At 39.0% G+C, this 133,180-nt stretch overlaps 1 protein-coding gene across 2 annotated transcripts; it reads right to left on the bottom strand.

Moving 5' to 3' along the window:
* Window positions 1-20,617: 20,617 nt before the first annotated feature.
* On the bottom strand, window positions 20,618-106,564 carry LOC150076540 (scoloptoxin SSD14-like). 2 transcript variants are annotated; one of them, XM_090387797.1, is made up of 12 exons: window positions 106,481-106,564; window positions 65,627-65,698; window positions 56,387-56,608; window positions 52,258-52,380; window positions 51,959-52,056; window positions 45,876-46,068; window positions 42,261-42,427; window positions 38,147-38,433; window positions 37,871-38,061; window positions 32,780-33,020; window positions 26,568-26,681; window positions 20,618-20,884 (listed from the first exon to the last, which is right to left on the bottom strand). In XM_090387797.1, the coding sequence occupies exons 1-12, from the start codon at window positions 106,507-106,509 to the stop codon at window positions 20,720-20,722; spliced, it is 1,902 nt and encodes a 633-aa protein (XP_090243923.1). In that variant the 5' UTR covers window positions 106,510-106,564; the 3' UTR covers window positions 20,618-20,719. The 2 variants fall into 2 exon arrangements, with proteins under 2 accessions (XP_090243923.1, XP_090243924.1); XM_090387798.1 differs by lacking the exon at window positions 106,481-106,564 and adding an exon at window positions 98,044-98,312.
* Window positions 106,565-133,180: the final 26,616 nt, after the last annotated feature.

Here is a 133,180-nt window from a genome sequence, read left to right as displayed (position 1 = left end):
TATACCCAATTAGTTTCTTAACAATTTCTGGCTCGAGTTTGTCCAGACCGGGTGACTTACATGTCCTAATTTTTGCTGCTGCTGCTTAGTTAAGTTCCTCCAAATTAAATGGTGGTTGTGTTGTTTTCGTGCTGTAGTCATTATTTTCTCTGCATTGCAAGAGCTGCTGTGGGGTTGTTACCATTGCTGGCTGCTTAAAGATTGCATCGAGAATATTATTTATCGAGGTGGTCCAGGTGTTTGTCATACTTCCCGTTGGTGTTATGGTTGACGGGATAACTTCTCCTCTGGGGAGTTTGTTGGTGGTAACCTTATATACCCCCCCCCCCAGGAGTCTTGGTTTCCAACTGAGGTGACAAGATAATTTTTGTTTTCTTTTTCTAACTAGAAAACAAAAAAATTTCTTTGAGTAATGTACTCATTTCGGATGTTCCTGTGTTGTTGTCTTAATTCTTAAACCTCACGGGCAGGCCAAGATCTCCTGGCACGCTGGAAGATTTTCTCCTCTGGTTCACCTCCCGTCGAAGATTGTGTAACTCTGCTGACCATCAGGGGACAGCGCCTGGTCTAGGATTTTTCTTCTTCATTGCTGTGTCACACGAACTAGTAATGAGATTGATGACAGTTTGCTGATGTCGGTTAGGGTCATTTAGCCTAGGATCATCTGCTGGTAACTGGTGGAAGAGGTTGCACAGGGTCTTTTGAAAGAGGGCCCAGTATGCCTTATCGACCGCATATCTCTGTGTTATCAATTGTTGGATGGGAATGCGGGCAATGGAGCACTTCATTTCAAAGGTAATGGCCCGGTGATCAGAGGTGGTCTAAGCCTCCTGGACCACCCAGTTCTGGGGGTAGCCTGCCTCTGGCAGCGAGGGTTACTAAATCTATGGAAGTCTCCCACAGGGTGCTGGAGAATGTGGGAAAGTTGTGGGGCAGGTTGAGGATTGTAAGGGTGGAATTAGCCAAGAATTTTTCCAGACGCTGTTCATTTCCTGTTCCCCGTCGGTCTTTAGTGTTACTGTGCCAAAGCCTTGAATGGAAATTGATATCTGCAGTAATTAGTAGTCTCGCCGTTGGTAGTTCCGCCAGAGCTGTTTCCAAGTATCTAATGGCTTGCAATACATCTTCGCTGGATCTGCAATATAGAGGAAAGACATAAAAAATCACCAAGGAGGGCCCTCTGTGCACACTCCTCCCAGGCCGAGCAGAGATGTGGGACCTTCATTACTGTGACCTCGAGATTCCGAACAGCGATCGCTACCCACGGTGTCTCTCCTTCCATTTGGATTATTTTGTAGGAGAGTGGATATCCTCTCACTTTTTTATTGTTTAAATATGGCTCTTGTAATAGAATTACGTCTGTATTAGTTTCATCGGCCTTAATCCGAATTTGGTCTACCACCGCACGAGCTCTCTGTGCATTGATTTAAGTAAACTTGTTTCTCTAGTATTAAAACGTTTATGCAGAGTACCCATAGTCAATTCTTGTTTAGTAAATACTACTTTTGTTTTAAGTAGACAGGGCACTTACTGTCCCCTATGGAGTGGTTATGATCTATGTTCTGGGCCTTCTAGTTAGCAGGCTCAGCTGATTTGTTGGGTATGTATTGTACTCCTGTCCTTTCTCTGCGCAATGCCTACAGGTTGCCTGGCGCACGTGTTCGTTGTATGTCCATACCGGCAGTATGGACATACATTTAAAACATTTGGGGACTGCCACATGCTCTTTAAAGCGGTGGCTTCCCCATTCTATATCAACTCTGTTTTGCGTGGAGATCTTTTGCCAAGCAGGGGGAGAAAGCTCTACTACCCAGTTGGTAGCGCCCCCATTTGTTAATTTTGTCTCGTATTTTGGCATGATCATGCTCTCTTTCTCCGCGTTTGGGAAGTCAGTCTGGAGATTTCTATGGTATATTTCTTCTTTTAATATCTCCGGAGTAATATCTTTATCAACGTCAAAAATGATTGGCGTTTCTCCTAGCCCAAGCGCCTGTATTCGTGGATTCTCTAGGATTTTGGTAGCTTCTTCCTGCGTTTGTCTCTATAATGATAGAGACTGAAACCTGCGTTTCAGTCTCTATCATTATAGAGACTGAGACATTATAGAGATGTCCGGGTTTTTCGAATGGATTTAATCTTGGTGGTCCTAAAATCTTCCTTCAATTTCGTGACTACAGTTGTTTTAACTCCCTCGCTAGTTTTCGAAGCGTCTTCAGATGCAGGTTTCACAATCACAATGTTGGGTTGTTGGATTAGTGGTCTTTTCTTTGGTGCAGTTTGTTTGGCGGGGGCTGGCAACTTGTCAGCCGGCTTCCTCAGCGTGTCGGCATAAGATAGGGCACGCTGTGGCATTTATTCTGCCCTATCTAGGAGGACAGCCTCCAATTCTGCATTTCCCTTTTCCTGCTCAACGTGGGAGTTGTTCAATAAGGTTTCCAACTTGGTCCATATATTAACTATTTCGCCCCGCAGACCTGTGGTAATTCTGTTATTCGATTTTGCCATCAGGGTTTCTAGTTGAGCTCTAAGAGCCAAAATTTGCTCCGGCAGGGTCCCCCTCTAGAAGAGTGGGATCAAGTACGGGGCTAGCCTCTTGCTGTTTATTTCCCTCGTCCTGGATATCATTAGGTGTCGGAGCAGTCTTCTGAGCATTCTTAAGCTCACTAGTGCTCTTAGTCTGTCTGTCTGTCCGATCTGGTTTGTTTTCTTAGAGGTAGAAGGCCTCTTGTCACCTTTGGTTTCATCTTTGGTCTGGAAGGGGCAGGCATGGGCTGCCAGTCTTGTTTAACAGCAAAGACCTCAAATTATACATCACTCATGCTGGATGGAATAATCGGGTCTGGCCGGATTATCGAGATATTAGATATTCCACTAGATAAAGCAAGTCAAAAGCTGAAGAATGACACCTCTCACAAGTCCGTACCACTATTAGGCGTTAATCTGAAAAGTTAAGCATTTCAGATTGACGCCTAATAATTCAGCTAGAGCAGCGAGACAGAATTCATAGTACAGTGGTATGTCATGAGTGACAAGTCGACAGTTCGGACTTGGGTGTGGCTAACTGCGAAATTGCTAGAGGGCTGCATGACTTTACCCAAAGCAGGAACAATGCCAAAGTCACAAATCAGTCTTATGACAAAGAAAGCACTTCAGGTCAAATGTAAATCAGTGTTATTGTTTGGAGCTACGCTAAACAGAGGCTCAGAGAGAAATGTTACACACTATCAAAACTTAAATGTAAATAAATAGTACTTATCTTTATGAAGATTTCATAAAATCCATCCAGGCTGAAGAGCTGTCAGTAGACCTCGCCAAAGAAATATTGATCCATACGCACCAGGGGTTCTAGTTCTTGCTAGCAAAACATGCCCAATATTAAGCAACTACCACCACCTGCTTGGATAGTGGAGCACCACGCACGACAGGTCCAAGGACTCGTGTTGATTGCGTCACACACGAAGGCGTCCATCGTCGTGTTGTACCCGTTATGTGCAACTTGTACTCGTTACCAGTACTTGTTGTACTCGTTACCAGTCCTTCAATGTCCGACAAGCGTGTTGTTGACACCATAGCATTCGTTGTAGACAATTAAAAATGGTGAGGAGTAGGTGTTGTCTCATGGGTCGTCTGCTATGGAACCTCACACGTCGGAGTGTGTGGCATATTGTCATTTGGGATATTTTCCTTGCATTTTCCATATTGTATTTCGATGATAACTGGTTGCACAGTTAGCTTGTACAACGCGCTGCCCATTCACTCAGTCTGCTCGTGTAGCACAGTGGTGTTGTCACCGTCCTCCCCATACCGGGTGGAAAAGGTCGGGTTCGAATCCCGTCGATGACGCGAGGAACTTTAATGGTTTTTTTTTTTTTTTTTTTTTTTTCACTCCGTGGCTGAGTTTTTCTCAGGCTTAGATAGCAAGGTTTCTTCCTCCAGAAACTGGGTTTTTTTTCGTCCAGCAAAACAGGCAAATCGACCTGAGAACACACGCAATTTACAGACAGAAATACAGGTTGATGTATTCAATTACCGGTAACCATAATATAATAATGCCTCTTCACTTACCACGAATATCCACTTTGCGTAATCCTTTACAGTTCCATCGGTGGGAGGTGGTTTGACTCGTTCTATACCATTCTAACAGGACATGCCGTTTCAGTTATGGAAGCACTCAACGCACGAGCTCTGACAATCATGATCTTTTGAAACTTGATTTTTTCCTTCATCCTATATTCGCTAGTTAATCAGTTCGACTTGCACGACTTGTGCAACTTACCACTGCTCTAGCGTATGAAGCTGTTTGGCATTTTATACTGCGAGCTATGCGGCATAGTCCATTACGGATGGGGTGGTCCTAATTTAGTGATCACTGAATCTATAATACTTTAAATATTTACGATGTAGAAATCTGAACAAACACGAATTTGATTTGTTAGAATTTTTCTGGTAGGCTGGTTTAGCCAGATCTTCGTTTTAACTTACCTCTCTTGAATATTATCAATTAGATGAAACTAGTTTCGACTTCTCAGAGACTGGAGGCTAAGAAACTTCAAGAATGAAAGTGCTAAAGGCGGATTTGTTTCTTTGGTGTATGGTATACTTTGATATCCAGAGTGGAAAATTTCTGAAGAATTATTGCATACATTTCCAGCACTTGATTACTACCATGTCTAGTCCAGGAGTCCAGTACAAAACCTCTCACAGATAGTTAATGAGACTGTAAGTTGAAGCCCTTCATTATTGATGACGTTTTGATAAGTTTACGTTGTTCTGACACAGAGAAATGACGTACAGTCCAGTGACATCCGAAATGATCATGGAGGTAAGACTGATGAATTCTCAGAAAAAAAACAAACAAAAAAACTCAAGTTCAATAGACTAGGATCTGGTCGTATTGCGAATATGCTTGACTTGTTAATTCTTTGAGACAATTTTCTACACACTAGAGAACTCAATGATACGGCCATACCAGGCTGGCCAACCGAAGCCAGCAGGAAATTTTAAATAACAATTAAAGATGCAATTTCAATTCAGTATATTAATACTTTAAAAAAGCCGTATTGTAAATACGATGAATCAAACACAAACAGTCTAGGAGAGACCAAAGTTTGGCTGCGACTGTTTTCAATAGTATATTTCTAGTTTAGTTCAATGGTACCTGCTTCTTGAAATCTGCCTGCTGCGTTCATTAAATTCATCTTGAAAAGACTTTGAAATGAATGCATATTCTACGAGGATGATAAATAGAGAATCTTTTTAATTAAAAATAAAAAAATTTAAACAAAAACGCAACAGTAAATGAAATCATAACTGTTTGAACATTATATATAAATATATCACACGATCATTTTATACGTATATGACTTTGCGCCAATGCTGGTACTTGTATTTGTTATATTCTCGTTAAACACGAATCGAGTATAAATTAAATTTCTTTTCTCTTAATCGATTTCTCAACGAATAAACAATTTCGCTGATGTTCACATCCTGAAATATTCGCAAGTTGAAGCAATTGAAGAAATATCCAAAGAAAGCGATAAGATATATTTCGGAGGTGGCGCCACCGAGCAGAAGCATCAGCTTTTAAGCGAACCAGTTCGTCTACGTGGCCTCTTTATTTGCAATCCTCTCCAAAATTCTTATCTTCCGTTTCCCTCATCAGAAATTCTACGGTTTAACCTGGAACGCGTCCTTATAACTCGGGGTGGGGCAATGGGTAGGAGGTTGTGCAAGTGGCGATCGATAAGTCTTCACCTTTCGGGCCTATCGCAGTTTCCCATCTAGAGCGGCTTTACTGCAAAGCCCATCTACGAAATTAGAAATGCTTCGGATTCCCAGAACACCACGCTGCTGTTGAAAGTTCGTGCCGACATGCCATGGTTGCCATGGAAACATTGACGTACGCGATGATTTTTCTTCCTAAATGGACACTGCTGGGAAAACTAGAGAATGGAAAGGGGAAAGGCATGGTCGATTAATGAGGTCGAGGTGCATCCTGTTCTCTCTGCAAATCGCAAAAAGAACTCAAAGCAATTCTGGTCTTCCAATTATACTTGGCTGAATTGGGGCAGATGAATGCGATTTAATGGAATAAATTCCATTCAACTGCGTTATCAGAGTCTTTGGCAAGGATTATTGTCTGTCTGTTTTCTTCTCTTAAGGAAGGATCAATTGAAAATGCTGATGTCTGCGAATTTCAACAATCGTAGAATATTCGTGAACACATTATTCTTGGAATACAAAGTGTGGCTTCATATCTATTAGTCGAAATGCGAGAATATAATGGCAGCATTAATGGCAGCGATTTGGAACAGTTTATATCCTTCGTTGGTCATAATATTCGAGCAACGAATTGGATTGGTCTTGGTTGATAATGTCCGTATCGCTCTTGATGTCCATCGTGTCTCTGTGTTTCTTCAGTCGTTTCTCATTAAGTCGAATAATATGAATACTATTAACTGTTTTCCACTGAACATAAAATGAGAAATAAATTTCTCATTTTAAATTATAGGTCTATGTACTTTTACACATACACAATACATCCAAATTACAATAAAGTTGTGTTTTAATGGACGAGTTTTATTTCGAATTTCTGTTTCTCTGTCCTCCAGAATCTTAAAGCAGAAATTGGATAAAAATGTCTGTACTTTCGGTTATAAACTCCCTTCTGCGAATATTGAAAGTTTATAACAGGGATGCCGAGGGGTGAGGGTAACATTTCAGGGAAGTCAAGAGAACTCCTTCCTTGGTACCATAGTAATGCCTGACGAAATTACCCTGTTTCTTCCATAAATAAGTTTGCACAGAAAAGTAGCCGACCAAAGTATTGACGAGATTCCCCAAATTCTTATCTAAGTTCTATGCCAAAAATAGTTTAATTCAAATTTAATCCAAATTTTCCAGCTTGAAGTCGGCTTATTAGAATTCACAGCATCATAGTCGAATAGAAACTCTTTTACTTGCTGAGTAAGTTTAAGAATGGTGATGTTAAATAACAGAGGATTTTACATTGAAGGTATTAATCTCTCTCGTTTTTCTTAATAAATATTTACCCCTTGAGATATCAATGATATTTTAAAGTGTTGATTTTGCAAAGTTCTATATCTTCCTTAGAAAGTTCAAATTTCATGGCACCGTAGATGACAATCACGAACCATCCAAAGATTTCTTTGAGGAGTTGGCATGTTTTTCAGCCCAGGAGTGTTTTGTTTATTAATCAGTTTGCTAGTAGCTGGTGTTAGCTCTGAAGCAGCTAAACGACGAATGGTGTCGATTAATTGATATTTATCAAAAAACAATGTTATTCGATTGATTGATATTTATCGAATGTATAACAAAGCAACAGTGGAGAATAGGCAAATTGCTAATTTTCAATTTCTGTTCTATTCTACAGCGTGATTATAAATGATTATTTTAACAGTTATAATTTAATACGAGCTTAAAGTAAACTAAACCAGAATCGTGTTAAAACGTTTAGACACAGATAATTTTGACACGCTCTATTTTTTTGTATGCATTAAAGAGTGCTTCTTATTTTTGACAAATAATCTCTGAACTGCGTTCGCTGGGGCTGTCTGGTTTCCGTACTTCAGGTGTGTCCATTTTCCATGCAGCCAGTTTGGCCCGGGTGTGCGTGTCTACAAAAGCTATCTCTAAGGGATGACACCCAAGGTTCTGGCAGAGTATCCCTTTAGAGAAAGGGCGCGGATTCCTTTAACTCAATTAAACCCTCGGGATCCAACTCCAGGCATTTTTTAAAATAAATATGGGCAGAGGGGAAGGCTGAAAAACACCACAGCACCGAGGCATACATCGGCATGGATACATATATTACGTTGTAGAACGTAATGCAATGAAATGGGTGGAGCAAACACACCAATTCCTGTCTAATAGTCTACACGTCAACGAAGGATCGCTGTTTTATTCTACTGAAGTAGTCTCTTGAAACGTGAGCAAGCCATCCAAAATCAGGCCAAGGTCATTTTGTTATGTAACGTTTTGCACCAGTGACGTTTACATTAATCCTCTTCTTTGAGACAGAAATTTGTGCCGATTTTGCTTTTTTACGTTCCAATATGATGTTTTAAGTGTAGCGTTTGTTTTTCAGTATTCTCACTGATCACGCATAGCTATTTAGATCATTCAGAATTTCAAGTCATCCATATATAGAAAATTGGGCGGTCTTGATAGAAAAGGTAACGGCTTGTATAACGGAGGATTTAGGCAATCACAAAGATGTTTTTTATTTTGCTGATACCTTTCGGTTTCGTGGTATTTTAGTAATTTTAACTTTTAATGTATGACATCCGTTTGTCTATTCTTCTTCTCATCGTACACAGAGAAATAAAAATTCGCAATAAGTATAGATTAATAGTTTTCCATACATGAATGCACTAGACCATATTTCGTTGTTGAGAATTTTTCGTGTTTCTGCATTGGCTTTTCACGTCCGTTCTATTATTTTTTTATATTTGAGTATTTTCGGAGAAAATCGATTCTTGGCGTTAAAACCAGGAATTGATTGTAATCTTTACATTATAATAATGATAAAAGGAACTGAGATTGTTTTGTTTTTGTTAGTATACTCAAGAACCATTCTCTTATCTAATGCTCGAGCTCTGCCAAAACAAATCTTTTCCGGGCGTTTAATTGGAGAATATTAACGATAGATTTTTACGTGGAGGATCAGTGGGACATCTTGCAACTGATCCCACCGAAATTCGATATTTCCGAATTGCGCGACTCTCCCAGCAATGAGACGTTGGACTATAATTCAATGCATTTCATCAATTCCTGCAATTGTTGATGACTGTTGCCTCAATTCACTGTCTATTCTCCTGGCCCAAAAGTTTCTAATAGTCTTGGGAATAGCCTCGTATATTATTAGCTAACGTGTTAAGGATGTTGATAATGATTTTTTCCCGTGATTACGTTTATTTTACTTCGCCTACTTTTATTGGTTTTTTTTCTTCTTCACAGCAGTATATAGATGGGCTTGGAGCTGGTTCGGCACAAGATACGGTTAGTTGATCGATCCACTCTACGATCGATTACTCGCTGTCTTGGCAGTAGGTTCAAGCAGGAAATTCAAATGCTTCGCATTCCTAGCAACGAAGCACCACACATGGCTACGAAATCCCATTCCGTCCCGCATTGTTACCATAGTAACGCCTGACGAAATTACCCAGTTTCTTCCACAAGAAAAGTCTACTAACAGAAAAGTAGCCAGAGGATTGACGAGATTCTCATAGGAACGTCTTATCCAAGTTCCATGCCAAAAAATATTTAAAAAATAAATTAGATTAAAAAAAGAGCAATTCTTCCAAAGTTCTCTGATTTGGCATGGCATGACATTCTCAATGGACAAAAAGTGCATACATCGATTGACTTATTTTTGATTGTGTGTCTTTAATGTGTTCTTTATTGCTTTTAATGAATGAACATAATGATTAGTATCCAGATAATTCTCTGTTCTTTTTTTGGTACAAGCAGCAGATATTACTAAAGTGGTGTAGATTTTAAAAGTGGCCAATTTAATATCCTATAATCTTCTTATTAAACATTTGATCAGGCCTTGTCGACTATGCAATAGCTTCCGAACATTATTTCGTTGCTGCAGATTATTTTCACGAATATAGAATATTTGTAAACGTACGCGCTTCAAAAATATTTTAAAACATTAAACAAAAAACGTGTCCTTCTGAGTCATTCATTCGTGACATTAATCATCACGCTGGCCAACGCAGTGGTTACCCTTCGAGCCATCTATAGAACTCACTTACAAACATTTTGGATGAAACTCAGGCCTTTGTACCAAAATTCAAAATTTCAGTTCAAACTGCATTAGCATTGGTTCAAATTTTACGTGCTCATTTTCATATATTTTAACGAAGTATTAGTACTTCGTTAAACCATGTTGTGCAATAATAATAATATTAAAAGGTGGTTTGTAACCGTTTCTCACTATTAAAGTGAATTGTATTCGTCAGTGTAAATTGCGTACATTCTTTGGTGGCTTGTTTATTTGAATAGAAAAATCTAAGTTTTTCGTCCGGGATTTTTCCCTAGTCGAAAAACTCGAGAAAGCGAATCATGCAACGCTTTCCCGGTATTAACCAACCCGGTATGCACAAAATCCATTAAAATTGCTCTCGTCTTGAAGGAAATCGAACCCTTTCTTTTTCCACTGATGGAGACGGGACAGCGATCGTAACCCCTTTTAGATCTCCAAGAAAAAGAAGACAAAAGTTGTTGAAGGAGGCTAAAGTCCTGCAACAGCGAACCTTCAGCCTGGCATCAGCTACAATTCTGGTTGAAGAATCCTTTAAGAATTCCTACAGTCTCCGAGAAGATAGGAGTTCAAACGTTTCCAAGTTGTATAACAAGTGGCTTAACCATCATACTGTCTCGGAGAACCATGTACAAGATCATAATTATAAACTGTAAAAGTATTTATAGTTCCTTTACTCGGCAGTTTTGAATAAGCAAACTATTCCTTTTCTTTCTTACTTTTCTCAAGGATAGTCCGGTGGATCGGTGGTTGCGACTGCTATTTTTCTGTTGTTTTGTGGAAAAGGCAATAGCCGGCCGAAGCCTGAGAAACACTTCCCATTTATGAGAGAAACTTATCTTGGCCTTTTTTTTTCTTTAACATGGTGACATAGAATACTCGTGATTCACAAATACGATAGAGTGACGTCGATGTCCTTAGTTTCCACGGTGCAAGATCTAAAAATGTAACATAAGTGCATTTGTTTGCACTAAACATTCTCAGAATTCAATTGTTATGTCTGAACTTATCCTTGGACAGCCCTCGGAAATAAGCCTCTGTTAAAATTACTGTGATCATTAACCCCAGGGGCTCATACATCTGGTTGGCACACCCAGGGTCTTGAGTTAGATAATCATCATTCTTCTCTTTCTTGGCGATTCCTTTCTACTTCTCTCTCTCTCAGGGTAACTCAAATTTTTTTTGGCGGGTGCAGCATAAGCCTCAGGCTTCCTTGGCTGTATGTGTCTTCGCTCCTACCAGGCGTATGGAAATTGCAATAAATCATTTCATATCTGCTTTGCTTTTAAGTTGCTGAATCAACAAACTTAGTGAATTGTGCATGAAGTTACAACCTATTGGAAACTAGACTTTTGTTCCCGGTTACTAGTAATCGTTAAAGTAATCTCTACGATGGTACTCGAGTAAACCATATGAAATCCTTAAAAATTTTAAATGAGAAATCAAAGTCCATTTAGATTTAGCCACTAGCTGACTCAATCTGACTGTGAATGCAAGCAAACTGTTCAAAGAAAAACAATATATATATATATATATATATATATATATATATATATATATGAGTGAGGGGAAAACCCTCAAAGTACCCGTCAGTAAATTTGAGACATTATTAACTACAAATGTCTCAATTAATAAAGTACATCCGGATACGTCGTCATTAAAGTACAAATAAGTACATCCAGATACGTCATCCTGCCAGAATAAATTTCCAACTGCACCCCATTCAATCATTTGCGAAAGTCGTGTAAAGACCTTTGACATAATCTAAAAGCGACTGGATATCCCGTGAAGAATAATTTAACTGTCTTAAGCAGGTTTTTTGGCTTAAACTAATTTGTTTCAATGGACAGAATTTTTAAAGATTACATTATTATGATATATTGGATTAAAATCTTTTAATAGAAATTTGGACCATTCGTGATATATATTGGGATAAAAAGTCAAGTTATTACTCGAATTTATGCAGATTAATGTGTCTACGCACAGATTAAGATCTGATACTAATGCGCATCTGTAATCGCCCTGGTACTATGCCAACATGGGTAGTTTTAAACAGTTGTCTGACCGTGTGCCGCTTAGTTCAATTTCACAAAAATACGTGGAGGTAGTCCACTCAGATGGCGGTGGCTGTTGTCCCGGAAGCCAATTGTGAAGACAGTTCCAGAAAAGTATGCTGAAGAGCTGTATGAGATATCAGGATCAAAACTCTATTAAATGGCCGATATCTGGCCCTAAGTTCCAAACAGCATAGTGCAACTGATTCCAGTTTGTACCGGCTGACTTTTTTTATGAATATTTCCCAATGAACTGTATCCAGTAGGTTGTGAGAAAGAAGTCTGTATGCAAAGCGATCCAGGACATGTCTCTCCTGCGTTGGTTACAATAAAGGAAAGTCAACAGAGGACGCTATCTATCAGATGGTAACTTATGTGCATGGCTATGAGGGGCGTTATGTCCTTGGAATATTTGCTGATTTTCACGGCGCATTTGATATGCTTTGGTGGGAGGGAATCCTCCATAGGTTAAGAACTACTGGCTGTTTTCAGATAATTTGTATTCAGTTTTTAGAGAGTATTTCTCTAAGCGAAAGATTATTGTGAAAACTGGATTTACGGAAATAAGGCGAAATCTAACTCGAGGATGTCCCCAGGGCTCGATGATTGGCCCCCATGCCTGGACAATTGTGATGGATTATTGTTTGAATAGAAATCACGTTGGTGTGAACATAGTGGCATATGCCGATGACTTATTAATACTGGTGTATGTTAATGCAAGATCCCAACTAGAGATGCGTGCATCCCAAGTTATGGAAGAATTGATAGAATGGTCCAATCTATATAAGTTATGGATCTTAAGGACAAAGACTGTACAACTGCTGCTTAAGGGACGATTAAGTATGAATATACATCCAGTTGTGAGGTTGCTTGATATGTCTATACGGTATGTTACTGTCGTTAAGTGCCTTGGGGTGTGTGGGGGAGAGAATGAGCCTTGTTGAGCATACGAAGCATTTGAAAAACAAAATACGTGTTCTTTATGCTAAGCTAAGAAGGATGATAAGAACTGATTGGGGGATAAAGGGAAGGGCTTTGAACCTTCTCTACAAATGTTTATTTGTTCTCTTTATTACTTATTCCTCAGTGGCTTGGCTGCATAGAATAACGAATTCTGTAGTAAAGAAATACTTGCTCCAAGCGCAGAGATTCGCTCTCTGGTGCACAACTCGTGCTTGCAGAACAGTATCGACAGATGCCTTACAGGTTCTGGCAGGTCGATTACCGGCTGATTTGCAGACTGTTTTGTCAGCATTATTGTACTGCACCAAGAATAATATCAGAAAATCAGTGTTGGACATAGTTTCTTGTCCAGACTCCGAAAGGATATATACGAGGTCTGATGTGAAAGATAAAAAGATTAAGATAAAAGGAGAGTTAATGGCTGTATGGCATCAAAGATGGGATTCGAGTGAGAAAGGCTGAGTTACTCTTATATATCTGCCACGAGTAGACATACTGAATGTACAAACAAATCCTTGGCAGCAGTTTGGTCTCTGTGCTACATTTTAATCACAGGACACGGATTAGCAAGAAGGTTGCACGAGTTGGGGCTTGTAGTAAGTGATTTATGTTCCTGTGGACGCAAGAAATCAGTGTACGTATCATGTTGGACTGTAATTGTCATCTTCATCTCAGGAATGAGGTTGGAGATCTGCTTGGGCGGACTTGAGCAAAGAAATCTATGGATCATGTTCATGGATAGAAGCTTTTTTGGAAGTTTTAATAAATTTGTGAGTTTGATTTTTAAACGGAGAGCAAGATTACGGCTAGATAGTAGTGCCCACCTCCCCGTGGCTGGGGACGGTAACATAGTTCATTAGGATAAGTAGGACTGAGGTAGCCAATACTATATTCTTCTTAGCTATGGCTAAGAGGTATAGTGCTCTCTTTAAGTTGAATTGAATTTTGTATTTTTAATAGTTGATGTTTTATAAAACCATGTTTTAATTATGGCAATAGAATAATACTGAAGTAGCATTATCCACATATAAGTTACGGCTTATGAGGTGGATGTGCTGAAGGTGTTTCTAAATGAATGTCCCATCAGCGTTGGTCTGCGTGGTAGCACAGTGGTATCATCACCGTCCTCCCCACACCGGGTGGAAAAGGCCCGGGTTCGAATCCCGTCAATGACGCGAGGAACTTTAGTGGGCTTTCTTCACTCCGTGACTGAGTTAGTCGGTCTCAGGAGTAGATAGCAAGGTTTCCCCCAGAAACTGGGTTTTTTTTTTTTTTTGTCCAGCAAAACAGACAAATTCACCATAGAACACACGCAATTAACAGACATAAGACACACAGCAAGACAGATGAATTTAATTTTTCGGGTGGCTTAAAAATAATAGTTTGGTTTTTAGTTTTGTCCCTCCCACGTCATTTCAGAAGAGTATCTCAAATGTTACAAAAGTGCCAGTTGGATCCAAGAGCAGCGGTCGGTTCATAAATGAGTAGTTCAGATTCAGTTATCCACAACTATTCTTCACGAGTCCCCTTAGTGGGGAGAGAAGAAACTTGAAACCAATTGCATAATACTTAACCTACGGAGAACTTGGTGGTTTGACCAGACATAATGGGCAGTGCATGTGGAGGTGCACATTTTCGAAAGAGGAATTTTAGCTACTGTGAGGTAGAGGGAATGTCTTTGAATTCTTGCATAGGTCCATTTCCTTCTACTGGTATTTCCTGAATGGAGCGACCATCCAGGTCTCCAGACCTGAATTCTACAACATGTTGGGAGATGTCCTGGGGAGGCAAATTTTTAATCATCATCTTCCCCCAGAACATAACATCAGTTACAAACTGCACTTCTGAAATTGCGGGCTTCAGTACCATCATGACTACTCTTAAAATTTTTCATTAGCAGTGCGAAAGTTCGTACGTTTAACCCCATTAAGACCTATTTTTGGGTGTGCATGAACTAATTGCATTGTTCAAAGATATACTTAGCTTTGTACACCAGTGTACTACTGTATTTATGAAAACTATGTAAATCTAAGGTCTCCAATTTGCAATCAGTATTAGTGGCTGAAATACCTCTAAGAGGAATAACGATAAAACGTAAAAATGCTCTACTAAAAATAAAGGAAAATCTTACTCTGTGCCCATAAAACTCTGTTTCCCTTATAGCCTTAGACTTTTCTTCCATTACCTTTAAAGCCACAATAAGCAGATATTTACTTCCACGAAATCTAGCATGTGCATTCAGAGGCCCCCGTTTCTGCCCACGGCAACCATTTCAATTTACTAACTTGAGCAGCTGCTGTTCAAATGCGTCTTGATGAATTTCGAGCCATCGCGATTAATTTCCATTACTGCAGTAATAAATCTCCCCCGTTGCCAATATCTGGGATCGAAAAATGAGTTGCAACTGTCAAATGTCTTCCTTTCTATTGATTTCCTTTTACCAATGTCTGTTGTTGTTGCTTTTATTTTGTGTGAATTGCTCTTTGCAAATTGCTCCATTTATGACAGAGATTTAAGATAACCAAATGAAGGATTTTTGTTATTACACGTATTAAGTTCATTTGTTCCGTTTTATCCAACCGGGAGGCGAACGTCAAATCAATCACGTCTTGACCAGTGAACGCCCTTTCTGTGTTCTGTGGATCGCCCGTTCGCACGCGCTACACATGCCACAAACAGAAGAACGGGTATTTCCACCAGCCCATCAATCTTGGTTCATCGACGCAGCTCTAACCAAAGATGCAATTTTTTCCTATTTGTTGTACTTCAGTAGATCGCATTCTCGCTAAGAAGTGGTAGAATCAGAATCTTAAGACAGTGTTGTCGCCTTCACCAAAGTGACAATTTATTTAAAATCAAGTAGGATCTTTATTATCAATAAAATCCTGTAATGATCGCAATAAGACTTCTTATATCTTTGACGATCTGCGAAGTCGTAAATATACAATAAAAGGTCTTTCTTTTGTTTTATCCATGAAAACACAAAGGCTTTTCATTTCATATAGAAATATTGAACGAAGTTTCGGCAGTACTTTAGTTCGATTTGCGTCCTTTTCGTTCCTTTTGATCAGCTGATCAAACTTGTCCAAATGAAAGATACCACTTCCAGCGCTGCTTGATGGCTTCTATCGATCTCTCGCTACTGCAAGAGCCACGAGCTCCGGGTGCAAACTCTAATGATCCTACAGGATCACCGATAACTTATCGCTGACAGTCCAGGAGAAACTACTCGATAGCAATGGTGCAGAGGATTTACTAGGTCGCAGAGCCACAAAAAATGCTGCTCTTGGAGGAATGAAGTTTCCTCCACTACGAATAAAAATCGAACTCTGCGTTTACTGTTTTTACCTCACAAAGAAGCGAAATATTAAAACGTTGCCTTCGAAATCTAGCACAATTCAATACAATTGCTGAATGCGAATGAGGATTTATATCATACAATGCGCGCCTTTGTTGAACTCAATACAATTGAGGTGGAACTGTGGATAGTTATTTCCATATATTTTTATCTCCTGATTTCTGTTATCTGGATGAAAATCAAGATTATTGAAGAATAAGATAATAGCTTTTGAAATAAATTTCTTTATTGCGATGATTACAGGTAATTTACGAACGTTGTTGGTCTACAGATTTTTTCATGGATTCATGCTTCTGTTCTTGAAATATGATGCATCTAACGAAAACAGTTTTCATAATGGTTAATTTTTTCGGTTAAAATTAAAAATAAATACTGCCCTCGATCGTTCTTCACTAGATGCTCAGTATATATGCTATTTTACACCGAATTAACTTCCGAAATTATAGCAGGCAAATTCTGGATATATATGTATAATGAAACAGTATAAATATAAACTCCTTTTAATCATATGTAGGATTAAAGGATCGGAGGAAATCTGTACACTTTCGAAAACTATAGGCGAAGTTGCCCTGTTTGCACATTGGACCATATTTGGGCCTATATGCATAAACTTAGTGATTAATTTATATAAGAAAGTTATTATTAAGATTTTAGTAATAAATCACCAAGAAATACATTAATTTGCTCTGCATAAGAATAATAAATTCTTGTAAGAATAATTTCTTACATAATGTGTTCGGCATTTTTTGGAGAGGGGTGGGATCAGAGGAAATCTTTGATATCTGTATTGGGCTGTAATTATCCAACGTGAGACGAAGAAGGGAATACTTTTCCCATCTTCCCAATGTGAGCTGCTTGGGATTCTTGCACTTATTTGATCGTCACGAAAATTGCGTATTCCATTTTAATTCTTTTGTTGGATGTGGGTCTCAATGAAACAGCAAAATTGATTTGCATTCATCAAGAATACGCTTAAGAACTGATTCGTTTTCATCTAATCTGTAATTTAGAAAGAAAATCAAAAGTAACAAAAACCAGAGGGAAAACGGTGATTTAATATATAATTTGTATTCGTTGTTTGAGTAATAATTAGCTAACAGGTTTGACACTTTTCGAAGATTTCTGATCAGCTACCTGAAATGACCCTGAACAAGTTAAACTAATTTTTTTCATCTTTTAGATGGTCTTGACCTTTGCCCAACTTACCGAGATTTATTATTTTTAACTTTCCATTCGATGTGAATCTTTCGAATCGTACATTATACATAGCACGCTGATACACTTCGGCTGAAGTCCTGCATAATCTTAATAAATGAATAAATAATATTTTGAAGAGAAGAATTTGGGAGAAAACTGTTATATGACTATTTCGCAACAGAATATCTCTGTAGCAACAGATACAATTAAATATATAATTCTACTAATATTCGTAGACCTCACATAACTCATAAAACAAAGTATTCACAAAAAGATTCCATACTTTTAACTGTTTTCTTATTGTACTAAACATACAATGACGCATGTCTTACCAAAATAAACAAGATCTAATATAGTTGGGAAGGTCGTTACGTCTGCTTTCCATTAAGATGATTGCTATACTTAATACCACTCTTATATCACGCGAAATTAATAATATAGCTTATTAAGCTGTTCGCCTAAACTACTATACATTAAGGTGACGTTTCAGGCATCTTACTGATACCCATCATCAGACCATGCTGCTGACAGACTCCTTGTTTCTGATATGCATTCTGGGAGCATCAGCAAGAGGAGTGTCTGTCAACAGCATGGTCTGATGACGGGTATCGGTAAGATGCCTGAAACGTCACCTTAATATAGTAGTAGGCGAATAGCGTAATAAACTAGGTATATTATTAATTTCACGTGGTATTAGAGTGGTATTAAATATAGTGATAATCTTAAAATAAATAACATTTAGAGTTCTTTGGTTACTTAAAAATATTTGAATGTAAAACCCCCTGCTACCTCTGTAACCAAAGAACAAAATCATCTACTGTTCCATTTCCATTTATTACAGGGCATCTTCAATTTCCCCTACTACTGAATGATACGGCAACTGCATCTGAAACTTGGTGGATGGTGATTTGAAAATACAAGAGCAGAACTTTTCCAATGAAATCGAATTTAGCATTTACAGTAGGAGAACGATTACCATCTTGCTGAAAATACAAAAATGATCCATCAAATTTATTGATGGCCTTTGAATTTTAAAGTGTCATCTAGCTTTTTATTTACTATATTCTTATTTAAATATCCTCTAGCTTACCTCCGCTGGAAACATGCCTCTACATTTTAACCAATGTGGGTATAGATACATACCCACAATGTGTGAACAAATTCGTAGAGAATCTACAATTTTTGTGAGAAATGTTATTGCCATGTATAGATTATTCTGTACATTTTATTTCTTTTATAATGAAGATTCCAGGATGCACGACTCCTTATTAGCATATCGGTGGTCTTGACAAAATGGATAGGGTCTCAGTGGCAGGAAATTAACGGTCGGGAGGATGCATTTTGTTCCTAAATTAGAACTTGTAATGGAGTTGGGAGAGCATTTTCCCAAATGACTTTGCATAAGTAAAGTCTGCGTACATCAGAGCAGTTAAAGTGTTGCATCTAATACTGCTTGTGTGCATTATTCTAGATGAAAAATCCTCTCCGGAATACTGATAAATTTATTTATTGCGAACAATTATGCATGGAGTTATATGAAATGAAGTACAAACAGGAATATTTCCGGGAAATTATGAAAATATATACAGTATAATAACAGTTACAGAGTACTTTACATAACAAAAATATAATTGACTTTATTTTTTGGCCATAACAGGGCACTGGTTATTTAATAACAAACTATTGAAATATCTTCATGGCACGTAACAAATGTACAAAAATATTTATGAATCCAATTGTTTTTTCTTAAGTGCACACCTATATTCCAAATGGTTTTTGAAGTTTCCATCCACTTCACGTGACAACTCTTTCAACTGCTCAATAAATAAAATACAATACTGTAAATATTTCTGGATTTGTTTTTATTTTTGGATAATTATTATTTTTTTTTACTACTGGACTTTTTACTACTTATAAACAGTCATTAACGAAGGTATGTTATTAACATCCGGCTTTATCAGAACACATTTGATCAACTGCAGTCTGGAATGCTGGAGTTTTGGGTTTCCCACTAGAAACCCAAAGAGTGCTATTGTCGCATACTAAAACTATCCATGTTCCAGGTAGATCAAGGCAGGTGAGGCGGTGTATAAATATAAGCAGCACTTAAGAGTACCGTTGTCTACATGGGATTCCTTGAGCACCTCTTCAAAGCGAACTTTGCATGATCCATGAGGACAATTAAAGCAACAGATTCCATCTGCGATAGGTGGAAGGAGAAACAGTGATAGACTTCAGTATAAAAAGCCTGGAAATATCCTGTGGGCAGGACTCACTTCAGTCTTACTGGTGGTAGTAGTACGCACAGGTGCATCATTTTGGCAGAGACAAACCATCATGCGACTGTTGGGAAACCGCCTCAAGCTGGCTGCTGCAATATCCGTTACACACTGACTTAAAACTCTTGCATTTCCAAATACTGTATGTGGGTTCCAGTAATGGTCGTTGCTTTATAATCACCCTGTATTTCCGAAGACACAGTAGTGGTCAAACATGAATACTCAGTGGTCTGGTACAAGGTACAGTAGTGTACGCTTTGAATTGACCGTTATTCTAGTCCTCATGACTGTTAAATACAGTGATGTTCATCTATTCTCTCTACCTTGTGAACTCCTCTGATCCAATGTGCGGCCTTTCCGTTTTATTTTATAATACCATCTTGCATGCGGTTATGTTACTATTAATATATAAAGGGAGGGGGTTCTGTGTGCTCTTTTTTCACAATGCATAAATATAAATATAGCATAAAAATGCACAAAAAAAAAAAAATGTCTTGAAATTGGCTTAGATGTTAATGAGAGTCAAAAAGTTAAATATAGCCGCCTAAATGCCAACTTTAGAAATCAACTTGTTATTCAATTTGATTGTCCATTCTTCCTCGGAGAATATATTAACTTTCTAATTTGTTAAAGGCTAACGTCACGGAATCTATAAATAATATATTTAACAAACATCCAACTTACATTTAACCAACGTACTCGTAGAACTCCTGCTGCCATCTAGTGTACATTTTGAAAAGTTCTATAATACAAACTATTACTTTTAAATAATATCACTGTTTAAAATTATAAATAATTATATATTCCAGTCTATAACATCTACAACAATACTGCGTATTATAAATATTCAAAAATATATATTTTACATATATATAAATAGCCGAATTAAATTGACGTATTTAAATCTGCCATTTTATTTTATTTATTTTGTTTTTTCGTTTATGCTGAACTTTCCAGCAATATTAATTATCGAATGCTTTAATTATAAAGCAATCAAACAGTTCACTTTTCTAGTTGCTGTGGTCTTCATTTTGTAGCTTACAACCACTTTCAGTGATTTGGACTCGACTCATTTCCACTATTGTTTTACTCTGTCCAATCCATCTGTTGCTCCACCTTTTCTGTAATCGGAATTGGCGTAAATAAGACCATCATCTCCCCGAACGATTCCAACGACCACTGCCATTCGACCATTATTAACTTTCGTCTTATGACCCAGTTTTTCCAATCCTTGAAGGATATTCTGCAATGGGAGAAAATGTTTAGTACTTTCCACAAAATACAGTTCAAGTTAATAAACAAACTTAGGAAGGTATACTGTACACGGGCCCTCAATTCTTCAAAGGGTCCAAGGCCGAGACTTTAATATTGAGTTTTTTTTTCAATAACTAAATTCAGTTTTAATAATCATAATTTCGAATTCCCTGCTAGTGTTCGTATACTACACTGGTGTTCGAAAGTTAAGTTGCAATAATACAACCTAATATATCAAGAAAAATATGCACTTGATGGATTACATCTTTTATGAAAGAGTATTATTATAAGACTTGAGTGAGATGAGAAATATTCACGATATCATAACGAACCGGTGCTTCATACAGAGTATGATTGCTCCTGAACTCTATACAATTAATTAATAATGTTATAATGCTATTTACAGGCTGATTATAAGTCTTGGTGGTAATAAGTTCCATCCTCTACCTCAGCAGCACAGGCACATTCGTGGTCAATATGGCTCAGTTGTCCAAATATGCTCAATCGAATTCACACTTGACGATCTTGTTCGCCACTTCATCCGAAGAATCTCCCCACTTTTGCAAAGTGAGGAGATTCAATTAGCTGATCTCTGTGGAAAAGCGCTATTGTCCACCAAAATAAATGCAGAATATAAGACTCGTGGTATCTCGTCCAATACCTAAGGGCAGTGAAGATGCGTTTGTCAAAGATGTGCAGATGATGCTGCTCTTTCTCGTAATGTCCCAGACCAAAAGACTAACATCTCAATACAGTCATATCTCGCTTTTAGCTGTAATCTATCTTGTACGCCTCAGTAGCGTGAGCGTGTGCGGTGAAACAACTTAAAGCCAATATCGCAGTGGAATTGTCTCTGGAATGGTCAACGGGAAAGTAAACCTTCTACCCTAAGACAGGAGGACAACCTTTAGCTTGCTCAATTGGGATTCAGCACATTCCTAAAATTATTGAAAACCGACGATTCCAGTTGTCGCAATTAAAATATTCATCAATTAACACCGTCCATATAGGATTTGTGTCATTGATGAATATGTTAATCGGGACTCCAGACATCTCTATAGACAACATCGATGAATATGTTAATCGGGACTCCAGACATCATCAAACACTCCACTTTCAGTATTTTCTCCTATACAAAATGTTAACCTAAGCGTGGCGCCTTGGAGTTATATCTGAACAAGTTTGTTACCAAAGAGGCCTACAGGAAAACTGGCAGTTCACTCACACCAACCAAACCGGTATTGCTTTGTCCGATGTGACCGGTCAAGGTTAGTACGAAAGGTATTGTAGCGGTGTTTGTGAGTACCAAAAGTTATTTACCACGCCACCCTATATTTGATCTCAAAATAAAAAAAATTACAGGGACTAGTCTGGAGTACAAACCACTGGTTTAATTTGTTTTTGTTTTGTTTGGTTTTGATGAGTTAAATTATTTTAGTTTAGCGCACAACATTAGGGACGGAATTTCTTGGGGACAGCAGGCATCAGTTTCTTCCGCAAAGCCCTTGCGCCATAAAAGTCGAAATCAATTCTTTTGCAAAGTGGGCTAGTGAATTTAATGATTCAAGAACAGAAATGTAGTTGAAACAGAATCGTCGGTGATTGATTCGAGTATATGTGTGCTCAACCAACTTTTTTTTCCAGAAATGATCGACACATGCATATTGCTCGTGCAAGAATGTAGAAATTAGAACAACGAACAAACTTGATGCTTTCTTTAAGTCCAGGAAAGACTTGTCGAAAGCTCGTGAGACGCGATGAAGGAAGCTTGGGGAGAAGAGTTTGTCTCGGTGCCTAATTACTCTTTAGGTATCCCTGAAGAGTAATTACCATTAATCTAACGGAGTTTCCTCTAATTTCACGGTACTGGAATCATCGATGCGGCACTTTGGATGCCACATACGCAATTTCTGATGCTTTAAGAATTCCCAAATCGACAGTTGGAAATGTCTGTAAGAAATTACTTCAAAAGTTATGAGATCTGGATAATAGGGACAGTAGCGATTGATCCATATGACGCGTACTTATCCAGGAGGTGAAAAAACGCACTGAAAATGAGCCATGTACATTATATATCTAAACGAAGTCCGTGCAATCTTTATACTTCTGCTTATATGTCTACAAGATCCCTGCCCCTCCTGTTTTTGCGGTTTAAGACATTAATTAAATCTACGTTAAGCGTGAGATGGAATACTGTTTCGATATAATTTATTCGTTGTTTGCATTCAAGGCACGTGAGGTTAGCATCAACCCAGCTAATCCAGAAGGGGAAGTTTGGAGGAGGGAGTGGCAGTTTAGGGTTGCTTTTCATGCATTGAATGCAATGATGTCAAAACTATTGTGAGGAATCATACCATTCGCACCTAGATTTCATGCATTAAGGGAATTGGCGTTTATTGGGAAAGAATCTTTTCAAAGAGGAATTAGACAATATTATACGGGAGGAGAATCAAAATATTTTCCCCTGACCATGTTCTACGTGTCCCAGGAGGTTGATATTTGGAATATATGTTATTTTCTCTATATAGTCATCACCGAAAGCAATGCGTTCCTTCCATCTTCTGCGACATTTCCTGGAATTTTTGTGGAAGGTCTCAATTTGCCCTTGAAATGCTTTTGTCGCAGAAATTTGGATTGCCTCTGCATTGCCAAAATAATGCTTACAACGCAAAAATGATTTTCCCTGTGGAAAGAGGAAGAAGTCAGAAAATAAGGCGGGTGTGGCAAGATATGAAGTCCCAATTTCCGGGCAAGATCAGTGGTGCGACAACAGTGTGGGCTGGTGTGTTGTCGTGAAGCAACATCACGCCTTTGCTTGAGCATTCCGCGTATTTTTTCCTTAAGTGCCACATCTAATTGATTCAGTAAGTTGCCGTAGTAATGTGCACAGATGGTGGTATCCGTCTGTAGGTGATCTCTGAGAATAATGCCCATCTAATCCTAGAAAACGGATAGTAACACTTTCCCAGCAGATGTTGGACTCTGTCCTTTTTTGAGAGTTGATGGATGTTTCCATTGTTTTGAAACCCGTTTTGTTCCTGGGTCAAAGTGATGTATCCATGATTCATCCATAGTTATCAATGAGACAAAAAAAAAAGTCAGGATCGCTGTAACACATGGCAATAAATTCAGCAGAGCAGGCCTGCCTTACTTTTTCCTTGCTGGAGACACATGTGTGCGTGCGAGGAACCTATCGCTTGCTCGAATGTGACTTCAGTGACCCTATTCATCGTGCTTATTCATATTCAAATAATTGTGAATTATGCATTCTACTGATCCATTGTTTATTCCACTCTCAGGAGCTATCTGTATTAAACAGATTAATTGTTATTTATCAGTCATTGAGGTTGAGCTGTTCAATTTTCTCCAAGAATTCAGCAGTGTGAGATGCCGGCCACTGCTTCCCTCATCGTGGACGCTCTCCCACCCACACTTATTGTCTTCACCAATGTTTTCAAGTCATACGATGGACAAATAACCCCTCCCCCATACACTGTAGACTGAATAGTCATTGGCTTTTTGCCTTTAAAAAACAGGAATTTGATAATGGATCGATATTCAACTTTATTTATGATGACACTCTTGTAACAAAACAAAAATAAGTTAGAGCAATGAAAGTATTGGCATATATTATTAGATAAACAAGCAGTGCATTCAGAAAAACATAGCGTACACAGGTGGTCAGGGGAAACACTTTTTGCTGGTCCTTCGTATAATATAATTTATATAATATTATAATATATGATATTATAAATCAGGTTCAAAGTGTTAGCAGAATTGGGCTGTGATTGGCGTCAAAGTCATACCCCATTAAAAAGTTCACTGAGCAGACAGAAATCATAGGATACTTATGTAGTAACGGGTAGGCCCACCTTTCGCCCGGATAGGGGTAGCCACATGACGAGGCATTGAGTCCACTAGTTCATGAAAGGTTCAGTGCCGAAAGTCTTCCACAGGTATTTCCATCCATGTTTGCTGCACCATTGTCCATAATTTCGTCGCATTCCCGGGTTGAGGATTCAAAGCTCGAACGGACCTTTCCACAGCATTCCAGAGATGCTCCACAAGGTCCATATCCGGTGACCGCGGAGGCCATTCCATGATGGTAAAATCTGCGGAATGTTCTTCGAACCATGTTCTAGTCATCACGGGTCTGAGGAGGTACATTGCCCTGTTGGAAGGGTCCATTGCCCTGTGGGTGCACGATGACCATGAAGGGATGCAGATGGTCTGCAAGGATGGACACGTAGTCTAGACCGTTCAGAGATGCGTCTTGATATATCAGAGATCCTAATGTTTGCCAGTTGAACACGCGGAGGATGCGGAAAGGTCAAGGAATGACCACCGCATATTTCCGGAGCAATATGGCCTTAGTTGCTAATGCTCCTAAAAACCAAATAACCAACCAACCAGTTGAACACGCACCAGACTATAACCGACTGTCCACTGCCTGAACAGTTCTATGTTGACATGACAGCATCTTCCATGACCTATTGCGGCTAATGATCGCCTGATGGTCTTGGTGGAGACGTTTCTGGTGCCTCCTTGAAATCGGTTGATTTGTGTCACTGTCGCTCTCCAGTTGACTGAAACAATACGAGATAGACGGCCACATTCATCCACCACATTTCTCCGCCCAGAGCGCTATTCACGATGAGATGTTATTCCGGAAATGGCGTATTCCTGATACACTCTTGATACTGTCGAACGGAGGTAGTGCAAAATCTGTACCACCTCCATGATAGAGTGACCCATTTGTCCGGCACCCACTATCATCTCTCATTCAAAGTCGGTTAACTCACGACGTTTATCCATTCTGACATCGAATTACCGCCTACGTGAATACAGTGTACCTATATACCTGCCAAGAGGGGGTTCGTCCACTAGCGAGAGGGGTGACAACGTTGCGTTCCCCAGGAACCAGGTATCTCATGAATTCTGTCCTTTCAGTGTATTAACTTTTCATATTTTTTCTCGATTTGGTTGGTCTTGTATAAAGAAACAAGACCACAAAGTCATCATCTTTAACAGTATTGTGTGAATAGGGTACATGATACAAACCCGAAGCAATTTCCTGGTGACAGGGGATATTTATTCGCCAACTGCAAAATGTTCGAATAGCAGTATATGGCAGCATAATTGTGTGTCTGGAGGGGTTCCAAAATTTCTTTATGCCCCAGCTGGGTGCATAAGACGACGACTTGATTTTCGAACAAGACACAGATCTGCCACATTACCACAAAGAAGTTCGTGCATACTTGAACATATAATTTCCTGTGAGGTGGATTGGAAGAGGAAAACCAATTTTGTGCCTCCCCAATGATCCTCTGACCTTCAGATTTTACTCCGTGGAGATTGGTGAAAAATCAAGTGTATTTCCATTATGCCAAGAACCATTATGGAACTTAAACAACATAAAATGAAGCAATGAACTGTGTAATAATCCAATTCCTCCCATACCCAGCACAGAATGTTCCTAATAGAGACATATTGCGCTGGTTATGGAAGCTATTGGATTATTGGTACATAAACAGAGTAGCCAAAGGAACCTAAATGCAAACTTCCAGTTAAAACGTGAATATATCCTCTATCACCTGGATGTGGTTTCAGGTTTGCATCGGCTCTGGTAAAGTTTTTACAAAAGTTAGATCAGATATGGAATGTTTACTTACCTGTGGAAATTCTTTCTCGTACAATATGTGATTAGGCAATAATTGGTGATGGAATTTGGGGGCATCGATGGCTTTTTTGATATCAACTCCCATCCATAACGACATTGCGATTACCTAACGAACAAGAAGAGTCATTCATATTAATCACAGCGAAGAAATTGCTCTGCTATGGTGTATATTTCGTGAAATCGGATGCCATTTAAGTTGGGAAATTTTAAATAATTAGCCAGTAAGTGTTTTGTCATATATTACACGTAATAGTGGTAGAATATCTTAATAGATATAATATATTTATTGCAATCAGTGAAAATAAGTAAACTTTTACATGCATGCCTGATGCATTGCCCATAAAAGCAAAAATGCTAGAGGTTTAACATAGAAAGGAACTAAAACAGGAAAAACAAGTTGTAAACACGTGAAAACAGCTCCCTCCCTCCCTCCCCTCACAATAGTAACATACCTATCAAGGAAAAACAATGACAGTCACTCGGCTGAAGACCAGGGCTGCTCCTTGGTGATGCGTCTTCTGTAGGCTTAGTCCTCAATGAATTTATTGTAATCAGCATCCACCTCTCGGGCGTTTTGGAGCATCTCCATTGGCAGGAATCTGTCGTCCTTCCTGAGCCTCCACGCCACGGACTGTAATGAAGGAAGGGCTCATAAGGGTTTCGGGGGGGGGGGATGTTCTCCAGTTACACATCTGCCAAAAACTTGGCGTATTGATTTCACCCGCTATCATTTTAAGGGTGAAGATTCGTTTTGAGACTTTTCTGTAGTTTAGAAGTTTGGTCATTTCTGAAGTGTGTGTTGAGAGGTGAAGAATAAAAAAAAAAAAAAAAAGTTGCAAAATACGTTGTGGAAAAGTATTCATAGCCTCGATTGAAGTGTTCGATTTGGCCTTTTCAATTATTATGGCTAGTCGAGATTTAAAATTACTCAAGGAGTTAAGTGCTCCGATACATATTGAAAATCTCTCCCCTCGAAGGCTAGGTTTTGGAAATAACGATCTCTTAAAAGACCAAAGCTAGCTTTATTTACACTGTCCTAACAAAAATTATGGGAATTCCCCCCCCACACACTTTCTGATTGCTGGATATTGTGTGCGTCCACAAGATATGCAAATGTATTATAAAGACGATCAGCAGTTAGCCCATCACTTTGTTCATTTCAAAGGTAGGCGTCGAACGATGAGAATGCAGAAAGAGCTAAATATAGTTCTGTGTGCATCCAACATTTATGGAAGCGGTCTTTACGCCTTCCAACACCACAACCCCTGTGTCATTTCAACCCCAGGAACATTGCAGTGGCAAGCGTCCAGCTCAACTTAAACCCAATTGGACATCTCTGGATGAAGGTGAACGCAGAATTGTTCCAGGGCCAAGACTCTCTTTGTTAGTAAAGCTCACGAATGTCTTAAGGGAAAAGTTAAGTACGAGTGCCACGCTATTGATTTCGTTAAATAAATACATGTTTGGTTAATAACGAATGTTGAATTTTAGTAGGAGAGTATAGTTCTAGTCGAGGACAATTTTGTTGCCCAGTTAATATGCTCTTGAAAACGAGCTCTGTTTGCTAGAATTCTGTGGAAGTTATTTTTCATGGGAAAATGCGCGAGCTGCATTTTAAGAAAGAGTTTCTTGGGATGGAAAAGAAACGGAATGGTGTGGATTTACAAAATTTAAAATGTGAACTGTTGCCGGAACAGCGTTGTCAGAAAAAGTGAAACTGGAAGGAGACTTTTAAAATATGGCAAGTTCCTGTTTGTCACACGGATTCATTCATGTATACTTCATTATCAAAAATAATATTTTTATTCGAGAAGCCCCTCAGAAACGGATTCACGGGAAATTTCAATCCTGATTATCCAGGAATTTAAAAGGGGCTATTTTCGCCTGCGCCATCAAGAGAAGACATTTGCAGACATCGACTGCAAGTTTTCACACTTCGCTTGAGATTGCGCCTAACAAGTGGACACAAATCCGATTTTGATGACTGCGTGGAAATTCTCCGACTTATAGCGCCACCTAGTAGAATAAATTGCACAAAGAAATTATAGATTTTCATTTTCTGACAGTATTTCCAAACCACGGGGGAAAATCTTTTTCGCTCATTATTGGCACTGTTCAAATCAACGTGAAATGCTTAGTGAAGATTATAAAAATAATGTCGACTTATTATATAAACACGATTTTCCAAAACGGACCCTCGAAATTAAATATTAGATTCAGTACTATATATATTAAACATTTAAAAATCATATAAGACCTGTTCCGGTCTCAGTCCATCTTTTCTTCTGACGTCCTGGATCTCTACATCTAACTGGTCGATATTTCATAATCTTCTTTGGTAATTTTGATGGATGCATCCTGTCCAAATGATTAATCCATTTCCCTCGGTATTTGTAGATTCCATCTCTTATTGGATCAATACCCAATCCTTTACGAATCTCAGAACTTTTCTTCTTGTCCAATAATCTATAGCCACTGGTTCAACGATTACATTTCATTTCGGTACTTTCAATCCTTTCTCATCTTTTGATTTAATTGTCCACGTTTCACTTCCATAAAGTAAAGTGGGTCTTGCTTATCATCTTAAGCTTTTATCCTTGTATGCTTTTGAACTTTATTCGGCTTTAGAATATTGTTAATTAAACCTGTAACTTTTAAAAAACTGAGTTTTAATTCTATATCTTTTTCTTCGACATAAGAAAGATAACATCCTAGATACTTTAAATGAGTTTATTTGTTCCAGGATGGTATTTTATATTACTATTTTGCTTCTGATTGGATAATTACCTCTAAATGCCATAACTTTAGTCTTTTCATTCCAAATGTTTTTGCAGTATTGTTTAAGGTAAAAATTGATCTCTGAAGTTCGTCTTCATTCTGAGCTATTATTATTTGATCTTCAGCAAATAAAGTATTTAATTTAGTTACTCGATCAATTTTAAAATCACACAATTGATAGTATTCTTCCATTCTTTCACTATTGCGTTTATATAAATATTAAACAACGATGGTGACATCTGGCATCCTTGACGAACTCCTTGATTGATTATTTTCATTCATTCAGTAATACCAGGGAAGACCAACTTAATTTACGATGCGATCTACTTTTTCTCTTCAAAATGTACCGCGATCGACCCTCTCAAGAATTTCATTGCACATGGTTTTAAAAAGTTAATAAACACATATTGAAAATTGTTATTTATAAATTTTAAAATTAAATACAATTCAGAATTCTTATTTTAAATTCATACGTTTTTTAATTTATGTGAAGTTTGTGTCTTGACGTCATCTGCTAAGTTTTCGAAATCAGGGATACACTGTGATAAGGCCAACAGTAAAGAATCTTTTGTATGCAAGGTTGTAAGGGTACAGCGATTCTTCGTTTCAAATACGAAAAGGCCTTCATAGAGTTGCGTTTTGAAAGGTTTTCTTTCAAGAGATTGTCCTATGATGGAATTCACGATGTCCATAACACTTTTAGTGTTTAATCTTTTGCTAGTTAACACTTGTTGGTAAATGTTACAGTTGTAATTCAAAAAATCTGGGAATTCCTTCTTTTGGCACAATGCGATGAATCCATTAAGATGCCCCATCATTGCTTTAGCTCCACCTGTTGTTATTGATATGAGCTTAAATAGTGGTAATTTAACTTTTTCAATAAAATTTCTGAATGTGTTAAATGCAGGGTGTTTCAAAAATGATGGTCAATAATTTAAAGTTGAAAATTACAAACGAAAATAAGCAGAAAAGTCCCAGTGAACATCAGGCCGCAAACGAATCGTTTTCGAGATAATGCACATTTTCTGTTAAGATCTGCCACTGACTATGGGAGCACTCTGGGAGGGTAGTCTGTATAGCTGAGATCTTGTACACGCCGAATATGGTAGGGGTACAGTAATTGGCAATGTAAAATTCGCCGCACACTGCTATGACTCGGTACACGCTCTTGCAGATTTTGTTCTATTATTTCTAACCCCTTTTCCTGAACATCAGGTGTTATGCTTCTAGGCCTACCTGCTCGTACTCCATGTGTAAAGCGCCCATGTTCTCTAAGGCGTTGATGTACCCTGATGAATGTGCGCCTGTTGGGCTGCCTTCGGCGGGGAAATGCTTCTTGATACAACGTGCAGCCTCGAGTGCACTGCCGTTGGCTTTACCATACATGTCCGCATACTCTTCGTTGCTGTAACCTCATTCCATGTTGACTGTCCTTTGACAAGTATTAGTATGCCTGCTACGTCTCAGAGCATTGGGAAAGGGAGAGAATGAGCATAACCTAACCTAAACAAACAAGTCAGTGGTGGATCCCAACTCTGTGCAGTTCATCTTGTCAGTGGTGGATCCCAACTAGAAATGTACAATATCTCGAAAACGATTCACTTAAGGACCCATGTTTACTAGGCTTTTTTTTTTTTGCATATTGTAGTCTGTACAGTTCACCTTTAAATTATTGACCATCACTTTTGAAACACCCTGTATATCAAGACCTTTAGTTCTTTCTTTTAACGAAACCATACCCAGCAGTTCTTCTCTAGTGGCACAATCTTCGAAACCCATACGAATAAAAACGAGCAATTGAGCTGTATCAGTAAAGTCTGTAGACTCACCCAGTTGTAAAGAAAAGGACACGCAATTAGCAATATGAGCACGCAGTTGTTCGCTGACATTTTATCATTACAAAAAAGTACTCTAGTTCCCACTCTTGATGAAAATGATACGTTTTACTATTTTTCGTAGTACAGTATTCATTTAAAATCAGAGTATTAAATTCACGTATAATTACTGTCCAGTTATTAACATTAAGTAAGCTAAATAAGAATTCCACATTTACACTATGACTCCACAACGTAACTGCGTGAACGTGGTTCAACGGATTTGTAATAAGCCTATACAAGTGGGCCACATAACATTCAGATTTTGACTAATCTATTTTTTTATGTATATTTAAAATTCGTTGTGACCTGATCGACCGAAATTAAAGCCGCGATCGACTTGTTGGCCATCCCTCAGTTATATCTATACCACAGTTGGACTTTATTGCAATTCTGTTATTATGATAGACATCCATTACAGCATTTAATAATTGATTAGGGATGTTTAGTTTTAATTTCCCATAATCTTCCTCTAGAGACCATATTCTCTGTTTTTCTCTATTAAAATTTTTAATGTAAAAGCTGGGTCAATACAGGACCTTTCCTTTCTAAATCCATTTTGTTCTTAATATAAAGCAAATTTCGTGAAACAGTTCGAGATAGAAATTGAAGCTGATTTCTGAATGACAGTGGGTAGAAGATCCAGTGAAAGAAAGAATTCAGTTTGCTATCATTACTTAAGTGAAGGTAGTGGTTGGGTGAGTTTTAATTTCACGTTCGACTGATTACTTTTGCCAAATTCGATACTCTCCCATCATTTTTATGTTTGTTTTCAGTACCTCTCGCGCTCAAGTTCGGCGCGATATTCTTTGCGAAAAATGATTCAATATAAAAAGGTTGAGACCCCTTCGAACCCATTTCTGGGCCACCATTAGTGCTGACGCACTAAAATTCTGAAAATATCACAGAAAATTTGCACTGCTTAAGTGCACATTCAGTAGCCAACGTATAGTCAGTGCCTTTTTGTACATAATACCACTTAATATTTTAACACTGGAATTAAATATTTATTTTTTGTGCCGAGTACTTGGCTATCAGTTGAACATTTATGCATTACAAATGAAGATGGTATTTTTTTCCACTGACAAATCGCTTTCTTTCTGCACGCAACTTTTTTTGATAATCAACATATCTTATATTTAAGTTATGCCACCCCCGGTTAAAGCAATTTTGAAAGACAGAAAGAGATAAAAATACCTCTCGTATTCAGCTTACTCAGTTTTTTAACAGTCTTTAAAATAGCAATTGTTATGTTATAGGTGTTTGATTTACAGCCTCATTAAACCAAAAAATCGCAGTCTTCCCCTCTCTTTCTGGTGGGTTAGGAATTTGTCTTAGCTTCCTCGGCTTGAGTCAATTAACTTCATGGTAAGGTACTCCAACTGTCATGTCTAAGTTTAGTGTACAGTATTATTTATTGCATTTCCACTTTTTGGGATGAAATTCCCACGTTCTGTGGGTGTGTATGGAAAAGCTCAACCCAAAACGGACCAAATCGGGCGTTTCCTGTCATCGTGTAAAATATAAATAATAATAAAATAAAAACACTTGCCGTAGCCACTGCACTCGTAATCCTGGTGCCGCCTGCAGCACCCACAACCATTTTTACATCTCCATTTCCGTCCACAATAATTGATGGTGCCATCGAGGACAAAGGCCTAATGCCAGGACGGATGCGGTTCTTAGTAGATGGAGGCACACCGAAGTAATTGGTGATGTTTGGAGAGGAAAAGTCGTCCATTTCATCATTCAGAATTATGCCAGTAGAGGGAGAACGTCTTTGACTTCCGAAACTAGAAAACGAAGGAAAAATGCAGTAATTAGTAAAATATGGTCTAGATTCATATCTAGCAAATAAAGGAGGAACACAGAAAAATGATATGTCGACTAATTATTTTTTATTTAAGATTTACGTATTATCGAGACTACAAAGTTTTTTTTTTTTCTAATGACGAGTCCCGAGAAGGGTTATGTTAAAGTTTGGTATTCTCTTGCAGAAACCCAGATTCTATAAATGAATTATTTATAGTCAGAGTTTTAGGAGATTCCGAAAAATAGTAAGGATAAAATGAGTAACTGCTGTGTATAGAGTCGCTATGTCACTTCGCTACCAGCATGGACCTAAGGAAGATAATTAGAAGCCAAACGGTTATTGAAGCCTTGAATGTAATAAAAAATAAAAATTGTGTGCCCGCCGAGTACGCATAGCGGAAGTTAAGTGAAACTTTTGGGTTTTCAGCATCATCATCATCATCCTTTCAAGGATTTAGGCCAAAGGCTTGTTCCAGTCTCAGTACATATTTGTTTCGGACGTCCAAAGTACTCTTGCTGGATGAATCCTATCCAAATGATATTCAATTTTCCTCTGTATTTGTAGATTCTATATATTATTGTATCAATACCTAATTCTTTACCAATTCCAGAACTTTTCTTGTCCAATAATCTATAGCCACTAGTTGTGCGAATAAATTTCATTTCAGCACTTTCAATCCTTTTCTCAACTTTTGATTTAATTGTCCAACTTGCTACCACTGTATAAGCTTTTATCCTTGTGTGCTTTTGCATTTTATTCGGTTTTAGGATATTGCCAATTAAACCTCTAACTTTTTAGAAAATTGGAAAGTTTTAATTCTATATCTTTTTCTTCAACATAAGAAAGATAACATCCAAGTTACCTGAACGAATTTACTTGTTCCAAGATGGTATTTTGGTTTTTAAATTTTTAAAATCGGATTGTTAGAAGCTGAGATATAGCGATTTGAAACGTAAACGCGACACGCGTGCGAGTTACACAGTGGCCGCGCTGTAGGGTCACTGATTGTGTCATGAATGGCTGTTACGTCATTTGGTGTCGCATTTTTGTGGCGATTTTTGTCAATCCACGGACTCAAGTTACTCCCATGTGAAAACTGCCTGGGGCGCGCCTAAAGAAGTTTCACTTCAACAAGGAAGAATAATAAAACAATGACACTGTCTCATTGGTTTGTAGACAAAATTCCTTTGATCTGCAAAATTGGTTAGGGCCTCTCCAGTAGAAAATTGGATAACATAGCAACTTATCGTACTGTGTGGAAATGTTTGGGCTTGATTTAGGTAACGGCCGAAGTTGACATACTGGACAGAAGGGATCTTTATGGACTTCTCACCATGGGAAATTAAGTTAATTAACAGTTTGAAATTACAAAGTTTAAATTTAATAAACAGATTTAAATTAAGAATTGGCCATTGCAGATTTAAAAATACTTGCAGTTATACAAAGAGCAATTGCCTCTTGCAATGCAAGTTTGCAACAGCCAATGAGGAACTGCAATGAAATACCACGTCGGTTTAAAGAAGATAAATAATACTTAGACGAAGTAGATTGAAGAAATTAATGATTTTACAGGTTCAGATAGCAGTGCTTTTATATGCCAAGGGAGATAATGCTATTTAAGCATTGCATATCATTTTTCCACAGCTGATATTGTATTCGGAAACCATTTTTTCTGCCATTATAGATAACTGCATTATTTTGACTTCTCTATTTTACGTTTTTGTGTTTTCAGTTTTCAGCTTAATATTTGTGAGAAGTGCTAAGTCCTGTAGGAAGTCAGCATTATGGAGCTTATGTTGGAGATCAAATGAACGAGGAACACTGCCTCTTAGAAAGGCAGTTATTTCTTATCTAAGTTGGAGAAATCTCACTAAACATTTTCCCCAACTAAGCCACCTGACTTATGCATGCAACAGCAGTCCCCGTAAGCAGAGTCCAGTTCTCTAAATAAGGAACTTCCTGTGAGTAAGGGAACTGTTTCTTACTCTAATCAAAAATTTGATTAGAGTAAGAAACTTAGAGTAGCCGCAGCTTTACATAGTTCGATAGATTTTACGCACAGTGCCTCTTGATTAATAATACACTCCTGTCACTAGCGTAGCTACCCTTTTTCCGGCCCGAAGGCAAAGAACATGTTCGTGCTCCTACTTAATTAATGAAAATTGCAAAATCAGGAGACAGCCAAAGACGCCAGGCCCTTAAAGGACCCGGAGGCAATTGCCTTGCCTGCCTACATGGTAGCTACGCCACTGAGACTGCTGTATAAAATTAATAGAACGCGTAGGAAACGTGGTCTAACTCGTACAGTTTGCGATGAAGGGACAAAATTTGCTATAGTGGTATACCAGAGTACTGTACTCCTCCACTACGCTGTGAACTGCAGAAAATGTCTTCCCCTTTAGTTGAGGTGCGCAAAGGACACACTTTTTTTAATAATTCTAAAACGAATTGCTTCACGAATTGTTTCGACCAAAACTAACAGCTTCTGCTGTGTCTGCCCTTTCATCAATAGCCAGCGAAGAATAGGGACAGTCTCCAATGACAGCTTCAATGACATCCTGAAAGGGTGATTGAAAGCTGTCCAATGACAGCTTTAAGGTTGTCAGACAAATGTCTGCGCGTGTAGCACAGTGGCTTCGTCACCGTCCTCCCCACACTGTGTGGAAAAGGCGCGGATTCGAATTACATCGATGACGCGAGGAACTTTAATGGGCTATTTCACTCCGTGGCGATTTAGTCTGGGCCAGGCGTAGAGAGCAAGACTTTTTGATCAGAATCTGGGTTTTTCATCCAACAAAACAGGCAAATCGACCAGAGAACCCACGCCGTTTACAGACATGGGTGTATGTAATAACTTATCAGGTGACCCTAATGTAATAGTTTCGTTTTTGTCAGACAAATGTTTACTGATATAATCAGTTCTAGTAACTGTTTCGAAAAAGATACAGGCTTAAATTCTCTGGCCTGTACGACTCTGCCATTTTAACGGCACACTGTTTAACGAATTCACCCTTCGTGAATGGTTTCTTGGCCTTAGGAAGCTCATCACTATTGATAAAGGAAGTCAAATCTGATGATTCTTTTATTTGTATTACGTTGCTGAGATACACTTTTTTGTTGCGTGAGCTTCTTTTTCAGTGTTCAACCACGATTTTCCGTGACACGCAGGAATGTTTCTCTTGGTTTTGGCGGTGCTTTGTCGTCTAATGCCTTTTGAGGTTATATTCTTTCAAAATAGTTAACGCAACACTTGGAGGAAAACTAAGGTATGTTATCTTCAGTAAGAATAAACAAGTAGTCGAATTCCCATTCTGGTTTGAACGCAAGGTTTTCGCTGTCCACTTTTCTAAACTTTAAAAACATTAAATTTAATCGACACAAGCTTGTAAATTATGTTCTTTATGTAAGCTTATACAAATGTTAATCTCCTTTTTAGGGGACTCTTTTTGCTTTGTTGTTCTTATTCTTCTTGTCTCTTTAAAGCCTATTTTTTGTGATAAGAACTGAAATTTCTTTTATAATTTATTTAAATATAGTTAATTAAATCTCAAAATTCGATTTCTTTTGAAATGGTCAAATTTCACTTGCGTGATAAGTTTAAATTCCTCTTGTACACCGGAAACTTCTTTTATGATTGGTAAAAAATGATATTGCATCAAAAACAGGAATAGTAAAAATCATATATTTGCATATAAAACGTAAACATTTTCCAAGATGCAAGAGCAAACACTAAATGTAAGATAAAAACACTACTCACACATAACCTAAAAGCAACGGCGCGCGCAATTACATCAGCTTCGGAAACTGTGTGACGCCACCTTTCTGGCGACTGAAAGCTAAACTTAGGGCACTCATTGAACGCTAGATCGTTGTAATGGTTATTAGGGGATATTGCGCTGGCCGTTTAAAACGATATTGCGACTCGGTTCCGGTCTGCTGGGCGTCAGTTGGCCATCACTGACCCGCGCTATCCAAAGTCAATCAGTCTACGCGGGTAGCGGAGTTTAATAATCACTGTCCTCTCTACATCGGGTGACAAAGTCCCGAGTTCCAATCCCACAAATGATTCGAGAAACTTTTATGGTCTTTTTCACACCGTGGCTCAGTTAGTCTGTATCTGGCATGGATAGCAAGAAACTCGGGTTTAAGATCGAGCAGAAAACACGCAATTTGTGGACGTGTTACGCATGGGCAGATGAATGAATTCTCGAGTGGTCCTAATATGACTTTTCTTTTTATAATTCAAAGTCGATCATCAGTAATTTTATCATGAAATGGAAGCATGAGGGTGTCATCATCCAGCAAAGCACAGGACAATAACACGAAAGCTCACTCCACGTAACCAGAAGATATTCGGCAGGGTAGTACAATGATCTTGTCAGACAGCAAAAGATCAATTGAAAGTTTGGGCATCAACGAGAATTAATCTGCACAAATACACTACGTTCTGACCTCCATACTATCTTCATTGGAGGATGGCGGCGCATAAGCCTCGCCTTAATTGGTACAAAGAACGCTGCAATTGGTCCATAGACCAGGGATGATTCTTGCTACGGCTACACTCTATCTAATGAGAGAAGCGGATGTGCAGGATTCCTGGAAAATGCCTGCTGCCATTGTGCTAACAATGACGAGATGGTGGTTTGCAGGGAATCATGAATGCTGACTCATAACTTAATATTTTGGCCAATCTATTCTCCCCTAAAATGTAGTTACGAATGCTTTAATAATTCTATTTTATTAATTATGTTTTTGAAATGCGTGTAAAATTAGAATAACAATATACTCACAAACAAAATTAAGTTAGAATGAAGAAACAATGTTACTTACTAAAGGTTGATTGTGCTAGTAACTGACACTGCGTCACCGTTTGGTGCCAGAACGGAGAGTTGAGAAGTTCCATGATCATCTTTTTGTACAATCTGTACTCCGTAATGATTTGGATCATTGAACGTCTGGTTGTCCATGATCAGCATTCTGATATCTTCTCCGTAGTCGCTCGAAGTCATGTCTTCCACCAACTGTGCAAGATGAATACAAGAGAGATAAATAAGAGTGATTACTTTCGGCAGCTGCAAAATTCACCCACGATAAATTATTCCTTACCTGCTGAAGAGCCGGATCACGAGGGTTATCCTCTAGTTCCGTCCTCTTGGCATAAGCGAACTTAAAGGCCTCCGTTAACCTGTGGTAGAACAAGATGGAACGGTCTTCTGATTTCGCTACCTCAGATGTAATGTTAAATCCCTTCAGGATGTTTAAAATCAATCCCAAAACAGCTCCACTTCCAGGAGGAGGGACGGAATAAAGAGTCATGTTGTGTATAGAAACTGTTATCGGAAGTTGCCAGCGAGGAGAGTAATTTTGCATGTCAACTGTGGTGATTCTTCCACCTAGTTACCGAAAGAGAAATATTATGGCTCTCGGATTTCACATTGCTCTTGACTTTTCTAAATTTTTATCCAAATAGTCAACACCAGTGTATTCTTTTTAACAATATATATTTATTCATATACACCGAGTGATCTCTGAATTATGACCACCTACCTGATACCACCATTGTGCCACCGTTCGCACAGATAACAGCTACTATTCATCTAGGAATTGACTCCACTAGATTTCTGAAAACGTTTAGGAATCTGCAGCCATGCGCCTGCAAGGCTTACCACATTATTCGAATATATGACGGGCGCCTGTCAATACACCCACTTCTCGTTCGAAAACGTCTCACAGGTTGAACATCAGTTCAACGATACCAAGGCGTCCACGTATTGCACCAGGTATTTGGACCCATCCGACCAGCACTCTCGTTTCCATCTCTCGTTACCAGCGCGTTGTGAACCCCACAGCTTTCACCATCGATGATGATCAGCGGTGAGGAGAGGGTGTTTCTTGTGTCGTCTGCTACTGTGGTACCCCATAAGTCTAAGTGTGCGGCCTATTGTCATTTGGAACATTGTTCTTGATTTCCAATATTGTATTGAGATGAGAGTGTCTATCAGGGACCTGCCGTTGATTCCGGATTACCTTCCATAATCCTCTGTCGGCGAGAGGTGGTTTGACCCGTTCGACACCATTCTTTGCACACCTTATTCACAGTGGGTCGTGGTTAAGGATGCGCACAATCATGCCTATCTGAAACCGACATGACGTGTCGTTTCCGATATGGAAGAATCCGACGCAAGAGTTCGCACAATCATGCCCTTCTGAAACTCCGTGATATCTTTACTACAGTTCCATAACTGTTACTTTGACTTGCACAGCCAGATACAAATTACCCCTTCTTGAGCATAAGAAGCTGTTCAACTTTTTACTCGTATACTGCGGACTACGTTGTATAATCCATTACGGATGGGATGGTCACAATTCAGTGATCACTGAGTGTATATATATTCATATACTTCAACATATTATTTTAAAGAAACTAAGGACTCTGATACTTTTATGTTGAATAGTGTAGTAAACGAAGTAAGAACAAAGTTTGAAATGGGTATCTTAACAAAAACTAAGAATAAAAAGTCCAGAGGCCTTAATACAATGTCCATGGCTAAAGCCATTCCCCTGCTTAGCTCGAAACATAGGCCCCATTCTTATGAGAAAACGTGGATTCTAATATCGTTTTTTGGGAGGAACTTTCTTCACAATTTCGGTCTCCGACGAGGGTTTCATAGAGATTTTATCCACCTTATACGCAAGCAACCATAGAATAAACTCAGTATACAGGCACAATATGCTGATGCGTCCTAGCCTTAGTTGCTCTGGCGCTTAACATGCATCAACAACCTATTCTCAGAAGGTGGAATCACTGGAGATGACCAAACCAAGATGTGATCTAAGAGTTCGTCAGCCAGTTGGTATAATCACCTTCCTCCCCACACCGGGTGGAAAAGACCAGAGTTTGAATCGCGTCAATGACGCGAGTAATTTTTATGGACCTTTTTTTTACAACGTGACTGAGTTGGTCTGTCTCAGGCGAGGGTAGCATGGTTTTTCTCTGGAGACTCTTAGTTTTCGTCCATCAAAAAAAAAAAAAAAAAAACCCCACAGAATACGTGCAATTTACAGACATATTATGTAAAGCATAATATGGTCAAAGTAAGCTGATGTGCCTTAAACCAACCACCAGAGTTCGTCAATTCCATTTTAATTGGCTATATGAATCGATAAATGTGTTCAAGAAAGCATTTGATGTCTGCAAGATTTTAAGTTGCATATTTGTCTGATGCAGCAGAAAAAATCTGACATTTTTTTCCCTCTCAGTCAGGCGCCTCCGTAGCCAGGTGGGAAGGAGCAGCAGTGCGTAGCACACGCTTCTTGATTAGACCGGGGTTCGAGCCCGTCACCACCAAATACGGAGGATGCGGAAAGGTCAGGGAATGACCACCGCATATTCCCGGAGCAATATGGCCTTAGTTGCTAATGCTCCTAAAAACCAAAAACAACAACAACAACAACCCTCTCAGTCTGTGTAGAATTGAAGAACCTCGTATTCATTAAGATCATGCCCATAGTGATTAAAGCTGGCCAAGCTGATCGACAGGGGTAGTTGGTGGACAAGTCTGCTGTTCCGGGTCTGAGAACAAAAGATTACTTTGCATGAAAGGAGGGTATCCATCAGACTCATTACGAATTTGGAGAGGTGAGAAGGTTCCTTGAGAGAATCATTCAATTTCTGAGAGGCATATTTAGATTAGCTCAGCATGTAGACTGGAGCTTTATGTACAGTGAACGGATAGCCACTAATTGGTTTATCTGTCGCAAAGTACGAGGAACCAGCTCGTAAATTTAAGTAACATGCAGGTTTAGTATAAGCTACGTACATTTGGTGGCCATTTAATTGGGCACATCCACTAATAGCGAGTATCTCCCCAACTTCAGCCCTTATAACAGCCTGGATTCTTGTATAGACTAGATGACGTATTGAAAGGATCAGTATCAATATGGTGCTGATCCTTGTTGGCTCAATTACTTCCCACAGTTGCTGCAAATTAGAAGGTTGCGAATCTCCACTATGAAGAAGTTCCACTCATCCTACAAATGCGCAACTGGACTACAATCGGATGACTGGGGAGAATTCAGTCTCATTTCTAGTACCAGTTCTGTTCAGTTCTGGCCTAGTGGTATCTGGTTCCAACCCAGTAATATCTGGTTCCCACAGATATTACTGGGTTGTTATTTGATTGACTGCAGCTCTTCTGTTACGCAGCCATCACATTACGTGGTTTCGCCACTTGTTCGATTCTCACCGTGCTATGAGTGCAGGAATTTCTAATGCCTTCTTCAATCGGGGCTGTAATTATCCGACATCAGACGGAGGAAGTAGGGTTTCCCCATGAGTTATTTCCGGTTTTTCAACCCGCACAAAATTGATATCGGCCTGTGAAGTCACAGTTCTGCAGACATAGTACACTTATACGGATATAACTTACTCTTGGGCTTCAATCCGAATAAGTCTTCTTTTTGGCTTTTGCACCCGGTCTATACACGATGAAATTTGATTTCTTAAATTTAGGTCATTATGGAGTGGCTTTCTCTTTGGCAGCGAGCTTATTTTTCACTATGGTACGAATAGATATACATTGATATTGTATAAAAACATTGTGAGAACCCTGTTGTCTCGAAACTTTATTAGACATGTTGGACAAACAACTTGCGATCGAGACCCGCTAATATTTGTAAAATTTATTTTTCAGGAATAACTGCATCCACGTAAGATGTAATCAGAATGGATGGAAATTGTTTCAAAGACTTGCTTAAAGATGGAGGAATCTTGCAACAAGACAAAGGAATAAAATAAAAGCTTTTATCCTAAATCCACGCATGGCTAATAATTGAAAGTATAATGGGAGAAGATTACCTGAAGCTTGATGGCTGCTTTTCGTTTATAACATATTCCTGAAAAATATCTCGGGTAAGAGATTTCCTGACTTAAAATATAATATTTCAAAATTTTAGCATTTCTTAATATCCTATTTATTATATTTAGTATTCTATTTTTATTTGGTTAAATTCAAAACATTGATTTAAATTCAAAATGAGGACAAGCAAAAATCACGATAAGTTAATTTGTTCGATTTTACGAATATTTAGGGGTCTTGATCACACAAGTTGTCTGTCCAACATGTGGCACAAATGTGATGGATTGAGCGCATCTGATCGAATGACATTTGTGTATATCGAAATAATTATTTCTCGGATTAAGAAAAGCGGGTTATCTTACCAAACGTTTGAATGTCTTCCACCAGCTTTGAAGCTAGAGGATGATCCCCGTAAAGAACATCTGCTCCACCACTCGCGATAGCAGTCAGGGTATCAACGAGATCCCACCTCCTTAGGATTTCGCCTTCTTTGTACACTTCTCCAGTTTCGTTGTTTACGAAAATTTGCCTAATTTAAAAACATAAGAAATCGATTATATTCGGGACAAAGCAAGAAATTTTATTTCAAGAAATTTTTGTATTAAGTGGACTTCAAAAAATAAAAATGGCGTCGTCTCCATATAGTTTTGTTTTCAAAAGGTAATTACATACAAGGATTAACAAGAGGGGGGAAAAACTCCCTCATTATTTGATGTTCTGGACTCAACTTCTGAGTTTTGGTCTTTGAGAGTATATGGTGTTTTAGTCTATCAACCGGAATCACATTTACGGGGCCTTCGTGGGCAGCACAGTTGGTAGGATCGCCCTCCTCCCCACACCGGATGAAAAAGAACTGAGTTCGAGTCCCGTCGATGACGTGAGGAACTTTTATGGGCCTTTTTCACAACGTGGCTGAATTAGTCGGTCTCAGGAGAGGGTGGCATGGTTTATTTATACCGGAAACTCTGGTTTTTCGACCACAGAACACGCATTTTACAGACAGTATACACAGAACAATATGGCCTAAGTTGCTACAACAACTGATGATATTGTTTTCTTTTGCACTTTACTACTCTGCTGCGAAAAACTGCACCAATTAGACAAAATGAAGTTACTTTGCTTTAAAAGTGAATAAGTTTGCACGTTCTTCATCGAATGTTAATAATCTTTTAATAAATATATAATGTGTTATAATCAGAAAGCTGTATCAGAAGAAAAAGCCTAAATGTAACTCCTATTTCTTCTTATTATGAACGATATTACTGTATATACGTAAGGACTGATTTTTTTTTTTTCCCATCCTCCATTCCCATTCTAGATTTTCCTCTTTCTGCCTTCAGTTGCTATAACATTTATCATTGACAAAACAATTGATAATCTGTAGCTCCCCCATAAGTTGGGCAGGGAAGGCCAACTCTAGGTGGCTGCCTTGTCAGTCTCCCAACAGGGGGGACACCCTTTCTTAGTTTGCACCGCACCTTAAAAAAGGGGCGAATCAACAGAACGAAAACTATGCTATTTTGATTTAGCAATTTTCCTTCAGTTTAAAATTCAATCATTGCAATTTCTCATAATGTACACGCGTACGCCAAAAATCCACTTTTCATTCTGTTCTGTATTTTCTGTTTGTTTCATTCTTGGTAATTGTTTTCAGGAACAGTTAGTTATCTTAAAGTTCTTTCTTGGCACGAAAATACAGGCACCTGCATTTCCTTTATGAACTAGGAAAATATTGAATCATTTTATATTTCCACTGTTAGCATCTCATTGGATAATAGGATTTTTGACTCAACCTGTAAATTTAATCGTTTAGCTCGAGTTCCATTAGGTATAAAAAAAATCTTCCCAAAAATAGATAGTTTTGTAGTTAAAGGTGCACTCGCGGATGGTACCACGATTACCATGCATGGCATGGGGTTTAATCCCGACAAGGGCAAAGGTTTCACGGTTCTCGCTTTCTCATACTCGGACTTTTAATCCACAAAACAGGCAAACTGCCATAAAACGCGCACAGAGTATAGACAATATACTGACGCTTCGTGGCATTAGTTTCATAGGCGAAAATTTTAATCATCTTGACACGAAGCAGTCATCATCGAACATAGTTTAATAATAAGTAACTTAAGAATAAATGTCAGTGTATGAGAAGATACTCCGCTGATGATAGATTACCCACATCTTCCAGCGTGGGATTTTTCCTCCCTATTCGCTGACTTTTTCTTGGCTGACCTCGATGTGTCCTCCCATCCAGGTGGGATAATTCTGCTGACGAGTGACCTTCTCCTGTAGTGGGAGTTTGGTCCAGGTGGCCTAAATCATTTCTGTTGATGCACTGAAGTCTCATTAAACTTTACTGCTTCGAGTGCAGCTGAGATACCAAGTTACTCTGCACATCTCAATACGTCTTTTTCTACCAATGCTGAGACTCCTTACCACGAAACCCTCGTGGGTAGCACATTTGGAGGAATCGCCGTCCCTAAACCGTATGGAAAAGACCTGAGTTCGAGTCCCGTCGATGATGGGAGGAATATTGATGAATCTTTTTCACAACGTGACTGAGTTATCCTTCTCAGGCGAGGGTAGCATAGTTTTTCTCCTGGAAACTCGAGTTTTTCGTCCAGCAAACAGAAAATCATTTTTTTCCCTCAGAATACACGCAATTTACAGACCGCATATACGGAACAATATGCCTTAGTCGCTAACGCTCCTAAAACTCAACTACAACAACAGAAGTGGACGGTCCACTTCTTCGTGGCAGGGGTCGGGAACTAGCCAGCAGATCTCCTGGTGACTGTTGCTGGTTAATTGCTAAGAGACCAGTTATTCAACACAAGTGCGATAGCACACTGTACATAAACTCTGTCACCACACATCTTTCTCTGATCTTATCAGTCTCCCTGTTGGAGATGGTCTCTTTTACAGGGGTGCCCTTCTATCCTTTTAACTTCCGTTTTCCATGTGCAAACCTTCCTATAATCCACCTGTTTTATCTTCACTTCACCCCCCACGCTCATTTCCAATAAAAACTTTCCGAATCGGGTTTATTTTGAGCTGGAGAGGTCCTTCCCGGCAAGCCCAGGAGACTCGGGTTTCACTCCCGCCAGAGACTTTATGTACACCATGCACCCAGCCTACAATAAGGGTTAAATGAACAGTTTTTTTGTCTGACAGGTACGTAATAAAATGTTTAGTCATACTATATTCATTCATTCACTGGCCAAAACATTACAAACCTTCATTCAACATCTGTAGGGCTTCCTTCTCGAATTACTGTAGCATAGATTCCACCAGGTATCTGAAGGATTCTAGCCCGAGATTTGGCCATTCTTCCGTCAGGGTATTTGTCAGCTGCTATACTGTGGTGAGTAGATAATTTTGAAACCGAATTGCGCTTTCCAACATATTCTAGACAATTGGAATCAATTCTGGGTAATCAGGCAGCCAGTGTAGCTGTTCGAAATTTTGGGACTATTCCTAGAAACATTCAGATATAATTGTTGCAGGGTGCATAGTTGCGTTGCGTTGTCGCTTTGAAAGGCTCCATCGCAATCATGGTAAAAATAAAACTTTTCAGAATGAAGCAATTCCAATGCAACAGAAAGATATTCATTGTAGATAACAGCACGGCCTACTGTGATGAGAGTATCCACTTCGTACCATTAGAACATACCATTTCCAACCAATTGAGTGGCGGACACGAAACACTGGATCCATAGCGTCATGAACTTCGCGCCACACTTTTTAACCACATTGAGCAGTGACAACATTTGCCGTTTCCGATATGGAAGCATCCGATGCACGAACTCCCACAGTTATGCCCTTTCCAAACTCCATGATACTGCTACCTTATCACTTTGATTTGCACGGCCAGATGCAAATTAAACTGCGAGTTATGTGGCATAGGCCAATACGGATGGAGCGCATCAGCGATCACCTAAGTGTATATTGATCCATTGAGTAATAAGAGAGATTCCTACCTCATGCTGGGTTCGTTGATGATGCCTTCCTTTTCTTGCTGCAGAGCGCGAGCGAGATGCGGACTGACAGCGATCCCTTCTTGACACAGTTCTATTGTAGGCTGCACAAGATCTCTCCAGGGTAGTGAACCATACTCTTGGTGAGCTATGTAATAGCCTGATAGCTCCCCAGGAACAGCAATTGACAGACCCCCTAGTGGGAAAAAGTACAATATTTATTATTATAAGTCGATTTGCATCCAGCAGTTATATCTGCAACAGTTTTCAGTTATCAGCGGTTGATTTTTTTTGTGTAGCAATGTTATGTTGTAGAAGAAGAGCGTGTTATAACATGCAACAAGTCTTTGCTGGAAAATAACCAAATATATACGCTGTACCAATTGTTCAATAATTATGGCACCGAGCCAAAGTTTGATAAAAATGCTTTGAATAAAATTAACTTTATTATAAAATTGAATTGTTTGACTGCTCATAGCTGCCCCCTGGTGCTTCACTCAGTCTTAATTTATTCTGTCATCTGGTTTTCGTTCATTGGCCATCTTCATATCGCGTGAACTGAAAGTTCTGTCGATGATAGGTAGGAATTTTTCCAGCAGAGACAAGAAGGTAATAATCTCGTTGTGTAAAATGATCCAGTCAAACCTGTACGCAGTACAGGTTTGATAGAATCATTTTAGAAAGGATGTGGATCTGCGGAATGGGTGTAGAGAAGAGCAACAAGATTAGTCAAGGACACAAAGAGATATACTTATCAAAAAGACTTCCAGTGTACCCCCTGACATTGTGCTGCCATCTATGAGGACAATTTTGTACTGTGTCTTATAAATCTGTGCAAATACATTTGTTTGTAGTGTTGATAGCGATCGAAGCCACACAAATCGTGCTCTTCCTCCTAGTGGTGTTCTGGTGTGTGTCAGCAGGGTCTGGCATTCTTTTCTCTCATCTTTGCTCTCTCTCTCACACACAGTCTCTGAGAACTTGTGGGGTTGGGGGGAATTTAAGGACGCATTACATAGAAAAAAAAACAACTGTAAAGCAAATTGAAGCACGAAGAACTTAATCTTACAGGAATAAGCTAACAAGGACAGCTTGTAGAAACACGTATTATTCATTGTTATCCACAACATGCGATGAAGAAATTCGTAGTAGTCAAAAAATTAATTTAAATCAACTTCAGAAACATATTTGAATGTTCTTAATTTTCTTGGGAATATTCCTTCGAAATTTCGTACTGTAGATGGAATATTCTTTATGAATATTCCATCTAATACATTTATCTCATCTAGCCTTATCAGCTGCTGTGAACTATTATTATCAATCTTTACCGTATAAAGTGAATATGCATTTGCAGTGTTTATAGCCACGTGGCCAAGGGGTGTCACCACAAGGAAAACAAATTTTGGTTTACTTTTCTTGCGATTAAGTTATGCTTTCGATATTCACAAGTCTCTGCTGTAGTTAGTATCGCAAAATCATACGCAATACTAACAATTGCGTTTTCCACTGAATCCCAATCTATTGCGTATTCCATTGAATTCTTGGGATGGAGAGGACTGTTGATGTTGTAGGGTTTTAGCCGTATGTATTGTCTGTAAATTGCGTGTGTTCTGTGGTCGATCTTCTGTTCGCTGGAGGGAAAACCGGGAGGAAAAACAATGCTACCCTCGCGTGAGACCGACTAACTCAGCCACTTTGTGGAAAAGGTCCATAAATTATTATTATCGTCATTGACAGAATTCGAACTGTTTACCACCCAGTGTGGGAAGGACGGTGATTATACCAACTGTGCTACCCACGAGGGCGGAGTAGGAGAACTGGAACTTGTTCATCAGTCGAAATGGGGCTGAGTTGTACGAATTACTGTAAGATGGTATGATTTCTTCCATTACCTTTTTTCTTTGTGTCATTTTTTTTATCCAGTGTAAGATGGATCCTTTGTTTTTCAATTGGAGATGTACAACAGGGGTCTTAACAGATGAGGTAATTCAGCTGATTATAAAGGCCAAGTTACTTGATCAATTAGATGAAGACTGGTACTGGTTATACAGTACTTAGTTTTAACTCTTACGAGTTGTAAACTGGCAGTGCTTGCAATTTGTGTCGTCAAGTAGAAGCAAGATGGCAGTTCGAAACTGTAGCATCTTTAGTGGTAGTTTTGCCTTTGGTTAAGATAGGCACCCTAGTGCCGGTCCCTTCCAATTCAATATGTGCCGAACTTCTTTACCAAATCTAAAATTCTCCACCCTCTGAAATCAGGGAACAATGTTAACTAAAATTAATATAATGACAAAATTAACCATAACCCGAAACTTATTATTCGCAGTTTAATCTCATAATTAATGCAATTAAACTTACATAAATGCTGCACTTAAATCTGCTTGAACTGTTATAAATAAATTTTCTGTTTATACTCCGGGACGACCAAACGGTCAGAGGAGTTCACAAGGTAGATAGAATACAAGAAACAGCACCGTATTCACGGTGCTTGAACCCCGGTCACTCAAGGCACGTGTACTTATGCACCCGCGCGCCTCACCACTAGGCTACGGCATCCAGCTCATCAGTGACTGATCAGTATATGGATTTCTTTGTGATTTAGGATTTGTACAAGATTACGATCCTGTAAAAATATTAAATCCTCGCTACCATGGAATATTGTCCCCCACATCTGGAATGTCCCCTAAACCTCTCTCTCAAGCTTCTAGACTCTCTTCAAAAGAAGGCAGTAAGGTTAACTAATGACCCGTCTGTAACAAAGTCTCGCCACTCTGTCTAATAGACGTTTAGTTTCTGCTGCATGCCTTTCTAAAGATGCCTCTGAGTTCTTCTGAATTGGCATCTGTAATTTCTTCACTCTCTTCCAAACCACTTCGAACATCTATTCGCTAAACTGCTTTACCCACAGAACCAACTTTTTCTCTACCTCATTTATTTCTGCTATCTAGAACAACCTTCCTTCACACGTCATTAGCCATTTTCAATCCACTGCAGGATGAATGCGCCTCTCCAGCAGCTTTCCAGTTCCTTCTGTTTTGTGCAATGGCCATCCACTTACTACCCATGAACTCGTGAATTTCATCTGACCATCTTCGTCGTTGTCTTTCAGGTTTTCTTTTACCTCCTCTTGGCTACCATTCTGTTATTTTTTTTTAGTCCATCTGTCATCATGTCTTCGAGCTATGTGTCCTACCCAAGTTCATTTCAGTTCTTTAGTTTTGATAAGAATGTCCTTTATTTGTGTTTGCTGCCTAATCCATGTCTTAAACTGCCTCTTTAATCTTTAATTTTTAAATCTGCCTCTTAAATCTGTTTCTCTTCTTATCTAATAGTCTGATCCCTAATATAATTCGTTCTATTCTTCGCCATGTAGTTCTCAGCTTCTCTTCCATTCTTTTGGTGAGTGCCCAAGTTTCACTTCCATTTCATGGTGAGGAGTATACATTGGTTCATTATTTTACGTTTCAGACAAATTGGGATATTGTTCCTCGGTATGTGACTATATTTCCTGAATGTTATCCATCCAAAATTTATTCTTCTCTTGATTTTCAGCCATTTATCATTATTATAGCTAATGAATTGTCCCAGATAAGTATATGAATCCACCATCTCAATTACTGCTTCTTCAATGATTTTATCCCTTTCTGTGGCATACTCGTTCATCATTACTTTTGTTTTAGTCATATTCATCTTTAGTCCAAAATCCTTACTAACTCTGCATAACTGATTAAAATTTTCCTCTAATTCTTTGGGGTCGTGGCTTATGACCACAATGTCATCTGAAAATCGTAAATGGTTTAGGTACTCTCCATCGTTCAAGGGCAGCAGTAAACAACGTCGGAGGTATTGCCTCCTTGTCAAACTCCTTTCTCAATTTTAAATTTGTTACTGTCTTTGTCTAGTCTAATAAAGGATGTAGTACTCTCATATATTTTCTTCAAAATCATAATATATGGGGTATCTATGCCTTGTCTTTCCAGTGCCCAAAACATTGCCTTATGCTGTATGGAGTCAAATGCCTTTTCATAATCCACAAATGCCAGGCATAATGGTGTTTTATATTCATTTGCTTTCTCCATTAGCTGTGATATTACATGAAGGTGATCCATAGTTGAGAATCCTGTCCTAAAGCCAGCTTGCTCTTTCGGTTGATTCTCATCAAGTATTCTTTCTAATCTGTTAGTAATGACCCTTGTGAACAACTTGTAGATGTGGGATAACAAGCTAATTGGTCTGTAATTTCCAATTTTTGAGTTATCTCCTTTCTTATGCAGGAAAATCATGATTGCATTATTCCACTCCTTAGGCGTCATGCCTTTCCTAATGTATCTTGTGAAAAGTTTTGCCAGTTTCTCTGTCGTGTTTCTTTCTCCTAATTTTAGCAACTCTACAGTAACTTCATCTTCACCCGGGGCTTTCCGATTCTTCATTTTCTTCAATGCATGTTCTACCTCATCAGGAAGGATATCATATCGGGTATGTCGTGTGTATTGCTAATTTGTGATCCACCTTCCACACTGCCAGTTTCATTTTCTCGCTCCTTATATAATTCTATATAGTCTTCTGCTATTCTAATTATCCCTCCTCTGCTATTTATAAGTACATCATCACTATTCTTCATATCTTTAAGTCCTTTGTTTTCCCTTAATACTTGTTCTATTTTTCTTGTGTTAAATCTTCTTATGTCCTCTTTGAGTCCCTTTCTAATAACTCAGTATACTAAGTTTTGTCATTGTCAGTGTTTATCTTGTCTTCATTTGTCGTCTTCGGTGCATCATGACAAGTGGTTCTTGATTAATTTTTTCTTCTTTCGGTTTATTTTTACCTGTAGGTTTCTCAGGCTTTATCACTTTCAGAAAGTTCTTGTATTCCTCGTCGATGTCTTGTTCCTGCAAGGTCTGCCGAAGTTCAAACTTGTTCTTAAGTTCCAGTACGTACTGCTTTTCCTCATCTTCTGTTATCTCAAAACCTTTTATTATTCATTCGAGTAATTTTTTCCCTTCTTTTCTTACATCTATATCAAGTGTGCGTCTTACCATTCTGTGATCACTTCCAGCATTTACCTTGCCCAGTGCGATAACATTATTCACGATATATCTTCTGTTAGTCAGGATGAAGTCAATGTCATTAGTTGTTAATCCATTTGGGCTCTTCCATGTCCACTTTCTGTTCACCCTTTTTTCGAAAAAGTTCATTACTGACATTCCTCGAGATTCTACAAATTCCACAAGTCTTTCGCCTCTTTCATTTCTTTCACCCTATTCCAAAATTTCCTGTAGTTTCCCTTTCTGCTCTGTTTTGTCCCTTTCCAACCTAAGCATTGAAGTTCCCCATAATAATGGTGTGCTGAGTTTCTGTTCATCTAGAAGTCTCAATTTCGGTAAATGTTTCTTCAACCTCTTCATCATCATTGCTCGATGTTGGTGCATATATCATTATAACCTTTAGTCTGTACCTCTTGAAACCCTTGATGTACTTTTAAATTCCAAAATTTTGTTTTCTATAACTTTATGGACCAGAAAGCCAACCCCACCTTCGGTCTTTTTCCATTGGTGTACAGCAGATTTCCACTTGATAAACTTATAAGTGATTCATTTCTTCTTGTTTCAGGTGATGATATTCCAATTCACATTTTCTAGTAATAGTTCCAGTTCTAATATCCTGTCTTCACCGATGGGCAATCTTAAGTTGTAACAGGACACACGTATTTCCTGAAAATCTATAGAAATTCAATTTAAGTGTCAACAAGTTAGAAATGTGGTTCTCAGCTTAGCAGACTTCATTTGTCGGATCGACTTTTCCCGTTTCAGATGCTCAGCCGTTCCGGAAAAAGATGAATTACAAAATATACAGAAAATATAAGATTTTAAATTTACGAAGAGGATAAAGTTATGTTTATCAGCTGTTTCTATTCTTTAATTTGAATTGTACGTATGGCTAACACAAATACTAAATTTTTATGAAAGGCGATTGTAGTAATTCTAATAACCATCGTGAAATATGGGCCCATGAAAATTGCCCCATTATTTCATGTTTCGTCGCTGCCTTGCTTACTTCTTAACTGAACCAACTGTAAGGACACTTACCTATTTGTGATAGAGACTGGTTTTGAGCAAACATGTCCTCGTTTGCAGCTTCTGGCGCCACTTCACGAGCGTCCAAGACACGCGCAGTTTTTGATTTGCTGAAAAAACAAAGATTTGTTTGATCTGGCTGGATGTTAAAGAGTAGGCTGTTGCCATATTATTGATTTGAGATTCATAGTCGGGATTTCATTAATTAATGATTAATTTTCAAATAAAACTTCATTTTCAGAAACACCTTTATTCACTTTTAAATAATGAGAAAGATGGATAAAAGAAAGTAAATTGGAACTGTAACTTGCCTGTCATAAAGAGTCATTAGAAATCCTCCGCCCAATCCCATGCTGTGAGGATTAGCAATTCCCATGCAAAACAGAGCAGCAATTGCAGCGTCGATGGCGGATCCATTCCTTTCCAATATTTTCCTGTCAACGTGAAAAAAAAAAAAAAAAACGCTCTTAATGAAAATAAGAGCTGGTTTGAATTTCAGTGAACTGAAATGAAATAAAAGTAAATTCGAAGGGATTATTATTACTACACCCATTGACCAAAAAAATTAGAAACCAGTATCCAGTAGAGCGACCTTTTTCCCGAATTACAGCCCATATTCTTCATGGCATCTTTGCTAATTCTTCCCTCATGATATTCGTTGGCGCGTCTTGTGATCTGTGGAGAAATACAAAGCCGAACTGCCCTTTCCAACAAAATACAGACATTCTCAATTCGATTCAGATGGACAGAATTGGGTGGCCAGCGTAGACGTTGGAAATCTTGGGTATGTTCAACGAACAATTTTTGCAACTCTTCATAGTTGCGTTGTTTTCTTCAAAGGAGCCAACGCAATCCGGATGAAAATAAACCATTGCAAATTTCGTGAAATTGGTCCGATACCGCAGAAAAATATCCACTAGATCTAACACGACTTTGTGAAGGTAAGAGCGAACCCAGTTCCGCACCAACAGGACATATCCCATACTGTGATACCACCTCCAGCCGCTTGAGCATGGATGCAGACTGTTTGGAGAAGAAATTCTTTCTTATCCTTGGTGAAAATGTGTAAATCAACTTAAATATTTTTGCATACTTGTAGGACCACGGGTGGATGAGATGTTTTGAATGAAGCTGAATTATAATGACTGCCTTCTTCAGCCCTCCTGGGTAGTACATGCCACGCAGGGTGAAAAAGATCTGTAATTCAAATCCCGTCATTACTTGAGTAATTTTTATGGGCATTTTTTCACAACATGGCTGAATTAGTGGGTCTCAGGCGAGGGTAGCATGTCCCCCCCCCATGGAAACTCCGATTTTTCGTCCAGCAAACCGACCATAGAACATACGCAATTTACATATTATGCAGTTCAATGTGTCCTAAGTTGCTGATGCATTTAGAACTCAACAACAACAGTCTTTTCCACTCTCTTTCTCTTTGCAGAGACTTGGAAGGGATTCAGTTTCTTACGGTATGAAAAACTGATCTGCTATCAATCTTGGCCTTTTCTTTAAAAGCTGCAAAAATGACTACATGAGACTCAGTAGATTATATGCTCTTTCAGAGTATAATGAATTGATAATGAGATAATTATGAGATAGAGATAGAGTATAATGAGTTGTACATCTCAAAAGAGCTGTTGAGGGCGGGAAGTAATATCGAGGAAGACTTAGCAGTTGGCCCGTACTGCTGTGGTTCCGTGGACTCTTCTGGTTTTGGAACAGGCATCGCAATGTTGGCATCAGTATAGATTTTAATGCATAGCAAGCACATCATTAAAGATATACTGCTCGACAAAATTAACAAAACACGTAGAAATGTGGTGTTAACTCGTGCAGCTTGCAATGAAGCAGGACAAAGTTTTGTATGGTAGTGTACGATAGAATAACGATGGAAGGAGGAGACAGTGAGAAACTTTGGACAGGTATATGGGCCATTTAAAGGGGTTGTATAAGAATCACTAAAGATGTCATATTATAGAAGTCAATACAAGATTCTTGAAAATATGGTCACTTGACATCAGTACGGCGTGCTGATGTCATGTGACCATTTTGTCATATCATGTGACCATGACATGACATCAGTACAGCGTATGATCCCTTTCAACGGCTAAACAGACCTGACAGCAGTGAACTATGCCCGATATAAGGGTGTCTATAAGATTCTGTGGCAACGAATGCCATTCTTCCACGAGCATAGACCAAATGACCAAATGACTGAGGAGTCGGCTGTTGACATGCAATGCGACGCCCAAGGGTGTCGAACGGATTTAAGTCTGGTGATCGTTCTGGTGGTCATGGTGGTCATTGGATATCTTCAGTTTCAAGATATTCATGCACTTCTTGAGCTCTGTATGCAGTATATGCTCTATATATGTCGCGCATGAAAAGATCTGTGGCAACCGTACCCATAAAAAGTCGCACATAGGGTTCGAGTATGTGTTCTCGGTACCTGTGCGCAGTTACAGTACCCCTATCAAAAACATGGATAAGTGCTTCCGTTGATCATTATTCTGCCTCCAAATTAAGTGTCCCTTTCTTTGATGTGGTTGGGATGGTACCGCATTTCCCGTTGTTATCTCCAGCTGAAATAACGTCAAAAATCAGTTTAGCCTAAAATGGTACTCATCAGAGAACAGAACTGTACAATATTTTTCAGGACTCCAAGTCAAGTTTCGACGAGCTCTGCGTTGGTTTGGGGTTGTTGGGATTAGGTATGTGTATTAAGGTATTTGTGTTTGTATGGAGGTCTCCACGGGTTTCCCTATACGCCAATGGGGTTAATGGGACCTATTTATTTTTGTACTTTGTTGCGGCTTCCAGGGTTCCCCCCTATACGTCGGGGGTTAATGAGATACAAACCACTGGCTTCCTTGTGTAGAATCCACTTGATTTAAGCCTTCTTAACACAGCCAGGTTGGAAACTTTTTCACCTGTGGCCGCAGCAATCTCAAGGGGCAGTTGATGACAAGATATCGAAGTGTTCCGTCTTGCTGTTAGAGCCAGATAGCGATCTGTTCTAGTTGACGTATCCCTCAGACGACCTTGGTCAGCTGTTCTTGTAATGGCTCCTGTCTCCTGAAACTGCTTCCATAATGCCGAGATGACACTGCGTGACGCATTAAGCCAATGTACCACCTCCGTCTGCGACTGTCTTCTTCAAGTCGTCTAACTGCCCGCCATCTCAGAGAATCACCTAAATGATGATTTGCTATCTTGAGTACTGGAGATGTGGCTATCGCAGTGAGCAAACCAAAAAACAGAAATTGATGTGGTCGCAACCTTTTTATATATTGTGCTTTTTATAGCCATAAATAATTTGCATAACGTGTGATTCTGTAAGGTGGTAGATTCATTTCTATTGAATACTCGGAATTTGCATGCCGAATTATTTATCAAATTTTCGCCTTCGGCGCACTTTTTACAATAACATTCTGTTAATTTTGTAGAGCAGTGTAGAACACCTGTTATGAATGATCATCGATTGATCGTGATCACTGGCTTTCAGAACTGAGTAGAAAGGACCTGGTACGAATCCAGCAAGAAGGAAAAATATTTTTATCGGCATGTTTCACTGTGGCTGAGTTGTTCACTCTCGAGGGCGCCTCCGTAGCCAGGTGGGAAGGAGCAGCAGTACGTAGCAAACGCTTCTTGATTAGACCAGGGTTCGAGTCCGTGACCACCAAATACGGAGGATGCGGAGAGGTCAGGGAATGACCACCGCATATCCCCGGAGCAATATGGCCTTAGTTGCTAATGCTCCTGAAAACCAAAAAGAACAACAACAATCACTCTCGAGAGAGGATGGCATGGGAACTTGGTAAAGCATTATCCAACAAGGAAGCATGCAATTTATGGATGCAGCATGTTGATGCCTTATAGCCTTAGGTCTTTGAGTTCAAAATTAAACAACTTGTTATAAATAGGCTTGCACTTTTGAGAACAAATTTAAGGGGGAGGGGTTGCCATTAACAAGTGATAGTAGTTGGCGGCATTGAATTCAGTGTGGTAATTTCTCATATAATAATATTTTCTATCGTATTGAATGGGAATATACGAAGAAATAATACCTCTGTTTGTTGTTATTTGGTTTTTAGGAACATTAGCAACCATATTGCTCCAGGGATATGCGATGGTCATTCCCTGAACTTACCGTATTTGGTGGTCACGGGCTCGAACCCTGGTCTAATCAAGAAGCCAGGATACCTTCTTATAAAATCTAATCAATAGGCTCAAGTTGATCAGCTAGAGGCAGTTGTTTTTGGAAATTGTGAAGTTATTGGCGTTTATGCGTTACCCCTTATCCCTAAAGTGCCAGATAATCTTATGCCGTGGTGAATTTTCTAATAATTCAGGGTCTGGTGGTTCATTTACACGTAATGAAAATACGCTGTGCTCCGAAAAGAAAGAACTAATAACAACGATCAGATTAAATGATCTTACCTCCCAATGGGAGCACATATAGCTGCATCTGCAGACACCGCTGCTGTTTTGTACACACCAAGTTCCGATTCGGAGTCAAAGTACGCTAGAAAGTAGTTCGTCTTTTCAGTGAGGCTCTTTTGTAGCACTACGACAACTGCAATCACAGCTGCAAGGATCGCTATTGCTAATACCAATAAGACAAGAGATAGTTTCCGACTAGTCCATCGAATCCTCTTCTGACTATAATAACAAGATACGATCAATAGAAGAAAACAAAAATAGCCTAAACGAACTCAATTATACATATTTTAAAAAAGCATTTAGCGCGTTCAAGTAAGATTTTAGTTTAGGCGTGAGTGCGTTAAGTTCCAAATCAACTAAGACTATGAGAATGGATTCCCCACCGGATCAATCTGCCATGTTTTCATGGTATAAAAATTAAAGCTGTTGCCCATTAAACTCTTATTTCGCAAAACTTGTTAACTGGAGAGATTTGTTTTTAGGGATGGGATACGCTTAAATAGAGGGGATGCAAGAATATTTGTTGATGCTATCGAAGAACTGTTGGCTGAGTCGGAAAACCGATAGATTAACAATAGCCGCAGGCAGAGATGAAGATGATTCTTACACCGTAACATGCAGCAACCTGAAAAGCAGGGTGTTGGAGATTTCAAACCCTCGGTGTGGGTCATCAAGGAACAAGTGAATACATGGGCTGTGTTAGAGTAAGAACTGGTGCATATATATTTGCATGTACACCAATGCAAGGAACATAAATAAATTTGACGAATCTGAAGTGCTGATGTCATCAAATTCAGATATTGCTGCATTATTGAGACATGGTGTCACTCAGACATAACGGCTGCATAATTTCAGTGCATGAAGAATGGATAGACAGGACAGGAGGGGTTATGCACTTAGTTGAGAAACATTAAATTTTTATGCAGCTCCTCCAGTCGGGCAAAGTTGAGTCAGTTGTTGTCACATAAACACTGGGAAACCATTTGTGGTTGGCCACTCTCACACTAGCAAGATTTTTGTGGATTTATTGGATGACTGCTTTCTACAGTAGCATATTAGATTATTCTTGATGCCATTAAGATCAACCATCCTTCATGCATTAAGAACCTGCAGGTAAAAGACACTCAGGGTGGCGGTGATCGCACTAATGTGGAATTTAATTAAAGGCATAACTAGTATAAACGGTAAAGGGAAGGGCTTTTGCTTTCGTAAGGGTGGCTACAGTGGTCCCTGTAATCGTAGAAGATACTAAACTTTTCATACCAACTAAGAAATATCATTCCAAGTTTTGGCCTAAAAGGAATTCATAGGAATCGATGGGACATGTCAGAGAAGAAAAATGCGTGCATTGCATATAAATTATCATCGTGATACAGAAGCCTGTGGTAGATATAAATTAGTCTGTAATCGAGTCACAAAGGAGGTTAGACAAGCTAAGGCAGATTATGAGAAAGGCAGTAAAGATTTCTTCTGCTCTACTTCTTAAAAGTAAAGAAGAAAAGAAAAGTAGAAGGAAGGGGTAGAATCACATTGGTCCACTTGATGTCGATGGTTTTACTCCTGATGATCCTGCTCAGGTTGCTGACACTCTGAATCAGTATATTGCATCTACACACGAAGAAATGTTTAGGGAAAGGGATGCCAACAGTTTATCAAACTCTGATGGGCAGCTAAATGTCTTTGTAATACTTGAGAGGAAAGTAAAAGATAAATTGTTAAAGCTAAATAAAAAGAGGGTGCCTGGGGTGAACGGGGATATATGCGATTATATTAAGGAAGACGGCAAAAGAGGTAGCAAACCTTTTGCTATAATTATGAGCGCATCTTTGAATTCAGAGTACTATGGACTGGAGATGTGCGAATATATCCCCAATTCACAAATGAGGGGATAAAAGGATTACATGAGTAATTACTGAAGACCCGTTTGTTTAACTTCTGTTCCAGGGGAAATAATGGAGGCACTCGTTGAAGAATGCAGGACCATCTAGACAGGAATTATGCTGTAGTCACAACATGTATTTGTTAAGGGACGATCTTGTCTGACCGATGTAATGGGATACCATAATGTAGTAACAAAAGAACTGGTTGCAAAAAAAAAATAATTTTATGCTATATACTTGGATTTCAGGAAATCTTTTGATCTTGTCGTACATACAAGACTGCTGTACAAATCAAATTGGAGTAGCGTGGCATTAAATGCAAGTTACTGCTTTGGATAAAGAGTTGGTTAAGTGGGCGAAGATGGAGGGTGGTTGGTTATTAATGGGCACTGCTCTTCGCAGACTAATGTAGTTCCGAAGGATAAGTGTGGATAGGAAGGATATTGCTCTAGAACGGGTGCAGGGAAAGGAAACGAGATTGGTAGGGGAACAAAAGGATGGTCTTCAGATATGCAAATTGCAGCGTCTGGAGATTAGGTACCGACCAGGGGATCTGATTGAGATGTTTAAGGCTTTGAATGAATTGAGTAAGCTCAATGATAATGGCATTATTTCTTCTTGCTCAGACTACACACGAGGGGGGTTATAAATTAAAATTGAGGAAGAATGGTCGCAGGATAGTTGGCTTCAGCTTGCGGGTGGTTGATTGTTGGAACAAAATTCCATTTATTATTGTGTAAGTGTGTAGTTGGAAAAAAATTCAAGGAAAAACTAGACAAGTACTGAAGGGGATGAACAAATGAAATGTAGGATTTTTTTTTTTTTTTTTGCTGATGCTTTATAAACTTGCCTTGTAAAATTTACCCCTACTAATATTGACTGATATTGACATTTGTCACTACTAATACAACCCGTCACGGGAATTTGGCGTGAAAATTATTCTGCGAAAGCGGTTTGAAACATGATGATAAAGAGAAAACGGGTTTCTTGTTTCACAAAAGGAAATCATTAATCAATCTTACGCAACTTCTCCACTATTACGTGTCAGTATTTATTATGAGCTTTCCCATTTGTCGGACCAAACATTCAGTTCAGTTATTTCGTTTCCAGGGTAAGTCACTTCCTAATAGAAGAAATTCAACCCTCATAACATGCGCAAACTACGATGACGCAATGTATTGGCGTGTTCGAGATGGGTGGAGTTTTTTCCCAAATCTTATTCGAGCTAATACGTGAATACGGTCGCAGAAAGAAGATTTTTATCTCCTGAAACTCAGTCTTTCATTCACGAAGTCAAAGCGAATAACAGTAGCAATTACAGGCGGTATATACTGAGCCTCATGGCAGCTGCTTTGGCGCTTGAAACCCAAAGTTTTTCAAGGAGTGAGCTGATTTTGCATTCTGATATTAAAGAAAAAAATCTCCAAATCATTTGGAGATATTTTATTCGCAATTTAGGTGTATTTTTGCTGAATTGCTCGTTTATCACATTATAAACGTAAGTTTCCCGAAAGGAAAAGCGTTTCGGGTTTTAATTAAAATACGAAACGTTCTCAAAATATCTTTGTATTAAAATTCCACCTTAACTATTCATCGTGGCTCATTCCAAGTAATTGAAGTGTAATAAACATAACGTGTGGAACATTCACATTGGTTATAAAAACAAACTGTGAGGAACATACTTGTACAAACAGAGCATGCGTTTTCTAGGAGCAAACCCACTCTCTCAGAGAGACTAGTTTGGAAAGTATTCGAGACAAGGGGATACTCTGGACAATGTGTATATGCTTTATATATTTTCTTCTATATCAAGAAAAACGGAAGTATTATTTAGATTGTGATAGTAGTAGTAGAGGCACGTGATACAAGAAAGCAAGCTTATGTAGCATCAGCCAAAAAAAAAAAAAAAAAACCTTCCCATCTCACTGATCCATTCATTCCAAATGTTTGTCTAGTTCTGCCTTGAATTTATTTAAGCTATCAACTTCCCCAACGACAGATGGAAGTTTTGTTCCGGCAATCAACCACCCGCTGGCTAAAGGCAAACTTCCGCCCATCTATTCCACAACTGTCTTTACTCAGTTTGCATCTATGCCCTCTCAGGTGATTATTCTGAGCAAGAGGAAGAATCCCATCAGCATTGAATTTGCTCAATCCATTCAAGGCCTTATACACCTCAATCGGATAGCTTCGCAGGTGCCTAGTATCCAGAAGCTGCAATTTGCAGAACTTAAGCCTTTCTTCATAAATAGCATCCCCTTTGTTCCCTTTACTAATCTTGTTGCCCTTCTCTGCACTCGTTCTAGCAACTCTGCATCCTTCTTAAAACGAGGTCTCCAGACCTGTATACAGTACTCAAGGTGTGGCCTGACCATTGCCTTATACAGAGGGACAATCACCTCCTTTTCCCTGCTAGCAAAATTCCTATATATCATTGACAAAACCCCATGACCTGCCCTGGCAGCCTGTCTGCATTGCTCAGAAAACTTCATATCTGCCTGCACAATTACTCCCAGGTCTTTTTCATTTTCTACCACCTTAAGTGTAGTACCACACAGTTGGTACGTTTCTCTGGGGTTACTGCTTCCCATATGCAGTACTTTGCATTTGTCCGTGTTAAACTTCAGTTGCCACTTCCCAGCCCATCTGCTTAACTTTTCTAGATCCTGTTGCAATAGCATACTGTCATTACTGTTATTAACAACCCTACCAACCTTTGTATCATCTGCAAACTTTGACATTAAGCTTAATATATCTTCATCAATATCATTGATAAATATACAAAACAACACCGACCCCTGAGGAACACCACTAATGACATTTGTCCACGTAGAGCAGTACCCATTGATTTCCACTCTGTCTTCTCCCCCTCAACCATCCTTTTACCCATTGTAGCAACTTGCTCTTGATGCCATACTGCTCCAATTTGTACAGTAGTCTTCCCTGTGCAATAGTATCAAAAGCTGTCTCTCAAATCCAAGTATATGATATCAAAATTATTTTTTGCATCCAGTTCCTTTGTGACTAGATCATAGTATCCAATCGAATACTATGGTCAGACAAGAATTCCCCATGCTTTGTCGGAATTATTACTGCTGACTTGTCTAGATGATCCTGCAATGCATCTTTAACCAGTGACTTCATTATTTTCCTTGGAACAGAAGTCAAACTCACAGGTCTCTAATTACTCGTGTTACCTTTTGATCCCCCTTTGTGAATTGGAGATATATTTGCACATCTCCAGTACGCTGGGACTTCCCCCGAGTCCAAGGATGCTCTCATGATTATGGCAAAGGGTTGCTTACTTTTTTTCCGCCTCCTTTAATATAACTGGATTGATCCTTCTACCCTAGATTTCTTTATGTTTAACTTCAACAATTTCTCCTTCACTTTGCTCTCAGTTATTACAAAATCATTTAACTTTCTGTTAGAGTTTGATAAACGTCTGGTCCTCTTCTACTTGAATAACTCCTCGTGTGTGAATGTAGATGCAAAATACTCATTTAGTTTGACAGCTATCTGAGAATGTTCATCTACAGTCAAACCATTGATATGAAGTGGACCAATCTGATTCATCCCCTTCCTTTTAGAGTTTATATAGGTAAAGAAGTCTTTGTTGTTTTTCTTTGGATCCTTTGCTAAAGATTTTTCATAATCTGCCTTCGCTTGCTTAACCTCCTTTGTTACTTCATGTCTACCATAGGCTTCTGTGTCGCCTGACAATTTATGTGAAGCCCATACATTTTTCTTCTCTGCCACGAGTCTCATTAGTTCATCTGACCTCCATTTGGGTCTAAACCTAGAACAATATTTCTTAGTTGGAACAAAAAGCCTAGTAGCTTCCAAGATTACTCCCTTGAATGCTTCCCACTTAAAATTTGAGATTGGTAACATCAGTTGGTCCCACTGTATAGAACTTAATTATTATTTTCACCTGTTTATTTTTATATATATATGTCATACAATTTTATACCAATTTGCGAGAATTAACGACATTGTTTAGAAAATTATATTTACTTAATATCAGTAACGATTAACTTTAAAATAAAATTGATATTAAATTGACATTGTAATTATATGTACAGCTTGACCTACATTTAATTTCATTTCTGTAATTGTCTGGATTACAATTTGTCTAGCGTTTACAATATATTTTTACATTAAATTATTTACATCTCTGATAAAAATAAAGCTCAGATTTTATAGTACTACTGGTGATTTGGTACAGATTTCGTCCATAATTTGGCTTCTGTTCTATTTTCTCCAAACTTATTTGGTTCTATGGAGAAGGTGTTGAAGCGTTGGATCATGTTGCACGGGAACATTCGTTTTAAGGAGTCCAGGACAGTGAGCTAAATAATCTCTGAGACCACTGTAGTCGCTTTTTACAAAAGCACTTCCCTGTACCCCTGATGATAGTTATATCTTTAAGTAAATCCCACATCACTACGCTGTGATCACTGCTTCCTAGTGGTTCCTTTATCTGCAAATTCTTAATGCATGAATAATCACTGCTGATAATCAGATCAAGAGTGTTACTACCTCTTGTTGCCTCTCTAACATACTGCTGTAGAAAACAATCATCCAATAAATCCAAAAATGCCTTGCTAGTGTGCGAGTGACCAACTCAAGTTCTTGTCTATATCTGGGAAGTTGAAGTTCCCCATTATAAGACACTGATTTACTTGTCCACTCTATTTCTCTGTACAATTGTTCGTTGTACTCGTCGGATTCATTAGGCCTATAACAAACTCCTACCCTCATTTTTGCTTTCCCAGTGTTTATGTCACACCAAACTGACTCAACATTGCACTGTCCATCTATGTCAAGTGGATGCACTTCCCTCCTCCTCCTTTTCTATCCTTTCTGTAAACATTGTACTCCCCAAATTCCAATTCTGCATTCCTTAATCTGTGTGACACCACGTCTCTGATTTCCCTACAATACCAGCCTTTGATGTCTTGATCAGCACTTCAAATTCATCAAATTTATTTACCGTACTCCTAGCATTGGCGTACATGCAAGTATATGTGCATCTGCTCCTATTCTTAGATACCCTAACACAGCCCATGTATTTACTTGTTTCACGTTGACTCCTAGCAGTTCCTGAAATCCCCAGCAACTGGCTTTCCGGGCTGCTGCTGCTGCTGCTGCTCATTCCAATAGAAGCAGTGCAAGAATCATTTCCACCTCTGCCTGCGGCGTCTGTTAATCAATTAGTTTGTGAATCTCCCCCAAGCTAGCAGTTTTCCGACCCACCTAACATTGCATCGATAGCATCAGCAAATATTCTTGCACACCTTCTATTTAAGTGTATCCCATCCCTATAGAAGCAATCTCTCTTGTTAACAAGCCCAGACCACACTGAGAAATTTGAGAGAATGTGGTGGAGAGATTTTAAGCTAGAGGAGATTCCAAATTACTAAGTCTCTGATTGGGAATATTAGAGGGGACATAACAAATACCACTTTTGGGGCGAAAGAAATCGCACAGTCAATAATTGGGGCAACTGAGATAAGCAGTGGTTGAATCGGCTGATAATTTAGATTCTGTGAGAAAAAGAGTAACTACAGACCGGCTAGTTTGACTTCAGTGGTAGGGAAAACGAAGCGATGATGAAGAACAGTACTGGGTCATTTATCAACAATACTTTCAAAGAAGTACAGAATGATGTTTTAAAGGAAATATCGTGTTAAATTTTAATCGGTATGCAGCTGGTGAATAACACAGTTGGGAAGAATTTTTCTAAATAACTATAATTAGTAAATTAATAAGAGGAGTTTACCTCAATATAGTACGTGGAACACTTCCGTATGATACCCTCCAGAAATTAAAACGGAAAAAACGAAAAAATCGACAACTTACCGGTACATTAAAGTAAAATATAAATAATTAAAGTAAAATATAAATAATTAAATAATCAATTTAACACAATTCAAAATCAATTCAAAACAATACAATTAAAATTCAAATTAACGCAATTAAAACAATCTAACGAAAATATTCAAAACGATTTCCGTTATAACGTGAATATTTTCGTTAGATTGTTTTAATTGCGTTAATTTGAATTTTAATTGTTTTGAATTGATTTTGAATTGTGTTAAATTGATTATTTAATTATTTATATTTTACTTTAATTATTTATATTTTACTTTAATGTACCGGTAAGTTGTCGATTTTTTCGTTTTTTCCGTTTTAATTTCTGGAGGGTATCATACGGAAGGGTTCCACGTACTATATTGAGGTAAACTCCTCTTATTAATTTACTAATATTATTATCAACGTAGAACATATTGAGTATTACAGCTCTGATTCATACTATCTAAATAACTATAATGAAATTTTCTAGTATTTATTTATTTGTTTGTCATTACACCTAATAGATTACAATAGGTAACAAATTTAACAGTTGGCTCAAATTTTGGGTGATTTGTTGGAATGGGCTGGAGTAAATGGACTTCAGATCTCAGAAGCTAAAACAGTGAAAATGCTGCTGAAAGGTCATTTGAGCACGAATAGGCTTCCACTTGTAAGAGCATCAGGAATATCAATAAGATGTGATGCTGTTGTTAAATACTTGGGAATAAAGATAGGAGATCGAATAAACTTTGTCCCACACGCTAAATAAAGTGCGTACTCTTTATTCCAAGTTAAGAAGAGTAATAAGAGTTGATGGGACATAAGGGGTCGAGCTGTAAATTTACTGTACGTTTGCCTATTTGTTACTATTAAAACTTATGTATCTATATCATGGCTTCATAGGATCACAAACTCTGATTAAAAAATATATAATGCTGGCTCAGAGATTCGCCCTTTTGTCTGTTACAAGGGTATGTCTAACGGTATCAACTGATGCTCTGCAAATTACCGGCTGATTAGACTAGAGTTAGCACTAGGAAATTTGGAACAGCAGCTCCTCTGGAACATGTTCGTGGATAAATGGAAATTCACTTATTTTAATAATTTTGTTTACAAGGAGAGCGCAATTAAAGTGAGATAGCACAACCCGCCTCCCAATGGCAGGGATGGAAACCTAGCCCATTGGGATAGGCTGGATGAACAATGAATTCAAAGTCCATTTCATTTTGGCTTTGGCCAAGTGGCATCGCGCTTTCCAATTTGAGTTGTGTTTAATTTGAATTTTTTTAAATAATAAATTGTTTTAAGCGCAGCAAAAGTTAGAAAATTAAAGTCAGGAACCTGATATAAGCTACGGCTTGGTATTTTGAATGTATGTAATAGATTACATTGATCTAACAATAGGTGAGTATCTTTCGAGATAAACAAATCTTATATTAAACATCTGACCCGGCATTGAACCTCTCTGCCAATCTTAAGTTAAAGAAATAATGCCTACCTCTCAGACTGCTGCTTTTCCAAATTGCTCTCTTGCTTCTTATCAGCATCCCTCGATAATACAAACTTGAAACTGAAAGAAAAAAACCAAACATATTTCCTAAGTCATTTCTAATACATAAACTTCCATATAATTTAAACTTACAAGAAAGAGAAAGTTGCAATTTATGTAAAAATTATTAGCATTTGGTGGAGTATTTCGACAGACATTAATTTTAAAAAGTTGTAAATCTCATTGCGCGTACAGTACTTGTGTTATAAACTATCCATGTGGCTGACAGCGAGTTCGACCCAGTAATACACCATAATGCTGCTGGAACTGCGACCTTTTTACATATATCAGTAACAAACGAGGTAAAAATGAAGAGTTGATGAGAAAGAGGAGAGAATGATTCTGCAAATTTCACGCTATCCGGTATAAATATTAGTGTTCTCTTTGTACACCAGAAATAAATAAGTAAACTCCAGCCGTGGCTCTCTTCTTCTTTCAATTAATATAGGAACGCGGATGATAAAGAGATATCGAAATTAATAAATCTACAGCTGATGATTAAAAAGTTATCTGCCATAACACCTCTTTTGCATCCTAATGGCTCTGGCGCATCTTCGTCTAAAGACAGAGCTGATCGACTTGCCAGCTTCAAACATAAATAATAAATTATTACCCTTATTGCTATATTTTTTATTATGTTAATCACAGAAGAAACGTTAAATGCTGTTATATTTCAATTGTTATTAAAATCGAGGAAGAAATAAGTAAACTGCATTACGAAAGCGTTGACGGTATACCGATTGTTTAAGGTATTGAATCTCAGAGCCTACAATGTGTGTTCCACCACACCCGCTGTTGATTATAAAGTACTTATTACAAAACGTAATGATTATAAAGTACTTATTACAAAACGTAATAAGTATTTTGTAAACAATTTTAATTAATTGGTAGGGTGATAATTATTTACTTTTGCTTCTATGAAACAAAAAAATCACTGCGTACAACCTACAGAAGTTGCAGACTAATAACAAGTTGTAATTGGTCATTAATAAAAAATAAATAAATAAATCAAACAGCAGATCAAACACCTTTTCTTAAGGCGTCTGCGACCTACGGTATCTTCAAAATATTCCCTCAACCGCTGCCGGAAACATTTGCAATCCAAATGAGCAGGTGGGGGGGCGAGGAGGGAACTAGATGGGGTCAGTTGATTTGCCCAGCTGCGTTTTTGCAGTGTTTCATTCGGATGTCGAAGCGGAATCCACACCCGTTTCCTATAGAGGTCACCTACAGCCGCGGGTCGGTCACGCGACGAATCAAAAGTGAATTTCCTCAGCCGCGGCAGCGTTATCCGTTAAAGTAAGACAGAGAGAGAGAGAGACAGACAAGGATGCGCGATGCAGGGAGTCAACACACCGCCACTAAAGTGCTTTGTCATCTTTAACAAAGTCAAATATCGGCCGTGACTCTGCTGTCGTGTCGTTATTAGCGGCCTTCGCAATATTGATGCGCGACGTTATGCTCGACTCATCCTGTTTGCTACGACCGAATGAACTCTTTAATGAAACTGGTTCGTCATCTTCCCCAACCCGGTACGTACGCCAGATTAGAAAATGGCTTCTGTTCATTCCATTTTCTTTGGAGTATTTGCGTGGATTCGAATCACCCTCACTTCTGATATTCAACTGCACACACAATGTTCACTTTTGAACATTCACTAAACATTGCTTCCCTCACTTGGTATTTTCTGACGATAAATTCGATTGGTAACTCCAAGAAGGCACTTCTCTTCCCCACCCCTACCAGACTAGAATCTGATAATTTTTAACCTCCAGCCGACACGATCGGTCTGTCTGTCTGGTCAGGTCTAGAAATACAACTTTATATATATACTGTATATGTTTTATTTATTTATTTATGTCCCTATCTGCGATAGATGAACTGGACTCAGTGCTGATTAAAGTACCAGCTAGCAGGGCCCTTGCCAGGGGCGCCGAAAAGTCTTACTGCCATTGGTGAGGAAATGCCTTGGTCTGGTCCTGGACCTAGCCAAAATTAGTGTGTCGAAAAATTTGGCATCTAAAAAAGGTTAAAAATATCGGTAATCGCGGGCAATGAAGTGCATTGTTTTTCTTCTACCAAATTTCTATATTGTACATTAGTAGAGTATAGAAAGGCATGGTAGCTCAGTTAGGGGGCCAGTGAGCGCACAATCTGCGTTTGTGAGATACGAGAGGGCGGAATAAGTCTTGTTTAATTGCCGCGAGTATTAAGACTTGAGAGAAGAATTAGTAGACTCTTTGTCTAATCTTCAGTCGATTGATACCACGATGTGAGGCCTTCTTGCAACGAAGGAAACTTTTTTTTTTTTTTTGACGTTTCAATCCTTTGCTTTGAAAGTTTTTCGAAGAAGACGTGCGTTTTGCTATTGGAGCAGGCTAGAGAGGAATGACTGACGTATATCTGGTTAAGAACAATGTTGGAGGTCAAGGGCGGAATACAGTTGGTCTCAACCTATCGGAACGGAGGTCTTAATTGATTAGAGCAGGCATAAGATATTCGGTTCTTCCGATTAATGGTGGGTTGCTTGCCTTTAAATAACATCATCTGACATCGTCATCATTCTTGACATCTGGAAGGCGGAGAAAAGTTGTTATCATCTAAGCATCTCCTTGTGGTTCTGGGTGTTGTTATTGTCCGGCTTGGACAGCTACTTGTGCTGTCCAGTTGTGGACTGACAACATGTGCAGATGGACTGCAGTTCTAATCTTTGAGAGTGAGATGAACTTCAGATATTGTTGCGTACTTTTAAATGGCTATACCTCGTTTTCGACACGTTAGTGTAAATTGTATCTACAATATTGTATCGTAATATATGGCGCAATGCCATAATTTGGCAGGGAACCCTTGGATTGTAGTCTCCAATTTTACGATAAATAAAAAATCTTTTTGTGCTATCGGACCAACTTCGCCCTGCAGTGCTTCATTTTTGCTTGGATTATGATGGATTCTTTTAACACGACAACGCAATTATCCCCAACGTACAAATTGTAGCTGAATGGTTTGAGGAACATTCGCAAGATTTTTAACATCTACCTGGCTGTCTAATTGTGCCGATTTAAATCGGCACAATTGTCTGGGATACATTGGAAAGAGTATTTCGGCTTTGCAGTTTTCTGCCAACCACAATACAGCAGCTGACATACATTGCCCTACCATTAATATCCGTACACCTGCCTTTAGACAGAAAAAAAAAAAGAGCTTTTATTGTGTCATTTAATGTTTTGTGCCGAAACCTTTTGCTTTTATGAGGGCCTTCAATCTTCGCGGCACTCTCTCAACCAGCTTTTTATAAACGTCAGGTGACATGTTCGACTGGGCCTTTAACGCAGCCAACAGTTCGGACTTGTTTTTTGAGCGATCTCGACGTGCACGTACCCGACGATCCCATACATCCCAGAGATGCTCGATAGGATTCAGATCAGAACTCTGGGCTGGCCAATCCAACCTTTCCACACCCATGTCCTCTAACGACTCTGTTACGACCCGAGCACTATGGCATGGCTCATTGTCTTGCTGATATACCTTCCCCTAAGTATTGCCATAATGTTGCAAATACATAATTGTCCAGGTTGTCCTGGTATTGCACAGCATTAATGGTTTTGTCGACAACGACTAATGGGCCCAAGAAAAACTATGAAACGAGCCCCATACCATGACACTACCTCCACCTTTGGTGGAGGTAAAGTGTATTTAGGGTCAAACGGCACCAGGGGTTTCCCTCATCTCCGCGTTGTTTACATTGTGATGGGTGTGCCAGTTTGCGGGAAATTCCAGAGATTTAAAAGTGTATGGATATTGTTCATGTGTAGTGTCGTGTACCGTTGTTCAACTGGCCATTTAGCCGCTGGACCCCTACTAAGGCCCAATGTTGCCCCACTTTTCCCTCGTGGAGCCAGACCAGGTGCACCAGTATTATAATTAAAAGGTGGAGGTAGTGTCATGGAATGGGGCTCGTTTCATTGTATCCTCCCAATTGTTGGGAGGATACAATCAGGAAGGAACTGTTCCCCTGGCATTCGCCACACCCAGGAACAGCCATCAGACTGGTAGAGTCCTATGGACAGAGGAGTCGAGGTGCACGTGTACCTCTAGTACAATATTAGGTACACTAGACAAGTAGGTAGACGAGTCGAGGTACACTAGTACAATACTTCGTATTGTATTAGTGTACCTCGACTCGTTTGTCCATAGGACTATTTTCCTTCCACTGCTCTAAATTCCAGGATTCGCGCTCCTTACACCATGTTATTCGGAGTCTAGCTTTTGTTGAGATGATCAATGACTTGTGAACAGCTGCACGACCTTTATAACCCATATCATGGAGTGTCCTTCGTATTGTACTAGTGCTGACATTAGACCCAATATCCTCACAAAGAGTTTGTGTGACTTGAGACAATGGCAAATTACGATTTGCGCCCACAGTTCTTCGCATAATTCTCTTGTCCCGTTCTGTTAGTTTTCCGGGTTTACCAGGGCCGTTTTTTGGCAGATCCATTCCTCTTCCGTTTGCATATGACGTGGCTAACCGTTAACCTAGGGATCCTCAGAGTGACTGCGATGTCTCGTACGAGCTTGAGAACGCTTGCTTATGCGCATTCCACATTGTAAGTCTGTTAATTCTGTTGAACGTGTTATCTTTGCATGCTCACCTTTGCAATTGTCTGTTCGAAGCCCAATGTGCATATTTATAGGAGGTTCTGTGACGTGTTGTATGCATAAGGACCTGTTTCCCCATCCATGGAGGGGTGTCCGGATATTAATGGTAGGGCAGTGTATTTCCTAATGGAAGAATAATCAAATGTGGATCTTCACTTCCCCAGACACCTGGAATTCATACCACTATATGCAAGAGCTGTAGTTGGCGTTACTATATATTGAATAAAGTCTTCTAATTTTTTGCCCAGTTAATGTACTTTTTATTACAAAATTGGTCAAACTGGCATATTCCCACATATATATTATTGACATATAATTCAAACCTAATTACTTCTGAAGTCAGAAAACTAAGAAACAATTTCAGAACATGTGAGACACTTAAGTTTTAATTTAGACATGAAAAACATATTACTGACATTGAAAATGTCTTGATATGTTTATAACCCAATTTCTTTTCTATTTTAAAATACGCATTTTCAGATTAGTAATTTTCTTAACAAGGCGAACACGTCATTTTGCCCTCTTTAAACCCAACCCAACTGAACTGTGCAACACGAAGAATTGGAGTCCTTCACTCGCCTTCCTAATTGCGGTCCAAAGGTCGCCAGTCTGATAACACGGTGTTTTATCCGCCCAGATGTTGATAAGAGTGTACCTGAACAGTTTTCCAACACTTACCCTCCTTGGTTTGTCTTGTAGTCGCCAGTGACTTGCTGGCTGCATTGCTTGCTGCAGATACTACTGGAGTACCGGTGGAAATTCCCAGGAATCCACACATATTTCAAATTTGAATCCGAGAAAAAACTTTTACGAGTTTATCTCAAAAGGTATGAACAGTGCGCTGCTACGAAGCTATAAGGGCAACTCATTTTACAAATTGAGATTACCATATAACATCTCTCGCTTCTTCTCCTTCGCAATCGTTTCTCCGGCGCAGCCCCTGGGGCCTAAGAGCGTCTACAGCTAAAATTATCATTTGATTTACAATGGGAAAATAAAATCTTTTTACGCGCTTTAAAAATTAACTGGTTAAGTGCGAGGTAGACTTGTCCAAAACAATTTAATGAGGTAGAATTGAGTAATAGCTTCCCAAGACTGTCATCAAAACGTCAAGCTGTTAGAGGAACCTTCACATCGGTCCATCAAACAGGTTTCACGAATTTGTAAGCCAGTGTATAGTTTTGATAGGGTTCAGTAAACTCGTGCTGTCTCTCTGAAGTCGGCCTTGGGCAGATCAGTTCGGCATCCCATTCAGACTGTAATAACTCAAGTCTGGTGATGCTAACTTCACGATGTAAGGGTCATATTTCAATTCAATTCCCCTCTTTTGGTGCTTTCTTCAGGAGTTATTTTGTTTGAAAGGGTTGTAGTTTTTTAAACATTGTTGGGAACATCTCGATCGAAGGTTTGGTTTTGCCTCCCGGAAACTCTGGTTTTACTTCCAGCAAACCGACTGTGGCTGCAAGGTGGGACACAATCAGTGGATCTGAAGTGAATACAGTATCTGTATTTGTGAATTTTAATGATCAACCGAAAATACAAATAAGTCTGCCTTTAACTGGCCAGTATTACATAAAATTGTGAACTGAGATGGGCCAACGAAGTCCTTTTTCTCTGAATTATTCACAGATTTCAATCGATCTCGTTGCCATCTTAGCAGCCCTCTGACAGCCATCGTAAAAGTGAAAAATATTATTCATGAGTTTGAGGTTGGTGGGTCGAAGAGTGTTTGTGTTGCTTATACTACAGAGACACTGCTCAACTAATATTTTTATCGTGCATTATGTTTATATCATCGCGTTTGTTTTCACTTAATAATTAGATAAGCAGGGACCCTTCAATTTCTTGAATAAATTCTTCGAGTTGGTGATAAAGAAATTCTTCAAGAATGTGTGTACCATTGAAGTATAACTTCAACGTTTTCCATATGGTCGATAGGCTACATCCATCTGAATATTCGACAGATTCATGTTCTTCTTCCACTTGGTTGGATACCTGCATATCTGAAGTTTCCGAGGCCTTCCAAAATTATGTTACAGTAACATCTTGCAATAACAGCTCATAAGGTCCAAACTTAAACGACTAAGTCAGTAAATATCCTGACCTGGTGGTTGTACTTCGGATATTCAGAGTCAGCGATTATTAAATTGATGACTGACAGCATTATCAACAAATCTGCCCATTTTCTTTCTTCATCTGCTGGTTAACAGTTGTAAACTGTTCTTCGAGTAGTGTTGTATTCATCCAGAATTCTTATTGGAACACGAATAGACAAGTTTCTATAGCATTGCAAATCACTGACGCTTTCACTTTTTCCTCCCAGTTGCACTAAGGACTATTAACTTTCCTACCTTTACTCTGGTCTCGATTCTCAACCAAACCCTTTGGAATTTGTTCTCCTTCCAAGCCTTCAGGATTTTATACTCAGTTTTACTCATTTAACTTATTTTTCTCATAGTTCAAATTTAAGCAAATATTCGCTCACTTCCGCTCACCTTAGATCTGCCATTGGCGACTGGACAAAGCAGGTCCAGTTTAGGACCTGTTTGGTTCAGGCGCATCTAAGTTGCTGATGCGCCTAAACGCACAACAACTACCAACAGCTGATCTTAATGTATTGTTTTGATTTGCCATAAAAGAAGTGGTCCTTTAGTACGCCCGCGTTATTAATGAGTGTCAGGTCAAAAACAAAGTGTAACTGAAATATAAATGTCTCTCTAATGTGTATTTTACACGTTGTGTGATGGACTTGATTATTAGCATCGCATGATCTTTTTTTTTTTTTTTTGGGGGGGGGGGGGCTCATTTTCTGAAACTTTCTCCTTGCTTAGACGGTAAACTGGGATTTCCAGATGAAGAATGCTGCACTTAATTAACGGGTTCCTTTCCATAATTCAACCGCTCCTGTTTCAAATATTTAATGAACCATTAAATATTTACGTTGTCCACAACACGTGGGCAACTTATCCGAAGAATTTTAGCCAGCTTGGTTTACTGCCTGTGGAGTTAGAACAAAGCACTTCTGAAAGTGTTTAAGCTTAACTTATATATAGAGAGGGAGGGGAATAATTGCTTCTGATGCTTATTATCATTCAATTGAAGTGTGAAGGTCAAATGAATTGCTCAAATGCACCCTCAGCTTTCCTTCCAACATCAAGAAAAGCGCAGCCGAATAATAATCGAACTTCGAAGGTTAAGGTGAACCTGATCTCTAATGTAAAAAATACTGTCTTGACCTTGGATTTCATCGTTGATATGCGTCGGCAGTCACGGAGTTTCTGGTGTTTTGGCACCAAATAGTTGATTACAACATTTAACTCAGACACCAGCGTTAAATGTTGTGATGAATGTTCGTTAGAGGCGACCACACTGTATTACGGACCTTGACTGGTAATAGTAAAATCGTAATAGTAATAGCTGGTTAAATATAGCTTCGTTACTCGATGACTGCTGAATGACTATTGTAATAACCATTGAGGTTGATGGGAACTTCGAAGATAGCAACTCGGTGAGTGGTCCATTAAATTGCACTGGAAACAAATATCCTCATGCTTTCCTAAAATCAGAATCGCTAGTGTCTATATTCTTCGACATGGAAAAAGCATATGGTACAAGATTTGGTATTTTAAAAGACACTTATAGCGTCGGTCTTAGAGGTCGTCTCCCTGTTTTTCTTTAAAACTTCCTGTCGGATCAATCATTCCAAGTTCATGTGGGATCCCGCTCTCTCTCGTTCCTTTTTCCAAATGGAGGGAGTGTCTCAAGAATGAGGTTTACTCGTTGCGCTTTTGCAATCAAAGAGAATTCCATAGCAGAACAACTTCTTTCAAAGGACCGTCTGTTGATGACTTCAGCATATTTTCTTTCACGCAACATGAGGGTTACTGAAAGACAACTGCAACAAGGTACTGATCGTCTCAGCTCGGGCATTGGTTAACGTCTTCAGGTTCTCATCGAAAAAGGATCCTTTGAGTACATTGTTGTCGCAAAGGTAATCTTCATCTTGAACCTGAATTGAGGCTTAGACAAAATACTATTCCGGTAGTATCTGAGACCAGATTGTTGGGGGCTCTTGTTCAGTAAAAAGCTGATTTACTTCAACAAATCAGTCAACTGCGTGCACGAGAAGTTTATTTTCGTGCTCTCCTTTACTTCTTGGAGCGCTGGCCGATGCACCATAGTACGCTTCTATCGTGAATTTGTGCGATCTAAACTAGATTACAAAAAGAGTACAGTTCGATCCCATCCACCATCAGCCGATTCGTATTGATACCGGTACATCTCCTGTCCAGAGTCCAAGTGGAATCAAATGAACCGTTATTACTCGCCAAAAGCAGTTGACTTTAATATGCTTTAAAAAAAAAAAGTGAAATCCGTGCTAGTTGGTCTGGCAGGTTAAAGAAAGTCTTACAACACCTGGTAGATTGACTGCCATTCATTAGGTGTTGACATTTCTTCTTCTATCGAAATGCCCTTCCATCTCTATCTATTTGCATATAATAACTCGGCTTCCAGTGGACGGATTTTTATATTTCAGGTCTTTTTGTTTTACAGATGTCTTACTATCTAAATTTCCTTAAAATTGTTAATATTATTTAATTCATACATAGCATATAGGCTATGTATATATTTTAGTTGAAGCACTGGATATTATGTTTGCGCAGTTTCGAGAAATAACTGAGCAATATGGCAAATGCGCAAACTCTGTTTGCGTGTAAAAGTTTGTTTGAGATGTCCGTTATTTTGTTATCAGTTTACTAATTATATACATCGTGAATTATTACTATTTTCTTATATTATTCACAGCAGGAACCATGAAATGCGTGTTATATTTCAATTGCTATTGAAATCCAGGAAGAAACAATAAAGCGCATTACGAAATCCTAATTAGTAAATTACGATCTGAGGTACAGTTGATATTTGTTTTATTTATTGCATCCCACAGCGTGAAATTGTTGTGTTTCAGGAGTTGTGATTACAAGGATGCATGGGCTGAAGATTGAGAAGATGAAAGATTTGTTGACATTAGACTTGAATTTCTGTAGATTTTCAGGAAATACGTATGAAGGAAGGTTGTTCCAGAAAACTGAAGTTGAAGGAATAAATGAGGAACAGCTGTTTAGAAGAAGAGTAACGCAGAGAGCGAAAGAGAGAACCCAGTTTTTCAGATACAGAAGAAGCAGCAATATTTGCCAAGAGAGATTAGATGTGCCAAGATTAGAAGTAAGATATTATATGTGCCAAGAGAGATTAGAAGTCAGGGTAATCCCAATAGAGATATATGATCTTGCCTAGAAATCAGAGTGTCGTCGAAGATAGCTTAGGAGCAAAATAATCCTTTTTGCAAGATATAAGAAGGACTGAGTTTTAGAATTCTGGATTGGAATCAACCTAGTTCTCTTTGCCCCACTGAAGAAATTACGTGATCATCATTTAAGGAATAGGTAGTGAATATTCGAGAAGTTGAAGTTATTTATGCAGCGCAAGTTTCTCAAACTGGTAGGTGGAATGCAATGTGCTATCGTCAGCAAAACTATGGATGGGATAGAATTTCTGGTCAATGGAAGAAGGTAATTAATACAACAGATAAAGAGTGGGAGAACAAACTGAACTTTGGATAAGTCAGAAGACAGAGAGCCATCTCCTATCATCCCCACTGATAGGTCAGCTTTATTTCAACAACAACGAAAAGCCTTTGGAATGTCAAGAGTAGGTAACTGCTTGAGTTTCACAAACTTTTCCATTGAATTTGTCCATAGATTAGTAACGTAAGCCAGTATAGTATCTCACCAGTGGATCGACTCTGACGGAATCTACACTGGTGATCATTGATCAGATGGAAGGCTTCTAGATAGTTTAAGAGTTGGCGGTTAAGAATTTTCTCCTTTGCTTTAGAAAGAGTAAGTAAGTGCAATGGTACGGTAATTGTAAGGGAGGGATTTGTCACCCTTTTTATGAACTGGCTGGATATGAGCAAATTTTCAAGCAGAAGGGAAACACCTTTGGAATATGAAATGAAAAAGGCGACACAGAACAGGTGTTCTGTTATGTTACAACCTATGCTCAGGAGCATAGGTTATAAGAACAAGTAGAAACACCATCAAGACGCTTTCTTGGCATCAAGACTGTTCAAAATTCTTCTGACATGCTTTTAAAAAAGACCACAGGAGGCATTGAATGAAGTGTACTGGAAACAGTAGGAGGTAGTTTACCAAATTCATAATACAAGAGTTAGAGGGGGAAAGTAGGATGCTAGCAGGTCAGCTTTATCTTTAGATGACGTGCAAGAGAACCATTTGGTTTTTACAGAGGTGGGAATAGAGATGGGCAAAAGTTGCGGCCAAATGTCTAGAGACCAGAATGTTCCACTACCATTTAGACAAGAAGCAAGTTTTCTACTCTTAGATTGTTTAAAATCTAGTTTGGACTGATTAATAACTGCATGTTACTGTAAAAGCCCGAAATCCTATAAATCCAAGTAGATTTGCTTTGATAAAAACCTAAAATTCGAACTTATTTTAAAGGAATTGCTAAAATATCAGAAAAGATGGTTCGTGTACTTTTCCGATTTTTAAACAAAGGCATTGAGGGGGAATATATCTCGTCTCCTCATAAAGTTGCATGGGCAACGAACTCGTTATATTCAGAGCTCCTACCATACGCCACATAAGTCAGGGAATGGAAAAGATTGGGCTCTTTTACCAATTTGTTTTAGTAGAAGTCCGAATTTCTGACTTTTGCTAATTAATTAATTAATAATTTACAGTTTGTAATTAATTGTTTACAAGATGATTAGTTATTTACGTTTAACTTTAAATAATAACTGGAAAAGAAACATTTAGTTAATTTAAGAAATCGAACGTGGCTGCAATATAATGCGTTTCATACATTGTCCAACTTTCTAGCTGCTTAGCATATATTCATAATGTGCCTATTGTCTTGAACATTTGTCTGTCCATCCCACCGCATGTAACAACTCAACTCTCGGCGGATGAATTTTCATGAAATTTTATATTTTGGTCTCTCAAAAAGATTTGTCCAACCATCCCAAAATTCAATTGAAATTGGACCAATAGAAATCTGACAGTCATTATTTCTTTGTCCGTCCGTCTGAACTCGACTCCGGTTGGATGGATTTTCATGAAGTTTCATATTCTTGGGGCTGACAGGGTTGGGATTGTTTAGATTAGCTTAAATATGACTTGAAGTCTGGATTTTTTTTTTTTTTTTTTGTCTTGTAAATTTCTCGTATTTTTTAAATCCGAAATCATCGACCGGATTCGAACTGTGGATTCGTAAGGCAAAACAAATGATCAAGCTATGGAGGTCTGAGAAATCGAACAGAAACAGTTATCAGAGAAATCAAGATTGTTTCCATAAGTCCTGAGAACTTAATTTTTCCTTAAGACGTTCTGTTTTTTAAAATGAAGTTTAAGTAAGAGCGGTGATTTGGGGTATTTTTGTAAACGGAAGACTCCTCTGCTTTCGTTGTTATTCAATGATAATCTTTGTGTCATCGCAACCGTATCAGATGGGAAATCGATGATGAAAGTAAACTGCCTAATGCACGTGCAGTTCTCAGGCCGGATGATCGAGCAACTTTGAAAATTTTACGATAAGTTGAATGTTTGCGAACCACTTGTGGTTTGATAAAGGCTTGCTTAAGATTTCTTCAACCAGGGTAGAGAAAAAGGCAATAATTAAAGATGTCTTAATCTTAACGTATCTAAGCAACCGGCTGGTGCACACAAGGTGCATTCGATAACGTTATTTAGATAGTGGCATGTGCTCAGAAAAACTGGGAGAAGTCAAAATATACCCTCGTAATCATCTATCAGAATACTTCATGCGTGGCGTTCGTCATCCTCAAACATTTTATTTTGAAGTGACGTAGGGCGTATCCGTCTTACATGACTTGCAACAAGAATCGAAAGCTGACGCTTACTGCGAATCCATTAATATGTCAAATGCTGAATAATCTTTGTTTATTTCCTTATTTATTGCTGGTGCACCGACACTTCTACCACGTTCCTGATACTGATGTTAATGAGCATATCTTGTAGTCGGAACCAAGAAGGATGCCAGGATCCCTATCAGTATCGTGTCCTGGCTGTTTCTCGCAGCACTGGTACAGTGCTAGTCCCGACCATAGAGTGGTATGTTATAAATGACCCTATAGGCAGTGATCACTTCCCAATCGTATGCAAAGTATTGATAGAACAGGCTCCTCTAACTGATCCCGGTAGGAAATGGAAATTTTCCCGAGCAAACTGGGCAAAATTTCAGTCATAAATTTCTTTTGATGAGAAAAAAAATCCATCTCCAGCCTATTGATGATGTGACAGATTACACATCATCACGTCGCATCTACTAAATGTGACCAAGGATACAATACCATTATCAAATCCCCCGGGCCAAAAGCATTATAATTATTGGTGGAACGAGGAATGTACAAAATCAAAAAAATAAAGCCTGGAATTTGTTTCGGCAGTGTCCAAACACAGCCATCTGATAAATTATAAGAAATTAAGAGCAAAAGTACGTTTCATACAAAGGCAAACAAAAAAACGAATTCTGGATCAGTTTTGCATTAACAGAAACAGTGACAGCAAAATAATTTGTTAAAGAATTAGACAGCTTTCTGGTAAGTTTCCAACCATACCTTCTCTAGTCCTCTTCTGGAATGGGCGAGATTTATCTAGTCCTTTGGATATAGCTAATGTTTGGGCAATACTTTTGATGAAATCTCAACATCATCAGCTTATACTACATCGTTCCAGCGAATTAAAAACAATAGAGAACAGCATTCTATTGCCCAAACATTAGCTATATTTGCTGGACCAGATGGGATCTATTACATCATGCTGCAACATCTTAATGACAAAGCTTTACGCCTTCTCCTGATCTTTTACAACCGTATTTTTTTAGAAAATGTTTATCCAGCTTCTTGGCATCACTCTATTGTTTTGGCATTCCTGAAGCCTGGAAAAGATCCATTTAACCCCCGTAGCTATAGACCAATATCTGTCAAGCCGCCTCAGTAAAATCCTTGAACAAATTGTTGACAGTAGACTAGTCTGGATCATTGAGTTACAACAGCTAATGAGCCATAGTCAACGTGGCTTTCGACAAAACAGGTCAGGCTTTGATCAATGCTGAATTTGTCATTAGCAATGCCTTCGTTAAATACGAACATCAAGTAATGGTTTCGATAGATATAGGGAAGGTTTTTGACACCACATGGCAGCATGGCATACTTAGTGAACTTTATTTTTTCGGTCTTCAGGGCAACCTTCCCATATTTGTTCACAACCTTCTTCATACTAGATCGTTTCAAGTAAGATACCAACATGCTCTCTCTCTTTGCAACTTTCATGCAGGAATAAAGTGTTCCACAGGAATCAGTACTGAGTACTACTGTTTTTGCTCTTAGAATCGATTCCATCACTAAACAGCTTCCAAACACAGTTGAGACGTACCTTTATGCGGATGACCTTTCCATCTCCTGTCATTCCCAAAATATGAGATCTATTGAACGACAGCTTCAGATATCATTTAATAAAATACAACAATGGGCCAGCCTTAATGGCATCTGGATCCTGAACTTCAAATTTCCAATGTTTCCATCCCAGTCACTACTAACATCAGATTTCTAGGATTAATCCTTGACGACAAATTAAATTTCTTGGACCATATTAAAAATGTACGAACTTCCTGTTTAAAAAAGTAAATATACTCAGAACTTTAACCGCCCTAACATGGGGTGCAGATCAAATCTCCGTTTCCGTTACACGGGCATTAATCAGATCCCATCTCGATTACGGTGCTCCAGTCTATGATTCTGCCAGAACAAGTGCTTTGCGCTGGCTTGATCTAGTTCAACACAGTGCCTTGAGGATTGCACTTGGGTCTTTCAGAACATCTAACTCTACGTAGGAAAACATTGCTACTGAAGTATGCTGTCAAAACAAAGTTGTGCCACCATACAATTCAGTTACACTTGTTCAATCCACCTGGTTTTACTAAACTAGGCTTACTTCAGTAGAGAAAACCTCTACAGAAGTAAGACTAGTTTAGTAAAACCAGCTGGTCTTCGTCTTCTTGAACTGATGAAGGTTTGGAATGTTTCCATTCATTCTGTACAACAGGTAGTAACGTGCACTCAAACACCATGGACTCGTCTTCCACTACCGACCTGTAACACTTGCCTCTGCCAATGGGAAAAAAAATATTCTACAAGCATCGATTGTGAAACATATTCATGCAGTTCACACTCGCAGATATCTTGATTTTTCTCCAATTTATACAGATGGCTCTAAATCTAACTCAGACGTTGGAGCATCAGCAGTGTTCCTAAGTACCACTATTTCAGCATCCCTTCCACCAGAATTATATGCAATTAAACTAGCCTTAGAAAATCTCTTCTGATTGCTCATTAAAATTTTATTTACACTGATTGCCTCAGCTCAATTATGGCTGATTGCCTCAGCTCAATTATGTAACTCCTCAGATAAAGTTCACCCTGTTCTAAATGAAATTAAAGATTGCTACTACAGATTAAAGAACGCCACCAACTGGTTACCTTCTGCTGGATTCCGGCAAATTCCGGAATTTCTGGTACATGTACTGCTCTTCCTGGACCACTCATCTTTGCTCCTTTTGAATCTGAGAGTGTTTCCATTCTCAAATTTCCCCACAATGTGAACATATCGCCTCCACTCATACTACACTGAACTCAGAATGGGCCTGCTCCATGTTGCAGAAGAAGAAATCTGCAAAGAATCGAAGGACCATGGAATAATAAATTAAAAAATGGCAATCCGGAAAGACGGAAACATAACTTTTTTTTATTTAGTGGCTTTTATAACCCCAAGCCCTCTATCCGTGCTTGCATATACTCTGCCTTGTCCATGCGATCCTTAACAATAACTAACTAATAGCAAATTCCAAACGAAACTGAACAGTCAACCAAATTCGTAATGATGGTTTAGTCTCGCTGAAACCTGTCTGTCCGTAGAAATTGTATAGACATCTGTCCGTGTTCCTCAGAGGAGACATGTACACGTGTAGCTCTCCACTCCGAGAATCGGACGTGTCTTCGTCTGCATGGTTCCGTTTCTGGCTGTGAGATGTTACAGCACCCTTTTTCAACTTGAAGTCTGACTTCTCGTATGCGATCTCCTTTTTCTGGTCAAATTTCTTCCCGCGATTCAGTTTCTTGTATGCAGACCTCACTGAATTTGCGGAACTGGTGAACCGTACCATCTTCTACAATACGTTCTGATTAATTGAATCCCCTCCATCTGCCTGAGTGGAGTGGGCATCTGGCTTTGTGTGTGCGTCGTGCAGAAAAGCACAATATTGATCATCTCTCCACGTATGAAGAATGCACGGTCATCTTGGTGAATGTCACCTTAGCTAATGTCCAGTATTTTAATGAGAGTACCGCCCATATTTCCTGGAAATCATCTTTTCCCCTCCCCAATAAATTTACGAGTATTAAGAGTATATTTAATTTCATATATTTCAATCCTTTGGTAAACCAAAAAGCCAATGGCTGTGGTTTGTTGTAAAACACGGTTAAAACCCTTGTATTAAAGATCATCTGTTTTTTAATATATTTTCAAACTAACTGTTCAGAGATAGTAGGCTGCTAACAACAGTTTTTTTTTTTTTTTTTTCTCTCCCGTAGCCCTTCTTAAAAAATACTTATCATTGAACACTTCTTCTTGGACTAATGTTATTAGTGAAGTCCCTCACACTTCAATGCAGGGTCCCTTATTAGGTTTCTAATATTTATTAAGGATTTTTATGAAAGCATTTGAAGTTTTCAGATGATATAAAGATGTTAGGGTGGTTAATGACAGGAACTGCGACATAATACTGAAACAATCCCTTAAAAATTGGGCAGATTGTCTCAGAAGGTTATGTTACTAGGGGTAATTATGCAGTCCACTCCGATTACCACTTTCTTTGAACAGTGGTAATCGGAGTGGCGCAGCTGGTATAATCTGTCTTCCCCATACCTGGTGGAAAAGACAATTCGAATCACAATGACGCAAGGAATTTTTCTGGGTATTTTTGCAAAAGGCTAAATTGATCGGTTTCAGGCGAAGGTAGCATGGTTTTCTCGCATGAAACTCTGGATTTTCGTTCAGAAAAGAGCATAGAACATAACATAATTTAACTTCTTAACTTGTTGGTCAGTCTTTTTTTGGTTCCTGTGTGCTACGGTACGTTAATTTTCTTTAATCCCCTTAAATAACAATTCCTGACTTCCTCGTTATTTTCTGAGCTAGAAGACATCAAGGAAATGGCATCCATCGTTTCCTTTGTCAGTCAGTAGACTTCCTGCACTTCGTCTTATAATCATGTGTCGGCATGTAAACCTGCATAATCATTGGTTAAGATTTCTTTTTTTTTGACATCCTTTCTACCTTCTGTTTACTTTATCTTCTCTTGTACAGCACTTGTCAGATACTTTTTCCCTTGCGCCTTTGAATTCGTTTCCTTTCGGTTTGTTTACATTCGATATCTTTTTATCATTTGCGTCTCTAACCTTGAATTTAACATTTGGTTTTATTATCGCCAAAGGGATGGATAAAAAAAAGGTTTCTTTTTTCACCGATACTTATTAAGCTTTTTTTCATTGCATCACTTTTCCAATCCATTACTAAATTGTAGTCCATTTCTTCATCTTCCACTGGTAACTGGAACAACTCTTAACAGAATTTCTATATCCTTTTCCCATCAATGGACTGGTTAGTACCTTTTGAGCATTCTCTGGTTTTCTTCAGGTGTGTCTTCATCGTGTCCATTGTGTGAACCAGATGCTTGCCATGAACATTCCAGTAGGATTCAGTCAGATTTCGTTCCACAGCATTGCCTTTTTTTCTATGAATACACAGTTTTCTTTGATTTGTTTCTCTTCCATTTCCCTCTGTCAGACCAAACAATCCTCCACTTCGTCGTCAGTATAATCATACGTTGGAATTAAATCTATAATCATCACCTTTATAGACTCGGCTATAAACGTGAAAGAATAATGGCAATCAAACTCTATTCTGATTAATCTTTCATTTTATTTTGAAATATACTCTGTCCAAAAGAAATTTAAACTTTTTGCAATTGGCATCAGCAGATAATTAAACACACGATATGCACATATGAGTTGTCACGTATGATCACTAGTTTCTGAGTATCAGATAAATACTGTACACTTTCTTGGGCTTTTTAGACGATCCAATCATGGTGAAGACAGGTGATCTTTCTGATTTTCAGAAAGGGGTTGTTGGAGCACGTTTAGCAAGCGCCACAATTGAGAAAAAACAAAGGAGTCTACTGGTGTGTGGAAAGCAACTATCTGAAAAGTATTCAATGAGTGGGAGAGAGGAGAATGCAGCTGTAAGAGGGATAAATGGGGCTGATGTTGAAAGTCGGCACTCCAAGAATGAGACAGCGAATAGAAGGTAGAGTGTGAGGAAAGTGACTGAAAATTCGATTTAAGCAAAGAAAGATCCATTTATGACTAAACTACGCGGCAGGAATTGAAGTGTACTGCGATAGATTTTTCAAGACTACAACGCAACCATCCATCTTGCAAAAATTGTATTTGATTGGTTCCAAGACTATCAATATACACCCTGGGCACATAATTCTTCAGATCGGGATATATTGGAAAGGGCAGTTGGGCTTCGTTCCCTACCGACCAGAAATACAATTGACAATCATCGTGATGGAGAATTGTCCATCTGGTGCTAGACTCCATCAGACACCTAATGGAATGTGTGCCACGAAGTGTAGGCTGTAATTCGGGCAAAAGGTCCCTATTAGATATTGAATATTATTTATGATATGATTCTGGATATGATATATGATATGATTATGATATAGCGTACGAAATTTAAACGAAAATTTAAATTCCATACATCGTTATAATTATTTATACTCGTAATTAATGGGTATAAATAAATATTCATTAAATAATTTAAATAAATACCCATTTTGACGCGAAAAGAATTTCTTTTCCACTTTACTGCACAAATGCAAACAGTCAAATTAGGTCGAGGTTACTGCCGGGTACGAAGATGTCTTGTCGAGTACATTATGGTGGAAGGTTTAAAGCGTGGCATCCACGCACGTGCTACTCAGTTTAGAGTGCGTGGAGTGCATTATTCAATATTACCCGTGAATAATGTGGAGAAACACGTTCTTATGTCGGCGAACCGGTTCTGTGTCTGGGATAACGCGCCCGTGTTAGTGCGTTTTGTTGAGGGAATCCGAACCAGCATCTCCAATTGCAGTTTCATTACCGAAATAACGCTGGATTCATCTGCGCAGACGAAATTAACAGCCTAGAAACATTTTGCCTTTTTACAGAAGTAGAAAGAACCACGCAAGTTTTACATCTCGCGCTGTCACTACGATAGTTCACCCTTCGCTACACATGGAAGACCCTTGGCGTGAATAATGAAACAGTTTTTCTGCCCTTGAGTCATAAACATCGTGGTTCGGGCTGTCAGAATGCTTTAAAAGTGTTGGTGAAGAAAGCGATTGTTGTTGTAGTAGGATTTTAGGTGCATCTGCGACTAAGGCCATATTGCTCCGTATATATTGTCTGTAAATTGCGTGTTATTTGATCAAGTTTCTCTTTGCTGGACGAAAAACCTGAGTTTCCGGTAGGGAAAAAACCATGCTACCCTCGCCTGAGACAGACTAACTCAGCCACGTTGTGAAAAAGGCCCATAAAAATTTCTCCCGTCATTGACTGGATTCGAACTCGGGTCTTTTCCATCCGGTGGCGCGAAGGGCAATTCTACCAACTGTGCTACACACGAGGGCAGAAAGCGGTTGTCAGAACACTTAAATTCGGAGATTACACCATCTGATATTGTGTCGTGAAACCTACATAACAACAACAACAACAACCATCTGATATAACTTTAAACAAGAAAGCGTGAAGAAAATCAAAAATAACTTCTCGACCGGTGTTGCCAAAGGATCTGAGAATAAACTGCAACTATTATGGAAAGGCATTCAGTTCATCCTGTACTAAGAACTGGCCTTCAGCTACATAAGAAAGGTGATAATTATGATAAAGATAATGATAAATATCAATAATGCTGATATTTAGTGACACACCGACTGGCCAAAAAATTAGAATTCTTTATTCAGTTTCGAGGAGGGCTAAATTTTGCCAAATTACAGCCGGCACACATCTTCCCATCGATTCCACCAAGTGTCTGAGGATACCTGGATGATTGAAGAATGGTGAAATCTGTGCCAGATTTGACCATTCTTCCATCAAGGCATTTCCGTCAAGGTCAGCTGCAGTACTATGGTAGGTAGAGCGCTATGAAGCTGAACTTCTCTGCCCAACATATCCCAGGCATTCTCAATTGGATTCAGAGTTTTGTATGGTGGATAGTTGGATTCTTTAAAGAATCCATTACGATCAGGGGAAAAAAAGGAAGCATTTCAGGGTGTAGTTGGTCCGACAGGACAGAAAGATATTCATTGGAATATCACGAACTAACGGTGTGAACAAACCCAGCCCTTGTCAACCGAACATACTCCATACCATGATTGCACTTGCAGCCGCTTGAGTGGACAAGAGACAGTCTGGATGTGCATGGCTTCTTGAGATTCACGCCGTACTTGCACCATACCACTGGTGCATAAAATTGTAAATCGGACCTGGTAAGATTACAAGATCTTTTTCCATTATTCCACGGTCTAATCTTGGTGTTGGCGAGAGTGCTGCAGTCGAATCTTTCGGAAAGAGGTGTCATTCCGTCTGCCCTCATTTTAATAACTCGGCCACCTATTGGATGGTTTTAATGAAATTTTATATTTGGGCCTTTTAAAATTATTTGTAGAGCCGTCCAAAATTTCAACAAAATTTGAACTACTAAAACACCGACAATTATTATTTCTTTGTCCGTTCGCATGTAATAACTCGACTCCCAGTGAATGGACTTCCATTAAAATTTATATTTGGCTCTTTTAGAAGATTAAAATCGGACCAATATAAATCCGAAATTATTATTTTTTTTTACAAAAATATCTCATGGGTTATATCGTATATCTTAGCTGAAGCGCCGAATATTACATTGGTTGCAGTTGATTTCTTAAAAAATCATTTTTCACTAACCATGTCAGGACATATGAACGTCTTTTATTTCATTCGAAACGAAACTTGCGGTGAAGGATAACTCTCCGTATGCTTAAGGGTCACGTCGGAGGGTACAAATCTTAGTAAGGGTATGCGATATATCGCCATTGCTTCTTTAACCTAAAATAGCCTTTTGGTCGATCGAATATTTTAATCTTAACCATTCTTAGAATTCATTCAGGAATTTGATTTCAATTTCCGTTCCACGGAAAATTTCCTATTTACTCTTTGCGCGAGCAGTTGTGACACATCAACGTGTTTCATTCATTTATCCGATGTGTGTAAATAAAGGACTGTGCACTTCCTCTCATTACCAATCGGTGGTATCTTTCCAAGAAACCAACCCACTGAGAATGCGTAGGCATCGCTCATATAAATTTACTCCAATTCACTTTAGGCAAATATTATATAATACACTTCCCCACCAGGTTCCAGTGACTGTTTTTGATGTAGAATCCCTTCATTAGTCATACTACTGATAGGTGGGTGGGTGGATGTCACATACACTGTCGCGTAGGCTGACTTCAAGTATAACGGGTTCATTGTCTTCTTCTTCCTTCTCTACAGGTGTTAATGCGTATTGCTGTGTTTTGTTCTCAGAAATCTGTTTGAATGGGGTTAGGAAAGGGTTGGACGAGACGAACAGAGGATGAATTGTTTGTTCACCTTTGTTACGTGCGATAAGGTATTCACTAATATGTATTTTACGTTGGCATCTAAAGATAGCTGGCTCATGATATGGAGGTTTGAGATGTCTCCCCTTTCATCGTTTACTCAGAAGAATTAACGAATACTCAAAAACCGTGGGCGCAGTAGCTAAACACATTCCTATAGATGAAAAATAACATAACACTTAGGATTCAAGTCTACTTCAACACTTAACTATAAGATGAATGAAATGAAAAGGACAACTGAAACAGGTTGTTGTAAAAACTGAATTGAAATGGACTTGGTTTACCAAATTGTTGTTGTTATTTGGTGTTTTAGGAGCATTAGCAACTAAGGCCATATTGCTCCGGGATATGCGGTGGTCATTCCCTGACCTTTCCGCATTTTCCGTATTTGGTGGTGACGGGCTCGAACCCCGGTCTAATCAAGAAGCGTGTGCTACGCACTGCTGCTCCTTCCCACCTGGCTACGGAGGCGCACCAAATTGTGGATGGCTCCAAAACCCTCAGAGTGATTTATGACTTTTAGAGCATTTCATTTCCACTGAAAATGGAAATTTCAGCAATGAAGTCTGAAGATGCTATCCATGTAACTAAATTTCAAGGTGAAAGTTCAGTTACACGGATAGCAAATTCATAGCCAGTTGGAGTTTTATTGCGCATGTTCCTGACATTTTGGGATGGGAAAATTTGTACACTGCCCATCATCCTTTTGGTAATCGTGTCCAAGTGAAGTTCCAAGATTTGGATCTCATGGTAGGACAAGGTATTATCCTACCATGAGATCCAAACATTTTACTGTAGGTAAAGATGGAGGAATTTTTATCAGGTGAGGTAATATAAAATATGTCCCACTTGTTGAACTAGAAAAGATTCTTTTTTTCAACCTTTGCAATTTGAAGAATTTTTTAAGGCTCTGGATAAAGGAAGAAGTGGATTCTGCTTCCTAAGAGAAGTGTTAACCGATAGAAAACAGAAGAAATTTTCATTGGGCCTCAAAGAAATATGAATAATGATGTTTTTTAAATAAAGCTACAGAATACTTCACTAGCAGATTTACAATCGTTTAAAGTAGTTGTGCACGGATTTTTTTGGAAAAAGGAAGGTAATCATGAATCTCAAAAATTATTTTTTGATTAAAATATTTTTAAATGAATATGACACATTTTTAAGATTAGAATATCTATTATTATATGACATTTGAATTTAGTACTTCATTAAGTTACTAAAATATCATTGTGGAGACGCGAGACATAATTTTGATATTTTTGGAATCAAAAATATCAATTTTTTTTTTTTTTTTGGAATATGCAACTTTTGCTCCAGAGGTTGCAAAGAATATTTTTATTGGCGAGTGTACCACTGATAGTAAGTTCCACGTGAATAGTAAAGTTCCAATAAACTTGGATAGCATACTCATAGTAATTTCGAGTTTTAATGCATATATGCAACAGGAGGGGGTTCCACTAGAGGCCCCGCGACTAAACTGCCGGGGAAACAACAGACCAACATGTACTGACTACACGAAAACTTACACTGTCTCTGGCTTTAGTGTTTTTTTTTTTTTTTACAGTTGGGGGAGGGGGGAAGGACCCCCTTCACTTCACTGCACGTGCCTTCCAAACATTCACTCCGGGTTTTATAATATCTTCTAATCAACAGCGCGTGAAACGCAACACGAATTCCACTCAGCGATTTAATAAATTTAGCAATCGTAGTATGTTGTCAACGCTTTCGTAATGCGGTTTACTAATTTCTTCTTGGGCTTTAATAATAACTAAATAATACGCACGTGCCGTTTTGTGCTGTGATTAATATAATAAGAAGATAGTAACGATTTATGCATTTAGTAAACTGATAACAAAACATGACTTTCTCAAACCGCAAAGACTTATGCGCGAACTGAGAGCATTTCTCTTTTACACATTCGTCATTTTACCCATTCATTCCTCCAATCTAGCTGATGTGAAAAAAATGATAATAATACATAATTGGCGGATTTCTATTTGGCCGATTTTAATATAATCTGAGCTCGACAAATCTTTAAAGGATCAAATATAAAATTTGATGAAAGTCTGTCTGTTGAGAGTTCAGTTATTACATGCCATCGGACGGACGGACATTGTGAAAAAAACACTCTTATGCACCCAGCCGTATTTTTTTTTTTTTTCTGTAGTATCTTTGTCTTTTAAGGCTTAATGATGTATACATAAAGATTACACGAGTCATCTTTGTTTTTTTTTAAGCATTTTTAATGGATCTTTAGGACAATGGACTGCTCGGTTTTCTATGTTAGTGCGAGATAAGAGGCCGTGAAATACTTCACTATTAACCTGGAAGATATCAGTTTGGGAAACGCCTTTATAAATTGCCTGTAAAGTATGCTAGCGCGTGCGTATGTGAAGATATTTCCCCTATTTGTTCCGTGCTAGAGGCATTTGTTGACCCAACGGATAAAATCTTCTTCGGTGTGGGCTTGACTAACGCAGAACGCTCCGGATATTGCGAGATTAAAAGGATATTTTTGCGTGTGGAAGGATCACATTACGGTTGCTTTCATTTTACTGAAACCGATTTTGTAAATAACCAAACTTGTAGTTGCATTTCATCATAGTCAAAAGTGAACGGAAATCCTATTTGGAAGCGATATACAGGCAGTTCAAATACCCTACACCTATTCCAGTACCATCGTTGCTTAATACTCAAGTTATTTTTAAAAATTTCTCTCACGTTCTCTGCAGCATCGAATATTTCTCAATTGTGTGCTTAGCAATCATGAAAGCTATAATGTGGTCTGCCATCTCTGCTATAAAAACGAATTCTTTAAATCATTGTCGGTCAGCTGATTGGAAAACTTCGCCCAGTTTGCCAACCATCCTGATCAAGAAGTATTGATGGCTTTCGACTTGGTGTTCCCTTTTTCATTTGCATGTCTTAGGAAGAGGGAATCTCTGGAGTCAAGAACATGCTTTGCGCCGGAGATTTTTTTGATGCCTTACGTTTGTCATTTTATATTTCACACTTAATTTTGTGATAAAAGGTGGTGTGGAGAAGGTGTGCATTTATTATATGAAAATGGGGCACTTGTATAGTAACAATGTATAAAATTGTTGTTATTGTAGAGGCTTGGGCGCATCAGCAACTTGTCCATTGCCAGAATATAGTCTACAATCAATTTTCCAGTTTTGCTGGCTGAAAACCCATGCAGCCCTTAGACCGATTAGCTCGGCCACGTTTCAAAAAAAAGTCAGCCAAACTTCTCCGTCCCCAGTCGTTGGCGGGATTCGAACCACGGGCCTTTTCCATTCGGTGTGGAGAGGATGATGATTGTATCAACTGTGCTAATAAGATTACCTCCAAACTTTTGTCCTGACTATACTCTAAACACATTTTAATAGCTCTAATACCTACAATTTGCATCTTTTAAATATTAGCCATTAAAACTGATGCACTTCCTGCAACGAATCAGAAGATTATTGGCCACTGCCTGCAGTGGGTTGGATAATTTTTGCTGTTCTTCCAGTCCAATTTACTAACAACGGACCTACTAACGGGAAATGTGAACTTTTGCCTTTGAGCATATCCAAAGGATTGCCGGTCATTGCATCGCATTTGTAAACATTTCGAACGTTCGGCAAATGAATAAACCATAAAATATAACAGGTATTACAATAACGTTAGCATTTCCCATTAACCATTAGAAAGACACAATATGGCCCAGCAGTTAAATCTGAAAACAACAACAATTCGGCAAATGATGACCAAGGTAGTTCACTGAATTCATATACATTAGAGTTAGGGCCGGCGACATTCTTCGTTATGTGAACTACTTACAAAACGCACAAGGTTTCGAGATTAATCTATCATTTTCTTTTTTATCAAGGGTGTCTTCATCTTGGATAAAATACCGAAATAAAATTACATTTTTTATTTCGGTTTTTGAAGATTATCGATTTTTTTTTTTTTTTTGTAAAATTTAAAATTAGTTGTGCAATGGTAATATAATTGCTCCTTCATGGAGATTTTCATCAAAGGAAACAGTCCAGAACTAACGTGGCATTAACGAAGTTATATGAGACCTGAGCTGAATACCTGCATAGGAAAAAGAGTGATACTCTTTTGATGTACCTGTAATTCTGCCGGGTTTCTATTTCAACTGTTGGTGAAATATGATCGAATATCTCTTGCTAAGATTGCTTAAAGCCATTTAAAAGTCTCCTCAGCGTCTGGTGTTTCTTTTTAACCTGTGGGGTAATTACACCCACAGGAATTTCTAAATGTTTGAAGTTAACTACCATCGGTTCTGTTCGGTATCTATTAGAGTGGAGATTATCTGAGACCCGCCATTACATCATTTAATAACAGGTAAATTAAGTTTTCGAAATGTTAAATTCTGCAATTTTATATTGAATCAAAGAAAGTCAGTGGCTGTGTGTTTTCATTCAATATTCACGCAAAAGCACGAATAATATTTTCCTTCCTTATCAAAGAATTACGAGTTAGTGCCAATGGTACAGATATTTTAAACAAACTATAGAAAATTAAAAATTTTGTGGAATAGAGCATAAGTCTAACAACACCACAACCAGTTTAAAAAGTATGTACATTTATTTGTGTGCGACAGGAAGCCACATGGTCTTTTATTTAATCTTCAAGATAAGTTGCGCAATGACATCTGGATATTGTCGAATAGAGAAGTCTGGAGTGTTATTCCACTTTTCTAGAACATTTTGCCCAAAGTTAATTTCCGAGAGCAGTGTTTTTTTTTCCTTCTTAGGAAGATCCAACTTCTTTTTAATAAAACAGACAGAGTCCTTTAAAACTCATGCAATTTACGACCACGATGCACAGATTCATGGTGATCTGAGCAATCTTTGCACATTCCAAAACAATCCAGTTTCTATTCCATTCACTTCAAATTTGCTTCGTGTATGGACAGGAGTCATATGTGAATTCTGAGGAGGTTTAGTATAATCCAGGTCAACGGAATTCTTTAACTCCATCGAAGAACTAAAGAAGAAACAAACCTTTTGGACTGAAGCATTTCTACTCAGTTTAATTTCGCTCATTAGACAAAATATAAAAGATTCCATTCTAAAAATCATTCATAAACTTTTACCATCATCCTAAGAGTTGATAGAACGAGGCCTGTAGTACTGCAAACAAAAAATTCAAACTACTGATTTAATCCAATACAATAAGAGCTAAAGCTTGAGTCATAAGATATGAAAAAAGAAAAAAAAAACACAGTACATCGTAACCATTAGTAGATCCACTAACGTAGGTTCAGTACGGAATAAGATCAGGAAACTCAATATAAATACCCTGCCATCGTAACCCCAATACTGCAATGAAAAAGGAAAAATTTCTGAATCTATTGATATTTGTTAGTATCTTAGGAATATCGTTTAAGACTCATTTTTAACCATTAGCATAGGCATATGATGCAAGAAAGCAAGCTTATGCAGCATCAGCCAAAAAAAAAAAAAAAAAAAAAAACCTTCCACTTCACCCCTCCGTTCGTTCGAAATAACATGATAGCCTGTCCAGCTGAGCCTTAAATTTATTTAGGCTCTCAACTTCCACAACAAGGGATGGAACTCTGTTCCATCAACCAACTACCCGCTGGCTAAAGGCAAACTTCCGCACATCTATCCTACATCCGTCTTTCCTCAATTTGAATTTATGCCCTCTCAGGTGATTATTCTGAGCAAGAGGCAGTACCCCATCAGCATTGAGTATGCTCAACCCATTCAAGGCTTTATACACTTCTATCAGATCACCTCGCCGGTGCCTAGTCTCCAGACACTGTAATTTGCAAAACTTAAGCCTTTCTTCGTAAGAGCAACCCTTCGTTCCGTTCACTGACCTTGTTGCCCTTCTCTGTACTCGTTCCAGTAGCTCTACATCCTTCTTGAAATGGGCCACCAGACCTGTATACAGTACTCAAGGTGCGGACTGACCATTGCCTTATACAAGGGAATAATCACCTCCCTATCCCTGCTAGAAAAATTCCTGTATATCATTGACAAGACACCATGAGCTACTGTTGCAGCCCGTCTGCACTGCTCAGAGAACTTCATATCTGCCTGCACAATTACCCCCAGGTCCTTTTCATTCTCTACCACTGTCAGTGTAGTACCACAGAGTTGATACGTTGCTCTGGGGGTTGCTGTTTCCCATGTGTAGTACTTTACATTTGTCAATGTTAAACTTCATTTGCCACCTCTCAGCCCATCTGCTCAACCTTTCCAGATCCTGTTGCAGCAGCATAGCGTCAGTAGCGTCCTTAACAACCCTGCGAACCTTTGTATCGTCTGCAAACTTTGACATTAAGCTTGATATACCATCATCAATATCATTTATAAATACAGAAAACAACAATGGACCCAACACTGAGCCCTGAGGGACTCCACTAATAACATTAGTCCACGATGAGCAGTGTCCATTAATTACCACTCTCTGTCTTCTGCCACTCAACCATCCTTTTATCCATAGCAACAATTTGCCACCAATGCCACACTGCTCCAATTTGTGCAGCAGTCTTCCATGTGCAACAGTATCAGAAGACTTTCTAAGTTCCAAGTATATAATATCAAAGTTATTTCCTGCATCCAGTTCTTTTGTGACTGCATCATAGTATCGAATCAGATTGGTCAGGCAAGACCTTCCCTTAACAAAACAATGCTGTGTCCGAGCTATAACTGAAGTCTTGTCTAAATGATCCTGCAGTGCTTCTTTAACCAGTGCCTCCATTAATTTTCCTGGAACAGAAGTTAAGCTCACAGGTCTATAATTACTTGTGTCAGCCTTTGATCCTCCTTTGTGAACTGGGGTTACATTTGCACATCTCCAGTCTGTGGGTGCCTCCCCTGAGTCCAAGGAAGCTCTCATAATTATGGCTAAGGGTTTGCTTACTTCCTTTGCTGCCTCCTTTAATATAACTGGATAGATCCCATCCACCCCGGGTGCCTTTCTTGTGTTTATCTTCAACAATTTCTCCTCCACTTTACTCTCAGTTATTACAAGATTCTCTAGCTTACTGCCAGAGTTGAATAAACCTCTGGCATTCCCCTCGCTGAATAACTCCTCATGTGTGAATGTCGATGCAAAATATTCATTTAGTTTGTTAGCTACCTGAGCAGGATCATCATTAGTTGACCCATCGATATCAAGTGGACCAATCTGATTCATCCTCTTCCTTCTGAAGTTTACATAAGTAAAGAACTTCTTGCTGTTTTTATTTGCATCCTTGCCAAAGATTTCTCGTAATCTGCCTTCGCCTGCCTAACCTCCTTTGTAACTTGGTTACAGATCAGATATAATCCTTCGAGATGTGCAAGGATATTATGTTGCCACTTCTAAACAAACCATTATCATTCTTTAAAAAAAAAAAGTCATTACTCTAGGGAGCACAGACTTCTAACAGACTGTTTCAAATCAAACCAGTCAAGAATCGTACCTATTAAAAGTAAAAACAGAGACAAAATATATTTCAATTCTACTAACAATCTTCCATATAATCAACCTTTAATTATGTTCGATCTATTTGATCAGCAAACAGTACTCCCAGATCATGGAATAATCGATAAAACTGAAGTGACGAGTCACTCTCCTTATTATTAGTGTTACTAGAATATTATTTAGAAAACCCCTACCCTAACTTTGTAGTTAGCTCAAGAGTTTTCCAACTCTATTAGTTTGACCTCTCCAAAATCAGGAAAGAACACTCAAACCTTATAAACTATTGTTGGATACCCTCTTTACTGTTGTTTATGGAAACTCTGGAAAAGATAATCACTCTAGAAAAGACAATCTGTCTTCTTACATGGTTTCTTGAATCACTTATTCTGCAGAAATCAGTGTTTTTGGTAAAAAGAGGTTAGCATTTGCTCTTTCGGTTAAAGCAAAAAAGAACATTCGAAATGCCTTTCTTCGGAATAGTCATCTATTTATGATTTCATTTGACATTGAAAAAGCCTATGATACAAAGTGGTAACATCTAATCCTTCGAGATGTACAAGGATATTATATTGCCACTTCTAACAAACTGTTTCAAATCAAAAAACACAATCAGTGGATATAAACCAACAACAAATGTAATTCGTAGGAGTAAGGGGTGTTTCCTCCTGGTGCATTTCCTGGTAGTGACATTCATTTACCATTCGGTGCCACGCGGGGGTCTGTTTCTTCAACGGCGAGCAGCTGAGCTAAGAGTTTCCGAGAAAGTTTGCTTGTTACGAATGGACTTGGCTGGGTGATTGATGCTTAGAACACAGTTACGGCGCTCGCGTATTCAAGGTAACCCTCCATTTCACGGAACATCGACGCATGGATAAGCTATTAACTTCCAGACAAGGTAACTCGTGATAGCATTCATTCGACGCTGTCATTTCACAGTTATCTGAGATGCCCGAAGAGTCCACTTCCTCAAGTTCTTGCAGTTGGTAGTAAGCAGTACCAACTGAGAATGACCTTCTGATTCTTGAGGACGTTCGACGGCGGTCGTAGGTCAGGTGGAATATGGTTTGCATTCCCATGCTCATTGTGGCCTTGAAGGGAAGTTTTCCTTCGGTGTTTGCCTCTGCTAACAGTTCTGCTTTTCTCTAAGCAGAGGCATCCCAGGTGAACTGCTGGAAAGGTCATCCTTCTCAGTCAACCGAATTTCAGCTTTGAGAGGGAAGTGGAAGCCGGTAGATATTACTTAAAAGTAGTTAGAAGTCTAATAACAAAATTAAGAAGGAATGGTGCTTTAGTATATGACAAGGGATCTTCTGAAGTTTGAGAGCACCATATTTCTATTCGTTCCAAAATCAGTTAACAGTTCCCCTTTAATTGCATTTAAAATTTTAATAAAGATTAAATGAAAACAATCGTGCTCAAAGATGCCGAATTAAGTGATTTTGAGTCGAAATTGCTATCTCAACAAGAGTCCCATTTTCAAGTGTTATGGGGCTGTGAGCATTTAATGTTTCGCGCATGGCTATTGCTAAAAAGTTTTTAAAAAGGAATTCGCAAGAAAGAAAACTTTTGAATCAAATGGGTTGTTGCTACTTACATACGGTTATTTCTGGAAGGTATTCGAGAGGCAACAATGTCGCTTTGGAAATGCAAGAAGAAATACACTCCCATATCTGCTTACCGAAATGCATGATGGGTTTATTCTGTGGGCAATAAGAGGAATAGGCTAATAGCAGTCTTCTGAAGATGATACAGATGTGTTCATCAACAATTCAGAATGGCTTGTGCGATAAAAGAAGCATTAAATACCAGAACACTCAGCATTGTTTATTACTAAGCTACTTTGTTTACTATTTGTTTCACGAAGTCAATAAATATAAACAAAACAAGCTTAGATTCTAATATTTGTAGCTCCAAAGAATCTGTAAAGATAACGGTATGCATGACTGAGGAATCCTTTTCTGAAAGTTGCCCCTGAGTCCTGATTGATCTGACTCCATTGAATTTCTTGTGAGTTTTGGGATGTGCAGTTTGCTCTTGAGCAGTGTCAGATGATTTCTTATGCGGTTTTTGTTTTGTATTAAAAGATTTAAGGATCTTTATTGGGTCTTACAAGAGTGACTGAATAATGCGCGTACTAGAAGTAATCTTCTAGATGTGCAAGCGGGAGAACCAGAAAGAAAAATAAGCTCCACGCCACAAAAGAAAGTACTAATTTTGCTTTCAGCTACTCATCCTGGGCTCGACTTCTTAAATTATTTGAATATTTTTCTGTAATTAACAGAAGTGAAAATTAAATATAGGTTATTATCCTTATCAATAATCACTAAGATTATAACTTTATACAACATTTAATAAAACTGTGTGGTTTTGCGTCTTCTGAGCTTAGCTGTTCAGTTCAGTTCAGTTACGACCGTATAATATTTATTACTGTTCTCCCCTATACTTTTAATCTCTTTTCTCTTTTTAAAGCAATCTTCATCAAAGCTACATTTCTATTAATTCCTTTACTGGATGCAATTTATATAGAAAAATGAAATAATTACCGGATTTCTATTTATCCAATTTAAATGAAGTTTGGAATTGTTCGACAAATATTTTTAAAAAGGTACAAATATAAAATTTCGTGAAAATCTAAACATTGGGAGTCCTGTGTGATATGGTGAAGACAAATCTCAAATTTCAGTCTAGTAAGACTGAAGACTTAGGTCTTAAAGCTATTTCAAATAAAGAGGAATAGATATTAGGAAATTTGAAATTTCAGGATTTAAATCCCGGTTGAAATAATCCACCACCATTTTAAAGGCGAGAGAAACATTTTAAAAATAACAGAAGCGCGATGGACTTTTTCATAAAAAATAATTGGAGTAATTTCGGGGAAATTTTTAAAATCAGGTCACCCAACTTTCCACTGAGTAGTGTCACCTCAAAGTCAACTGTTTGTAAAGCTTTAAGATTATTTCATCGGAAACTTCGAACCAGAAGAATCTTTTAATCAGTCTTAAAATCTTTTGTAGAAAGAAATTTCGGTCGAGGAAAATGTAAATGAGGAAGGACTTCGATAAAAGCAACAAGTAATTGCCCAATATTGATCGTGTTATTCTGGGCAAGCCAGATCTGAGTAACGTCTGGGCCCCTTGAAACGATGCAGTTGCGCTTCAAATATCTGAAATATTCAGGTGGACTGGTCTCATATTATTAGTATGGGACCAGTAAAGTCTCGAACTCAAGCAGTCTCTCCTTAATCTTTCTGACTTCTCGTTGGATGTCGTTGGAACTGACTCCATCTGAAGTTGTCTCTTCGAAGATTATGAAATTTAGAAGTAAAGTTTTGACGATCCAAGTTTACTGGATCCTCTAACTTAAAGTTGAACTAACTGTGGACAAACATTGAAACGACTTACCGAAATGTGAACGGATTGAACACCATGTCGGCTCAACTTGATCGTTTCGGCCTGCGAAAACTGCCCTAAAGCACGCGGAACTCTTCTGTTTTTCCTTCACCACTTCAATTGTACGCGAGGCACGAGTTTTCCATCGGCGTATTCGTGGATAGAGCGCACTAAAACGACTTAATTCTGTTCGTCCGGTCCTTCCGAGACACCTGTAAGAGTGTCGGACAAACTGCGGGCAGACGACAGCAATCGTTATTTACCTTCTCACGTACCCCAACTGTTATTCGCCGGCGCATTCCTATCATCCGGAAATTCTCCTACTGACACCTGTACTGGCACTTCTGTGTGCGCTGACGTCACGAGCGACGTAGCACCTAACACCGGCGGCATAACGTGCGAGGCGAACTTTTTTTTTTTTAACCCACCTTTTTCGTCGTTCGTCGCTTTGTTTACCAAACTCTTTGGCATCGCCTCCGTCCGCGCTGCCGCGGCGGCACGAACCGGCACAACGCATTCTTGCGGTGGGACTTGTGACAGAAACTTTCGATCGCACGAGTTTCGCTCCTGCCGGAAGGACGACGGAACTGTACGAAAGGCAATCGTGTCGTGGGTGATTCCGGAGAACGATGACAGTCGATCGGAAGGAGTTCATATTTCGGCGTGGTGAGTAAGCGAACCTACGACGGAAGTCATTTTTGCTGACAGGTCACGTTGATCAGCTCCGGCTAGTTGCGATGCCGAATTCCGTCGAGTAGATTGTTCGCTCGGAAGATTTAAAAAATCTGAGAAATGCGGCAGCTTTTGAAATCGAGACAGCAGAATCCACCGAAGAGAAGACAGTTATCTCTGAAACGGCCGTCCGCGTAATGGCCTATTTCGAATAAAAAGCGGCGCTTTTTATTTGAGGTGCATGATCGAGGCAACTCGTGGTGATTTGTTTCGCATTGTGGGGGATGCGTTTTATGGAATTATTTAGTACGCTTTGAAATGAAACTGGATGATTAGACACGTTGTGATTTTAGGGTACTGTACCACGTGCTTCTGTTTATGAGATATAATGTAAAACTTTATTCCATAAATTTGTATTAATTTCAAATTACACTTTCCACCATCTTTTTATTTTTTTTTTTACTAGAAATCAATGAATGTATTTTTGAAATATTGTGCGCTGTTAGTTATTGATCAATCACATGACGGAATCTTCTGCCGTAAGTTGACATCTCTCAACCGGCAACCTTTAAAATAAATAAAATGTTTATACTGCGGTAAGTAGAGGAATTTATAGCTGAAGAAGAGATTGAAGCCCTTGTGCATAGCACAGTTGGCAGAATCGTCATTATCCACACACTGCTTAGATATGACCCGAGTTCGAGTCCCGCCGATGAAGTGGAGAATTTTTATGGGCCGAGTTAGTCGGTCTCAGGCAGCATGGTTTGGCTTTTTCTCCCGGAAACTCTGGTTTTCCTTCTAGCAAACAGAAAATCGACCACAGAACACCCAATTTACAGACAGTATACAAGGAGCAACATGGCCTTAGTCGCTGATGCTCCTAAAAACCACTACAGCAACAACAGTTTGAAATACAGTTCACAAATTCCAGCGTGTGTGTTTTTCATGGCAGGACTTCAGAAATATTTTTGGCAGAACTTTACGAGAGCTGTAGTGGACCGCTTACGAAGTTCTACCACGGTTATACAGTTGGAATGTGCTGTGTACAAAATCATCGGGTTCAATTGCATAATTGACTGAAATGATTGGTCTGGCTGCAGATTTAATAGATGTTTCGGCTTTCACTTTTAAGATTATTTGGTCGTTTTTTTCCAGCAGAAGTTGCGTTCGTTGTCTTGAAAGAAGCGACCAAACAGACAATATCGATGAGTGGCCCAGCTCTATCGTACTCGAAAAATCATGTGGTATTTTATTTGCGTAATAATGCCACACTCCATATCGGCTCTTTTCCAATTCATTAATTCCTAATTTCGAAATTAGACGAGAAATAGTACTAATATTAGCAAGACCAGCAAATAACAACAACAGAAGTTACACTGTTGTTGTTGTTATCACGCCTTAGCATCCATGGTCATGTTGCGCAGTATGTGAGTACAAGTAGTGTCAGATTTCGGCAGGGCAGTGCAAAGGTTATTTGGGACCCGGATGCAAAAGGGGGGTTAAGGGGGCTGGTTTATTTATGTTGACACTCTGATGGCTCCCTCGATTGGGCCCCCTATGTTGGGGATCCTGGTGCGGCACATCAAATGCATCCCCGTTTTCCGGCCCTGGATTTTGGCATAAACCAAATAAGTTATGCCTTGGGGTTTGTTTAACCGAGGGGAGGATGATGGCTGTCTCCTTTTGTAAGGATAACATTCCAATGATACATATTTTGGGGCTTCCTCCATGGCACGATTTTCTTCAGATCGGAACAGAACAACAGCCGGTTGAGCAACAAAAGCGTAAAACAGAGTTGAATTTATCTTCTGCAATTATAACAGCGCCTTATAACGCCTTAGTCCATAAGGCGTTGTCGTATCGTGTCTGTACACTGCATGAAATACGAGCCCAATTTGTCTGTTTGAGGGATGAAAATATCACAAAACATATCCTAATCTCAGTTTTGAACAGACTTCAGAGTTTCTCGGTGTTATCTGATATCCAAACAGGGACCTTACACCACGATGTCTCCTCCTTTGAATCAGCGTTTACAGATTATCCTCCGCCGCGAATTACGGACTCTCCACAGGTAAATCCCCGTACGACAGCTGACACCTACTAATACGTTCCATGTTTACTCGCATGCTCCACATTTTGCTGGGACAGCATCGGGAACGGACTAATAACCTCTCTTCGCTCCTACCTCGCTTCCCCGTGGAAAACGTGTTCAGAGAAGGATGTCAGCAAGTCGATCCGGTCAGACAACAAGTGGGGGGAGAAGAAACCCCCCCACATATATCTTCCGTCCTATTTGATCTAGCACTTCATGCATTGACTAGTGTATTAGTAGGTCAACAGAATTGATGGTTTGAAGTGCTTTTTTTTCCTCTTCAATATCTCTACCGATGTCTTTAGCGAGCTTAGAGTCCAATAATTTCAGGAAGCGCTCCAACTGTGGTAAACGAAATCATAAATACAACTCGAGCTAAAAGCTAGGGGGAAAAGAGTTCCAAATTCCCTATCGTTGTGGCGGCCCTGGATAAAGAGACTCTTTTGATGAGGATATGGTGCTCGCAGTCCTCTTGGAAATGTAATCCAAGCAGTTGTTTACGGTCTTGTAATTAAATCCACCGTGTGCTGAGGTGACCTTCACCAACGCGCGCAGGTCACTTGTTGGTATGCATATGCCCGGCGCATTATGTACCCGACCGTAGTCCATATTCGAAATCACCTGCCTGGGTTCGTTTTATCTGTTTTAGAAGGCGTCAGAAATGCCAGGATGAAAAGCAGTTGAGAAAGAGGATATTTTTTGATTTATTTTAATCGGACGTGAACGTTGTGGCCAGTGGAAGGTTGTCGCACACTTTGAGTTAAATAATATTGTTTTAATCTTTTTTTATAATACGTTATGTATTTATATATTTTAAATAATAATATTGTTTTAGGGGTATAGTCCGGCCAACATAAAACGCCTTTTCCACACACACGCTTATTTCATGGGCAGATAGTATTTTTTCTCTTTTCTAATTTAATTTCATTGTTTCTATTCTTATATTGCGTGGTTAATTTTATATTAATGTCTTTAATCGAATAAATCATTAATATTTTATCATCTTATAGCTCTTTAGAATTGATATGTTAACCGAAACACGAAGTTTTTTTGGGTTTGATGTTCATATTTAACTGAATATTAACATCAAATAAATAACTGAAATAATAGGGAAGTCTTTGCTTAAGAAAGGTACTAGTGGGGGGATATAATCCCACACGAAGTTCATTCTTTCTCAGGTAATTGAAGTGGTTGAAACGGAAGTTAAAGCTCAAGCAATGAGTGATAACAACAGAGCTTAAGAAAGGCGATTATCACGTGATGGGACCCAACTCAGTACTGAATTCATACGCTAAACAAGGGATCAGGCGAACGTTAAGAAGAAAGTAGACCGGAAATTAAGCTGAAATCAATAAAGACAATGTGGGCCACAGAGTAGTAAGATATGTTACTGCTCTGTGATACAGGCGGCCATCACCTACATCATCGATCGACCCTACCCTGGTTCCTTTTGTCGCGAAAGTATGAATGTAATTATGTGAGACATTGGTAGGGTAAATTGAGCGAAAGATCCAATAAGAAAATTCCACAGGACAACTTTTATTCTTAGGACTTTCCATCATAGCGCTTTGAACTTTCGTTCAGGTGCGTCCTACATAAGGTACTATACATGTCTATACATAGCGCTCTGAGCAAAGCATCAGAGCCAGCAAAGATCCCAACCCAGCTGGTTAACCAGTGGCGAGCAGTTCTTGCAGAGTTCTCACCCCTGGAGGTTGGAGATCATCAGTTGACAAGTCCGAGCGAGACGTAGTAGATCAATAGTCTAGTCCAGTGAGCAATCGGTCCGGGTGTGTCATTATAGATGGTGAAATTTCAGGTCAGTATCTTTGTGGATCAATGTTTGTAGTAGAGTCTGCGGTTGTTATGAATATACAGCACAATTAATATGGGCAGCGAAGTCTGTTTATATGGGGTATAAAAGTTTGTGGGATGCAGTCCAGTCCAGGTGGTTCTCTTCGAATACTGTTTGTCACGTCCACGTGGATAAGGCAGATATATCCTCTATTAAGACAGAATCCCAGGGGAATTCATTCAGGGTTATATGGTGTTGTTCAGCATCAAATGACTTTGATGACGACTTTGTTGCCATAGTGCGAGAAAGTTTTCCCTGGAATCTAACAGAGGGTGCCTCTGGCAGTAAACTAACTTCAGTTAGCAACTGAAGTGGTTGCCGAAGATCGGCATGTTTTGGAGATTCTAGTAGTATGTGTTCTGCCGTTTCTGGGAGCCACAGGTGCAATAGGGGGTTTGAGAGAGGTGAAAGCTGTGCAGCTTGGCATTCAGGCTACCGTGTCCAGTGAGGATATATGTCGTATATAGTCCTGGGTTGAACAAGGAGGGGAACCGTTTATTAAGCTCCCTTACTGTATGGATGAAGGGGAATGTGGTTCTACCAAGTAGCCCGTTGTTCCAGTTCTGCTGCCAAATTTGGCCAAACTGGGCACGGATCCTCCTCATTTCAGTCGCCGGGACGACAGTCAGGTGCAAAGAGACTCCATTTATTTCTGCTGAATTACCGGCAGTTTTTAGGAGACCGTGCGCATCCTACTATGTTGCATTTTCCACGGACAGAAACGGGAATCTTCCAAGACGATAATGCGCCGTGTCATCAGGCCCACACTATCGCGAGAGGTTTGAGGAACACAGTGAAGATATCACCCATTTTGATTGGCTTCCAAATTCGCCTGACCACAATCCTGTTGAACACCTGAGATTTTTAGGAACGGGAAGAGAGGCGTATGGACACACGCAACCGTCATCTTATGTGCCATTGTGTAAAGCCTTTCAGGCAGTATGGCTGCAGATCCAAATGGACGTCTTCAGACATCTAGTGGAGTCAATGCCTAGACGAATATCGGCTGCTATTGTTGCCTAATACAGTATTAGGTTGGTGGTCAGAATTCAACGAGTGTATATACTAATGCGTTTTATTAAATTTGTTTGTTGTCTTAACGTGTGCAAACAAGTGGAGGGTGCAGGGGACGAAACTACATCCTTAATGATCTCTACCAGTGGTCTAATGATAACAAATTAATAATAAATCCTAGTAAAACAAATGATTTTTAAAACTCACCTAGACCATAGAAGACCACCACACATTAAAATTAATCAAATATAGCTACCATTAGTGAAAGGAAATAAATATCTAGGAATTGTGCTAGACAATGAGTTAAGCTTTCTCCCTCATTTCATACGTCTTGCGCAGAAAATTAAAAGTTCTCAGGAACGATAATTAGAATTTCAAGAGCAGATTGGGGTCTTTCTAGAAAGAAAAACTTTACTTTTGTATTGCAAAGCAGTGTTCTTACCTATTGTCACATACGCAGCAGGAGCCTGGTTCTATAGAGCTAGAATAGTAAGTTTGCAAACAAGTTACAGACGATACAAAGATCAATATTAGTTGTCGTCCATCGTGCTTGCAGAACAGTACCAACTGCAACATTGCAAGTATTAACTGGAAAAATACCACTGGATTTATGTTATTTTCCGAGAATTATGCTACAGAATTAAAAGGGAGATACAACTATATATCTAAATATACAGCTCAATTTAGAGGCCAATCCAAAGATAGAGAAGAAAAGTGTTGGAACGAACTGATTAAACTATGGCAGACCAGATGGGACAGTTCCTCAACGGGAGTCGTAACAAGAAGTTTTATACCACAAGTAACATATTTAAACGGAAAAGATGCACTTTAGTCAAAGCTTAAGTAACATATTTACTTAATAAGTCGACAAGAACATGGTTTTCTCTGGGAATGGAAACTTCATATATTATAACAGGACACGGGTGCCTCAATGCAAAATTATTCCAACTCTGACTACACATACAGATTTATGGGGTTGTGGAAAACTGGAAGCATGTACTTTACGACTGTCCATATTATTATGATTTACGATTGCAAATGCAGAGCTGTGTTTCTAATTTACATCCTGGGGAAGAAGAGAATCTTCTCTCCACCCGAGCAACTTTTCAGAAATTGCAAGAATTTGGTAAGGAAGTATTTAAAAGAAGATGACAGGCGGTTCGCTGAGATTCTGAGAGTAACAATTAGTACTGTAGTGGGAATCGGAAGAAGACTCCCCCCCCTCCTTTTTTTTGTCCGGCTGCTGCTTTAATGGGATAGAAACCTTTTTCACAGAAGGTTGTCAGCAAGTGCCATTCTCGTGAGCAAGGGATCGACAAAGTTCGCAAACGTGGTATATTCTAGTATCAGAGCAAACAGTTGATAATTCATGTCGTCGTCCTACCAAGGATTAGTGTCAAGTTCCAGAAGATTACTACTTTTACTTATAAATGTTATCATTAGAGTAATAATTCTCTTGGTGAGTTACATCACTTTTTATGACTCATACGGGAGTTGACAATGGCTGCCTCTATTATCTTTCCCCCTGCTCCGATGCTATAATGCCCTGTAAGGTCTCATCAAAAGTCCACGAAAGCGTACGTTTTCACCATGATTAGGGACACAGTGACCCTTAAGCCCAAACAAATAACGAAAACTATCTATCTCTATGTTATCGAAGTGACCTGTTTCAGTTTCGTTCATGGTTTCTGGGATTAGCCTTTTCTGAAATAAACTTTTCTCCCACTACTTCATGAACATTTGTTAATTTGAAAGGAATGTGACTGTGATGGTTGAAATATTGTTTGCTAAAAAGGCATAGTAAACTGTACAGTATATCTCCAACTTCCTTTTCTCCTCACAGATAGTTGCGATGGAACCAGAGTTGGAAATCACTTGATTGGAAAGATTTTTTTCAATGAATGTGAGTTGATATTGAAAAGTTCCGTTTTACAAGTTTGTGAGTTGCCCAAATATAGTATTGCTTTGTAGTCCTTTCTTAAATCATTGATTGCAACTTCTATCCTTTTTTTTTTTTTCCAACTTTGACATTGCTCTAGTACCATCCTACATTCATTTAATTCTTTCATTCACAATATTTGCAAAACTTTGGTTCCCTTATTAAATACATCCCGGTTAACATTTACTTTGATTTTCAGAAAAACAGGAACCTAACAGAATTTTAAAAACTGTTAATAAGAAAAATCTATGGGTTCTTACGGCATTTCTTCAACTGTTTCTAAAGCCTTTACTTTCCAGAATAAACTCCAGTTTCTTTTGTCACCCTTTTACAATTCTTATTTCAATTGCACTTTTTCTATACCATAAAACTTCGCTCATATCTAGCTTTATGCCTTAAAAGAAACATTTTTTCCCCATTAATTTTGTTGTATTACCCTTATTTCAATGGTTCAAGAACGTGGAGAAGATTCACTTAAAATATAATTTTTAAAGCGGTTACAAAACATGACATTTTAATTATAGACACAAGAGGCTTTTTGAGTAATACCCAACTCCTTTTATAAATCAAAATTCCTTCCCGAAGGATTAGAAATAAAATGGAGTAATCTGAAAGATAAGATCCAGTGATGGAGCAACTGTCAAGTGAATGATAAAAAAATCCTGACAGGACAAAAAATGCCCGTTCTCATTAACCGCGAGAGAAGTGTGTAGAATAGAAGGAACTTAAAATACCCCTAGCATGCACCAATACAGCAGCTAACACCAAGGAATTTACTTACTGTTCGATAGCAGATTATTGATCAGTTGACTTCTGTGTTTCACTCTAGCTGTGCTCCCTGATCACAAAGAACAAAAAACTACTCTGGATTACTTACTCTGTCCAAAAGGGGAAGTTAAAGCCCATATTATCCTTTCTTTAAGATGTTGTCACCGCATGAATATAACTTTCTCATGTCAGTACTGAAACTTAGCGTGGAAGGTGAAAGAGACATGGGTGGGAACAGTCCAATTTATTGAAATCGGATTGTGATTGGTCAGTTATTTTTTTTGAACGAGGTGTTCAGGGACGACAAGTTCACCGAGCCGTCTGATGTTAAGATAAAATCTAAACGCTAAATCTAAAATTTTTTTGTGTGTGTAGAACCAGTCTCTTTACTTTGAGATCGCTGTTAAACGCCAGTATCTAAAACTAGTTGATTAAACATGCTTAATTAAGTTTTGTGCTATAGGACTATATAAGGAGATTCTATTGTGGGTGATAGCTGTTTTTTTACACCAGAATAGACCTGAATTCGAACCTGTTGAGACGGGATGTCTTTTCCTGTTCTGTTTGACCTGTCAATTTCCTAACTGTGGTTAGTTTACTCGTTCTAAGAATTACTTCTTTCCCTCCCCCTCAGAAAACTCGGATTTTTCTCCCCTCAGAACGAGGGACCCCACCGCGCAGTTTACAAATGAAAATATACTGGGCCTCATAATTTTAGCAGTCTCTGAGCAGATACTAAATGTAATATTGGTGCAAATAATATAATGAATTTCACGGAATATCTTTATAACTTAAAGACCCTGTATATCACTGACAAGACACCATGAGCTACTCTTGCAGACGGTCTGCAAGAGTAGTTCATGGTGTCTTGTCAGTGATATACAGGAATTTTTCTAGCAGGGATAAGGAGGTGATTATCCCCTTGTATAAGGCAATGGTCAGGCCACACCTTGAGTACTGTATACAGGTCTGGAGGCCTCATTTTAAGAAGGATGTAGAGCTGTTGGAATGAGTACAGAGAAGGGCAACAATATTAGTGAATGGAACAAAGGGTTGCTCTTACGAAGAAAAGCTTAAGTTTTGCAGATTACAATATCTGGAGACTAGGCACCTGTGAGGTGTTCTGATTTAGGTGTATAAAGCCTTGAATGGTTTGAGCATGCTCAATGCTGATGGGATTCTTCCTCTTGCTCAGAATAATCACCTGAGAGGGCATAAATTCAAATTGAGGAAAGACAGATGTGCGGAAGTTTGCCTTTGACCAGCGGGTAGTTGATTGGTGGAATAGACTACCATCTTTTGTTGTGAAAGTTGATAGTCTAAATAAATTAAAGGCTGAGCTGGACAGGTATTTGGAACGAATTCGGAGCTTTTTTTTTTTGGCTGATGCTGCATAAGCTTGCTCTCTTGTATCGTGTGCCTCTGCTAATGTGTATGTACACGCTCATACACACACAGAAAAAAATTAATAAAATCGATATTATCCATAGAGTAGTAAGTTATTGCGCAATGGATTTAGAATTGAAAATAGAAAATTTATGAGAATGTGGGATGTTTTATTTTTTCCCTGTAAAGTTTACAGGTTAGTCGCCAGGTCAATTCTATTGCTTCAAGAAATGCTTCGAGCATATTTGCAATTTTGATTACTTTACTTTTGAAAATTGAGATCTGACGCCATCCCTGCAAACATGCATAGAAATGCATTTCCACGCACCTGTAACAAGACAGTCACGTACTTCGCCAGAAAAATTGCCGCATAGGAAATGCCAACAACAAGACCTAATGCAGCAAACTTCCCCCTCCTTTCCCCATCAAGCACTTTATAATTTTATGCAGGAAAATTGGTAGTAAATTTGCTCGCCCGGAAATGGGACATTAAGCTTCCCAAGCATTGAGTTCGGAGCTGATTTTACGAACAGATGAAAATTGTTTTTTTGCCAAAATATGCGCTACAGCTGTTAGCAGATGTTATTACCACCTGTCTATATTCCAGAAATCGGAACTTCTTTATCTAAAATTAAATATTAAGCTGTATTATCGTTACATACTTCACGAAGTTGTCACGTGCTTCTGAAAAGCGTTATCTTAAATTCCATAACCAGTTTGTTTTCTTATGGCGATAATATTAGGTAAGTACTGTGGTAATATTTCTGTTTCTGCCATTTGTTATTTGCTTTATACCTATCGATGGGTGATGCTGGTTTTTTTCTCATCGGCATTTCACCCTTTGGTAAGGTGGAAGAAGCTAAATGGAGGTTACATTTTCATTGGATGGTAAGCGAGGCGAAGATGTTGACGAGGCAGTTCCTCTTTAAACAGATATTAAAATTAAACACGCTTTAATTATGAAATATTGTTTTAGTTTAAATTTAATGGTGGGGGAATTGAAAACTGATACTCTTTCAAACGATGTATGGAAGCAAATGTTTTTGATCTATAATTTGACCTTCAATAATTTAACATTTAATTAAATTCGACTCGTAATCTATTAATTTAATTAAACTTACTATTTCATACATTTATCTATTGATTCAAGGTGAGTAACTGCTCAAAACATTAAGGATTTCGACCAGTTCCTCAAAGCACCTTAATGCCCCTTCGAACGTCAGAATTTTAAGTAACCCAAAGTGAAGTACCCAAGCGAGTTAAAATGGATGGAACCGTGAAGTATGTTTGAATATACGAAAGCAATTCTATGTTCTTCTCCCTAAAATTACTGCCATTATTTGTTTCGCCATTCACTGCGATCAGTTCAGAGTTGAAGGTCGTCGGTACAATAATTATCAGCAAATGTCACATTCTTGTGACATCCTCTGAGATGAAAAGCAGTGGGATTTTCAAATGTTATCAGAAGAAATATTTATCAATAAGGAATATGCGATTGTTCCTGTAAAGAGAAAGACTATTTCAGTAAAAAGGTCAAGTAGTATTAGATGTTAGAGATAAAGATTTATAGAGAAACTAACAAGGCCTCTTTTTTGCTGATTTCGGAAACTTCGAGATTCACGTGAAAACGTCCCCTTCTCGGTGAAATTGATCTCAACTTGTTCAGTATCAAATTGGTGAAAAGAAGCATGGAGACTTGGCTAGAGTCAGTAGAGTGATTACATAATGTCCTTTGAATTATCCGTTATAATCCAGTAGACTATAACGGATAATATATCAGTTATGGGGGTGTATTATCTTCCGACAATTCTTATGCATGTCGCTGTTGTGATATTGAGTTACTCGCTTCCAAACACGACATGTCCTCCCTCCCTTTTGGGGGGGGGGGACGTTCCGCCACATGGCACTGTGTTTATCACACCAAATACCAAAGCAACTCTTGCCTAAGTGAGTTTGTTTTTCTTGAGTAGTTTTGGGGTAAGGATAGTTGGAAGTGAAGCATATCGTGATGCTACTAGTAGTGGTGACCCCCGACGACAAGAATCAAACCCAAATCTTTTTGAAGATAAGTGGCGTAGCCATCATAAGGATGAATCCTATCTAATATTGAGCAATAGTGTAGGTACGTTGTAGAGACATTAAAGTGTATCAAAATAATTTATTAATTGTTTCGAAATTGCTTGATATTTTTGAACATCACAGTTATTTATTAAGACAATGTGGCATGTCACGGGACTTCAGGAAATCAGTCAGTCATAACGTAACCGGAGTCTAGTCTACGACTTCACTGTTTTATGAAACGTTTTTCTACGTGATATGTTAATGATAAATAAAAATTTTCAGACAGATCCAACAAAGTTTGCTATACCTTCTTAATAGTTTTCTCCTAGTAACTGCATCAATATTGTAATGTAACTGACGATTCTCTATAGTGTGATGAAAGGGTAGTTTGTTTTTTTTTTGGAATTTCTTGCTTTCTTGGCATTCCTTTTTAAGTTTTGTTCCAGCACGCCCACTTGCCAGTTCTCAGCCGTTGAATATTAGACAGGGACCGTTAACAAATTCTTGCGTTGTCTCTTATCGCACGTACCTTTCATGGACTTTGTCCAGACTTCCCTTTCAGCCTATTATAGAGAGACACAGATTTCAGTCGGTGCACTTGTAACAGCTCAGATTCAAAATGACTACATATCAGATGATACTGCAAATCATGGAGCAGACATGGTAAAACTCTGGAGAACTGGTAGAGGTGGGCGGGAGCTATATAAATTAAAACCATCGTAGGTCAATGAAACAAAGCCATTTTCAGACTTCTTTATTTGCGAAAGATACTTTATCGATGTCAGGATTTTTCTTGATTTTCATCCTGCACACTGGCTTAAAAACATCCAGTTTACAACGAAACATTGAGACCAGGTTACCTGCGCCTTGTCAATTATCCTAGAAGATAAATCATTGCATAGTTGCTAAACTGAACGCTGTAAAACTGATATATAATATTTGAAATTTTAATAATAAAATGGATATTTTTTTGTCTATAATGGACCAGTTTGGATTTCCTGAATTGGACTACCGATTCAGTAGATGAAAGACAATAACTTAAACTTAGGTACTGAATCATTGAAATAAGAGTAATCACAATTATACTTATTTTACCAAAATGTATATTATATTAATAATTTTATATGAATAAATAAAATTTTAGGCTATTATAATATTTATATTAGTATGATAGGTTTTTATGTTTGATCAATATATATACATATCCTTCATTGTTTTTATTTAATGTTTTCAGTTCTCTTCTATTAAATTATTTAATAAAAGAAGTTATTTTTTTTACCCGTTCAACTTAGGTTTGTATTGCAAATATTGTAAAATATATTTTAAAAGAATTTAATTTTTTTAAAAATTATGATAAAATAATTCTTAAAAATATAGTTTAAATTTTTATGAATAGTATTATAAGCTAATAACCGATTATACCTGGTTGTCAGCTTAGTGCAGAGATTTACAATATTTTATACTTTGTACCCAAAAATATTACATAAATTTCACGCACGTTCAAGTGCAAATAAAGATTGTCATAAAAATTAGATAACTATACAGACTTTTATAAACTATGTACTTCAATCTCAATGACTGAAATAAAATACGCTTCATACCTGGATTAGTGTATTAAAAAGAATTAAGGAGAAATTAATTCATGGCTCTCAATCATAAAAAAAATCAGCAAGTATTATTCAAAATTAATGATCCAACCTTTTCCTTACGTGTAATGCATTGTTAATTTAATACTTATGTTAATATAATAAACTTTGTAGTTGAGCTTTTTCCTCATACAGGGAATCCCGAAATGAAATTAGTGAACGACGCTACCATACACTTAATTGTGCTGCCATCTATGAAAATACACAGGAACTATGGAATCGAAATTTCACTGCTCTATATAGGATTTAATAGCTTAGTGGAGAAAAGTCGGATTGGAAGAATTTATTAAAAGTCAAAGAATAATTAATATTAATAACGATTTCTTAATACAGTGGGCCGTGTCATCTAAAAATAAATTTTAATTTGAGGTTCAGATCTCTCTCTCGTCACGGGGGCCAAGCGCTATAGTGATCAAGCGATTTTCTAAGTGATTTCTAGAGCCTTTTCTCAAAGATAATTCTGTTTCAGTTATAAAAGTTTTTACTTTTCTATTAATTAATAAGCAACTTAGTCTTACAAATCGTAAGCAAGTCTCAGAAAAGGAGAAACGCCTTTAAATTAACGTACTAACTTTTATACGGCTTGGTCACTCTAGCAGCACAGTTCCTACCTCCCCATGGCGGGGCCGGTAACCTGGGTGAAGAAATCCACTCCCCAGGGCTGAAAGGAGCAAAGATGGATAACAATATTTATCCACCTTTAAAGCAATTGAGCTCAAGACGAGACACAAATGACAATGAAAGTGACTTCTCTCAACCCAAGAGGTTGAGACCAACCCCTCAAGGAGATACCATCATTCCTCGTTCTACACTCTCAGACCAGCCTCTGAGTAAGTTATCACCATTCCTTGTTCAGAAATGTATTGAGTCTGCTGCAGGCTCACCTAAAACGGCAAGGCGACTCCAGTAATGGTAGAGACCATGAAATCCCAACATTTTGCAAAGTTATTAAAGCTGACTACCTTTGGCGGGCAACCAATAAAAGTTGCTCCCAATGTCACTCAACTCCTCGAGTGACATTGGGAGTAATTGCAAAATGGATGGGACTTATTAAATGTATCAGAGGAGGAAATAGTCTGAGTTCGTGAACAAAGTCATCCAAGCAAGGAGAATTCCGACTCGGAAAGACTATTCTTGTTCCCACAAGGAGTGTAATCCTCACTTTCAGCTCTTCTACCCTACTAACATATGTAAAAGTAGGCTATCTTTATTGCCGTGTCAGTCCTTACATCCCGAACCCAATCAGGTCCGTTCGACGTGGGTACTTGTACGTGGTGAGGCGACCTCCCAGTGATGCTGCTGGTCTTCCAGATTAGCATCACTGGGATCTAACGTCCATATCTTCGGCCCTGAATGCCAAGCGTAGTGATTCGAGCGCCATTTCAGCGAATTTTCTAGCGTGCCATTTATTATAAAGAGCTTATTTTTTGTGTGAGTTTTTGCAATCTCCTACTGTATATATATTAATAACATTTAGCACATTAAAACTTACTAATACGGAAAGGAAAGTCACCTTTCTTTATATTAATCACTTACTAACCCTTTTTTCCGCTTGGTCAGTAGGTGGCACCGCTCCTGCCTCCACGTGGCGGGGCTGGAAACCTGGGAGGAAAAACTCACTCCCAGGGCAAAAAGAGCAAACAGCATGGATTCTGAAAAAGTCATAAAATCCTATAACATGGCCCAATCAACTCAAGAACGTGAAGAAATTAGTACAAACATGGCCAAAAGACAAAAAACCGATATACTGTAATATGAGATACCCGCTCCAAAGTATCTCATCATCCATTCTATGTGCCAACAGTCCACAGGAAAATTATCCCCTTTCCTGATAACAAAAATGTCTGGAAAGCACAGCTGAAACTCCAAAAGCAGTAAAAAGATTAAAATCAGGCGACCTACTAATTGAGACTGGCAATATACGACAGTCAGAGCAACTAATGAAAACGTCCACTTTTGGCGGAATCCCAGTATCAATTACACCCCATAATACTTTAAACACCTCGCAAGGAGTAATCTCTGAATGGGATTATTCCTTTACTCAATATAACAGAAGAAATATTACAAGAAATAAAACCCAAGGAGTCATTCATGTTAAAAGAATAACGGTCAAAAAAAGACATGACATGGCGTTTCGACATATTAAAAGATCTACATTCTCTTGGCCTGAGAGGAAATTTGCCATATTTCATCCAAAATTTCTTACAACAAAGAAACTTTCAAGTTCGTAATCGGGGAACTGTTTAAACTTTGTCTAGGAAGAAGGAATCCCTCAAGGGTCTGTTTTCAGCGCCACTCTATTTGCAATTAGAATTAATCATTTAACTGAACTCATTCCAAAAACAGTGGACTCATATCTTTATGCCGATGATCTCACAATCTCCTGCCACTCTCAAAACATGAACTACATTGAGAGAATTGCAGATATCAATAAATCCGATCCAGATTTCAATGACACAAAACGGTTACAGACTGTCCAGCCAGAAATCGACTTCCATACACTTCTGTACCATACGTAAAATGCATCTTGATCCTGAACTCCAATTAGATAACCGTCCTATTACAATAGGAAGCATAATTCGTCTGCTTGGCTTAATTTTGACAGCAAGTTAAACTATCAAAAACACATTGAACATCTCCGGACAGCTTGTCAAAAAAAGAAAATGAACATGCTCAGAGCCTTATCAGCAAACCTGGGGAGCAGACCGTTACACCTTGCTTCACTTTTGTAGATCCATAATCAGATCTCGATTGGACTATGGCGCGCCTGTCTTCGATTCTGCTTGGGAAAGTGCTTTATCTCGCCTGAACCCTATTCAACATTCAGCTCTTAGAATAGCCCTAGGTGCGTTCAGAACATCTCCAGTGCAAAGTCTGTATGTAGAAGCCTATGATGCTCCTCTAAACATCAGAAGAAAGATGTTATTACTGAACAACGCAACCAAGATCCAAAGCCGGTCGACCCATCCTAATTGGTCAATATTTAATGATCCGCAACTCATGACCTTTTACAGAAACAAACCACAAGCAACTAGACCTGCAGGTATTAGGTTCATGGAACTAGCAAAAAACTGGAATATAAAACTTAATAAAGTCCACCAAGAGTCTATAGATCACGTTCCTCCGTGGTCTGTCATCATGCCGTCTTGTGACAATTATTTCCACCAATGGGGAAAACTCCTTAACGGATAATAACATCCAACATTTGCACGTATACAATGTTATCCTGACTTCTCTAAAATATATACTGATGGATCGAAGTCCGAGAGTGGAACAGGTGCAGCAGCTGTATTCCACGACACTACCATTTCAGTGTCACTTCCTACAGAATGCAGTAGTTACACCACTGAATTATATGCCATAAAGCTTGCTCTGGAAAATATTTTCCATCTCTCAATCGAAAAGAGCATAATCTACACAGACTCGCAAAGTGCCCTATCAGCAATGCAAAAGATTGTCATCTACTCATCCATTACAGCTCATCAGATCAAAGTTGATTCGTCTCAGAGATCATCGGCAAAAGGTTGTCTTCTGCTGGATCCCAGGCCATACTAGAATACCAAGAAACGAAATTGCAGATGCTGCTGCCAAGCATCCATCCAGCACAGTACCAATGAATTTTCTGGTCCCGTTCAGTGATTTCAAAATGCATATACGAAATATATGTAAGGAATGATGGACATTTCCGTGGCAAACGCATATACATAACAAACTCCTTGAAATTAAACCTGTACCGCAATTATGGGCCTCCAATTTCCGCACAAACAGACAAGAGATAGTCCTGGTGAGAACCCGAATAGGCCACACTCATTTGACCCATCTATTCCTGTTATCAGGTAATGACCCTCCACAGTGTTCGCACTGCCACAGGCCACTCACAATAAAACACTCCTGGAATGCATCTTGTATAACAACTCTCGTCTAATTTCATTCACTTCTCTCTCAACCTTAGAGGAATTGTCACTTAGCCATATCATAGGCGAAAATTCGAACCTTACAGAATTTCTTCTTTCTGAAACGAATAGGTTTATATAACCGTTTCTAACTGCTTCCATAGAAGCCAATAAAACTAGTATTAAATATTATGATAGGTGCAATATGGCCTTAGTCTTTGCACCAGAAAAATCCAAACACCAACATTTAATTTATTGCGTCGATCTCCAACTACAGCTAATCTAATTAGTTACAAGAAGCTAAGGGCAAAAGCGCGTTACGTTCAAAAGCAAGCCAAGAAAGAACCTTTGACTCTGTTCGCTTCTACTATCAATAGAAACACTGACTCCAGACTAATATGGAAGAAAATTAGGCAGCTTTCTGTGAAGTTTCGAACTGTTTCTTCTCCAATTCTTTCCTGCAATGGGCAAGAACTCTGCTCCTCTAGATATAGCCAATGCCTTTGGCAAAACCTTTGCTCAAGTCTCAGCTGCATCAAACTACACTTCGAAATTCCAGAAAATTAAGGCCACCACCGAACAGAGACCTATCAACTTTCGAACCTCACTATCACTTCCATATAATCAGCCTCTGCAATATTGTGAACTTTTACAGGCCATCAGAACAACACAAACAGTGCGTCTGGGCCAGATGGCATATATTATGTCATGCTGCAACATCTCTATGACAAATTTACAACTGCTTCTAGTCTTTTTTAACCGGATCTTCCTGAAAAATATTTATCCAACCTCTTGGCACAAAGCTACAGTTTTGGCGTTTTTGAAGCCTGGAAAAGATCCCCAGTCCTAATAGTTACAGGCCAATCTCTGTCAAGTTGCCTTGGTAAAATTCTTGAAAAAATGATCCACAGTCGACTCACTTGGATCATTGAAACTCAACATCTACTGAGTAATTGTCAACATGACTTTCGCAAAAACAGGTCCTCCTTAGATCTGTTGATCAAGGCTGAATCTGAAATTCGCAATGCCTTTGTGAAAAACGAACACCTTGTTTTGGTCTCCATCGATATAGAGAAGGCATTTGATACTACCTGGCGGTATGGCATTCTGTGACCTTCATACCTCTTGGTCTACAAGGCAATCTGCCCATATTTATTAGGAACTTCCTCAAGAGCCGATCTTTCCAGGTCAGATATCAAAATTCCCTTCCCTTTCTGCTACATTCTCGCTGGAAGAAGGAGTACCGCAAGGATCAGTATTGAGTGCAACCCTGTTTGCCCTTAGAATTGATTCTATTACAAAAGAACTTCCAAATACTGTAGAGGGAGCGTACCTTTACGCTGACGATCTCTATTTCTTGCCATTCTCAGATCATGAGAGCTATCGAAAGGCAATTACAGATGTCCCTCAATAAAGTACAAAAGTGGGCTGAGCTCAATGGATATCGTCTTTCCCAACAAAAGTTGCGATCCACTTTTGCAATCAACGCAAATTGCATACAGATCCTGAACTTCGGATTTCACATTCCACCATTCCGATTGCCAGCAATATCAAATTCTTGGGACTAATCCTGGACAGTAAGCTAAACTTCTTTGAGCATGTGAATTAATACGTACTACCTGTCTTAAAAAGATCAACATGTTAAGAGCTTTAACTGCCCTGTCTTGGGGAGCAGATCGTACAACTTTGCTGCTCTTATATAGAGTACTGATTAAATCCCGTCAGATTATTGTGCTCCAGTTTATGATTCTGCCCCAAGGAGTACTACGCTGGCTGGATCCTATTCAACATAATGCACTGCGGATTGCAATTGGTGCATATAGGACATCTCCAACTCATTCTATACATTGAAGCTCATGAACTCTCTCTGCATCTCCGCAGAAAAATGCTATTACTTAAATATGCAGCCAAAATACAGACTTTCTCTTCGCATCCTATTCAGCCATACCTTTGAAATAAGCTCCTTGAAATATCACAGAGTTGGAGTGTTCCTCTCCACACTAGGCAACAGATAAAGAATTACTCTCATCCACCATGGGCAACCTTTCCTCAACTGACCTGTGATACTTATTTTCTTCAATGGGGAAAGAATCGTCTACCGGCACCGACTGTGCAACAACTCCATGCTAGCCATATTCAAACCTATGCTGACTTCTTGCCAATATATACGGATGGTTCCAAATCTTTCAACTGTTGGATCAGCAGCGTTTCCCTCTGCTATCATATCAGCTTCTCTTCCACCTGAGTATAGCAATTTTTCAGCAGAACTGGACTGTATGCAATACAATTAGCTCTAGAAAATTTGACTCTACACCCTTCTGCAAAATATATAGTTTACACTGACTCTCTCTCAGCTCAATTAGAGCAGTGCAGAATCCCTCTGAAAAGAATCGCCATATTTTATTGAAAATCAGGAGTTTTCTATTGGAGATTTATCATCGTCAACAACTAGGAGTTTTGTTGGATTCCAGCACATTCAGGCATAAAAGGGAATGAAGTGGTTGATATATCTGCCAAACGTCCATCAACTGTAGACCTAACCTCTGTCCCTATTCCAGCGTCTGATTATACCTCAATTCAAGCAGCATGCCATGCACAGTGGACAGAGTTATGGCATAACCAACGAATAACAAACTTTTCCAGTTGAAAAAAGTCCCAAAGTTCTGGCACTCGAACAATCAGACAGTGCGGCGGGAAGAAATGGTACTCACACGAATTAGAATAGGACACACCCATCTCACTCACTTCCATCTACTAATGGGCGATGATCCTCCTCAGGGTCCACATTGCTTAGAACATCTAACAGTCAAACATATTCTAATTGATTGTCCTCATTATCAACAACATCGAGCTTCAATACTTTAAAATCTGGCTAATCTTGGAGAACCATTGACACTACATCATATCATTGGAGAGGACGCAAATGTTAACGAACTTTTCTGCTTTTTAAAACAAGTTGGAGCGTATCATCTTTTATGAATAGGTATCAGAACTGAAATTAATTTAAACTGGCTTCATTGTTGTTATTTTCTAATATTCCTACGAAGAGGAACACTATAGCCATAGCAGCTAATGCGCCAATAAACATCCATACCACACACACACACACACACACACACACACACACCACCAGCTCTATTCTCTCTGCGTTTGAAACTCATGCAGAGCTTGTAGTCACCTATGTAGATCTCGAAGCAGCTTTCGACTCAATAAACGCTCCTGCAATGCTGAAGCTACTTTCAGACCATTATCAAACCAAGGGAGACCCTCTACAGTTCCTCACTTCACTCCTTCAAAATAGAATAATCCGGCTTACTGTCCACGGCCAAACATACGAGCGATGTGTCTCTTCAGGCATGCCTTTGTTATTTTACATCTTGACATGGTGACCTAAGTACTTAGGTCAGTGAAAATTAATTTTTTTATATATCACCTGGTTTTGGCGCATTATAGCCTTAGTTGCTAATGCGCCAATAAAACCCAACAACCAACCAACTGTCTGTTCAGGCGTGCCACAGGGTGGTGTCTTATCTGGGCTCTTGTTTACAGCGGGTATCTCGCCGCTTGTTGAGTCCAGGCATGATACTCTATGTTATGCTGATGATATGAAACTCCTCACACTGATTTCTCCTCATGATGATCTTCTCATGATAACAGCATCAATTAACAATATACTCCTGGAATTTGCAAACTACCTCAACCAGTTTGGACTAAAAATAAATCCAGAAAAGTCTGAATTTATGATATTCTCATTAAAGAAAACGTCTTCCTACATCCAGCCAACACTATGCAATTCCCTTATTCCCATCGTCAAGAAACACTGATTTGGGGGTTATTTTTGATCCTAAGCTCTGCTTTGATCCAAAGCAGAGCATAGGTAACCACATGGAAAAGTTGCTCACCAAGGCAGCTCGACTCCAATGGATGACCAAACAGCATTTGTATTATATTAATGAAGTAACGACCACCAGAAGATATAAAAAGCACAGTATACCCTCCGCTTCTATATGCTGCAGACGTATAGGCATCTGCTGCCCCTATCACAATTCGACCACTCTTTTCTACTGAGTTTTGGCATTTAAAATGGGTCATAAACTTCTTCCACAGTTAAGGACAACTGAAATGGCCAGTTTTATAAAAAGTCACAGGCTTCCCACGCTGATTAGGGTGAAATGCCTTACCACAACTGTAAAAATGATCACTGGCAAGATCTCGGCACCATCCTTCTGGGACCTGTGCTCTTGGAGTCCCTCAGAGCGACTCCAACTCTGTGCCCACATCTCAGCCGTCTCCACCTGTCCGATAGGTTTCTGCCATATCAGCTACTTTCATGTGTCCAGTCTTTGGATGTTGATCTTAAGTTTTCTTGTGATAGACGCTGCATCCTTAAATTTTACTACCCTGACCCTTCTCCTTGAAGCTCGCCTTAATGCCGCAACCAGCAATATGATATGAAGATCGCTTACCAACCAACCTTGCAGTTTTCTACCTGTATATTCTTTGTACATTGTGATGTTTATAATTGTATTATACAAATTTGTACTTTGAGTGTTGAGCGCTGTATTTACTTTATTCGTTCACATATGCATTTTTTATATTTAATTTATTAATTTTTTTCTTACATATTGTTATATTACTGTTAACCCCTGGCCTTGCGGCCGTGAAGGGCTTATTGTAATGCATCAATTCTATAATAATTATTATTATTGCAATAAAGATATCTAAATAAAATAATTTCATGCTGTCCCCTACCCAAAATTATGTTCAATACAATCAATATACAGTGCCTGCTGCCGCGATCTTAACTGGTTTCGCCTTTTCTCCCTCCATGCCAAGAGTTTCCCTGTAGAACACTTTGAGGCTTCGGGTGCCAAGCGAATTCGAGGTCAAGCTTATCTAGTGCGAATCAAACAGTGATCTTTCTCTGAGATAAAAGTTCTTTTTAAGTTATATCGTTTTCTATCAGCAGCTCATTTATCATAAATAAGCTCTACACTTTTCAAGTATCAAGTAAGGAAATTCACCTTTCTTTTTTGTTATATATATTATATTATTTACTAACAACTAACCTTTCTAACCGCTTGGCCTCCTTGCGGCACTGCTCCTGCCTCTCCGCGGCGGGGCCGGAAACCTTGGCAGAAAAATTCTCTTACCAGGGGCGAAGAGGAGGAAACATGGGAAATTCAGACCATAATGACATGGAAAACGACAACCCAAAGAAATTGAAGACTGATCGGATGGAGCAACCCTGCCCATCTTTCTTAATCTTCCACTCTCTCAGTAATCAGCCTATGAGTAAATTGTCTCCCTTTGTTATACAGAAACATCTGAAGGGTATTGCAGGATCTCTCAAGACGGTGAAGAGACTGCAATCAGGAGACTTATTTATAGAAACCTTGAATCAAAGACATTCTGAAAAGCTTTCTTCACGCAACCCTAAATTCATCTAAGCGTGTCATATCGAGTTGGTATTTATTAAATGTCAACGAGGAAGAAATAACCCAAAAACTGCAGGGACAGAACGTAATTGAAGCGAAAAGAATGATTGAAAAAGATAATCAACTGACATCTACCAGAAATATTATTCTTGCCTTCAATACGCCAAATTTGCCCTCCACTGTAAAAGCATTTTATTTATTTTGTCGCAGTGGCCCCTACATTCCCAACCCTTTAAGATGCTATAAACGGCCATTCTCAAATTATGTAGAGGAATTCTTGTCTACCCCAACTGTGGGTCCTCAGACCATATACGAAATGACTGTGCAGCTACAAAAGTCACATGACCAAATTGCAAAGGCGACCATCCTGCATATTCCAAGACATGTGGCAAACCGAAAAAAAAAAAAAAAAAAAAATTGTAAAATACAAGGTTGAAAACAAAGTCTGTTACCAAGAAGCAAGAAAACTAGTTTCACCAACTATAAACCAAAGTATTACTTATGCAAATGCTGTAAAAAAATATCAAGCAGTCTCCGTTCAAACCGATGTCACTCCCTATTAATTAATAAATCAATTTCTGATTGGGCTAGAAATGTCCTCTCTGAGATACAACCAACTGTACGCAAGCAACAATCCAAGACCAAGCAAATAATACACCTCTAACAATATCAATGGCATCTCCTCCACCAGTAATTGCTACCACATCTTGTATTACAAACGCAAATGCTGTGAAAAATATTCAGGGCACAGATAGCAGATCTATAGAGTAAGATCCTATTTTAGAAATCCATACCGAAGAAGAAGTGGGCACTGGTCGGCCAGTCTTCCAAAAAAGACACACACAGAAATTGGAACGCCATAAACCAATCAGCTCCATCAACTAAACACAAATAATGCCTTGTATTTTACAATGGAACTGCAGAGGCTTTCGTTGCAATACAGACGATATCCAAGATCTAATTAATCTTTTTTCTCCAGTTGCCCTTTGTCTTCAGAATCTTACTTAGCATTGCAAATTTCTCCTTCGATAAAGAACTACTGCCTTTATCGAAGGGATCGTAATACAACCAATGCTGGTGTAGAAATCCTGATAAATTCAAAAGATCCCAACTAAACATATTCCACTTCAAACTGAAATAGAAGCTGTTGCTGTGCGTATAACTCTCCATATTGAAATAACACTAGTATCAATCTACTTACAGCCAAACCATACTTATTGTTTAAAATAAGTTGAAGACCTCTTCATAGAGATACCTCCACCTCTGTATATTAGGGGACTTTAATGGGCGCCACCCCTTATTGGGCGATCCTAAATTAGATAGATGAGGTCGACTCATTTAGAGCTTAGAGGCACTAAACCTCGCCATACTCAATACTGGCACACATTCCTAGTCACCGAAATCCCAGGAAAGTAAGTGGCAGGACCTGCCAGAGTATAATTAGTCTCTTGGTACACCCGGCCGGCGTCCCCGTCGCTAGGTATGGTTACGCCGGGTCCCACTGGGGGCCCGGCGGCCAACAGGCCGGATGAACAATGGGCACAACAAACTACATACCACATGACCCATACATTATTTTTAAACCTCTGGCATCGACAGGGTACTGTCACTCGATACATAGAACATACGCGGAGATGGGAGAAATCCCCGGAGCCGTCAGACCCTCAACATACCTATACCTACTGGCACAAACGTTCAGCTCCCAACTTGACACATTAGCAATAGACCTCCATTTGTTCACCATTACTGGTCCCGACCATAGTGGTATGTTTTAAATGATCCAATGGGTAGTGATCACTTCCCAATCGTATTCAACCTATTAATAGTACAGATTCCTCCAGCTCAACCCTGCAGAAAATGGAAATTTGCCCGAGCAAACTGGGCAAAATTTCAGTCATCAATATCTTTTAATGAGGAAAAATTGTCTCCAGATTATCGCATCCATTTATATATCACCGAATTACGCTTGCTCCCAGACTGAACTAAAGTCTTATCACACAGTTTCCAGCTCCTGTGTGTTTACTTGGTGATTTCAATGGTCACCATCCATTGTGGGGATCTTCCACCATGGATAGGAGAGGCCAATTAATCGACACGTTCCTGGATAATCACAACCTGACTGTTACATTCTGGCTCTCCAACTCATATTCAACTACCTGCAGGTGCTACATCAGCCATAGACCTATCCATCTGTTCAGCATCTTTTTCCAAGCGTGGAATGGTCGGTGCTAAATGATCCATTCCACAGTGACCATTTTCCTATCATCAGCTCAATTCAAACACTGGTAGTGTCATACACTAAAGGCCGTACTTCTTGGAACTTCCACAAAGCAGACCGGAAAACCTATTCCAGTTGTGTCATACTTGAAAAGCAATATGTACAGCTACAGAATCTTGATGACGTAACTGACCACATTACCAGCCATGTATTATCCGCAGCAGAAATTTCCATTGCAAAATCTAACCAGCGCAAGAGTGTACACCAAAATCAGTGGTGCAATGAAGAATGCTCCAAAGCAAAGCGTGATAAAAACCTAGCTTGGAACCACTTTCGTAAATTCCAAACTACCGCCAACCTAATTGTTTACAAAAGACTGGGCTAAAGCAAGACAAATTAGAAAAAAGCAAAACATGAATCCTGGATTAACTTTGCCTCATCCATTAACAAAAATACTGACACTCGAATTATCTGGGAAAAAAATACAAGCACTCAATGAGAAATTTCTACCGCTGCAATCATCAATAATACAATGGAATGGACAAAAATTATCTTCCCCTACTGATATTGCAAATGCTTTATCAGTCTTTTTTTTATAAGATTTCTGCCTCGTCCTCTTATGTGACCTCCTTTCAACGCATTAAAACTAATGAAGAACGTCAAAAATTGAATTTTCAAACTAGACTCACTTCCTTATAACCAGCCTTTTACTCTAGTTGAGCTCAAGGAATGCTTAAGCAAATTGTCAAATGGTGCAGCAGGACCAGACGGCATTCACTACAGTATGCTGATGCATCTATGTGAAGCCGACCTTGGCATACTATTACATAACCGTATCTTTTCAGAAAATAGTTATCCTTTGTCCTGGCGGCATTCCTATATCTGTGCTGTTCCAAAACCAGGCAAAGATCACACTCTGGTCCAGAACTACAGACCAATATCATTAACAACCTGTTTCGGCAAAATCTTTGAAAGGATGGTACATAAGAGGCTCACCTGGTTTCTAGATTCCCAGAATCTTCTCTCTGATCACCAATATGGCTTCCGTAAAAACAGATCTACCTTATATTTACTTGTAAAACTTGAATGCAACATACGAAATTGTTTGTCATGAAACATCTAGTGATGATCAACCTAGATATTCAAAAAGCATTCGATACCACTTGGCGTCATGGCATTAAAGATATGCATCAGTTGGGGCTGAGAGGCCATCTCCCTTTATTAATTCAGAACTTTAAAATTACGCACCTTTCAAGTCCGATATCGAAACATGCTGTCAGCATCTCGCATTCAGGAGGAGGGTGTCCCTCAGGATTCAATACTGAATGCTGCCCTATTAGCGATTCGGGTCAATAACATATTGGAAGATCTTCCAAAAACCATTCAAGTATAGATGTATGCAAATGACCTCACTATATCCTGCCAATCACAAAGTATGAATACTATCGAAAGACAGTTGCAAATTGTTCGATTCAAAATAGAAGCCTGGACCATATGCAATGGATATCGCTTGCTGAGCAGAAATCCACAACTACTCATTTCTGCAAACTACGGTCACTTCATCCTGATCCTGAGCTAAAGATCAATAACATGCCAATACCCCTTTCTCATCTCTCTACGTGGGCACCCGTACGTGGTGAGGGGACCTCCCAGTGATGCTGCTGGCCTTCCAGATTAGGATCACTGGGATCTAACGCCCATATCTTGGTTCCAGGGTTACATCGTTGGAATCCGGCGGTGCAGCCGTGCGCCGCGACCAGTGGAAACTCAGAAAGGGGATCCTGGTGGTTGAGCGGCCCAGCCTTGAAACACCACTTTAGCCCCTGCTTCGACAAGACAGGTGGTCCCCGACCGGCCCGACTGGGATCAATCGGCGGGTGGTTCTTACTGGTAGGGTCAACTGCGTTCCAATAAGTCGCCCTCCCTTTGGTCCTGGGACGGGATCAAGCTTATTGAAAACGTGGGTATGGTGCTCCTAAGCGAATTTGTCGTCCAATTTGTGTACGCAGTACTTGCTAGTTCACGAGTGGGCGTCCCTTCGTACGGCTCCGTGGTGGGTGAGGTACTTAGGGCATCTGAAATTATCTTACTCATATGAGTAATTTAATTCCTATTTCTTCTGGGGCCCCAACAAGGCCCCTACCTAATCGATCATCAGATGAGAGTGACAACAATTCTGTTATAAGAGCCAGAACTGAGGAGAAAACGCCATCTGTGACACCTCTTTTACTCATTCTCCATTATACCGGAGAATAGTCAATTGGGAAAATGTCACCTTTCTTTAATCAGAAAGGATTAGAAGGGATGGCAGGTTCACCCAAATCCGTAAAACGGCTGCGTTCTGGAGATATTTTAATTGAAGCATCAAACACAAAGCAAACCGAAAAAAAAATTTTAAAGCCACTTCTATAGGGGGAAATACCCATCATCGTAACCCTTCACAAAACTTTGAACACGTCACGAGGTGTCATATCAGAGTGGGATCTTCACGTTTCTGAAGAAGAGATCTGCTCTGAATTAAAAGAACAAGGAGTGACAGCTGTCAAGCGAATATCCATTCGTAGGGATGAGAATCTCGTCCCTACCCGCGTTCTCATCCAAACATTTAACACCCCACGGCCTCCAAGTTCCCTCAAGGCGGGGTACTTGAGGGAACTTGGAGTAAACTGCCCAGTGAGGATTTATGTTCCAAACCCATTCAAAGTACATGTCATGTATAAGTTAAATGTCAAAAGTACAGCCACTCACAAACAGCTTGTCGTGGTAACCCCGCCTGTGCTCGATGTGGTTGCTAAAGATCACGAGAGCAAGGAATGTCTAGATCCTAAGTCAAATTGTACTAACCGTGAAGGAGAGCACCCTGCATAATCTCGAGCATGCCAGCGGTGGAAGGACGAAAAGGAGATTCAAAATTAAAAACGGGGCTGAACATCTCCTACCCAGAGGCCAGAAAACGCATTCAACCAATAAATAGCGGGAAGCCTTCATACGCCCAGAAAGCTTCTGGTAAGAGTACTATCGGGACCAAAACTGATATGACTGTCCCCCAAGGAATTCTTTTATCCCATTGCTCGCTATTTATTGAGTTCAATAAAGCCCACCCAAAAATTGCAGCCACTCCAATAGGTGCCTCCGTAGCCAGGAGCAGCAGTGCGTAGTACACGCTTCTTGATTAGCCCGGGGTTCGAGCCCGTGACCACCAAATACGGAGGATGCGGAAAGGTCAGGGAATGACCACCGCATATACCTGAAGCAATATGGCCTTAGTAATGCTCCAAATAACAAACAATTACCAATTATACCACATCCAATATCGACACCTCCCAGTGCTCCAGCATTATCAACTGCGAGCAATAAACTAACATCACAGAAAAGTGAACTGCCCACTTCAGGGTAAGAAATAATGAATATTGAAACCAAGGAGGTACACGATGAGTCAGTCTTGGAACTCTTTGCGGAGGAAGAAATGGACACAGGCCAGCGTCCATACTTCCCCAGGAAAGTATAAATCCAAGACTGACAAAAAATTAAGCCCTCAGCACCTCGGAAACCTTGATGGACCCACCAAGCCCAAATAATGACTAAATTCCTACAGTGTGATTGTCGTGGATTCCGGCAAAATATTGATGACATCAAGCTGCTCCTGCAAAAGCACAAACCGGTTTGCTTTTGCATACAAGAGGCTTATTTAAAGGCAAATGATCACCCCACCATGCGTAACGTTACCATCATTCGTAAGGATAAAATTGTGGATGGTCCTGCTCATGGAGGAGTCGCAATCCTCGTCGGCAACCAGATCCCATTTCAGCATTTGCAGCTTACAACTAGCATTGAGGCTGTAGCAATTCGCCTTAAAGTGGGGTTCTTATTAACCACCTGGTTCTATTTATTTGCCTGGGTTTGAGATCTCTCAGAAAGACCTTGATCTTATCATGCAATTGCCTTCCCCTAGTTTAATTCTTGGGGATTTTAATGGACATACTCTGTGGGGTAGTGCTAGCATTAATGGAAGGCGACGAGTCAGAGCATATGCTCACTGACAATCACCTCTTCCTCCTAAATGTGGGAACAAACACCTTCCACATGCCTACCCGTACATTCTCTGCCATTGATCTTTCTATCTGCTCTCCTTCCTTCACTTACTTGGGAGGTAGAAGAAAACCCATATAAAAGCGATTACTTCCCCGTGATAACTACCCTAACTAGTGGTAGACAGTGTCAGCCATTTAGTTTACCACGGTGGAAGATTGATCAAGCTGACTGGAATGCCTTTCAACATCTGGCAAATGTTGACATCTCTACAGTCTGTCAGGAGCCAATCAATGCAGTCATTTATATCACAGAAACGATTGTCCAAGCAGCTGCAATTGCAATCCCAAAATCATCCAGCCGGTTCCCACTATTTCTCAAACCTTGGTGGAATTCAGAATGCACGCCAGCAAAAAACACAAAACAAAACTTGGGGGATATTCCGCCGACTGAAAATTTAATATCATTTAAACGTGCTCGTGCGAAAGCGCGTTATGAACGACGTCAGAGGCAAAGGAAATCTTCCATAACTCAGGCTGCTAGCTCAAAAGTAGTCTGGGATAAGAATCGGAAAATGAAGGAAAAATATCCACCAGGCCCTTCAGTGATCCTCGAGCACAATGGATGTCCAATTGCAGATCGAACTGCAGTTGCAAATACTCTAGGGCAGGGGTCACCAAACTACGACCCGCGGGCCAGATCCACCCCGCGTAGTCTGTTCATCCGACCTGCCCCGCACTGTGCTACAAATGATCAATTTCTAAAATATATTGTAATTATTTATATGGAAATATAATAAATAGTGAATCAACGAAATACTGTTTCAATGACAGCTTGTGAGTGGGGCTTATACCTTGGCAACAGCGAGCGGCGCCATTGTCAAGGTTTTTCAGACAAAGATTTTCAGACCTCGATAGAATTGAGTGATATTCTTTTGTTTCGAAATCCGTTTCATTGTAACGTTGATGACGTGCCAGTCGAACTACAGTTCGACTGGCACGTCATCAACTCAAAATCTCTGCAAGTTAAACACGGAAGGAAATCTTGTAGAATTTTATCGCTGCTTATCTGATAATGAGTTTTCAAAATTAAAGAAATTTGCCTCTGGTATGGCATCAGTATTCGGTACAACTTATGTCTGTGAGTAAGCATTTTCAAAACCGAAATATGCAAAGTCTACGTATCGAACAAGGTTGAGTGATGAACATTTAAAGGCAATTCTCTTGGTTGGGTGTAGCAATTCAAAAGCAAACATTGATGATATTTTAAAAGCTAAATGCCAGTTCCATAAATCACATTTAATCTTTTCTGCTTATCTTATTCCAAATGTCGCCTTCCTTGATAAGTTTTTGATAAATAAATATATTCGTTGTCTTCATTTTTGTTGTATTTACTGAATTGTACATATTGAACAAAAATATTATACGGACCGTGCTCGTCAATCTCTCGGTTATCTGGCCCGTCGTGAAAAGAAGTTTGGTGACCCCTGCTCTAGGGGAAACATTTGCAAAAATCTCTGCAATAACATCTTTTCCTGCAGAGTTTTTGGCCCAGGCAAAGAAAAGTGAGAAAAACTCACTGAACTTCTATTCAAAAGGGCTTGAATCGTATAACAAGCCCTTTTCACAGGAAGAGTTAAATGCAGCACTATTTCTCACGCATGCAAGTGCTGTGGGGCCCAATGACATCCAGTATGAAAAGTTAACACTTCTCACCACAATCTAAGGATCACCTTTTAATTTTGTTTAACAGATTTCTTTATTAACAAGCAATTTCCGGATTCCTGGCGAAAGGATATAGTTCTTGCTTTCCCAAAACCAGGAAAGGATCGTAGAAATCCAAGTAACTATCATCCTATCGCTCTAACAAGCTGTTTGTGCAAAGTCCTGGAAAGAATGGTTAATGCACGCCTTATAGTATTTGGAAATAAAAGGTCAGCTTTCCAGGACTCAATGCAGCTTCCGAAGAAACAGATCCACTCTGTATCATTTAATCCGATTGGAAACGTCCATTCGTGATGCTTTTATAAAATCCGAGCATCTGGTAGCAGTTTTCTGTGATATTGAAAAGCGTACGACACAGCCGAGGTGTAAGGTGTATTTAGTGTCAGACGGCACTAGGTGTTTCCCCCATCTCTGCGTAGTTTTCATTGTGGGTGTACCAGTTCACTGGAAATGCCAGAAATTTAAAAGTGTATGGAAATTGTATATGTGTAGTGCCGTGTACCGTTGTTCATCTGGTCGTTTAGCCGCTGGACCCCTGCTGAGGCCCAACGTTGCCCCACCTTTGCCCCGTGGAGGCAGACCAGGAACCCAGTAGGCTTAAGTTACTCTGGCAGGTCCTGCCACCTAATTTCCTGAGATTTCAGTGGCTAGGACCTAAAAAAAAAAAATTTATTGTATTTATATTGCATGCATATATATATTAATTTGTGTACAAAGATCTAAGTTTTATACCTTTTTTACATAATAGTTAATTGCTTGACTGTTAGCCTAGGCTACCAAAATGTTTAGTAGCCTTTTAAATTTGACTTGGCGCATTGTGGCCTTAGTTGCCCATACGCCATTAAAAATCAAATCAAATCCTCTTCTCATCCTACATTGAAACAGATTCATTCTCAGCTATTTTCTTGCAGTATGTCCAATCAGTTTTTGCTGGATCCCTGGCCATTCAGGCATTACGGGAAATGAAAGTGCTGACTTTGCCGTTAAACATCCTCAACCCGCTCTCACAACATCCTCAAGTTCCTTACACTGACTATAAGTCAGTCATACGTAAAGCATGCTACCATAAATGGTCACAGACCTGGAAATGTGACAAGAACAATAAACTTTACCAGGTTAAAGAAGATCCGAAGCTGTGGCTGTCTAGCTTCCGACGAAACAGACGAGAGGAAGTGGCAAGACTCAGAATTGGACACACTCACCATACTCATTTCTTCCTATTATTGGGAGAAAACCCACCACAGTGCTCATACTGTCAGATGCAACTTACAGTCCGTCATTTTCAGGTTGATTGTCCCTTACATTCAGCCATCCGGTCAAACACTTTTCAGTCACTCTCCACGTTGAGTACATCACCTGATTTATCTAATTTCTTAGGAAATAAAAGTGAATATTGCTGAAGTTATTATATTTAAAACGTATTGGCTTGTACAGAAGCATATAATTTAAGCTCTAATGATATTCTTGTAAATTAACGATGAACACACACAATTTGGCCTTAGTATCCCTTATGTCGTTAAACCGAACAACTCATCTATTCTAACTCCTTAAGATCTATCAACTCAGTGCAGAATTAAACACAATTACCATCACCTGGTGAAACAAATCGGATCCAAAAAGTTTACAACAACATGGCCCTCGTGGGTAGCACAGTTAGTAGCATCGCCGTCCTCCATACATCTGGTGGGGAAAGACCTGAATTGGAGTCTAGTCGATGAGATGTACAGCACTATGTTAAAGCATAAGCTTAGCCAAGGAAAAATCTATCATTCTATAAATGCAATGCAATGAATTCTCATGAGTAATACAATTACGATATACTGCTGAAGGGACTTTTATTTGCGATTAATGTTTCATGTCGTGAACCGACAATAATTTTTCAAGTTAGCACATATGAATGTGGCAATAAAGTTTGCAGACTGTAGCTGTTGCGATAATGTTCGTGGAGTTTGAACATAAACGGAAGTGACATTTACAGAGATTCCAGTAAGCTGAGGTTGCAAGTAACAATGTTTTGTAGTAGTGTTAACATTCCCTGTCACGATTTTTCAATGAAGCAACGAAAGAACATCAAATTTTGCTGTAAACTGAAAATCTGCAACAAACGTATGAAATATTGAGTAGTACTAGTGAGTTTGAATGGTATAAACGGTTCAAAGACGGACATGAGGATGTTCGTTATAACCAAGTGGGCGCGTCAGCCTCTAGAAATGAGAACAATTGCAGAAGTTGGGGAAACTGTGTGAAGAGATCGTCGTTTGACCCTCATAATGATGGTTAATGAATTGAATATGGAGACGATTCGTGAAAGTCTGCAAGAAGATTTTGAGAAAAGGAACGTCTGAAAAATTTGAGCTTCGCAACCTCACCGACATGCAGAAGCGAGGAAGAATGTCATCATGCGATGACTTTATCCAGACATTCCTAATTTTTTCGATCAACGCACTGGAGACAAGCGTTGGGCGCTTCAATACGATCCATAGACGAAGCGTCAGAGCATGCAGTGGACTTCAAAATCATCACCAAAGCAAACAGTTTAGTTTACAGAAGCCCAAAATTAAGACGATACTGATCGTATTTATCGAAAAACAGTGTGATTTACAAGGAATTTCTACCCGAAGGGGGGGGGGGGGGGAGAGTCATTGCTACGTTCTATCTACAGGTACTTCAAAAGACTAATGAAGCGCATTTCACGTGAGGCCTTAATTTCGAGCGAAAGGTAGTTGGTTCTTGCACGACAATGCACCCATCCCCCATTTGGTGTAAAGACATTTCTGACGAAACAGCAATGTACAGACGAAACAGCAATGTACAGATCAGCCATCCACCCTACTCTCCCAATGAGCGGTCTTCTTCCTCTTTCCCATGGTGCTGTCCAAGGAAAGAGACTTCAGGACGTTGAATACGTAATCAAAAACATAACGGCCGAACTGAAATCATCTCTTTGAATACTGTCACTGACTCTTTTCAGAAACTCGAGAACAGTATACAAAGTGCATTCAATTAGGTGATGATTACTTTGACTAAAAATGAAACCACTTTTGAGCTCTTCTTTTTGTGTTTTTTAATGCGTCAGTCCATTCACTTTATTGCCTATTTATATTATAACTTTAAATGGATTTTTTTTCTTTCAGTGGAATACACAGCTACCTGCATTATGGTGACTCTTCTGTCCTTAATACATACCCTATGTATATTCTGGTTCGACTAAGGCTAGCCTGTCCCATGTCCTACGAGAAGATGATATCGCTGTTGCCTCACTGGACTTTAAATGCTGTTCGTTAGTTTGGAAAATCTCAGTGAAGAAACACATTTAGTGGTGGTTATGGAGGCTTCAGCTGAACTGGATGAGAGACATTAAGAGAAGGACGAGCCATCTCCTTTAGAAGTTTGGTGGCCTCCTGGTTCAAAGGAGTTAAACAGTTGGTATGAGATTGTAATTCTCTTCGATAGAACGATATCCTATTTGTTACTGTTTGTTCTCGCTGTAGTTCTCGCTGGATTTCCGCTAGGGGGATGATTGTGTCCGGCTGTCTGTATGATATGCTCCGTAAATTTTTCTTGTTTTGTGTGTTTTTTATTTAAAGTATTAAGTTCCTATTAGTGCCACCACATAAGGATAGGCCCTTGGACTGCCAGGTGCAAGTACTGTATTATTTGAACGGACAACAGATAAGTATTAAATGAATTTCTGCATGTTCATTCCGCTACTCCATACAAGTACTTTCAGCCATTATCTTGTAGTTCAACTTATACATGTGTCCAACAGACACTTGACCTTGACCAGGCATTAGAGTTTTGCCTAGCCGCTCTGTTCTTCCCTCCCTACTTAGTCCCCTGCTCCCTGTGGATTTCACTGCAGGGCAACTAAGGCGACCGGCTGGTCACAGTGCCTATTGCTTGCTAAACCACAACTGTGGTGATATTAAATTATCTAGTAAAACTACAGTAACTGAATTCAATATGACAAATACTACCTCCTGTCAAAATTCTAACGTCTGCACCATCTGTGGGACCAGCTCTGACCCCATTGTCCAATGTATTGAGTGCAAACAATTAATATGCAATGACTGTACACATTCTGACCTGAAAAAATTATATAAAAGTCGGCGGAAATCATTCTGTTGTGATAGATGTCGACTCAGAAATTCTCAGAAAAGCCCTATAACTGTTGCAACGCCAAATAGCACGGAACCTGAGTCACTTTCCTCCTCTTCGGCTAACAAAGTTGAAATGCCGTACTCTAGTACATTTGAGACAAATATCATGCCAATAACTAGAAATACCGACTCTGAATCGTACATGGATGAAGCCTCTAATCCTTCTTTGTTGTCGCATCAAATCTCAGATGCATCAACTCAAACATCTGTGCTGTCAGAAGATCTCAGCGCTAACTCCTTCCCTACGGAAACTC

This window comes from Mastigoproctus giganteus, chromosome 13 (genome assembly GCF_048544385.1).
Source record: "Mastigoproctus giganteus isolate SK-2022 chromosome 13, ASM4854438v1, whole genome shotgun sequence".
In the NCBI taxonomy this organism is placed as follows: Eukaryota; Metazoa; Arthropoda; class Arachnida; order Uropygi; family Thelyphonidae; genus Mastigoproctus; species Mastigoproctus giganteus.
This window is presented reverse-complemented; position numbering and strand designations above follow the sequence as displayed.

Bases quoted from the DNA above. Each gene is read 5' to 3' on its own strand.
- LOC150076540 (XM_090387797.1), bottom strand. From the start codon at position 106,509: ATGGGCTTTAACTTCCCCTTTTGGACAGA. The intron at 65,699-106,480 runs GTAAGTAATCCA...TTTTTCTTTCAG, and splicing joins AACTTCCCCTTTTGGACAGA to TTTCAAGTTTGTATTATCGA. The intron at 46,069-51,958 runs GTAAGTGTCCTT...TTTTCCCACTAG, and splicing joins CCAGTCTCTATCACAAATAG to GGGGTCTGTCAATTGCTGTT.